Genomic DNA, 121896 nt, shown 5'->3' on the forward strand with positions numbered 1-121896 from the left:
AGGTCGAAGGTGACTCCGGAAAACCGGAACATACACACAATTTCCTCAATCCAAATATTGTTCTTATACCATCAATCCGCTATGGTTTTGGTAGTGTGGCAAAATGTGCAAGAAATAAACTCAAAGGAAATTGTGTTTCCTTTCCAAATTTTCATCTTTTTTTTTGCTCCGAAAAATGTTTTCCGCCTGATGCTGTAGCCCCTACAACACTACGGCAACCGGAGCGTGGTTGCAAAATGGAAACGAAGGAAGACAAAAAAAAAGAAGTTGCCCCAAGATACACTACCGTAACGGAAAAGAAGTACATCTGGAGCGAATTATGAATACAAACAATGCGAACGGGCGAAACAGCAGGAAACTTTTTCACGTGCAATAAATCTACATTTCTTGTTTGTGCTTTGTGTGAAGTTTGGTGCATAATACCGGTCGCTAGTGCTTTGCATCTGACAGTACAACTTTTCCTCACCAGAGTCTGCCGGAATCGCACGATGGGAATATGCATTTTGCCCAAGAACAAAAGGAAAACGGAACATCATCAAACGGTACAAAAGTATTTGTTGAAGGTGTGTAAAACGATGAGGAATAATAGCATTACCAGTATTATTTGGTCGTTAACATCGCAGTGGATTGTAGTTGTGTCTGTATGGCAAAATGGTACATTTTATATTAAAGTTAAAAATCTTGATTTACAAGCATTATCGTGAGTACATGTGGTTGAGAACTTAGAAACAGTTATAACATATTTATGAATATTTTCAAACGAAACACCTTGATACATATATTCAGTGGATATTTTTGACAACAGTAACACCGAATATGAAAATTTATTTTATTGCATTGTTTGTAAATTATTCTAAAAATTGGACAAAAAAAACAAAAACTACAGGTAAACAAAAAAAAGGCTAGTAATCCAGAAATGGCCGGCGTGACCTTAAGGGTCGTTAAGCCTAGAAGAGAGAGAGAGAGAGAGAGAGAGAGAGAGAGAGAGAGACTACTAAAAAAAATCGATTAAAATTTCGGATTTCATCGCGCTCCTCATACATGCGTTTGACTATTCAAATGTCGGCTATTCCTAGTTATTCGGATATGGTAACGAAATCCAGTAACAATAGTAGAACCCGATACCATCGAAATTTCTACAGAAGTTTGTGATTTCTATTTACATTTGTGAAACTTTAATTTATACTACTTCCACAAGACAGACAATTTAAAGAGCGAAGTTGTTCAAGGAGAATAAACGATTTTTAACAAACGTTTAATGTTGTATTCTCGACAAAAAGCCATAAAAGTAAAATATTTGTATCAAATCGTGTACATACTTAAGTAAACATTATATAAAAGAGAAAGGATCAAATCCTATGATCATTCCATCATTTCTGAGCTTTTTAATACTAGTAGTTGGACTGAATAAACTGTGTTCTAAAAACAAAAACTAGTTTCAGGATAAAAGGAACACAACCGACATAATGCCACAGTTTTTAGTTTTGCATATTTTTGAACCCTTCAACTCGAGTTGTAAGCGATAAAGAAAAATGAAAACCTTCCAATCCTATTTGTGTTAAGCAAAATGATATTTTTACAAAGTTGTCTTAGGGAAGGGAACACATCTTCCAATTATTAATTGTTTGCTTTGGAGTTCAGCAATCCACAGATTCAATTATTTATTCAAGCCAAGTTTTGTTTTTTTTTTTGTTTACGGTGGTCTGGTCACATTCAGGTACCAAATTAAATCAGACATACGATCATTTCTGCTCATGTTATTTCATCATATTAACTCGAACGCTACCTCACCACACAAAGCACTTGGTTGTTTTTTCGGGTTATAACCACTCAGTTTAAACATCCACCGGCTCAAGGCAATGCCATTTAATGCTTTTCCTGGGTACGGCAAACCTGGCAAACCTTTCCCCATTTGTTTGACTAGCAGAAGTTACACCGAAACCTTAAATTATGTATCAAAACTACACGAACAAGAACAACAATCACTGTTGTCCTCTTGGGCTGCATTGTGAAAATTAAATTGGAATGTTTGATCCTTCACGGTACGTTTTTTTCCCTTACAATGATCGAACGTCTCTCGTCTTGTTTGTGTGGAAGCTTTAAAACTAAACTAAAAAACCATTTTATTACCAATTTACAACAACAACTTCTTGCTGAACGAATGTAGTGGGCCTTACGATGAAGACATCTTCCCTCCATTAGCGGCTCAACCGGTCGCTGCAGTGCCTGTTCCAGTTGAAGTGTGCCGAAATTGTGCTGAAGCTTGCTGTCAAAATTTCGACACAACGTGTGATTGCAATTCCCTGTTTGTGGTTCAATTAAGGTAGATTGGATGCTTTTATAATGAATCCTGTTCGCGAGGAGCATGGATCCAATGTTGTTGACATCCCTGTCTAAATGATGATGTGAGCAGCTACTTTCACCGAAAGTGTCGTTAAAAGGTTGGCTCGAGGACCAAGGGAAGTTTGATAAAAATACGCACAAAAACACAAAAAAGCGAAATTGAGTACAAAATAAGCTTGAAGCTTGTTTCATCCGGATCCAATAAAAAGAGGTAAAAAAGAACAAAATCAGAAAATGTTATGATAGTACGAAAGAATTAAATGCTATCAGTACATCAGTTTCAGGGTAAAAGGAATTAGTCGGACAAAAGTAGCATTTGCAATGGAATTATTTGTAATTTTCAATTATTTTTAAAATGAAATTTTTTTATAATAATTCAAGTTTAAATTTACCGTGAAATGATGTCGAGGGATTTTGATATATTTTTTCAAATCACTGTAGAACGCTTTTCATGAGGTCTGAGCGTATCTAGGAAATTTAACGATACGGGAGAACAATTGATAAAGTAATAATAGGAAAAACAATACCCAGAACTTCAAAAGCTATTACAAATTATTAAACAAAGTTTAAATAGTGATTCTCTTAACGTAACATTTTTGTGAAAAAAAATCTTTCTAGCAAACAATCCTTAAACTTCTTCATACAAGAATTTTGAATGCATCCGAAAAAACATGTACAAATTACAGTGATGAACATCGCTCGACCTTTTTAAGGTGAGCAAACAACATTTAGATCGATATCGATCGTAGTCAAACCAATGCTGCTATGCATTAAAAAAGAACTACCGTGACCAAAAGCCAAACATGACAAAATAAACACACAAAAAAACAGTACAAACCATTCTAGTCACGTAGCGAAGCGAATTTTGGTATTCACTTCCCTGTTGTCACCACGGTAGGCATGCCGATGGTGGGGCATGCATGTCGACACGCCAACCATCACCAAGGTTTGCTTACGAAGCTCGTCGGAAATGGTAAGGAGAATGTCACGCAAAAAAAAGGAAGGAAAACAAATACACCACTTCCAAAACAATAAACGAACCGGACAAGAGAGTATGAAAGTGTCTACATCGGCCCCGGAACTGGGAGTCACTGTGAAACGATCTTGTGGACACGTGCGTTCAATTACCGACCACTCCCAGGCACGCACGCAGAGCCGCCTTGTATGTCACCGCTTGGGAAACTGATCACAATGTCGTTCGATCCCAATATGTCGCTAATTAAAAAGTTTGTCCGTTGTATCGCTCTGCGTTCGCCCATTTTCTCAGCGTGACCCCTGGGCGGCGGGCGACAAATGGATCGTAACAAATGGGTTACCCTGTAACGTAGCGCGTAATCGATTTCGCTAAGCGATGTCCTTTGTTTTGTTGTCGTTTGTTTTTCGAGATTAACAACGAAAAACTAGTGTGCGGTGAGGTTTTGCAAACCCGGACCGTTTTATACACATGATTAAGCACACACGAAGGCGAAGGATCTCAGCGGCATGAGGTGGGATCTATTCGCAGTGCAGTTTACAGCCGATAGCATGGAGAATAAAGAGCCAATTTGGGTTTCATTGATTGTGGTATGAACTGTTCACAGTTTATGTAAATTGAAAAATAGTTGAATGGTTGGAAATAATCGTTTCTATCGCAATCCATTTGTCACAAGCGAGGTTACTGGTAGATAACCTTATGCAACGTACGGTTGGTTTCGCTTCTATCGCTGATATTTATGTTCGAATATCAATTGCGCTTGAGCTCACTATCAACAGCTTGAAGTAATTGTTTCAATAAAACATTAAGTGTCATTAGTCGTTATCAAACTCGTTCATTGAGAATGGTACAGATAAGCACCGTGCTAATTGTCTCACTTATATCAATTAGCAAACAAAATATTATTTCTTGATTGCACGTCGTTTTAAACGTGTTTACTAAGTCGCTGTTATCAGCAACGATTTGTGTGCTCCTAGAATGGTATTTAATACGAGAACTACCGGACCAGTTATTTTGATTGGAACGCTTCATTTTCATCACATTAATTTTGGGGTTAAACAACCCTAAGGTAGGTGAAACATGAATTTTAAATATATTTTGTCCATAGTACGATCTTCAATAACCAATAAAATATACTCCAACTCTTCGAAATTGTTTAAACATTAACCAAGAACGAAAAATGCTTAAAACGCTTGATTGTTCTAGTGTCAAATAATGATTTCAAACAGCGATTTATGTTACGTTTTCAATCATTTTTAAAGTTTGTTATTTTAGTTGTTCTTTTTTGCTTGGTTCGGACGGCCAGGCCGTATTAAAACTTATTTTACCACGTAACAGGATAGTCTGTTCTTGCTACAGGGGGACGATTCGAATCGTATTTGAAACCCGGTCCTGTCGTGTGGATCGGCGCCGTTTATCACATGCAACACCGCGTCGCCCCTCTTTTATTTTAAAGAAAATACTAAAATAAAAGCAAATCATAAAGCAAAAAAAATATTTTTTTCTGCAAAGCGAATGAAAACTATTGTCTTTAGATGTGATTAAAAAATAATTCAAATTAAAAATTTGAGTAGTTTACAAATTAGTAACATTTACTTTCTATACAATTTCTATTCCTAAAATTTCTATACAAACTGTATAGGATACCTGCGAATGAGCTGGTTGTTGCGATGAAGGTGTAAATTTGCCCACCAACATTACGATTATCCACAAGCCGATAATTTTATTTTGCTAATACTTCAATGTTCTAAATATCATAATAACAAGCAGTTGACCAAAAATAAATCAGGTCAGGATATCAGTAAAATTGGCTTCCGATATCAAATAGTATTTTGCAGCGTGGATTGGATTTTTATGGACGAGTCATATTTTAACAGCAATGGCCTAGAGCGACACTAATCGTGCGAATTATTGACAGCTGATACGGAAATCCAATATACCCCTTCAATCCTGTACCTATCCACCCGAATGTAATGGTGGATAAATTTTTGCAAACATCAACCACCCACAAAAAAATCATTCTCCTACCTACCACAAACGCACGTTATCTTGCGCCTAGTAACCGCACACACACGCAAACATAACAATCGTTTTCCTCCATCACAGTGGTGCTGCCGACATTTTGGGTTTAGCATGGCCGCACAACACACCAAGGAAACCTTTGTGAAGGGTGTGCGAGCGAGAATGACCACAAAAGTTCGAAACAGAAAACAACAAAAATCCTTATAACAAGGCACACCACACAATGAAAAAAATAAAAAAGGAATCCTCCGTAGGCCGCTCTATCGGGCCGACCAGCGTGACATTTGTTTGTTTACGATTATTCCACCATTTATGCCATTATCCTGTCTGGAACGTGGCTCTTGCAACCGGGCACTCCGGAAGCAAACGAACTCAAACGGACGGAAAATGGGCTATCGCAATGGCGATGGACACTGACGCTATCACGGTTTGCAGCCGAAGGCAAAGCGCTAGAACTGGCAGCACTGGAGCGATGAGGTCCGTGGCCCCGTGGTGGTAGCTGGTTCACCCAAGCCGTGTTTTACAATTCAACCAACCTGTTGATGATACGCGTGATTTAACATGCACTTGATGCGGTTGAGCGTTCGCTTTCTCGCATGTACTTTGCCAGCTTTCTGATACGCGGTGTTTCCAGCGCTTGGGAACCACTGCTCCGGAACGTGTCATTTTAGCTGTGGTTTGGATAATTTTGACGACAAACAAATGCACCCACCACCCGCGTGTTCAGGCACGAGAGACTTTTTTTTGTTAGTTTTTTGCAAAATTATTGGATCAATGTGGGCAGCACGAGATGGTAGGGTAATGCTGTTGGCTAATAACATACGCAAACAGAACCGATAATAGTGAAAAGGAAAATAAACAGCCTGGTCAGGCGGTGCTGACGTGTGCTGAAACTAACCCCCAACTCCAGCAGCTCATCTGTTGACAATCTGTTTCAACAAATTAAATCAACAAAATGTCACGCTTGATCCACACGTCGTTTTGCTGTGCCTGGGATGAGATAAATAGTGCAAACAAACAAACAAAAAAATCTCGGTAACATGAAGCCACCCAGTCTTTGGCCCTTTTTTAAACCGATAAAAAAGTACAACACCCTGTATGCATTAAATTAAACATTGTCAGATTAGGGTGGATCAATGACGTTCGATGCAATCAAGTTTACTGTATCTCACACTCAGTACAGTTTGTTAACCGTTGGGATAACCTCGAACCTCCATACGGTTGAATGGTACACGTTTGAAGGAAAGCAAATGGTCACCAACATCATCCCCATATCGCAATGGGTAATTAGGCAAATCCACTATGCTTGCCCGGCTAAATGGGATCAAATCCTAGATAAGGGAATGAACTGGTTTGTCTCGAGCTTAGCCAGATATCTCGATACCTTTTTCGGTTGGTGCTGGGTGAGTCTAAACTGATAGTTAATGTGATTATAAGCTCATTGGTGCTGTGGTTTTATCAGAAGTAGTGTCAGGGTATCGACTAATTTGTGCTGCCTTAGAGCTTACACGATTCGAACGTAACAGCAACAGTTGGAAGCTTGATAATCCAAGCGATGCGGTAATGTGATAAGATACTATTTTCATACCAAATTTCGAAACCTTTAATTCACTTGCTGGCGAATATCGCTTGTTAAAATTGATTAAATAAAATGTGTGTTGTGTATAGGCAAGCAGGAATGCTAAAGAAGACTGCCTGATAGTTTAATCATAGTGACATCAGCCTTTAGACTCCATGTTTGGTTTTCAAATTTTACGGGAAGACAACGACATTCAATCTTGAAGTAGTTCTTCCAAAAAAGATATACTTTCCAATTATATACACAATATCAACAGACAGAGGGAATACTTCAGACACACTTTGAAATTGAATACGAAAAATAACAAACTCCATGGAAGTATTCTAATGCAGTGCTCCCCAACCTTTTTAGTACCGCGGACCACTTCTTGTTCGACATAAGTACATCGCGACCCACATGTGCCTTCTACGAATGGACTCGTTATGTATGTATGCCGCTCTTAAAGCGATTTTTTAAATACAACATTATCAAAAATTATAATTGTCCACAATCTGACATATCGAGAAGTGTAGAATGATTTCTTCACGTAAAAACGCTTGAAATGGTAAACAAAAAGTGTTAAAATAATCGGTCCAACGACCGAAAATTTATTCTGCGGACCACTTCTACTTAAGCCACGGACCACGAGTGGTCCGCGGACCATAGGTTGGGGACCACTGTTCTAATGGACTCAAATAATTGTATTGAAGTTGCGCGATGAAGAAATGAAACCCTCATAGAAATTACATATTTACTGTGTAAGGTGATGTACTTTTTAGATACACAACGAAACATATATGTAATTGATAGAGCATTAGGAGAAATTGTGCCACATTTAAAGGAGACGCATTTTTCAGCCCTGAATCGCCTAGCTTTTTCATCCCTTGAATATCTCTACCGGAGGGAGTTTGAGATGACATAAACTAAGTCACTCGCCGGTATATTCCACATATTGCTGAATTTTGGTTTCTTTTCCCAACACAAAGCTTAGCTTGCCAATGCTTAAGCTAGTGTTATTCCATTTTACCTTCTGAAGTAGTCTGAAATGGCCGTATACTGCAATTACCTTTTAGGGAATTTGAATCATTCGACTGCATTCGTCTTTGTACTTAGGAGTCATGTTTCATATCGTAATACGAGTGTGTTAAGACTGTATTGAAAACCACGTTTTAAATTATTCAAACTTATTTCCAACTGTCAACATTTGAACGTTGCGCCATTAATGTTGTAGAGTTACGTAGGCTATAGAGTTTCACTTTATTTGCGTGAAATGCAATTCTGTATTACTACAATGGAACGTGGGTTGATTCTGATTCCAAAGACAAGTAGTAAGACAAAGGCACATTCTCTTTTTATTTTCAATGGTACAAAGGCAATTGGTAGAAAAGGTGACTCATTATGATACTTTATTGAAATGATCTCGAGAAACTTGGAAGGTAACAGGACGTAATTTTAATGTCCTGATGAAGAACATCGTTGCTGTGATTGTCTTTTTCGTTAATAAATCAGGTCAAGATTTACTCTAGTAGATAACTCCCGTACTTTTTTCCCCAGTAATGAAACGCCATTGATACTATGCACAACCACCAACTGTTACAGAATTGGAACATTCCTAAACCACATGCCGGCGATTGGACCTTATGGCCATCCCCAAAAACTGGTAGGCGCGCAACACCCAACAGGGAACAAAAGTTACACCGTTGCACAATAATTACATCGTTTCGGTTCCCACCCGCCAGATGGCGCTCGGAAGGGCTTTATACGCGGTCGAACAAAAAAATTGAAGCGAATGTGGTGCACACCTCACGCGGCGTCGCTTTTAATAATTTCCAAGTTATTAGTCATTTAGACACGACGACGCCAGCTTTTTACGGTCGCCCTAGCCGCTAAAGCCGCCCAGTTCCGTGGGTGTGTGTATGTGTTGATGATGTTGCCGCAAATGGACATCGGGGGTGCCAAGGAGTGGCTGTGGGGGGTGTGTGCGTGTACGAATGCGGCACAAAATATTAGCAACTTGCAGGGGTGGAACGTCATCCCGAAGGTTCTCCTATGCCATCCCACCACGGGCGGGGAGGTTTGTGTTTTGTTTCTCGCGTTCTAGGTCGTAAATTTCGTTCCGGTTTTGGGGTAGTGCGTGGAGTGCCACTCGGACCACCCGCCGTGCGGTGCGGGGTTCCAGTATGCTGGTTGGTTTCATTTTATTTATCGCCTATTAGTGTGGCTGTTGATATTCGCTTTATCTTTTTTTTGTTGCCGCTTTCGCAGCTACAAATCCACGCTGTATGGTCTGATCATCCGGTGAATAAGCGTTTAGGATGCTGCGGAGCCGATTCTTACTCTAGTCGATGGTTGAAATAAAGCAAAAAATCAGTTGAATAATATTTGCGGCGTTATTGTGATGTTCCAGCAAATGGGAAATTCATCCCACGCGTAAGCAAAAATATCTTACTACATGTTCTAGCTCGTTTGGTGGTATGCAACAAATTGACAAATTTTTAACAATCTTGTCACAAAATAAAACGACCTTATTGTGATGAAGACAACCAATAACCGACCTGCAGGGAACGTTACATTCTCACGCATTCCATAGTAAACAGATGAGAACTACCTTTGTTCCGGGAATCGACCAGCTCCTTGATCCTAGAAAATAGGGAAACCACTCGTTCTCGATAATAAGCCACTCGGCAAGCATGGCAAGCGTGTTGATGTGTTGACATTTCTCACCTTCACTTGCTCTCACTTTAACGCGGACCTATCGAAAAGCGTCAAAATCATTAATCAGTACGTGCGGCCGCGTACACTCACCGATCGAAACATGGAATGGGTGAAAAATCATCCTCCACCTGTACATTCTTCAGCATTCTACTGAAAGGCTCAGCGTCATGCAACACGAATCGGATCGCTGGATCATTACGTTACGCTCCAAACGTGCCCTAAGCGTCATAATAAATGTGTTCACATATATTTCGCTTCAGCTTATGGCGTTACGGCCAAAGGCAACAATATCGAAATATTTTGGCCACAGCCTTTCGACGTGCGTAAGTCGAACCGCCCGTAACATTCAACGTTCGTTCCCGATCAAAGACACTGTTGGGTAAGGCTGTGGTGACGCTGAAGGAGATTAATATTTGAGCGTTTTGCAGGTTAGAAGCGGTGAGAATTGTTACGAGAATTTGACACCATATATACGATGGGGATGCGGGGTCGCGTACAGAACGGTGGAAGAATGATGATCTATTTAAGAAATGGTTTTCACCTTTGATGGATGGAAGTCTAACTGGATGAAATTAGTTTTCTTTTTCAGCTTCTCTAATTCCCATACGCTGCTGACGGGGAAAATTTGTGTCCTAGAAAATGATGTAAATTTGTCTAGTTAATGCGGTTAAAAGAAAAGATTTATTATAACACTTGAGAATAGGGTTAATGGTAAAATATTGGTACAAGAATAACAAATTTAAAAGAATTTTAAACTGCGATTAAATTTATAATTATAGATAATCTTCCAGATACACAGTTTCGCTAAACGCTGGCTAGCGGATGGCGAAATTTGTACAACATTGAAGTAAATGACGAAAGGATTGGTTGATAAATGCGCTCTAAATCGATCCAATAAATATATTTTAATTATTATTCATTTCCTCTTTTTCAAGTGTATAACGAACAAAGAAAGAACTCCACTCTACAGCTTGGTAATGTAAACGATGTATTGTATGTATTGTTAGTGTTTTTTGGATGCGACATCGCATGTAATAGTGTTTCTCGAAGACTAGCTGTACTTAATATTCATTTTAAATCGCAAATTGCATTTGATGATTTTAAAAACTTTATATTTCAAACGCATAAACGCAACGACATATTTTATAGCAAGCAACATTTGCATAAGTACCTCGTCACTTGCTTTATGGAGGTACTTGCAGCAATACTAATGAATTATTGAGAATTACTGCTTAGAGTGGCAAATAAAAGAGCCTTCTAAATGTGTTTGCTGTTTGCTATTTTAAACGAGCAAGGATTGTTTCCAATTTATTCCGCCTCAGCAAACTCCATTCCAAGGTTTGGTGTGTTCTTGAGGTTTGGTGTATCCATCAATTCAAAGTTACACTCGAACAACCTTATTTAACTTTAACAACTCTTGTTACTGATTCAATGCACTTAAATCACACTTGAAAACAAACTGTAACTGCAGCCAGAAGAAGCTGCGTTCGTGCATTCGTAGGCAAAAGCAAAAATTCTCCAGCGCCGTTTCTATTTCTCTAGCACTTGATAAAAAGCAACATACAGAACTCATCGACCCGTCACCATATTTACACTGCTTGCGTTCGACATCGGTGTCACCAGTCGGGCGTAACCGGCCCGATGCAACTATTGCACACGTCAACGCTAAACGAACTTTCACAACGCATTCGCTGCATCCGTGCTTGTCATGTGGATCAGGAAACATTCTTCCACAACAGCAAAAATCGACACACACACAAACGACAATCGTATGCGGCACGGGACCGTATGATAGTTCCTTGAAGTGTGCACGATACACTCGTACGAGATTTAGTCTGCAAAACGGAAAATACGCTGACGATGTTTCACACGGGGAAAGGAAAAACAGGACTCGCGGTTAGTTGACAACGATCAAACCCTAAGGGGAAGGTAAAAAAAAGAATCACCGTTCCATTCCGAGATGATCCAGTGTGCGCATCGGAAGATGAACGTACGCAACACATATGCGGATCTGTGCGTTATCATGTTGGGGATAAGCTCTGCTCGATAATGGGAAAACTCTGCAAGCTGGCAAGGATTGGATTGTAAACGGGCAGCGAACGAGTACGGAACGAAGGAAACACGGTTCATTTCCTCAACACGTGAGTGTTTTATTATTTTCTACTGACTGTTTTCACCCTGTACGATACAAAACCTCAATCGTTTTTATTTTTTACCACTGGATAGGGTGTTTTTCTTTTTCCACTCACAAAAATAATCCTTTTGAAGCTGATAAACTTTACCGACCATGTACTGGTAGACTTTTACGTTCGTTGCAAAATGAAATGATGAGAAGACCCGCTGATCGTTTGTTAGTGTTAAGCTTAGCTATTGAATTTTTATACGAACAACTGAACCTACCTTCTTCGTTAGAATTTTATCGGTCAGAAAAAGTACGATCATTAATTTTTTCCACATTTTTTTCAGTAAAAATACTAACGTTGAAATAGTTTCGAAGTATTTACCTGTAGTTAAACATCTCAGTAAAAGGCAAATATACCACTACTAGCAAGATCGGTGCCGGTGGCCACTCCATGCCGGCATTGCTATACAAAATTAATTGTATTGTACCTTTTTCCATCTAGCATATAACGTTCAAACCATTATGGTGAAAAGGGGAATTTCTGATTTTCAATTCAGTAACCCTTCCACCCCTCCATAACTGAACACGTGTGCGACCCACAAAACCACAATCATGCCCCACAAACGATGAAGTGAACGATTGTGAATGATTGTTTTCCATCCGTCAAACGTTTTTCCGCATATTGTTCGCAGTTTGAATACACGCGTGTGTGTGACTTTGTGATTGAGGTGTGTTTTACATTTTTCTCACATTTTTATATCTTTTATTCAGGCGGTTTCCGGCAGCTCATCCTGATCCATTCCCTCCAGTTCCGGGACCGAAAAAAAATCGTTGAAATCAAACCAAAAAAAAGGAACACGACAGCATCCAATCCAAGCAGATTATGCTCTCATCGAACGCTAGTGAGTATCTTGGTTCGTATCTTCATCCACTGTTTCCAGTACCATCGATAAGACCGCAAAACCCAACCGATATCGTGATATCGAAGCGTGGAATATCGACAAAAACATGTTTGTATGTACACGGCAGGTAAATAGAGCACATGGGAATGGATTCTATCCATTTCCACTCAGTGAATGTTTACGATCCGGCTTCGGAAGGATTGGCATGGCTGCGTAAGTGTGTTCGTGTGTGTGTGTGTGTGCTGGTGGAAAAACGATGAGTTTATTGATATTTCTTATCCAAAAGCGGCATGTCAACATGCTGCCATAGCACAATGGCTGCCGGTGCCGCATGATTCGTTATGGGAGCGTATGTTCTATTTCTTAACATACAAGCTACAAAACTAATATCGCAAGGATGCGTTTGCACAGTGCCGCGAAGCATTTGTTGCGTGGTGAATGAAAAATGTTCGCCGCGTTGTTGTTTTGTACACAAGTATTGTTATTACTCGCACAAAGCAATCAGGCAGAAGAACATGATCGGTTGGTTATTGGTGGTGAGCCAGTTTCATGAAATATGTTCCCGCTTGTTCGGTGAGCCACGTGAGAATTATGTTGTAAAATGATTGTTAGAAAATGTAGAGAAAATATATTGATCGATCATAAAAAATATATACGTTAGAGTTGATGAGCAACAGACAAACAAAGGATTACGGTTTCTTTTATTAGCAAAACAAAAGCAGTAATTTCATTATTTAGTAAAACAAATAAAAAGCAAGAAATATGTGCTGTAAGGGATAATGTAGAGAATGTGAGGAAAAATATGAGTTATGATTACAAAATTAATAAAGCTTTGTTTTGCAGATGATAAACTCACATAAATTAACTCAAGAAGCGAGAAGAGAGAGAGAGAGAGAGAGAGAGACAGAGAAAGAGAAAAAGAGAGCGAAGGAGAAAGAGAAAGGGTATTTTACAGCTATTGCTACGGAGGAACGGTTCGGATGGGATTTTGTACCGCTTCTGTATTGTAACATTGGCGCCATCATCCCAGGAGAAAATAGGAATAGTTAATTCAAGTAACAAAATAATAAAAGAAAATACCAAAGCTGCGAGTATTTGCGAGTAATGCGTTGAAAAATGCAATCAAGAGATGGGCATGAGGCTTTATTAATCCTTAAGCCTTTCCCGTTCTCTATGCAGGCTTAACGAGAGCTATGTCAAATTCGTAATCAACCTGTTCCAAAAAGTCTTGATGTTGATGAGTAAAAGTGTCTTGCATACTCGTTAAAACGTTGTGTCATTACACTCATCGGTGTATAGTATGTCCAGTGTCTTGGAGCATTCGCTGTTGTCGAGATGTCAAGCGAGGAACCGAAAAATTGATGTTTTTCATCGGTTTGGGCATGAATGATGCACACGAATGATAAAATTTGTTGATGTTCTTAACATTGAGCCATGTGTTCTCAGAACTAAGTTCAAAAATATCCTTGAATGTATATAATTTCTCTTTACATTTTTTAAAATACTTTTGATTGTATTTCATTTTGAAATTTACTTCATTTTTAAGGCGATTTAAAAAATCACAAAAATACATTTTTTGCCTTTATGAGTTTACATGAGTTTGTTATATGTTTGCCCTTTAGAATATCTGTCGGGTCTAGGTTATCATATTGCCCTTTTATATTTTTTTATCAGCTTGATGAATGTAACATCTCGATTGCTTTACCAATATTTTATAAATTACTTACTGGCTTATCACTTTAATCTTTTGAACCATCTTTTGCTCATCTGATCAAACAAGTTTACTCGACTACATTTCTCGATACCGTGTCATAAATTTAATTTACCAAGAAAACATATCACAACGGTACACTGTTTTGCAGCTAACTATAAATCAAAACTGTCTAAAAATGTCAATTGCATCCTGTGGCCGGCTTTTTTTCCTTCACTGGATAACAGTTCAAACAGATCCAACGATGCGCAGTATTTTTCCCCGCCAGCAAAATGTCTGAAAAACAAAACAACCAAAATCCGATCCGTCATCACGATCATCTCTGTTTGTCACGCAACAAATAAATTAAAATAAAACCCCGCGTGTCATCCGCGTGCTTTGGGCACATTCAGCCAGTCGGTGCAACGCACAGTGAACAGATCAATAAAGCATGTTGATAAACGATCTACCCAATGGTTGCCACCGTTAAGTTTATGGGCACACAGCGGACCGGCCATCTCGTGTAGTCTGGCGCTAATAACAACCTACACCGATCGCATCGCAACTTCGCATCTCGCCAGGAGGTAAATGGTAGACGATCCAACGCAGAACCAATTCGCCAAACGGTGCCTGATTTATGTGACTTAATCGTGGCTCCCGGGCGCAGGCAGCCAACTGCTGACTGCGGATCGTCGATCCGGAAGCCAATATTAGGCGAGGAAATGAGGAGCTTATCGACCGATCTCGTTCACGATCGGTTTCACATCGTTCACTATTGCTTGGCGTTTTCATTCTGGTACGATTCAACCAACATCATCATATCTTCATTTCGTGTAATATCACCTGTACGTTGAATCATCGTGGAATATTTCGATGAAATTTGAGATTCATTTTAAATTTAACAAAGTAAAATGAAACCCTCCCGAGATTCGTTCCGAGACGGGTCCTTGCAGTGAAGAAAAAAGGACGATTATCATGAGCGATTATTATTGTTATTACCCGTAGCAGGTTCACAGCGATAAAGCGCGACCATCATTTATATTTCATTTTTCTCGCTTTTTACGATCAAATCCCATGGTGTTGCGATCGCTCGCCTTGCGCTGTAAGACGATTCCATCCTTTTCTCCGGTACAACCAAGACCGAACCACCGATGCAGGCGATGCGGCAACGCCGTGAACCGTGTTTACGAGATGCGACATGCGGCGTGGGTTTTTCGGTTGGGACGTTAATCAAATTATATCGTTACGGTTTAAAGACCTGCCGTTAAAGTAAAAGCAAATGGCATACGAAGCAGCCGGGTTTCCGATTGGAGGGTAAGCCTTCCGTGTGACGATCGAATCGAAACCGGGTGCGTAATAAATACACCAATAATGTTCCCGCCGTCCGTCATCAGTTGCTGTAGCTCTTTCCCCTTATTGCTATCCAGCGTTCTGTGGGCTACTCGTTCTATATTCCCTAAACAGAGAACGACGACGATGATGATGACGATGATGGAAGGTATTTAAAAATGAGGGAAAAAAATCACAACTCTCAAGCGAGCTCGAGTTACTCCCGGGCTAGGCACGAAAATAGCTCAGCTGCATCTTTTCTTTTTCACCTTTGATTTTTTTTTTCTTCTCAAAATATGCTTAATCAAATGAGCCGTTTTACGGTGTAATACGTATCGTTTCATCATGCTGGACGGGAAGATTGAAACAGACCGATCGAGATCTGTCAAAGCTGTCAGTGTGGAGTGGCAAGATCGAGTATAACAAATAAACAAAAATATTTTATCGATCAATAAGGGGAACAATATTGTGTAGAATCTACTCGCTTTTTATGCCTTCGTAGATACACTTTTAAAGAAGCACTCTCTCAATCACTACCAATCCCCAGAGGGATTGGCGTTCAATTGAGGTTGTTTTTTTTCCTTAGGTTTAGCTCCTTTTGCCTTACAAGATCAGGATCACAAATAGCAACATTTTCATTGAACGAAGACACGCATACAGTGGCAGCTTGGAAACACGCAAACGGTTTGAGGCTTGTCAGAAATTACGACAATCAAAAATTACGTGTTGATAACTACCTTCCCATCGGTGCCTTATTTTTGACGCCAGTTTTTTTTCTCTTTTTGCTTTTTTAGACCCGTTGTTTTTTTTTTTTCAAAGTTACGTTAAATTGATGGAATTATATGCTAGCCAGTGTTCACTGTCCAGATCACCTCAATTGGACCGAAAAACGAAACAAGAAAAACACCGATTCCAGTGGGAAGCATACAGACCGTGCAGGATAACGAGCTTTGACGTATGAGATTGCGCTGCAAGGCACAAACAATAAAGAATGAGAAATCGAAGGAAGAATATTAAAAGCAGTCCAACAGGACAAAACAATGCGTCAGGAACAAGAAGTAGTGTAAGAAAGCGTGTTTCATTCTTGCATGCATATTTATCTGCAACATCAAACCATTCCCGTGTACATGAATTCATAAATTCCACACATACACGGCAGGACAGTAAACCGTAGCGCCAACACACTTTTATAGAAGAAGATCCTTCAAGTTACGAAAACGAAACACAAAACATGATTCTTCTACACGATCGAAAAGAAACGTAAAAGGAAACAGGCAGCAAAGCGTAGCGAGAAATAAAGCCACAGCAAAGGTGAGAAAGGTGTGAAAGAACATGGTCAAGCCACTTCACAACTCAAACTTTACACTACACGAGACCCCTTTTGCGTGGCAGATTAAATGTAGAAAACTTTACGGAAAAAACGACCCTAAATAGCTGGTGATTTGTTTACAAGGAATTTCATAATGAGGATCGCGATCGTCCAACCGACCGGTTGGGATATGAAATAGATTGAGAACGAAAAGGGATAAGATAAATAGGGCACACACAAAAATTATCTAAAAATCAATAATGTAGAAAACGAAGATAAGCAAAGGGAACGATCGTTACCAAGGAAGATACCTTTTTGTACCGCACCAGATCTAAGAACCGATCCGTGGAACTGTTTATCATTTACGATATTTTTTTCGTTTCTTCTGTCGAGTTGAGTAAAAACTTTCCAACACGAAACAATCTCCTCCTAAAAGGCTCTTATTAATTTAATGAACCCCGAAAAAGCGCTAACTCTGATTAAGATTAGCAAATATTTGCTTAACGATGTAGTGTGGAGTGCGTGTGCTGAGTGTTTGCTTTCGACTCAATATCCTGCCGTTGCCTGGTTTATGTTATAGGAAAAAAAGAAAACGGTGAACAGATTTTCTCAGATGACTTTAGCAAATTTTACGCTCTACAGATGCGTGTGAGCAGTGTTATTTTTAAAAAGAAATATTACAATAGATATCGATGACCATAAGAACGTAACCTTTGCTGGGAAAAGTCCGTTCTGGTGGCGTCTGGACAAACAATGAGCTCATAAATTTTATGCTCGCGATCGAAGAACTTTTTCACCAGTTTCTTCTCAAGGCGCCATAAACTGTATGTGACACATGTTCAGCGCATAATGCTGTCCGATCTTTAGGTACGGAAGTTAACAGCTCTTTCACGCCGCGTTGTATTTTCCGTTCGGTGAACGTTCGGTGTGTCATCTCAATTTCCTTTCTGTTTTGTTTAAAGTTTTCATATATCGAGAGAGTTTACTGGGTAGAAAGGTTTTTTATCTGCATCTGCAGTTGTTGGTAGCTATAATTATTTTAAAGGAAAGTTTACAATCATGCTGCTCGAAAAAATCGAATAAACTTTTGTTTTATTCAAGCTTAAAGTTTCTTTTTGTAAAAATTTAAATCAATAAACTGACAATTAACGCATCGACAATGCATAAAATATATTCATCGCTTAATTAAAATTTATAAATTCAATCGCTTTTCTTAAAAACATTATTTTGGTAATCGGTACCAACAATTTTCCAAAATATTTTGTTATTTACATTGTATTACAAAAGAACTTTTACATAACAATATGGCGAATAGCCGTCATCCTCAAATTTCATTAAAAAAAAACCTTAATTAAACAAATTTATTTTTATGAGAAATTCATTAAAGAAATTTTAAATACATTTTTTTTTTCTTAGAACGGTTCCTTTTTCATTACGATTTTTCTCTATACTTCTCAACTCCGCCATTGATGCATTTTACATAATATATTCTTGTTTACATTTTTGTGACGAGAAGTAATGTTAATTTGAAAAATCCTTTTCTTAAGTACAGTGTATTTCATAAAAGAATCACGTCCATATATGATGTTAAGAAAATTTTAGCATATGTAATGCAAAAGCATATGTTATTATTAAGAATATCATTTAAATTAGTTTTTTAATCGTGAACTGTTTAGTTAACTTTGAATTTAAGTAACTATGTATATTTATAACCTTTGTTAACACTGTTTGGTTTTATGACGTCATTTCATCTAGCACATAATTAAGTTGTACGATAGTTATCTTGGCGTTTGAAATTTGAGTAACTAGATGAATGAGATACACTTAAATTTTGATACCCAACAAGAACCGAAGTGTTGTTTTTAAAAACACTTTCCAAACCATTAAACCATCCGCGAGTGATGCTTCATCTATTCCCAACCCAGTTTTACGTTATTCATTAATTGTTGCCCAAAACTGGCGCCCAGCCTCAACCAACAGCGTGGGCCTGTGTCGGTTACTCTAAGCAGCTCACTTTAACATCCGTGGGCTCGCGACTTCTACGGTCAGGCGCTCCATTTTCAACTGATCGTATCATATTTTAACCAAACAGGAGTGAAGTTAAAGAAACAAAACGGTAAAAGCTTCAAAGTATACCCGTAGTCCGTAATGAATTCCGATGGTTTTGGGTATATCTTTCCATTCCTTCCCTATTTCAAATCGCTCCATTAGGATGCTCCAGACACCGTGAAATGGCGACAGTTTTAATGGGTTGAAATGTTAGTAGTAAAACAACCAGTTAGCCACAATCCAACAACACATCGATTCGACTCAACTGTGTGGAGGCATTCGTTATCGTAAAAAAAATATCTTCTCTGAACGAAAAAAAAGAACTAAAAAAACGGCAGCCTTCGATTGCCGATTAGTTTTGATTTAATTAATTAGAAGTCGCTTCCATTCCGGTATGCGAGAGCATCCTCATCTCGTGTGTGTCGAGTGGCGTAAAGTTTGATAAAGTCCTCCACATGCCATCGCCTTCTGTCGCATGCTGGTAACGCACCATGTTCAATAGGAAGATGTTTTGGCTGTCCTAAATGACCATATCAATAGCGGACCGGAATGACCAAAGCGACCTTCTTTTGAGGCTCCCGGACCTGGATCAACTTCACGTCCAAATTACTTGTCACCAGATAACAGATGTGTTTCTAGCGATAAGCAACGAACAGGCAAACCACCCATTAGTGAAAGCCTGTTGGTCTTCCGTGCGTTCCTTGTTTCTCGCACTCACACGTAGCTTACGGCCAAAAGCAAATGTATCGAGTAGAACATTCAACAAGAACTGGTAGTTCACACACACCCTGCCCCCGCTAGTAGCCGAGAATGTGCGACTTCTCAGAGTGTCCATCAGCATAAAAAGCGTGATTTTATTACGGATGTAAAGCAAACCACATTAGAAGGTAACACCCCTGAAGAGTAAACAAAGCGTGCCGGCATAAGCCTCCTTGAAATGAAGCCTCTGCTTACGAAAACAAAATCAAACCACACTTAAATGCAATCATCCAATCAGCATAGTTGAATATGGAGTACATAATTTTTCATGAATTATTATGACAGTAGATAAAATTCCTTTGCGCTAAATGGATTGCTAGCGAGACGATATATACACTGCTTTAATTGGGATTATAATTGAGACCGGTTACTAAGCAGCCTAAGGAGACTAAGTTTACGTAAAAAAGTTAATCCATTTTTGTATTCTACAATTGATAAAACGAAGGGATTAATAAAACAACGATTTTGGCATTGCTGAGCAGATTTGCTTTAAGCTTATAATTAATTACATAAAACCTACTTATCGTTAGTTTACATTAGGATGGACTAGTGGTTTTATGAAAATAAATTACGCTTTTCTTGGACAGTTTTTTTTAAATTTTTTTGTTTTTTACGTATTCAAAATACATTAACTAGTATCTTTCTGACATTCAAATATTTAAGCTGCGGTGAAGGTTAAACTATACGTCATTAAAATATTTTTGAAGCAGTTCCTTATGTTTGTATATTAATACGTTCAAAAACTATCTCAACACCTTATTTAAAATATAATAATTAAAATATCATGACGCACCTGCTTTTAAAGAAGTTAAGCGAGATGAAAATAAAACTAAATCAAAGTCAAAAATTACAATATCAAAAACATGTTCAAATTAATGAAATCTGAACAAACATAAAAACGATTAAACAAAAATAATAAAACAGAAAGCTATAACATTAAAAACATTAAAAATAGGAGAATTAAAATAAGGCGCAATTGATCATAATGCGATCCGCGATAAACAAAGAATCACTTAGCAACCGTATCCGAAATATGCTCGATACGCAAAAAGCCTCCTGAATTCCCATTCAATGAACCAGTGTTTCCAATGCCAAGTTCATCCATTCAGGTTGCATTGTTTTCATTCTGTATGTTACATTTGCTCCATTACTATCGAGCATAAAAATGCATTTCCGAGAGCATGCTCAATGTTTCCATTCTCCCGCGATTACTCCTTTTTTCACACTGGTATAGAAGTAGTCGCTCTTTAGTACAACACGGCAAAAACATGCGAACGATTTTGCCGCGGTACAGTTGTACTAAAAACTCGAACTCCCGAACGCAACACAAGAGATCGGTTGATCGGTTCAGGTACGACTGCATAAAGTGCGTGAGAGAAACGAATTTGCTCCCGCGAACACCCGCGAGCCCGAGCGTTAGGAGAGTTAGCGCGAGAACGCATTTTGAACCGCAGCAGACTGGGTAGCGCAACCAGCATCGGGACGGGCCGCATCCACACACAGTGCTGTTTAAATGCTCACGCGCTTCGGTTCGGGGCTTCGGTTCGGTGTGCATTTCTGCCAGCCACAGACGGGACGGCTAGTTTAAAACGCGTCTCGGTAGCACCGTACTAGCGGGCATTGTGTGCGTGTTACGTGTTGCAGTGGTTTCTTTCTCGTTAATTTTTAACACCCGTGCGGCCAGTAGTGAAGTCCTTCCTGTGGTAGGAAAAAATATTCGTATGTGTGTACAGGGCAAGGACAAAGGGTTCTAGAATCGAGCCTGAAATGTCCCGAAGTTAGCTCAAGGGTATCGTTTCCGTACCGTAATCGTAATTGGTGAGTTTTGTGGTAAGAGCATTGTTGTGAGTTTTTCATTTCGGGCTAGTGAACCGGCATGCGGGTATTCGAACGTTGTAGGAAAACCAGCAGCTGATACAAAGCGGTATGGTGAAATGCTCCGAAAGCTAGCGAGAAAGTTTTGTGGATTGCGCCAAAATATGCAAAAAAAGGTTCTTCATGTGATCTTCATGTTTATGTCTTCATGTCTTCATGTTTCATGTTTTGATTCTTCATGTTTAAAATTTGTTTACTTAAGATTCGTCTATAGCTATGGGCGAGTGAATAATAGTGAAGCTATGTCTATGTTTAAATGTTGTTAGCGTTTTAACTTGTTTAACCGAATGCGGTCGTGTTTTTGCTGAAAACGATGGATTACTTCTATGCACCTAAGATTGTTAAAAAATACCCACGCGAATACTATTTGTCGCTTCGAAAAACGTGTTTTAAATGTTAGTGAAATTTACAAAGGTGACAAATAATCTTCAAACAAACGCAACAAACACCAATTCCATCAAAAAGTAGCAAAAAGTGAATTCTTGTGCAACAGATAAGTTGTTTTGAAGGAAATTCATTAAATTGAATATGAAACTTGTTAAAAGTTTATTTAAGTGAAATAATAATAACACAAGAGTGATTTATAACAAACCTGTCAACCTCCAGTGCAAATATTCGGACTAGTGAAGAAAAAAAAAGAATAAAACATAATTAGTTCGATTATGATATTCGCATGTGCAGCGCTAATCACGCGATTACTTCATGATGCATGGGAAAATTTAAATGTGTGTTTGTATGAGCTCGAGTGAAAATGGATGAAAAAGCATAAATCATTACAGCCCTGGTTCTGAACCGGAAGTTAATTGTCGGATTGTTTATTTTGTTGTTGTTTGTGGTGTATTCGATATGTAGCAAACAGCAGTGGAGCAAGTGATGGAACCATGTATTCATGTGTACTGTTTGTTAAACGGCAATAGATCCTTTTCCCTGTCCGTGTGTGTGTGTGCGTGATAAGCGTTAAAATGTGCAATGGAGTTTGAAAAAGTGACGTATGGTGAATATATATGATGATAAATCACAAGGATTAACGCACCGTGTGGACTAACTCAAACCGATTAAACACAGGTAGTAAGTTGTGGGGAAAGAAGTGTATGCTGGTGGATTAAATGGCGGAAAACTTTTCCACCATGTAGATTGATTTGTTTTACCAACGACCGAACAACAATCTGGTTGGGTTTCAGTATTTATAATTTCATATTGAAATGAAATAGCACCCTTGAGGGTGGTGGGAGGGTTGGTCATCAATTTTGGAGTTAATTTCCATAATTATCACTGCATAAGTCACCCAACAAGACCGTATTGGAATAATCTGCAACATAATGAGGTCAGAGCCACCGTTTGCGAAATACAACTGGTTTGAATATATTAACAACAAATGAAAGCAAAACTCCATTCCATACATAACACGACGTTTTTCTACACTTTCTCGATTATTTCCTGCTTCACTAAAAACGATCGTTAAATTATCCTGCGTTCATTGCTGCGTACTGGATTTGCTTTCCTTGACACGCTGAACAATAAGCGTTTACTTCTTATGCAATCGCAAACCGAAACCATCAAATCGTTCCAGATTTAGGCACGTAGAAATAGGACCAAAAACCCCGTAAATCACCGCCCGAAACTGAACCCCGAAACCTCTTAAAACGAACAGCCAACAAATGTCTTAATCAGTTCCTTTTCCACTAGATTGGGGATATATGGTCGATTAGGGGAAAAAATAGTCTCTCCTTTTGGGTTCGAACTCATGCATGAATAAACGAAGGAAGAACAATAACATAAAAAAGTCGAATGGGTACAAACTGTGAGATTTAAGGGTTTGCTGCTACCCAGGCTTTCTGCAAGCACAGAACGCCCACAATTCCTATGTACTTATGTGCTGCGCTGGCACTTATGAGTTGCATGCAAATTTTTCAAAGGTACAAAGCAACCTAAACTCACCGTTGAAACAGAATTCTTGCCCCTGCCGAAGGGGTAAGTTTCCTGGAAAGCTCACTGCTCTAACACCATTCGCGGAATACATAAATTGTGTGTTTCCTGTGTGTTCCTGGAATTGCTAAACCGCACAACGATTGGACGCGAGCCTTTAACTCGGCCGTTGGATGTTATAGATTAAGCTACGGTACACAGCTTTCATCACCAACCATATGCGAGCATGTTCCTTTCGTGATACCATGTTGGACGATTTGTTTGCCGTGGGCACATACCACCTCAAGAACGGAGATTGTTCCTCAAGGTTCGAGACACTTTCACCTCATTGCCCGCATACGGATGGCGTGCAGTAAGGGTGAGAGTGTGTGAGTGTATGCGTAATGTAAAGTTGAAGTAGTAGAACTTAAGATCCAATCAAACATACCTTTACTAGTCGCGATAAAACCAAACATCAACAATGACTTTTTCTACTCCCTTTTTCACTGCGTTATCCCTACCAACATTTTCAACGAAAAGTATAAAGTGCAGCTTTTCAAAGTAGGCCATGACTTGCATCGCGTGGTACCGAAGAAAATGGCGTGGAAAAGCTTTTAACGCGATTATGATAAGATTCATGAACAAGCGATTTTACGCACCGTCAGACTAGGGAAGCAATAATTGTGACCTGTTCTTTCCTTCCCGGTGAAACTTCCCACTAAAAACACAGACAGATGTTCGTTTGGTGGATCGACTTTGTTTTAAAAGTTTTTTTTATTACAGTGCACTACGGAAAGGAAAAGCGGCTGCGTGTCGAGTAGGGAAATTTAAATTACAACACACAATACATAAATATTGCTTCAGAGCGTAATAAACTTAAAGTTTTGCGGAAATTATACATAAATAAAATGATTTGAGTTTTGCTTTCGAAATCAGTTATTCAAACAGCTCTTAAATTATGCTATAAATTACGTTTAGTGAACTGTTCACACAATTGATCACACTGTTGAAAATAAGTTAAACAAAAATTTCCAATTTATTCCATCCAACCCCGGCCGGGTTTGCATCATAATGGAAACATAAATAAAACCGAAATGGTGGACGATGAAAGGTAGGGAAAAAAGGAGAGAGAAAAAAAACTTTCGTACAACGCTTTTTTGTCAGTGGAAACTTTTACAACGTAAAGTTGTGTGTACGTAACCAGTCTACCCTCTCGGCCAATGCCTCCAACTTAAAGCCGATCCTTTCCACGCACGGATGGAAAGCGCTTTTCGGTAAAGTTTTTCGGAGACCTTCATAGCAAGGGAAACAGAACGATTCAAACCCATTTGACCCTTTTTTCCTATCGGTTGCAAGGTACGGAGCGCTCGAATACGCGGCCTTTAAACATTTCCAATCATTCAACCCCCGGAATGGTTGACCGAAACTTTGCCATCTTTACCGATACACTACCGCAAACCCTGCCGTTACGCATTGCAAACGAGTTTTCGCATTTGTCCAAAGGGGGGAAATTGTTAAATTTGCGGTAACAACTTCCTCCACCGCAAACCATAAACCACGAACCGAAGCGACCGAACCGGACTCATTTTACTCAAGTTTTCCCGTGCGCGTCCAGTGAACGGCACACAGCGGATTCTGAGTGTTTCTGTTCTTTTAAGAAACAGGTAACTGGTGATCCTTGTTGCCGCAAATGAAAGTTCGCACCATGGCTTGGGACCAGTGCGCAATGTGTCCTTTTCCGGGGCGGTTCAGGCGCCATTTGGACGGTAGTTCCGTCTTTAACCGAAGGTTGGAAGAAAACCTTGCACCAAGGAATGGTTATTGGGCGATCGAACTGAAAGGTGAAAACCGCATAGACAATCTTGAATCCTACAGAATCCTTGCGTGTGCTAAGAAGCCAGTATTGGTAAGTGAAATTCACAGCTCACAGAGGTACATTGTGGCTAGAGCAGACCGGCAGATAGTCGTAAAAAAGTTCCAAAGCACCGTACGAGCTGCTTTACCGGGCGCGGGCGAAGAATTTCATTAAATTTTGAAACATGGAAACGTCTTTAAACGTCCTTTCAGACCGGGGCGAAGAAGAATCCTTCCGATCCGTTTCATTTGTAGTCGGAAAAAATAAAAAAAAAAACATCCCAACATATACGCACCCGGTGGGCACCCGAGGTTTGAATTATAGACGTTTTAACTGCATCCAGCACAAGGTTCCTAAGGCCGTTTTTTCAGAGAAGAATAAAAAGTGTTTCGGTGGAAAAAAATGGTGGATCCTTTTTCTTTTTCTTTTTTCATTTGTATGCTGTGCACGTGGTCACATTTATGAGATGATTTACTTTTTTCCTTACCGGCACTTTATTCCAACCGGTGGACTCATTTTATTTGTTCCCTTTCGGGGTGAGGGTGGAAAAAAACTCCGTGGAGGATATTACAACGAAATATGACCCAGGTTGTAGCAAGTGACTGAATTGAAAATAACAACAAATAAACGAAAATAAAAATGTCTAAAGAGCTGCACGTGCCTTAAAATTAGGGGAAAAAATATCATACAACCTTGAAAACGCGAACATGCGAAAAAGGGACAAACCAGGGACAAATCTTCACGGTGGTAAGGTGTTTGTCTTTTTGTGTGACTTAGATGATCCCGAACAATACTGAAAAACCGGTACACAGACAGTCAAAATAATTCACCTTTATCTTACCTTGACGTACCTTTATGCTGGGCTTTACGAAGCCGGCAACAAACCAGCGGTACATAGCAGGAAAAAAACGGTTCAAAAGTTGCAACAAATTTAATACGCTCGTGCCTCCTTTCACAAAACGAACGAGTAACTTGGTGGGGTGTGTTTTTCTTTGCCTTTTGAACAATTCATTTTGCTAGTTCCATTGCACACAAAATTTCCCCAACCATCAATTCTGGGCAAATGTTCTCTGGTTGAGGTTTCTGTGTGTTTGTTTTTTTTGTTCAAAATGTTTGACGAACAAACACAAAAATAAAACAAAATTCCGAAAGGTGGATTATAAATTAAAAAAGTTTTCTGCCAAAAACGAAAAGCGCAAAATTATACCAAATGTGAACGATTTTCCAAATTTAAATAGTTGCTTGGTGTATGTGTGCGTGGGAGATTTTTCTCCCCCCCCCCCCTCAACCTCCCCGCCAACGCATGTAGCACCTTTGTTTGAACTTATAAAACCACTTAAGCAAATTAAAAACATATCGTTTCAATTCAGTTCCACTTGGTTCGGATTTAGCCTCGGCAGTACACCAACGCGATTAAAATATCGTACTTAGCTCTATTCCATGGTTTTACCCATTCGTATTGGCTGTGGAACGATTGCAGTTTGCACGGCACTAATCCACTCACAATCGACCAAACAAAAAAACACACAGCGCAAGTATTTATGCTTAATCCTGTTCGGCTCTTGTTGCAAACAGTATCCAACTTCCAGCAAAAGAAAGGTAAACACAGCGACAAAACCGTATCGAGTCAAGTTTGCAAAAAAAAACAGGGAAGCTTTTTGGGGGTTGGGAAAATATAAAAAATTAACCCCAAAAGCTGGCCCAAAATCGGTGCCCAAGCGTTTCAGCGGTCGGATAAAGAATGGCGAGATTCCGTAAGCTGACTTAATCCTTCGTGCGCTATCACTTCGGTAGTGCACACGGAAGCGAACGGGCGCGGAAAGCCCTTGAAATGCGATAGACGTCGCCCGAGCGACGACGTGCTTTTCTGTGGTCACTTTCGCTGGAAGGAAACGATACCACACGTAAACATAACCGAAGGCTCTTGCTTACATCGGTCGCGTTGTGTGGAGGAAAGAATTTATATTTGAAGAGAATAAAATAAACCGCTGAACATCCATGATACACCAATTCCGGGCGGGGTACAGTCAGTTGAGCGTTATTTCCTTTTTTTTCTTTAATATTTCTCTTTTTAAGAACTGTAGTGTAGCAGCAGAATGGTTAATCCAAGATGAGCTTACCGAATGTTTTATCCACTCCTGGTGAGACACACAGGGCCTTCAACAACACACGGGCGCATGGTTTTAAAAAGTGGGGCAGCTTTTATTCAGTGGAAAATTTCCATATTTTTGTGGTTGCTCGTAAGCGGATTGTATCTCCGCGGTGTGCTGTAGGAACAAAATAAATTATAAATATTTTTTATATTTTTTAAAATTATATAAAGTTTTTAGTTAAATTGTTAGTCTTTCAAGAATGTCGGCAATTTATTTTAAAATAAAGATAAAAAATGATTGTTCAGACAGCATAACCAATCTTCAATCTATTTCCATAATCAGTATCATTTGTTTCTCTAATTCTTCGAAACAAACATAGCTTTTGCAACAAGAATTCCATTACATCTTGAATTTAACCCCCCAACACTCAGCACGATTGTTTCATTTCATATCATAATGAGATTCATTAATTACGCGCTAAAAACAAAGTTTCGTTTCGCAAAGCCGATCTCCGAAAAAGAACTTTTCCTTTAGCTGTATCCTGAATACAAATCAAGGAAAACAGCATGCGTGAAATGGCTATGTAGAAAAATTTTTCCGAAGATCGATAGCTTATTACACGGCCAGCGGTACTAACGTGCGGAGGTCATTATTTCGATCCCATCCGGTGAACCAAACAAGCTTCAGTTCCACATTCACTTACGTCACACCCGATCAATTATAATTAACTAATCAATTATTGGCCTGGTCTTGGCCATAAATGGTGTTCATTTGCAGCTACGAAACATTTCCCCAGGGGGTGTTGATGGCAGGGAAAAGTTTTTCCCAATATAGCGATATTGATTCGTCAAAATCGGGATTTGTTCATTGGGGACGTTCTAGTACCATGGTAGCTCCATTAGTTTTCCCAAAGTTTCTACCCTTGGTGGAGCACAATTTTTGTTAGAAACGTCACTAAAAATTATCCTTTTAATTTTTGTTTATAACCTACAGAATGGATTATCTTTTGGGTGGTACGAACGATGATTTTGCTAATCTACCGAAGTGAATTATTAAATTTCCTTTTTCCCTTTCTTACTTCATCTTTTCCTGTGACACTTTTACCACCTTCGAAATCTGTTTGTTGTTCTTAGTGTTGTAGTAAAGGAAACAAAATGAACGGAAAGTTCAAAAAGTTTTACTCAAACAATGTGATTTTTTTCTTCCTTCCTTCCTGGTGACTCTATTTCGGCACGACTTTGAACAAAGTTGGGAAAATATTTTGATCCTTCTGGTTCCGGAGTTTATTCCAAGAGTATGAATATGAATTCTTTCGCCTTGCTTGCCAACAGTCAAAGGGCAACAAATAGAAGCAGCAAAAACAAAACAAGCAAAAATACTGAAAATACCACAGCGATTGGTGGAAAAAAACTTTTTTCATGTCTTTTGTACATAAATAAAGCGGGAAAACTTAAATAAAAGCACCAGATTTAATAATTTAATGCGATTCGCTGTCCACTGTGTTTATCAAAATACAGTGAAGCACCGATTATCCTTTTATCCGGCTGACCTATTATCCGTGCAGTTCGGAAATTACAGTTCCAATGTTAATTGTAAAAGCGTTGATGGCAAAAAATAAAAACGTCAATAGTGACTGATTGGCCAAATATAATGATCGAAAGTGTAACTAAGAAAATTAACATCTTACTATAGTAAAAAAACAGTATTACCATCACACACTAAATACTAATATTTATCAATAAAAAGAGTTGTCCCTATTATCCGTGATATTCGCTTATCCGGCAAGGGCTGTTTCCCGGTGAGCACGGATAATCGGCGTCCCACGGTAGTTAATCAAACAGGAACTAAGCTGTGTGAGCAAGTGAAATAGAATGGTAAAGCAATTAACCTTTAAAATGAGAGCACGAGCTTTAGGATGATATCGAAACCAAACTATTCTCGCGTTTATTGAAGTTGTTGCGGTTTGCTTCTCCAAGCATCACCTAGCCAGACGTATCATGTATAGTGTGCAAGTATTACCAACACACCATAGGAGCTGCCGTAGCAAAAAACACCGAACAGCCCAAGACGGGTTGGGCTGGCCACCATTGTGCTCAGGTGTTTCCGTATCCGGTTCCGGTTTCGCTTGCACCGAATGCACCGTTTGGTGGTTTCCGTGAGTGCGGTCATTCGATCATACTCTTAGCAGTGCTCTACTATAACCGTTTCTTTCGTTTCTTTCAAGTATAGCTTCAATGATAAGTGCAAAAAAAGTTATGTGAATAATAGGAAATGTGTGTTCAGTGTTATGAACGATGGTTGAGTGTTGGTTAAATTGAATAAAGAATAAATATTGAAACCGTTTATTAAAAGAAAACAAGTCCGATCAATATCCAGTGTAGTGTTTGTGCAGTAGTGGTGAGATGCAAAACCAAAAGTCCTTAAACCTCAGTTCCAAAGAAATTGTGCAAAGCTAGTGTGTTTTTACTTTTTGAGTTTCTTTTGTTTGCATTTTATTCCGTGAAAGGGTGGAAGGAAAAAGAAAATCATTTTTCCCACGCAGCTTTATGGCACGTGCGCTGAAGAGATGCAGTGAAAGTGGTTGGTGGAAGTGATAGATTTAAAGAAAGCATATAAAGTGGCAAATATGGTGGCCAAATACGTGACAAAAGTGCACCACCGTCCGTCAGCAGCGGTACTTTGGAGGTGTTTTGCAACGAAAACGTTACTGCTGCTAGTGATTGTGGTCACCGGAAGGATAAACCTAACCACGGCCAGTTCCATCATTGGCGATGAAAATGGTAAGTGATTTCAAGTCTTGACACTGGAGGCACCAAGATTGAGTACATTGTTGCGATAACATTTTATTGCCCTAACCCGTCCGCCCCGTGCTCTATAATCATCCTTCTTTGCATATGATTGTTGTGCTAGTTTTATTACTTTTACATTTTAATTACAATCTTACACGCAACCCGGGGGCTGCTACTCGTTCGGTTTGCCGAAAGAACCGAAAAAATCCCATTCTCAATATCAAACACTAATCCATCATCCCGAATATGTGTGTGTGTACTGGGTAGATTGTTAAGCTTTCTTACCTTCACAATCGGATCGAGTCCGATTATTAGTGTCAGGCATGCCAATATGCAATTACAGAAAATCATACGTCAACCGCGACTGCTGTAAAGCAGGACGATAATTCGCGACCGAAGCGTGCTGGAAGGAAATCAATAACGGTGCAGGTCATGGTATAACAGTGACAGAATGTGTTGCAAACCCTGCTTAAGATGGCGAAACTTTCTTTTAGTTACACAAATATAAACGAACTAGTGAAATTCAGTTTTAGAAAAAAAGTTATAAATTGAAATCCTTGTTTAGAGTGAAATAAAAAAAAAGTAAAAAAGTCTCCTAAAATTGCTTCATCAAAACGATTCAACGATATCATTCTAACGACAGAAAAAGGGTATAGATTTTTATCATTGCAACTAATGCCACTATCGGTCCAAAGCAATCAAAAACTGGGGTCTGGACTAAAACAGCGAAACAAAAACACCAAAACCACGAACCACTCTCCTTGACCTGCCAGAAGGATAAATGGTTTGAAGCTAAAGCATCCTTGTACGGTGAACCATTGCGACGGGAAGGAAATATAGAAACTAATCAACCCACAGTGAACGATAAAGAAGGAAAGAGAAAAAAGCAACACACGGTTCGCCTTGAATTCGTCTTGGTACCTAAGAAATGGTCTTTTAAAGAAGCTTTCAGCAAAGAAACGAAACAACGATTCTTTCATACAATGTTTTCCAAAGCTGAATGTCCTGACCGGGATTGTGCATTTGTACCTTTGTGTGTACCTATCGTGCCCTTAGCAAAATCTGCGATGGCACGCGAACCAAAGCTTCAACGCTTCAACCGTGGGGAAACAAAAATGAGGAAAATGAAGTTCGATTTTTCCGATCGAATGAGTTCCTTCCTCATCACATACTGCACTCATACTCTGTACTCTTAAGACGGCAAAGGCGGGCAGCCTTCGTTCCGTGGTCGGAAACCGGCATCGAAACATTAAGATAGATGGCAACGTAATCGAAAGATAATTCCCTTTACTGGATTTATCCTCTGCGGGGTTCTTGCTTGTTTGTTCGCTTGTGAATGTGAGCATATGACCACTGCCATCACTACCCAACTAACTACAGGCAGAAAATTAATCCCTTAGTGCTTGATATTGATACGCGAGGAGGATGAAGGACCAACGAATGAAAAAATAAACAGACACATTCGCTTCCCAACACAGTGCGGTGTGGTGGACAAAATTGCTCACTTTCTTCATTGAAAGTGAAGAAAAAATCGATCCGTTTTGCGATGAGTGCTAAGGCCGATTCCGAAAGCTTATCGTGTTGGATGAAAATAGAACGTCTTTCTTTCGATACATCCACCATTTGATGCCGGCCTTGAATAAATCGACCATCGAATGCATTAGACGGGGGAATGGATTTGCGAAGAAAGCTCCCGGAATCATTGTGTTACGCGCGATGTGTGGCTGCATGAAAGAATAAAGCTAGCCTGTCATCTTTTCGAACACTGTTTGCCCGTCGCATCTGGAACCGTTTTTTACAGTTGTTCAATCGCTTGGTTTGATTGCGTTGATGGTGGGTTTTATATGCGTTTATTTTGTTGTACATAAGTGTATTACTTCTCACGGTGGGTTTTGCGTTGGATACGAACGCCTAAAGGTATGCAATTGAGGGATTATAGATTTCGTCTACTAGCGTTTCTTGGAATAGACTAAAAGAAATTAAACAATAAGATCTATTAATGACTCATGTTGAAGTATCGTTTTTCAATCAATTTTATAGCATAAAAAGCTTGCTTTATTACATGTTTTCGTTTAGTGATTATTTTCGTTTTGTCGTTCTACATACAACCTCAACAGGTCTTGACCAGCAATTTCTGACTTTCCTTGGTTTTTTTGTTACTTCAGCAGGATAGTCAGTCTTGCGTACGGGGATATGTTCCGGATGTGATTCAATATACGGTCCTGCCGTGTCTTGGATCAAGTGATTTTGTCCTTCTGCATGATTTCATGACTTACGATTAAGGGGAATGTTTCGTGGGAAAAATATATCTAATTAATATTTCACATAAATATTTATTCATTTATTGAACATAACATCAATAGTAATTATGCAATAATAATCAATTTGTATTAATTATGCCGACGTAAGGAGAACCAATCAATCTTCAAATGCTGCACCAAAATACCTTAAAAAACAAATGGACAATAAGCAGACAGCCAATTAAAATATTGTAACCCAATAATAAAGCCACGATAAGCCATCGCTCACGAAGTCGGATTAATTGATTAGAACAAAGCGCTATCGCAACCCATCCTGCTCAGCCGATGTTACAATCATTTATTTATTTCTTCGAAACGTTTTCGTCGACAGAAAAAAACGCTTCTTTGCTTGTGGTACCACCTGTGCCGGTCATTCTCTTAAAGCAGGGTGGCATTAAAGTAGTCTGCATCCCATCATTTCAACGCCGGCATCGGCAAGATCAGAATCAAACGATGCCGCTCGTAAACACTCGTCCAACCCAGGGCTGGAAAGCCATGGCGAAGACATTTCACGGTGAAAGGGTTCATCTTCCCGCTTCGGTTACGGATGCACTGAAGAAAGAAAGTAGCCAGTCGTTAAGGGCAAACCCGTTCCGTGTGTTTTTTTTAATTTTTTCAACTCCAACAGTATGGTGAGCTTGTGAGAACGTTTTTGGTGAACCTGCCAATGTCACTGCAGACAGCAAGATCAAACGGTCCCCAAATCGATGTGTCTCACCAGAAAAGACAGAAAAATGGGCAAGAAATATCGAACCGTTTATAACCGTTTGATACGAATGGAAAAAGCAAGCAATCTTTCTTTTGAGCCAAATGAAAAAAAAGCAATGAACCATGGACCAGATCGGTACAAGTAATCGATGAATTGGCTATGAAAGCGTGGAAAAAAAACCCGAAGAATATCAAATGGGAAAAGGATACGAAAAAACCTTCCGTCGCCGACTAAAACGTGTCAACAAATCATCATCGTTTCAACATTTCCATCAGCTTCTTCATTCATCGTTTATTGCTTGCCTCGTGTCTTGGCTTCAACCGACTCTACCTTAGGTCGGGTTCGAATTCAAAATTGGTCAGATTTCGGGTTTTTTCGCTTCTTTACTTTTATTATCATTTGAAATCGGGTGTCCACCTTTCTTGCACTGTCTTTCAATAAAGAGCACAAGAACGGGACGAGAAAAAAAATTAATCAACAAACTATCTTGTGATATTTTATTGATTTTTGTAAAATAGTTCTTTTTTAAAGGCAAGCATATAGAGCATGTTGTACCCTAACCAGGTTTGAAACGAACTAGATTTTGAGTGCTCCACACCGTAGAAGGCATTTCTGTAAGGGCTATTTGTTTCGGAAAGCTTGATCAAAAACAACAAGAAAAGAAAGAGCGATCTTGTTCCAGTTTCTAGTTCCCGGAAGGATTTGAAATTTTTAACACTCGTAAAATTTCCACTACCAAGAAAAAGGCCGGCCAGTAGAGTCCCAAAGAAGTCGGTGGGAAAGTGATGAAAAGCAGTTCATTTAGTTCGGAAACCGGAATTTGATCCACCCGACTGCTTATTGGTTTCGATCACGAATATGAGTCACTTCCAACACGATGGGGATTTTTTCCCGTCATTCTAAACACATTCCGAATAAACAATATTTTCGATCGAGTTGTATGATGATCTACACTCAACAAAACGAAATCAAACAAGAAAGGATCAAGCTAAAACTTCGTTCATCGTCGAATGATATTACATCCTCAATAAACGAAAAAAAGCCTAGTATCGATTTTGGGCAAAAGCCGTCCGTCGCGTACGACAAAATTATTCACTCAAAGATGTGGGAAACCGATACGGAGCAACCGTCCGTCAGTAAAGGAAAGTCAACAAAAAAACAAGGCCGGACATGCCGATATCTGCGAACGTTAGACCGCCCATAAGTTTGAGCTGTTTTGTTGTGTGTGGTACTGCTGTATGCCATAAATTATGGGCCCAGTAATTTATATTCTATTTCACCGGGGTTAGATCCTTTTTTGAAGGATTTTGTTTTGCTACATTTATGGTGAGTAACTTTTTTGCTAAAACCTTCGACGGTGGTCCCTAACCGCGAACCGTCTTGATCGATGGCATATAGAAGAATAGTGCTTTAATGCTATAAAATAGATCTCTTCAACGCACAATCCAACGTGGTGAGTTGACGAAACGTTTGATTTTTACCGCGAAAAGGAGTGGAGATCAAATTTGCAATTATCTTGCCAGTAGACATGTCCAAAACGCATAACTCATCGCTTTTAGTTGGAAATTCACGATATTAAATAGTTGCCGCAATAAAAGTCTAAAGCTTGCCGGTTGCATTTAAATGTCTACTTGGGAGATATTTCAATGGTCACACCTTGAACCACGCTCCTAAAGGTGTTAGTGATAGGGTGCGTATCTTTTTCATAAGCCGCAAAATATAAAAATATAAACATCAATCATAAAGAAAAGATATTTATGATGTAATAAAACAAAATTTTAATAAAAGTTTTTGGTCCGACCGATCAACAACATATGACTTTTTGTTTAGTTGGAATTTGTTAGAAATTGCTATTTTAAAGCTACTTAGCCTTCAGTTTTAAAATTTTTGTTTTAACATTTAAAATATATATATATTTCAGTGAAGCTTCTTTAATCTAACCTTAATATCTAACCATTCACCCGATCACTTTAATAGCTCCCGTGTGCCTTGTGCGTGTGGAATACGTCGATAAGCTGCCGACGGTTTTTGGAAATTGGAAATCCCTCGCGAGTTCCGTCTTCTCCAACATGTACGCATGTTAATTATGCGAGAAATCCCAAAATCCAACCCAACCAAAAAAAGACCTCACTCAAACCCACAGAACATATCGGCCTGAAAGCAGGTAGCAGCATACGTTCCATCGTTCGGCAAACATGCATAATGGATGGCACAATTTCCGAACTGTTTCAGCAAACTGATTACCGATCTTGGGACCAGAGCGTGACGTACCACCGGTCACCATGCTTTGAGCGTTCTCATCACGCTCGTAATATCCGCCAGAACCTAATGAGAAAGCCATAGCCGACCTACATGCGATATATCGTATGGTTCGGGCACGTAAAACGTAATGCGCAATGAAAAGCTCTCAGCGCGATTGGTAGACAAAAAAAAGTCGTACCAATGTTGAATTTTAGTGGGTGGAAAACCCCCCCCACGGTGTACAGATTTCCACCAATCTGCCGAAGTGAGATTTAAGAGACCTCGCGGAAAAACAATTTCGAAAAGTTTACCGAGCGAGAAAAAGAAACAAATTGCATTCATCAATCATGCATGCGTGAAACCCCTTCGTGATTACTACGGAAAGGACGAATTTCTACGTTAAGCTTTCTACGTTCGCATCGGTATAGGATGTCCCTTTACGGAATGGGACAAAGAAGCAAACTCGCATGCAAATGGAATTCAGATCGATTGGAAAACTTTCCGTACACAAAACGTCTAAGCTTTTGTCACTCGCTTATTAGCTATCGGTTGAATCGGTTCTGGCATGACGAAATTTCATCTCCATCCATGATCGGTGTTGCCATGTTAATTGAAAACTTTGGCACTTTGGCGCAAAGGAAATTTTGTGCAAATGCTTTCAATGGCAACCAACGAACTATAGCACGGAGTTTGCAATGTTTAGGGATTTTTTTTTCGAAAACATTATCCAGTTCCTGGATGCAAAATAGAGCAAACAGAGCAGAGAAAAAAAACAGTTTAAAAAAATAAAATAAAAAATTCCCAAAATCTTCAGCTTTGTTCGCTAATCATCCACAAAAAAGCTTCGGTCGGTTGTGCGGGATAATTGAAACGATCTGGCTGCGATTCACCGTTAGTAACATTTCAGCGCACAGTAATTTAATGCTCCACCATAAATCTCCACTCCCAGGGAGTTATGTTTTCGTGCTTTCCAGGAGTTTCTTCTTGTTTGGATGCGATGGTGGTACCATGTTAAGAACTTCCCTGCAACGAAGACCAAGAAGTCCTTCCAACCCCTTTCGCTGAAGCTTCCTATTTGACTGCGCGCCAACTAATTTGAATTGCAATGCCTTACTGCCTGCCAACTATGCAGCTTGGCAAAGTGTGTACCTTCAGTCTCTTTCCTCCTGACAGCATTCGTCCCAAAACCCTGATCCATGCCGAACTGAAAGTGGTGTGGTAATGATTTTTCGCTTACTAAATCTCTAGTTGTCTTTCCTTTACTCCTTGGAGGTGTGTGTTTTTTTTTTGGTTTTAATTCCATGTGCAATGGTTCTTGAGAAAGCGTCGTTTGCATGCATATTAGCCTCGAATGTTTCCCCTCACCAAAGAAGCTTACTTCAGGTCCACAAAAACCATCGTACGACTTTGAAGAACTCAAAGAAGAAAAAAAAACACGCACACAAGAACTCACCCCACTATGAGGGTATAAAAGAGAAGAAACAACATGAATTCCACGATAAAAAAAGGATGTTTACGCGGTACATGGAAGTTGGAAGTCCTTCCCGTATCATTACACTCGAATACGCCTTCCTCGTGTACGTGCATGTTTTCGAAGTTTATACCAAGTGGGTCCTTAACTTACCCTATTTTCACACACACACACACGCAAACACCGTTTCGCTAGCTTCTTTTGGGTGGATTTCAACGATCGACGACGAACGAAACCGCCCCGCCCGATGATTCATGGATCGCGCGTGAAGGATGGAACCTCCATTTCCGGGCGTATTTCAATGGGGCTGTAGTATTTACACACCCGTGTAGAAGGCTTGAGAGTGTTCTCACCGTAGCATAGCTGTGTGTATTCAATTTCGCACTAACTTTGTGCGATAAGATTACGTTAGCTTTAATTACACATTTTCCTGGTGTTTTCAAAGTTGAATAAAATTCGAAAATTCACGTTCTAGTGGGTTTCGTTTTAGCGCATGGTAAGGCGAAATGTAGTATAAATATTTTCATTAGCTAAACAAATAAAATCTTATTAATGATAGATGTGGGGGAAATTATATTCCTTACACATGGTGGAAATCGTTGGAAATATCGTTGAGGATGATTCCCGGAGAGGTTTTGTGGTCAAGTGTTTCTAGCGAACTTAGGATTTATAACAACCTTGGTTGCATGCACATACAAAAAAACACACATAAACGGAGATCTTTTAGTGACCTTTGCCCGTTATAGAGTAAGGCGAAGTAAACTCAACTCTCGGTCACGTAAAAGCGAAGTTTACAACTAGTTCCGGCAGGTTCGGTCGGTGGGTTTTCCGGTTTTTATTCGTCCGTGCTGGTTTGTTTCATCTCTTGTGCTACTCTTGTGCTCCCTCGCCTCTTCACACACCCAATTGGTTGCTCTTTATTTATTAGAACCACAATGGTGGGTGGGTTTTTCGGTGCGGGGTTGTGGCAGTTTGAAATTACAATCTTCTGGTCGGCATCGGGCACACTCCGTGTACGGCAAGCGCAACAAGAAAAGTTACATCACGTCCATATTCTTCATCGGTGGTTTTTTTAAAAACGCAGAAACTTGCGGCAATGAGAGCAGACGGTTGAGACGGTAGAAGGAATACTTGTAGCCCGTTGTTAGTTGTTTGCCTAGACCACGCGAAGGATCCAGTTTCACAAACTTCCGCCCCCCTCGACACGATGCGAGCATATCAGATGAATGCGTCTGGTAACAAAAAGGACGTGTACCAAACTCGGCGCTCGGAGTATTCCATTGTTTTGCAGCAGCACAACGAAAGCTGCGAACTGATATGATAAGAGGTTCTCGCCTGTTACCAACCCGGGGAAAAGCTGGAAACATTCCAAGGTGCCGGGATGTACTTGAAACTATGCATCCCTTCGTATGCAACTGCAAACGCGTGTAGCGCGGTTGATCCCACGGGGAAAGGTTTAATGACGGTAGCAAACTGTACTGCTGCCTCGTACCTTTGTACGCCCGGTTGCACTACGACCTGCATTACAGCGAAGACGAGATTTCACTGCCATAGGCTACCGAACGCGTTCGATGTAGCGGATATGTTCAGCTGTGAGGCCGCAATTACCGGGTACACTTTTGCTGGAGTGAAAACCATGAGCATCCTCTAGCGTGGGGTTAGCAAGATAAGACCATAGGTAAAGCCAAGCACACAAGTGTGTGCAAGAAGTGTTTTCTTCTCGGAAAATGCACCCAAAGCGTATGTAGGGGAATTATTATAATTGCAAGACTCCATTGTTTTAGAACTATCTCAAGACAAGTATGGTGATTTATTGCTGTACGGTATGGGCGTATGAATAATATGCAAAAAAAAAATACTCAAAATATACAAACCATCTTTAAATCCTGCAGTCAATTGCTTTTCCGTCTATTCCGACGCGCACCCCAAATGCGGCCGTTCGTCATTTTCCCCTCGCTTGGGCAATATTTTAATTAACGTTCTTAGACTGATGTTGATTCATTCACCCATTAGTGTTTGTTAATTGATGGTAGTGCATACCCCAACAAGTGCTCTTCATGTGTACGAAAACCACCATTGACCATCCATTAGCCAGATTGCAATGGTCAACCAACCGTACACATGTGGTGAATTCTTTATGCAGTAAAACCCATCATGCAATTGATTAATGTACTCATTCCAACAATTATGATCGATGATTAAAGTGATATAATTTAGCGCAAAGTAAATGGTCTGAGGCGAACTGGCAAAGATCTATATCCACACATGAGAAAACAATTATTTTATTGATAAACCCTGAACAGAGACACGCAAACAAAAACTTAACAAATGAAATAAATTTTTTAAACGTAGTTTCATCAACAATCGTGGAGTATTTAATGACGTGAAACATTACAACATTACCATGTTTTCCTGGCCAAACATAGCTGAATACAGCTGAGAAACGCATCCCATTTTCCAGTGTGCCCTCGCATGCCGTCGACAGCTTGGAGTAAGTTCATAAAGACAAAGCATACATTATGCAAAGGAGGAGCACACACACAAAAGTACATGGACGCGCGGCTGTACACCTCCATCGCATTGTTAATTGAAGCCATATATACCATCCGCCATGACGCTTAGAGGATCGTCGCGTCTAAGCACGCGCTTTCAATATTTTAGCTGTGCATTCAACATTTTGCAGCTGCAACTTTTAGTACTTTGCTCGCGCGCTTCATTCACCCCACCTTTGGGGGATGAATGTGACATATCTTCTCTCCTTTCCTACCCTACAAAACCCCTTCCCCATCTTGTTATACACTCCATTCATCGGTGGCAAATGAAAAAAAAAACACACAAACATATCCCTTTTCCCATTTAGCTAGCGAACAGGGTCGTTGATGTCCCCAGCAAGGTGCATAGGTTGTACAGGAAGCAGTACTATTATGCTTGTGTTTCTTCAGCAAAACCGCGCCCATCAGGCGCAACCTTGCAAACGTACTAGTAAGTGTTTCGGTGCGAATCTTAATAAAACATCAACTCTCACTTTTTTGTACGAGCGTTTCCACCTGCTTTTGCGTGTGTTTGAGATTTTTCTAACACGATAAAACGCAATCAGGATGCATCATTATTTTGTATCTTCAAGTGTGTTGTAGTAGGAACAAGATACAGAAAAAAGGGGATTCATGACAGCGCACAAACACCCCCAAAACCCTTCCAGCGCATCTATCGAAAAGTCAATGGGTGGGTTGTGTATAATGTCTACTGGTAAGTGTGCGCTAGCTAGATTTAAAAGAACAGACCACTGGTTCTGCACCCTTCAGTACGACCGGTAACAGACCTTTGACATTGCTCTCAACGAACGACCTCCTTCACGTCCTCAAGTCGATGGTGGTGTTTCTTGTTGCTTTCATTGGAGGAAAAAAACGGATACGAAGCGATGAAATGTTCGGCACAGGTGCAGCACAGCACACACACAGCAGCAGCTGCAAAGAACACAAAAGGGAAAATGGGCAAGCGGACGAGTTTTCGCACTTGAAAACCAATGGCTGATGGAAAGTAGTGGGTGCCAGACGCACGGCAATTGCCATTGTTTTCTCATCGTCCGGGTGTGTGTGTGCCGGTCGACCACTTGTCGACGGGACTGTGATCTTCTGCTGCTGATGGAAGGACAATCTCACTCTCCTCGGAAGTATCCCGTTCGGTATACCTCCATTTTTGTGTGCGGATGTGTTGAAGTCATTGAAATTCATATCCATATAGGACTATAGTTTCAAAAAGGGAGGGCCGTAATGGCCCGTGAGCGTAATGGTGTATTGGAGTTTAAAGCGTTTGCCATAGGCACAACGGCTCAAGTGGTTGGTGTGACACTGCATTGGTTATGAAGTTCCGGAAAGAACCATGATAATGGTAACCGTAGATTGAGTGTGAATATTGCACCAGTACACTAAACATTGGATGTAAGGTAATCCTTAAAATACTACCATATTTCCTCTTGACGTGTAATACGTGTCAAGAAGCGTACTGGACCGATAAAAGTAACTTAATGAAGCTTCACAGTCAATTTATTCACCAAATAACGATCTCCGTAGAGAGGGCAAAGCAAACAACTGCATGAACTCCACTTTTTCTCTGTGATATATACAGCGGTCAGCCTATACGGTGTTAATTAATACGGTTCTTAAACCTGTGCCACGGGACCCCGGTTTCATCATCAATCATTTGCACGCGAAACTCTCATCGTCCTAACCGTCCGTGTTAATGCTAAACATAAATTGTGATAAACGCAGTCCACCTCCAACGAAAAGCAACGCTTGAACTTCACTCGCACCAAGAACTTCCGTAGTAATGGCAGCCGGTTTGCGAGTTACTGACAAGTAGCAAGGATCGATCGGTACTAGTTGGTTATTTCACTTTTTTTGCACCTTACCTTTCCACCAATCCTTGCATACCCCACCGGGTTGAAGGATGCGTTGTTGTTGTGTTTTGCTCTGCAAATATTTCCCTTTGCTGGAATTTATTCTTTCGCTTCTCCGCTTTCGACCAACATCGGTTCCGGATGCCGGTTAATTATGGCAGAAATAATCGATATCCCCTTTTTTTTGCTAGTCACTACCATCGAAGCTATGAGGATATCGGAAGGACAAAGTTAATCCTTTGCCACGAAGAAGCACATTGTTCTACTTTACTAACAACGTTGGTTTGCGATACGAAACCTCAAGGATTAAAGTTTCTATTTTGAACGAAAGAGAGGGAAAGAGAGGGAGAGTTTGAAAAAAAAAAACACACAAGCGCATTAAAACTATCCTATGTCCTTGCGAGGACCACCAAGGATCGCGTGCTTGCGTCTGGTTAGTATTCATATTTTATGTCTCATCAACCTCGTTTCCTGTCGTTTCCACGCTTTTTAAAGAATGGATTGTCTGCACCACGTATACTGCCTTTTACCACCAGCTACTAGCCTGTGTCGGATTTGCCGTGGAAAATTTCTAACCTTCGCCAGAACGGGGCCAATCAACGTTAGCGACGGGTTAATAACAAAACTGTGCTCTCCGAATTCTCATATTTCCGTCATCCTTCTGTTTGGTAATTTTAAACACCCAACAGTTTTTGTTTACAGGATCGAAAGGTTTTCCCACGGCGTTAGAATGTGTGTTTTCACATTCAAAAAGGATAGGGTGAGTTGAGGTTTTGGAACAATCTTGGTGATCTTGATGATGGGGTCAATTTTAAACTGGTTCACTCTATGTCGATGGTACAATATCAACGCATTGGTTGTGTGTTTCTCAAGTGGTCTAGCGTCTCAAGGAGGGCAGGAAATGCACGCATTACACCCACAGCAAAAGGAAGAACTTTAACGACCTTCACTTCAAACTTCTCCCACAGCTGTGGCAACGTTACGCGGTTCCACGTTGCAACAAACAGCAGCAGCACAAATGCACCCGATACGAGCTGAGATTATCGAGTCGCGGGATAATATAAAATTGGCTTTAGCGAACGAATCAATTAAACCGGTGGGGTGTACATAAGTTTTAACCAGACATCTCAATTAACTCACCAAGAAAGCGTCAGCGCCCTTTTTGCCGCATTATTGCATTTTATCGATCCATTTGCCCTCCCTCGTACGCTCGCAAGCTACTACAATTAAACCTGCTCGGCTGCATCAACATTTAAAGCCAATGATCGTTGTCGAGAATTTCGGCAGTCTGTGGTTGTGTACCCTCCGTTTCGGATAAAAGCATCCCCGTCAGTGCATTTTGAAACCAGATACGACAGAAACGAAATTCCAGCATGAAAGAGAGAACAAAAAAATAGGCACCGAATATGAAGCAAAAAAGGCATAAAAATGCGTCACTATGTGCACATTCAATGGAGATGGTGAATGGATTTAGTTCAATTTTTTTTTACTTTTTGTTCGTTTGTTCGGGGTTTACGTTGAACGAATGCTTTACAATTGGAAAATAACTATCCTTTTACTCTCACTTTTCCTCCTCCCACCCGCCGTATGTTGGAATACATAAACCTTCATCAAGTGTCACCGACACTTGAGTGATAAAATTATTCCGTATTGAAATTAATTATTTTCGACCCATTCTTTTCACGTTTGCAAGAGGGAGAACTTGTGCGTGTGTGCCAACCATTTTCCATGGTTGCCTGTCAGTTGCTGGTTTTTGCTCTTTTATCAGGAAAACAGATTGCGGGTATTTTATATAGCTTCAGTTTGCACCATTTTTTTTTCGCCATTATTTCATTTTTCTTTGCTGTGGAAGCTTTTGTTGAAAATGTTCTTTTTAAAATATTTTTAAGCATTTTCATGAATGGAAATCGTGGAAAAATATTGTCCTCGTACACATTGTCGCACAGTAAAAATGAGAATGAGAAATGAAAAAAAAAATTAATTAAAGGTACGTTGATGTTGAGCATAATAACAGTTTTGTTCGCTGTTTAGGTTACGTTACAACGGGAAGGAAGACATTTCATTCATGACTACAAAGATGCTAAAGCATAATTAATGAATCATTAATGCAAAGTGGAATTTTAACTATCTTACAAAGTTTATACTGAATTGAAATTCGTTGTTTGTGATTGACAGCCATTATTACAGTAATTCATTTAAAGGAAAATCATTACCTCAACAAAGGTTTTATATATACTTTATGGTTTTTCAGTACTTTTTTAATGCTTTTTTCAATACTTTTTATGTAAAATTGTGTTTTGCGAATCAAAAATGTATTGCAAACAATTTTAGGAATTGTCATAAATTCATGAAAATTTTTGCAGATAAACAAATGTTTCAGATGTAAACCTGTTCAAACGTAAATTAAAAATTAAGATATATAAACTAGCTTCCAATTTCCTCAAACTTGTGGTTTAGAATTACTAAACCGTGTTGGAAGAATTTAAAATAATTAATCACAAAACTGTCAGTAAGCTCAACAGTAGATTTATTTTGAAGCGAAAGATTTTAATCAAATATTATTTCATAACGCCATTTCTGATACACCCATTCAAAACGTACGATTCTGCCTGAAATAATACCTTTCTTTTCAACCGTTTTACCTTACCATTTAGCCGCTAATCACTCTTAAAACCACCGTCGGGAAATATTTTCAATTTACACTTCGCAATGACACTCACCCGAAAAACGACGCAAATTAAAATTGATTCAATGTCAGACTTTCACCGCTTCCCGTCCGAGACACCCAGACCCAGCACAGGGAAGCACAAACCAGCATTAAACATCTCATTTGTACGTTGGCTCATAATTAGCCAAACCACCAGCGCAGCCATTTGCCTTCTCCGTTCTTGTTCATTTTTGCTCGAAGTTGCCCCCGCAGGATGCTTGATCCTGTTTTGCCAGTTCAATTTAATTAAAAGCCTTCGGCAGTATTATTTCTTCTTTCCCCAGCCCAGGACGCGTAACAAAACGGTGACGGAAAACTAAAAATAATAAACACATTCTACCACTTGCGCTTGTTTCTTGCCGAGAGAAGCAGAAGAATTGCACCGGGGGATTTGCTTTCCGGTTTCGTTCGCCTTCAAAAAACCGGTGCCAATTAAATTTTGCCTTTCGTAAAAGGCGAGAATCGAACCCGAAGCGTCTTCTCTTGCTCCGTTGGGAGCTATTACCACTGCGGCATCCGCATGTACTGACGGTCCATTAAATCATATCACAGAATATCAAGCGCTCCAGGAAGAGCTCGGCGTGGTCAAGGTGAAAATTTATTGATCACTGTGAGAAGAAATTCCGTACCTTTCCGTTGTCTTGAAAGGAACGCGTTCAAACCGTATTCGACCTCGCGATGGTGATTAATTTCGCGAGTGACATTTTAATGAATTATTTTGTAACGCCAGCAAAAAATGGGAACAAGAAATGAAGAAATGTAAAAAGTGCATTTCGTAACTAACAACAAAAATCGATAGGCTTTCAATGATTATAATTGGGACATGGTAACAGTAGGTCATTGGAATACATTTTCAATTTGGATTTGCATTATGTATTTCATTCGTCGGTTGGAATGTGTTACAGTGAGATGTATACGTTTGTGTGAGAATTGTCAATTAACATTTATTAAAGATTGTTCCAACAGTAAATGTCCAACTTCAAACATAAACAATTATGAACGAAATATTATGTATAACTTTCACTTGAGTACTGATCACCCTACACAACAGCTCCTGAGATAATTTAAGAAAAAATATATCCGCATTGGCAAGGCTTCCTTCCCGTTGATTATCAACGCTGCAGTCCTTTCCTTCAAACACAACCAGACAGTTTAATTGCCCACTTCGAAGCACCACGCCCCCGACAGTGGCAATGGAAATGAAATTTATCGGCCCAGCATGCAGTAGCGATTAATCATTTGTTTTTCAATTATCGCAAAAATCGTTCACCCCACCGATGCCCAATATTCGACATTTTCTCACGATCTGCTTCGTTTCGGTCTAGCGCCCTCACTCGGACCCGAAAATGGGGTTTGAAATGTTCTTCCGCACGCGCTACGTGCTCCGTAGCATGGAGTTGGATTATCTTCTCCAGCTAGCATCGAAAAGAAGTACGGCGGGACAATACGTGGCGCATGGAATGCAACATTACATCTCAGTCTGCAGCTTGCAGTATGGGCACGAGTGCAACATACAAACAAGTTCACCCTTCGCCATATGCACTTTCCCAAGCCATGGATTAACCATGGCGTCGGAAGTGAACCGGAACGGAGTGGAAAAACAGAAAATCGCGTACAAGAAACGAAACAAATCGTTTACGGGAAGGCACTGTACACTGTATTTGTATCGAATGCTTTCATTCGTCGAAAAATGCACCGAAAGAGGGCGAGCGAAGCAATGCAGCCAAACGTCCAACACCACTTCCACGTCACGTTTTACCCCGTCCACGATCACGATGGAAGCGCGTTCTTGCACAATTTATGTCGCCCATAATTACAATTTATATCGATACGTACGTAGTGCCACGCAGGCATCGCGAGAAGACGCGCGCGACTGCCGAATTGCAACGAGAGCGCCAACGGATGGGATTTTACGCTTACGACACAAAACACGCCATCATTTGTTCGCCCGTTCGTTAACGTTCGACCTTCAACCAGCCCATTGCATTGCCCTGTTGTTGCCGGAAGGGCAACGGGGGTTTGGTATTTTGTCCATTGATTTCCATGCAGCAAGGAACATGGTTCACCCTTGTGGGTGGGTGGGTTTGGTGGGACCTGATGGAAAGTGGAAAATTAGTCGTTTGTTAGCGCTATTGCGCTTTTCCAGCTTAACGAAGAACGGAACGGGCAATTTACTCACTGCGGCACTTCAGTGGTACCATTGAGCGGTGAACTATAGTCGTTAGGGTGATTGAAATGGAAATGAAGCTGCATTTTTATAAAAAAAAAAAAAAAACAAAACAATGAAAATGGGAAAATTGTTTTGAAAATGTTTAAACTGTTTCGGAGGAATTATATTTATATTTCATTTTGTGGTTTTATATAAATCATGAAAAAAAATATTACAATGAAATCACCATTCTCTAAACTACATAAATATTATAAATGACTTATGTCATTTATCGGTCGTCAACAAACGGTCGTTTTGTTATCAACAGTAGGGAGAAAAATTTCATTATAATTGAAAGCAACATCGGTGCGTTAAATTATTTCGTTAAAGCAAAACGATAAAAGTTGCATTTTATTTGTGCAACAATAAAACATTACGCCTTCGCCGATCGCCACTAAAACGACCCCAAAATGGTCACGTGGTGCCCGTACATAACCGTGCAATTTATGAGTGTATTCGAGCTATTTATAATCATTTTTAATGATAACCGTTAATTTTAGAGCAAAACCGTCACCGGGAGATTTGTGTTCCCAAAGCGTTTTCTTTTTTTCTTCTTCCGGAATGCTGTGCAGATGCACAAACACAGCAGACCTACACACACAGAAAGAAATGTAATGCACCGAACGGGACTGTTAGCGTTCTACCACTAGTAAGGGAAAGAATTCGGACACTCAAATAAAGCTACACAGCCAGGGTATACGCACACCGTCCGAATGAAGGAAAGAATTATTGATATTGGCTGCATCGTAACTTTTCTTTAGGGTTCGTTTTTACACATTATCTCTCTTTTTTTCTCTCTCTGGCACATTTTTCTCTACCGATACTAACAAGAGTGTAAATCAGCAAGCTATCTCGGGTAAGCTTTCTACGTAGTCAACGAGTCATCTAATCCTCACGTAGGGTGGTACGGTGGAGTATTCATACGACTTTAAGTGTTGTTGGTTTTGGTTTTTTTTTCTCTCGATTGCCCTCCATCTTGATCCAATGCCATCACCATTTATGTCAATCAGCAAACACAACATTGACAATCGGCGGTATATTGGGGAAAAAAAGGAAGAATAATGCCTGGTAGCAGATAGCACTTACTTCAAACATTTTCCGACATACAGAGTAGGTTAGTGAAGGTTTTAAGTAGGAACTACGAAAAACATAGTCTTTTGCACGTTTGTTAAGGCTTTGTGGTTTTATTTCTAATCCACAACATTGTTCCATTAAAGTGGAAAACTTTGCTCTCTATCCGTCCCTTCATTTCCATCCAATTCAAACAATTCAACCTGCAACCGGCATCTATTCCGTATTCGTACTGTTTGTCATTCTTGCCGGTTATGACCTCTCGCCGGAACGGTACGGGAAAATGAGTAGCATTAAAATTGATAATAAAAACAAATTGCTCCAACGAAATGAAATACTCATGGGGCACACGAACCAACCGAATCTTCCTCCACTGCCATGTATACTGTTTCGTAGTATGGTGTACGTAATACAGGACGAGTATAATGGCACGAGCTGTGCTATGGGCGGGAAGGCGATGTGGGGAGTCCCAAATTTCGTGTTCAAACAAAATAGAATAATTTTTTTCCACCTTCCCATCCTTTTCGCCTACCTTCCGAAAACCTCTACAAAAGATATACTCTAATCCATGGTTGGTTCGTCATCATCATTACCGTTGGCAGACATTTTGGATCACCAGGTTTCTCCAGCGGACATAACGCGGTAAAACAACACGCACGTTGGACGAGTCATAACGAGTCAATAAATCAACCGTAGCAATAGAACTTTCCCGGGAAACTCCACGCGTTGAGGTAGGAAAAGTGTTCCAAAGGAGTGTCGGAATGAAAGGGCCCCAAAAGCCCCCCGGTATTAATGGACACCAGACCAACAGGGGACTTCCTACTACAGTGGCGCCACCTTTGGGAAACAACAAAAACTTTCACCCCATCCACACCCGAATGGTATTCCCGAAAGTTCGGGGACGAAACAATAGCCGTGTCGCGTTTTGGACGAGTGCCTAAACAAGCGTACGTCTGCATCAGGTCACCGGTACAAACTCACACATGACAAATATATGTACGTACCCCACGCACACACGTGTCCATTTTTCCAGTGGGAAGGTGGAAGCAAAAGAAAATAATGCTTAATTCGTTTCCGGTAAATAAACATTCCAAACGTATGCTCGCGGGAAAACGTCCTACGCCATGTTTTTTTTTTGTTCTGAGCACTACCGAACACATATCTAACGCAAAAGGTGATGATACGCGTAACACATTTGGGGAGAGGGATTAGATATATACAAATATAAAGCAACGAGAAAAACATTAGAAAACATAAAACATTTTCCCAACGGGATGACACACACATTTTCGGGGGTCGGTTTTTGGTGGTGTGAAAGGTAGCAGCATGATGAAGGTGAGGTTATATCTGTCCGGTGACAATTGACATCGTATCGTTCGGAGTCAGCGATCAGTCGATTCATTCCGGCTACAGGCATTTCCGGCATTCATTCATTTGGAAAAGTGAACAGCTACAGGATGTCTGTCGAATGCCGTGTTTGATTTGGAAATGTTCCCTCAAAACTCATGTATCTATCACACAAATTGAATGCAATCCAAATATTTCGACTGATTTACCGGGAGTGCTATTTTTAAAGCATCTTTCAACAAACATCAATTTATAACGCTCATTGGGTTTGTTGCTCAGATGAGGCGAATCCCTTGTCTGTTCCGTTTTTGGAAGATCTCATTAAAATAGTTGCTTATAAGCATTCGAAGGAATTTGAACCCGGTTTTTCGATGAAGTAATTTTCTTCATCAGTTCAGTACAAAAATAAACACACGACCCCTTGTTGAACACTGGGAAGAGAACGTTCCCAGCCCTGGAAGGTCTGGTAATATTGTCCTCTTACCGATCCAAACAAATCGTTGATAAAGAAACGAAACAAAGAGCTCATAATGAGTTATCCAGCGCAGTTTGGAATTACCCGAGTGTCTTCTCCGTACCTTAAATGTCTGAATTAAAGCGTTAGTGTACTGAAGAATAGGAGTTCCCCGAGGCCACCGGCGAAGAATATGATGTTGAAATTACACTCAACGTGTCCTTCATAAATCACAAAGCCAAGCGATGGCAAGCGTTTCATACCTTCTGTACCGGAAAGAAGCACTTGAACCCAACCGAAACAAGGGTCTGTTTTTGGGACTTCAGAATGGGAAGGATAAAACAGGAAGGAAGGCTTACGCTATACTCGCACTTTACACGGATGTGTGTCCAAAGAAATGAGTTTAGAAGAGAAGAAACAAGAACTCTGGTAAAACCTTCTCAACACACAAGATACCCGAACCGACTCGTAAGCAAATGTATCCTTCACGATTGGTGTTGACGGTTCATCGTGCAGTGTCGAATTACACGATCCGCAGCACCGATATGACATTTTGCTTTGGGTGCTGTAATCTGAGCATCTTCAGATCCGAAGTCACTGCACATTTTAAAACGACACGTGTCACTCACTCACACACATATACACACTGTGTGAGCATACCATTCTGATCCGATAGTAGATGGAAACATTAAAGCAAAAAAAAAACAATCTAATCCAATCCGTGATCGAAGAATTCAATCTATTAGAGCCGAAAGAAACGCTTGCAGCATGAATGCCCACCGACCTGGAATGATCGGTACACGTCACGAAAATTTTGTTGGTTGAGATTCAATTTCGGTAAGCTTACTGGCAAGTGGGTGCCCATGTTAAAGGTCGACGGTAAAAGAGCATCATTTTAGCTGCGACATGTCGTACCGTGTGACCCAATCAACTTTTTTTTCTTACTGTTAAAGTTTAAGTTATTCAACATAACACGTCCTTCCCAAAAACCATCACCTGCAAACTGAACCGTTCTTTTTTTTCCTTGGTGTCCAACTTCTTCACCATTCTCAAACATCCCGTGGCGAGACAAAATTGAAATACTTTGCCTCCGTTGCCTGTGTTTGCATGCCCCCAACAAAATTGCAATGAATTTGAATCGATACTTGAATTTGATAATGGTTAACTCAAAAAAAAAAAAATAAACGCAATACACACAATCACGACCCACCCTGTCAGGGCCGACACTAAATACAAACCGGTGCTCATTAAACCAAACGTCAGCGACAGAAGACCGCCGCTCCCACACAAAACAAATGTCTCGCTATCCGCCCCTTAAGGACTATCGTAATAGAAAAATCATTTTCTTCGTGTTACTTCTAAATGAAGCCAGCGGCAAATCACGATACGTATCCCACCAACCCACCAGTGAACCATAAAAATCTTTTCGTTCACCATCATCAGCGTTCGGTTATGGGGATCGAGTTTTCTTTTTTTGGCGTGCGAATATTATTGCTCCCAGCAGAACTTTTCTTTGTGTTTTAGTCCCTTTCATTTTCACACACTTCTTGCCTATCTTGATGGTCGGACAGAGGAATGGAGGAGTGGAGGGGAAGCGAGTGTTCTAAATTTACTGAACCATTGCATATTTAGGTCCGGCTTTATGATTGTCCTCCGGAGAGATATCCGACGCAACGTGGTGTGGGCGAAGAAAATGAGGTTCGATTGATTCCGCTTCGATAATAATGGCGCTTTAGTGGCCCAGCGGTGCAAGAATCAAACAATAATAGGCTTTAGTGATTTTCCTTTCTACTTCATGGCGCAAATTGGATGGTAAAGGGAAGAAAAGCATGGAAGAAAAATTGTGTTCATATTGCAACACAATCGCTCAATGGGAAATTTTGACACTATTATGAATTTTTTAAATGGTTTTGCTGTTCAATGTGTCGTTGAAAGTTGAATGTAATAAATACATGCCAAATACCAACTAGTACGAACATAATAGTCCAACCAACCCATAAACTTCGGTTTCGTGAAACGAATCATCCAGAAGAAAAGCTAATCCCTAGCATGGAGTCCAGCACAGTACATTTCAAAGAACAAAACATAACCACAAATTAGAAGAGTATTTCTGAACGTTAGTCCTTCAGAAAATTTTAACCCCTGGTTAGATGTCATCAGCATATTATTTTCAATCCTTCTTGTGAAAAACAGTAAACTTTGAATTATATTACAACCATGCAAGATACTAATTCTGAAATTTTAATTCAAGGATATTTTTTGCAATTCTCCTCTTTATCAGAAAATAAATTTTTGGAACGAGTTTTGACTGGTCAAGATTTTAATTAGGAATTAAAGTGCTTTCCTTTAAAAATTCATTTAAAAAACACCATTTTTAAAAGTTCCTTTAAACTACTTCGTGTATCAACACTTCATCTCATAGTTGCTGCACTTGTAGCAAAAATGTTGCTTTTCTCTATAAGACAAAAGTCAACGCAACCTTACGGAAAATAAGTAAGTCACTATTTTTTTCTGTTTGATGTTACCCAATTCAATCTGTACTACCTACCCTGCCAAGTCGAGATTCGAGAATTGAGTACGAACATATCTATTTATCGATCTCGTAAATACTGCCGGGCAAATTCAATTTTCCGGTAGTTGTTTTTTGTTTGCGCATAAAGATAATGGCTTTCATTCCCGCGCTTCAATCGTTCGGTACCTGCTGGAATTTCCGGTCCCCCCTACACGTTCTACCATCGTCGGGGTGGAGGACAAAAAACCTTTAAAAGACCCCAAAAAGAGAAAAGCATCCATACCTGCTAGTAACTCATCAGTAACCCTTAATGGCGAAAGGATCTCCCGATCTCAGAGGGCCGGAAACTGCCAAAAACGATATGTGCTGGTTACTTTTTTGTTATCTTACCTCTCGAAAAACATGACTCTATCTTCCCTCGCAGGAGGGTTGTGTGGGTAAGGATGGTTGGTCGATTTCTTCATTTGCTCCAAATGAACCCGACGCTTTTTTGGGGGGGAAACGGGAAAAACGAGCTTAATAAAATAAACCACTCCGTTTTCGAAGGCACACCCAAGAGGAGCGTTTGGTTACTCGCTGTTACTTCGTATGGTCGATTTCGGTGGTGTAACTTCGTTTCCCGATCTTTTTTCCCGTCCTTCCATTTGCGCTTGTTACGCGATACTATCCGACTGTGAGCGAAAATCAGTTACAAAAGCACCGCACCCGAGACGCACCCAAGCGTGGACCATTTTCTTCTCCATTTTCATTCCATCATCGGGCAGGAATCCTTTTTCCGCGCTGCTTTTACCCATATCTATTCCATCCCACCGCGACGGGAAGAAGATCGCATTTTACGCCAACCCAGCAACATGCGACCCCACAGTTCGTATCGCAGAAAACGCTCGTTTTACGCACTTATCGCAAGGAGGCTTCCACCCTACCGGATCTTTCATCCGGTGCAGGTGGAAAAATCCTGAGCAAAAGTACTTGCAAAACGTCTATCCATTTTCTTTGCCAGCCTTTTTTTCCTCCTTCCATTCGCCAAAGCTACGGGATTCTCTTTTATAAAGATACCGAAGATCGGAACTGTTAGAAGATGAATGAAACATTAGCCAACTCGGAACCTGGCTGCAATGTAGATCGAGTTAATAAATGCTCCGTTCCCGGATAGAAAGAGATGTCGCATTCGAAGCGTCTAACATTACAATTACCTTCCTAGCATGCACCATACCGAAATATACCAGGGATGAAACACGTTAAAGAAATTAATTTTTTATGAATACAATTGGTGTTTTTTATCTTTTCTTTTCTGGTTTTTTTCTGCTCAGCAGCAAAAAACTAATGGAATATTTTAATTCCTGCCGTTTGGTGACTTTCTGACTTTTGCCATTCGTCAGTCAAAACGGTATGAGGATATTTTCCATTCGTTTTTTTTTTTTGTAAAACAAAAGGGATCTCTGATTGTATAAAATGGACGCTCCAGGCACCAAAGCGGGCACCAAGCGAAAGCGATTAAAAAAGGGTTAAATTAATTTTAGATTTTATTGCTTTAGAATATCTTTTCAGGTTGGACGCAAATCCGGAAATAACGCTGCACAGAGGATATTTCCCTCTAGCCTTTGTCGAAAGCAAAACTGGGAAAACAGAAATGGAAGTACAGGAAAAACAGAGCAGTGACTTTTCTATTGTTGCCGTGCCTGCAAGAAAATGGGTGCGGTTTTATCTCTTTTCCGTTTCTGTGGTAGGAAAATTGGGGTTCCGCGCTTCCACAAACACCGAAGAGTACAATGGAATGTAAGCTTGCTGGTTTGCTTTCACACAAAATGGAAAATTCAAACAAAATATGCAATACTGGATCTTGAAGTGTGCTTCCATTTTTTCGCCCCATCATTTATCATCGAACTGCGCATCTGGGGAAAGTATTTCAAATGAAAGGGTTGTGAGTTCTGTACACCATTCCGATTCAATGTCCTGTCTTGTGTGCGTATGATTTTAATTGCACAATCCAATCCCATATCCGTTTTCTGGGAAAAAGGAGACACAATTTTCGCATAAAGCATGTAAATAAACGAGTTCACCGGAATTTGTTTCATTATCTGTTCAGTGTTTCGAATCAACCTTTTCGCCGGATGGCATTCCCTGGGCTTAAAAAGCGTATGTGTGCGTATTACTGCTAGCCGAAAATATGTTTTACTGCGTACATCCAGAGTCGCCGCAGAAAAAACGAATATTTAATATGCATCACAAGAAATTGTATTGCAGCAGAATCTGATTCTTTAGACATGAAACGCTCAAAACAAACAAAAACACCCAATGTGGAAAGTAATTTCACGAAACATTCCTCATTACATCAGTGTCTGTTTTTTCCTCCCTCTCGTGTTCATGTATTTGGGTTCATCATAGTCGGTTTTCGTCCCCAAAGGAAAAGTGCCTGAGAGCGATGGTTGTTTTCGGAATGCGGATTCCTTGCGCCACCCCTAGCACCATATGATTTGTTTCATGCCGTCATTTTATTTTGTCTTGCCTGGTAACAAACGCACGTAACCAACAATTTCAAATCAATTGTGTGGAGGAGGACAGAACCGTGCCTTCATGTAATGTACCGAAAAGTATAGAAACAGCCCACAAGCTGTGCTACAAAGCCCATGTTTGTATTACATTTGCTTTTTTCTAGGTAAAGTACAATTATTAATTTTATATTCTTGCTACATTGTTTAAAAAAAGAGATCAATGAATTACTGAAATATTTTTCACATTTGCATGAAATAAAAATTGTTTTGTTTCGGTATTTAACCAACCATACAATTATAAAATGCGAGATATGTGGCCCATTTTATTTTCATTTTACGCCTTATTCAAAACACCTGCACAATAGCTGCATGTGTCCACAATCAGTAAAATAATTCCATCCCGTATTTGATCAGTATCCCATCGGTGTAGAATTTTCATACCCGGTTTAATTAGTTTGTTCGTAATACATACAATACCCTTCAACCCAACCCACTGAACTAATGGCACATGATTTTTAATCATGTCGACAAATACAACGTACCCAACCACCGACCGTTCGCTATCAATGTAAAGTGGTCGCTTACATGTACCCAGCGTAACCACCACCATCCAAATATGCCCAGCGACCATTTGCATCCATTGTTGCCGCTTGGAGATGATCCACAACCACACGCTCAACCCGTTTTTCCATAGCGCACCCCAAAGTTCACACATTTCAATGCGCTCGTTTGATTAGGACCCGTGGGGCAGAAGCAGAAAATGTTGTGCGCCTTTTATTTCATCAAAATGTTACATTCCGTTGTTCGCTTTCCATTCCGCGCCGAACCACTTCCCGCCAATATGGACAGACTTTGGAAGCGTATTCTCATATGTGGGTTCGTGTGTTTGTGTGTGAGTTTTTGTGCTAAAACATTGTGTATAAAAGCGACGCATTAGTGAAAACAGAACAACACCCGAAATAATTATACTTCAGCGCAATATGATGGTGGTGTTAATGCGTTATGAATCATGTTTTAAGCACATACAAAAACTCACGCACGGCCCTTTCCTTTGGCGGTGGTACGTTTTACAGCATGTTTTGTATTTGCAGAAACGTGCCGAGATGTATTGTGTGGATGTATTATATGTATTTTTAATACTTACAACAGCTTTGCACGAAAGCAGTCAAAAACAGTATCCGATTAACGATGGTGTTGGCGATGCTGCAATGCGGTTTCCGCTCTATAGATGATTGCCTGGAGGAGACGTGGTAGCTGTAGCGTTTGCCCGCCAGCAACCGCAAACAAAAGGTCAATTAATTCAAAATCCACCACTAGGCAGCACAAGTTGTTTCGATGAAATTGTGATATGAATACCGGAAAAAGCATGTTTATATTTCATAGTGCATTTAGTGAAGATGAAATGGGAAGGAATTGTGCCGAAGGGGCTTTTGTTTAAATGGAACCTGTAGGAGATATTTATTAGAATTAAATTAAGTCATCTTAAGCCAATGATGATAATGAAGTGTTAATTAATACGCAGCAAATGGAGTTAAACAATCCTAATGCTCAAGATGTGTTGCATTTTGTTTAACCTGAAGATCATATGAATATCTGTTGAGAAATTCTCATCACTATAATGAGAAATTAATAACAAATACTAAATTTTAAATGTTCATTAAAAGATCTTCAAACCAGTTTGCAGTATATAGTCTATCTGATATGATGTTAATCGAAATTTCTTCTACCTTTGGTCAAAGCTAAGAACGGATAATACCGGATACCGCACAACGAACTGGACTTGTCAGGCACCGGTGGGCTGGTCATGTCATTAAAATGACACCGGACGACTCAACTCTGAAAGTCATCTTAAGTCTTCCATAAGCATAAGGTTGTTACAATCTGAGATTTGTCCGCCAGAATGGCCAAAATAATGGATTGGCCGATGATGGTGTCCGACCGTTTAGATGACTCCCACAAGGACTTCCATTACTGTTGTCCAATTTTTTAGTCAAAAGACAGTAGAAACAGCTAATATTTCTCACATTGCTACGATGGAAGGTTTATATACATCGAATCTTTGCACTTTTTATTATGTTTTCACGTTGAATGGTTTAAATTATGTTTTTACGTTGTTCTCTTGAATGGTTTATACCTCTCATAAATTACTGTACGTCGAAACTCCATATAGTCATATTTCTGATTAAAACGCAAAATAACATTTTTTTTTTTTGCAAACCTACTTTCATGATTTATAGTTCTAGAATGTGTTATTAGTTTTTATTGCCAAAATAGAAATATTCAAAGCACACTCCGTAAACCATGTTTTGTGGAGCTTTAATAGTACGAGGTACGATTTTTCCTACCGCACAATCACGTTTTCACTTTCAAACTTAAGCCTGAAACAACTTTTTATTCCCATGGTGACATCGGTTTGCTTTATTAGGATGTGCGTAGCCACATTAGATCGGGTGCAAGTTCCCCATTCTCTCTCACTCATCTCACATCCGATAATACCCCCAAAAAACACCTTTCTTCATCAATTTCTACCAAAAAAAAATCCCCAACTAACCCAACACCGACAAACAACACACAAGCGGCTGTGGTTACGAGGGAAAATTTATTGCCTTTTGCACACCCTTTTTGCACCGGTTCGTTTTTCCATGGCACAGAGAGCAACTGCCGGCAAACTCTGCCAGGCCGTACACGATCCCAATTTCTTCGTGTCTATTTACCTTCATTTGGGTGCTGATTTGCGGAAGGTTGCGCCATGGGAGTTTGCCTTTCTCTACCGGCTTTCCGATGGCTTTGTCCTTGTTTTCTTGCTCACGTTTTCCCGTGTGTTTGTTTCATTGTTTGCACCAACCTACTTTTTGATTAGTGTAAAGTTCGTTATACTATGTATTGTACCATTTTGAGACAGTCTAAAGAAAGGGAACACCCAAAACCCGTTCACGCACAGTTTCATGCATATCCTTTTTCTACCAACGATGGGAACAATAGAAATAAATCTTTCATGGTCGGGTGTAAAAAATTTACAAGTCTGCGTTACAGGTGAAACCTATCGCGTACCACACGTACGTTCGTTGAGATCTTCCAAAATTTGATGAATAGAGAAAAGACGGATCTTTTCCTGTTTCTCTAGAACCCTCCCAACTCGGGAAGCATCGACCATAAAGCGCCCGAAATTCGCATACTCCCGAAATATGCCTCACTTCCCGGTTACGCCGTGCCCAAAACAACTCATGTATGACGTATCCGGGAGTGCGTCACACGCCAATAACGAAATTCGCGTTTCCGCTTCCTACCACACTTTGCCATTTCGTCCCATTTTTGTGGCTAACCTGGGGGTAAGGAAGCTTACTGTCCCGGGAAGCGGAAACCGGTTTGCCTAGCTTCCTTTTCGCTACTTCCAATACCTTTCCGGTGAAGATTCCCGGCCACTGTACCGCACTTGAGTGATTTTCTTCAGTTGATTTCCCTACAATTTTCCCCTTTGCAAACAACCGTGGAAAAACGCTTCAAAGTGGTTGAAGCAAGTGGTACATTATCCATCACCAATAATAAGAAAGCGAAACCGAGATGCTTTTGCTTCCCCTGGCCGACGTGTGGAACTACAAAATGAGAAGCAATATTTTACGACAACCGTTACTGTACGCAGGCACACAGTTGAGATACTCTTCACACACCGTCTACGGAGTTCAGTGGTAGCAATTTGTCATATTAGTCAGATGAAGCATATTCTTCATCAGGGCGGTAATGTCAATATTTGACAATCGTTCTGGAAAATCATATATTTGTATGCTGAAGCGTGTGTAAGCCGTACGTATTCTACTGACAAAGGTGAAACCCGAACAAGAAGCTCAAAATGGTGCGTTATTAATCTTTTCCCGACCATCGCATTTGGAAGGAATTTCCATAGCTGTTATTAGTGAATGTTTTCAAATCGCTGACAGAAACTGTTTGATATAAAAATAACATTTAAATGTTTCTTTTCTTATTTTGTTCTCAAAAAAACACTTTTTTACAACATAAAATAATAATTTTCCTTTCTATAATAGTGGAGTTCTCCCTTTTCTAGAAATCTCCTAGAACCTACTTGGTTCTCTACTAGAACCAAAGTAAACTTACTTTAAACCTTTCACGATGTGCTTTATTTAATGGAATGACCGAAAATCGTCTCACAACTCGTTTGATCACAACTACCGTAAGGTAAAAGAAAGGAAAAACCACACACAAAAAATAATAAAACCTTATCCCGTTTCACAAACTTGTCACTGTGCAAAGCTGTCGTCGTCGTACGGGCATACACGGAGGTATTGTGATAACTTTCCACATGTTTTCCCAGCATTAGCATAGAAAAACATTAATACCTCGTTTCCAATTCAAATACCTGTGGCCCATCGCGCTGGTGTGTGTCTTGCCAAAGGATCGGCAGACAGTCGCTGACAGTGTCCTTAAGCAAAACCAACGAAACGAGCACATACATGTGCCAATGCCTCCGGACGCACATAAACAGTTCACCTACACACATCCAGTCAGCAGCGACAAAGAGTCGTTTCCCGACCGGAGCACTCTAACACGCATCGAAGGTGAACGAACGGTACGAGACAAAAAAATCTCCCATTCTAACCACGAAAAACCACTACTTCAGTGCGTCACCGCATCGATATAGTCTCGGGACGTTCTTTCATCCTTTACGTATTTTAAGCTTTACCGATTCCCTAAAGCCGAAATGATACGATCCAAAAGTGATAGGCATAAGGCACATCTCCAATCAGACCACCCCCAATCGTACCAAAATGGCGGGATTCCTATACACCCTCACATTTACCACATACCACAATAGCTATGAACAATCATTGTACCATGAACATTTGTTTTCCCTTACTCCTTCAAGCAACGGGTTTCTTGGGAGTAGAAAAGAAAGCAGTGGGTTCTGAACAATGTTCCTCCACGATCCGTAGTGTGTCAGTAATATGCTAATAATAGCCTTGTGTGTTGTTTGGCAGTTGAATAAATTTGCCAAAAATATTCATCGATTATTCGATTCCCAATGCGCCACAAACTGTCGAATGTAGCGAAGCAAGACAAATGAAGCCCAAATGATGGATAGCTAAGGGTTGTATAAACATCGAACGAATACTATGCAAATTTCTTAATATACCGGTGTATCTACTGGGAGTTACTAGAGGTTTTGGTCTCACGAAAAATAAGGATTTACATAGTACAGGTCGGAATGTATGTTAAAATAATTAAAACACGAGCAGAAGGCGGTACCGGGCTATCTACCGGAAAAGAATTAATGCTAGCATGTCGTACCTTTGTCCGTAGTAGCGCCAGGAAGGAAGATCGTATCGTGTTCTTATCTGCATCTAAATCCCGGATCTATTTTCCATCACAAGCCAGATTTCGGAACGCTTTTGCAGTTCGAACAGATTTTACTTCCATTCTACGCTTTTCCTGTACATCGGGAAGATAAACACAAGTTCTGTGTAAAAATGAAACATGGGAAAGAGGAGGATTTTTTTCTTAGAAAACAGATCTGTTCACATTTTACAAACAGTTATCTGATAAGTGGAAGCTTTCCCTATTGCATGTACGTTATTCAACGACAATGGAAAGTAAAACAAAAATACATAAATCATAACTACACCGAAACTCGAAGTTACTACTAAGAGTCAAGGTAAATAGAAACTTTTTAACAATATTCATGTTTTATCTCTATCAAAACAGCACAAGATGAAAGCAATGTAACGTGCAGGGTATATTCAATCGTTGTGTATTATTTTCGCAACACTGCCTTATTAAAAATAAACAATAAATCCTTTTTTTCTATTTTATAATTAAGAGTTTTCCACGTAAGCTATTATAAACCCCAAATGTTTTCATATTACACTAAAAATTAATATTTCATATTTTTTACATTTACAGAAATAAATTTTAAATTCGGAACACGAAGAGCAAGCAGTTTTTTTGACACATCTTTCGCGAAAGTTTCATGCAAATACGACGAGCAGATTAAAAGATATACGCTTTAGAATTCGAAAAAACTAAAACTCCCATACAATCCCAGATTAGGGGTACCAATCGAAAAAAAAAATTAAAAAATGTACAAAAAGGTACAAATGTACTAGATATTGAGTAATAAAATTGCAAAACTTACTCTGGCAGGTCATTGACAATAGCGTTAATCTTGACCATTCATATAAATCATCTCATATAACAACATGGTAATACAAAACATAGAAACTTAATTAGTTGTAGTTACATGAAAAATAATTTCGAATCGATATTTTAATAGTTTTTTAAGCTAGTTCTACATACGTAAAAGCATAAGCATGCAACTATGGTTGAATTTAACCTTTCAAAATGTATGTTATAGGAAAAAACTGATTCAGTTAAGCAAATCTTGATATGTAGTTTTTTGCAAATTAAATAACCATAAACATGACATTATTAAACATCCATTCGTTTAACTTCACATACATTACGAAGCATTATGTCAATAAAAATAAAATTTTCAATCTATGGAATGGAATTTGGCAAAGAAGTGGTATAAAGCTGAATTTCGTAGCCAAATCAATACATGTTCCATTGCTGGCACATCGGCGAACGATAAATAGCGTAGCCAAATTGTATCACGCTTTGTTTATACACCCACACCCAACTGAAAAACCCGGTCAGACAGACGGACAGACGGTTAGACAGACAGGTAGAATAATGCACATCTATGTCCGACCGATGCACATGTTTGCTGTCCGTATCGAGAACCGATCGCTGCACGTAATGTACGTATGTAGGTCAGCACCGGAACGAGAATAATAAATCAATAAAATAAATAGCAGGTCGCTCGGTGGCTGAGAGCCGCCCTGTGCGCCCATGTGGCACAAACTGTTGCACACACACATGATGCATGCGGGATGCACTTTTTGACGGATTTGGGGGTAAAACGTTCGTTGAGCAACAGCAGGTGTGTCTCGTATATTCTGAACTCAATTTTTCTTTTCATTTAACGATTCTATAAAATGAAAGCGTGATCCCAACCATACCTGTATCAAGTACCATATTCACCACCATTGCCTAAAATTGAAGAAAAAAAAACGAAAAAAAAACAATGAATGCATCAACGAAAACATGTTCCTGAAAATAAATAAACGTGGATTATGTCTATAAAAAAATATTATTTGTGTGGACGATCTGTCTTTATACCAAATCGAATGTATCTGAATGATAAAAATGAAGCCACTACACCTTTTGCATATTGCATTTTTCAATGAAGTAATTGAATGGACGTTAGCAAATTGCACAATTTGAAAGGATAAACGCGTAAAGCAACAAAAACCGTACAGAACGGAAAAACAAATCTTCACGCTTTTCGCCTTGTCCGGACAACACAGTTTCAAGTGGTCACTTGATGTTTGCCTTGTGATGATGTGCTCTACTTCAAGTGCAACGCATCACATAAAAGCCACTTCACACAGGTGTGTACTCAGCGAGCACCAATCATTCGGAATCAATAATTGTGCCAGGCGCGCGTGTTTTGGCGGTGGAACTTTAATTTCCTATCGTTTTATGTCAAGCGGGGTTCGCGCGCCGGCACTATTAATGTTCGCGGATGGCTGTCGGGTGAAATGTAAAACACTCGTACATGCGTGTCGATCCACTCACGCATAATTGGAGAGAGGTTCACAATCATATTTTCCTTAATTAAGTGACCCATCACCACTGGCCACTAGAACGGTTGAGCAGTCGGATAAAACGTTCAATCGGCCTTTTCGAAAAAAAGCAACCATCCCCCAACGACAGGTGCATGCTTTATTAGTGCGATGGTGTCATTAATAATGCAGCAAGTGGTTCTTAGTGTTTTTTCCCTACGCTTTACAATGGGAACACGCCAATGGAATCGAAATTAGAGTAATTAATCGAGATAACTACCGAGCGGTATAGAACACTACTCGCTGCATGTGCTTCAGTTGTCTAACGAGGTTAGACGAATGAAATATTTGCTTTCGCGGAACTTTTCACGCTATGCAGCGTTTCGAGTTCATCCAATTAGGTACAAATACACTTATTTGGTTCGATCGTGCCTGACTAGGAAATGGAAATAAAAACCCATATTTTATGACTCTAAATTAATTTATCAACGAATGGACAAATCACCTTCCCATGAGACATAACCACATACCGCACAACATAATCATCAATGTTTTTGGAGGAAAATATATTGCTATTGTAGAAAATATTGTGTTTGAATTGTTGCCACATAGTATAGAAAGCTGTCACATAGTATGGATGGCAATTTATTTATTTATTTATTTATTTATTTATTTGAACAAATATCTTGTCCGTGGGGCGGCCAGGTGGTGCTTGTGAAGAACGGCGCCCGTCCACACGGCAGGACCGGGTTCAAATCCCATCCGGACCGTTCCCCCGTAGCATGGACTGACTATCCTGCTACGTGGTAAAATAAGTCTTGATACGGCCAGGCCGTTTTAACCGAGCAAAAAAAAAATCTTGTCCGCCATTCTGGTCCTCAATACTATTTTGGTTTACTCATACACTAAGATTAAAAACAATTCAGAAAAAATCTTTAATTCAGGACTAACTATTTAGTTAAACGATGATGTAAAGAATGCCAGAAACTACAGAACTTCTTGAGTTTAGAATAGAAGAACTCTCTATATCATTTGAGAACATCTCAAAGGCTATTAAAATTTAAACCATCTCTATATCTGCTACAGTAGCTCCAATAGCCGCGTGGCTAGTTCTTAATTCAGAAGTAAGCATTATGGAATGGAATTTGATCGTTTTCGAGCTTACTAAGTTACTACGAAACGTCTAAATTGCGTCTTAAATTAACACTCTTTCTTTGTCTGCGTGAAAGGTATGTCTGTAGTATGTAGAGTCCAACATATTAGAATCAATAATGCTCTCTATAAGGCTTAAAATGTTTTGCTTTCATATGACAAGTTGCTCAAGTTACATTTAATGCTAAAGGTTGCGTATGTCATACAGTGAAGATAGAACACAAGAACAACGCCCAATACTCAGCATAACCACAATACAGGCATAACCAAATGGAAGCACATGATATGATAATACAAGCACATTTTATTATAACATCAGCCAATATCACATAATCTAATAAATAAATAATAAAAAGGCTTCGTCAGGCAGGGTCGTCAGGTGCCATTCGAATGACATGATCAGCCAACGGAAGATTAAAATTTGTTACAGGAAGGAACGATAAAGCAAACCTTCCAAAATTCACAATACATAAAGAATTGGTTCTGCCACGTGGTTATTTATAGGTTCGCGAAAACTCGTAAAATTTCAAATATTTTAGACGTTTTAATTTAAAAAAAAAAATGTATTTTCTTATACTCAAACCATTATTTTTATACAAGAGAAGATCTGCCATTAATATACAGATTATAAGTAATTTTACAAATTTTCCAGAAACATCAAAAGCATGAAAAAATAACGTGAATCGTTTATCAAACTGTCCAACATGACAAATAGAACGCAACGCTTCTTCCGCCCGCTGAACGGGCGGATACAACTTTCTATTTACGTTATTAACGACCTGCGGTTAGCAATCGTTCCAACTTTCGGAAGCCAGAATGTCACCCGGCGGAAGTGATTCCTATCGGTTGTGACGGCTAATCACGAAGCAGCAGCATTTGGTTGCCATCCGGTCGGGTCGGAACCGGAGTGATTAATCGATGAATTTTGATTGAATTTATCATTCATTGAAATTAGGCTCTCAGGGTGCCATGTCGTTCTTAACCCGCAGCGTGTCCAATCAACCGACTTTATAAGTTCGCAAATAGATGACATCAGTGCACAGTTTTAAACGCACAGCTTCTTTTTACTTCCTTTCTTTAAACGCATACACACACAAAAAAGGTGACAGCAGGAAGTGATCGGTTTGGTTGTTCTATTAAACTGCCTTAAATCAATAAATCGTCACCATCGTCAAAGCAAACGAGAAAAACGCGTGGTACGGAAAGGCGAAAACCACACCGTCCGTTTCTCCCACGTGCACAGTACGTGTCGATTGCTTCCTCTACACGTTTCAGATACGTGTGATTAACAAAAAAAAGACCAACATAGAGCGGTTTCCCGCCGGACGGTTAGGTGGAAAGGAAATATTTCAATTAACCGTGAAAACCTTCACGTCCGAACGTCGACACTTGGTGGAAAAGTTTTCCCTCACTACTCGATAAAACTGCGTCCGCTTCAAGCGTGCGCCTCCTTTTTACCATTCGCCATCTCCCATCGTTCCAAATGTATCCATCGTTTACCGTGCACTTCCGGCAATGGAAGCATGTCTCTGCCTCCCACCCGACCCGAGCATGCCGCACGTGGAGCACGTCTGGTGATGGTCCATTTCCGCCATGGGGAGTATGCTTTCGGGTGGGGAAAAAATTTCTTCATCGAACACCTTGCCACGCTACCATTCGCACGATCTATGGCCGGCAGTTCATTTGTTTGCCACTTACATTTTCGTCTCGCGTACCACTCAAAACAAAAGTAACAACAACAACAAAAAAACCAACACTCGCGCCAACTCATGCCTGGGCGGTGAAAAACCTTTCCCGAAATTCACCCTCATTTTCCCGAGGGAAATCTTCAATATTTTTGTGCTTTGACTTCAGTGTTTCTTCCCTCACGCTAACGGAGCGGTATCCCTGGTGCGCCCCAGTAATGTTCGGATGGTGGTCGCACCAAGGCGATGAAATATGACGTAATTTATCTCCCCCGGTGCGAAGCACTCTCCAACTTCGTTTGGTGGTAGTGGGCCCGCGACACAGGGAACGAACCGTTAAGCGTGCCCATCGAAGTGGAAGTGAAATTCTTCCCGGGGTGTCTTTGCCTGTTCGCCCTGTGCTTGTCTGGAGGACGTGGAGTGTGGAGTCGCGCTAGTGTTGCACGTTCACAGGGGCAACACCGTTCCACAGAGCCTTTTTTGTGGCTGTCCGTTTCCGTATGTGCAAGCATTATGGTACGCTTCATTTCAACTGTGCGTTTCTCTTTTCATTCACCTGCAGTGTATCGATTTTTACCCAGCACTTACTCAAGACATCGGCAAAAAGACGCAACTTTGTGTGTTTGTGTTGAGTGTCCTTCACCCCCGGCCCGCCGTGTGCCAAAGTACTAACGGCATCGATGTCCTTCAGTGCAAACAAACAGCGTGCCAACCGGTAGAAAAACTTGTACCATCCATCGGACAGCAAGCGCAACGATTAAATGAAGAAAAAACAAGTGAAAGAACGGCTCCTGGAGACGTAAAACATTTGGATGAAGTAGAAATAGCGCCATTGTCGGGTGTACAGCACGATGCTAAAATACCAGACCAACCCAGCTGGAACCACTCGTAGCTGTCCAAACTCCTAACCCGCCAAGTTTATTTGCTGTCAGTAAAGAGCAAACTATTGAGCAGCTTCGATATTTCAAACCTTCACCGGCGCTAAGGTATCGTTTTCTTGACAACTCGTTTACCAAACGTAACGAAAGGTGTAAGAAATGGTGGCCGATCCGTAGCGATAATCGCAAGAATGCCAACGAAATTGACTGCCTTACTTTAAACGAAGCTCTTCATGATCTTCTGTTTTGGTTTGTTTTTCCTCTGCACGAAATGATGTCCTTCTTGTACCGTCGCTGTGGTACTTTCTTTAGTATAATACGCAATTCTCCTGACTCCGATACGTTCCTGTAAGCATCGTCTCATCTCCACACTGCCAAGTGACGACGTGCGCAAACAAAGTTTCTCGTTACGACAAATCACGATGACAGCATCTTAGTCAGGCGGGGTGGGGGCAGTAAGTGAAATACCAACAAACCGGAAATTGACGCTGGGAAATGCATCCTGCCAAATGGTCTGAGAGACTGTGCGTTTTGTAGTTTAAAGTTACATCGTTTCGACAAATTGCTGACATGATAAAGAAATGTTTTCGAAGCAAGGGAAGATCTGATCGTTGATATAGTTGCCATCAAGAAAAAAAAACTGACAAGTATTACGAAATTTTACCTGTTTGGGAACAGTAAAAGTGGTGAAAGATTAATAAAGTAATTAAATTCCTTAAGAAACTAACTTTACCATTTTTAATAATTTACTTCAGCTTTGAGGTAAACATTTTTTAGCCTTACACAACATACACGACATTTTGAAACAATCCCATCACTTGCAATTGCAAATCTTACTTCTGTGTTTTTTCTGATTGAATGTGGTTTACTTACCCGAGTAAACGATAGCTTGTACGAAGGACACTTTATTTGCATAAACCACAAGAAAGCATTTACTTCGGAAGACAAAACTGATTCGCGGTCCCTTTGCTTTTAAACTCTGCGATTTTTTTAACTTACACACTTACACACTTTACAATACGGCTAAATGCCGTCATAATTAAAGATAAATAAATTCACTTTACTAAATACACGGTTCAATCTGCTTTGGCACATTAAAACACAACACTCACTCACATTTTTCAATACACGAATTCACGCAATAAGCAATAAGCTCATTGAGAAATGAATATTACTTTTGTCACCAAAAAAACAACCAACACTTTTTTTACAGCATATTTTTCTGTGCACAAAAGAAGGAAGCTGTTTTCTACAACATGTACTGTTGTACCGTACCAACCTGTACATCCAAATTTAATGAACTAGCCACGTTTATGTCACGGTTTTATAACAAAATTCGTTGTCAAAATGCACTTCTAGTAAAAACACAACGTTCATTTCGTTCCGCAAATAAGTGCGAGGTGGAAAAAATCTTGTTATAACTTAACCACGATCAACACGGTACCGTTAGATCCGAAACTGCAAGCCGAACTTCAAGCTTTACTTTACTCGTTCCGCAAATAAGTGCGAGGTGGAAAAAATCTTGTTATAACTTAACCACGATCAACACGATACCGTTAGATCCGAAACAGAAAACCGAATTTCAAGCTTTACTTAGCTTTCACTTACACACTGTAAGCTTTCGTGTATTGAAACCACCACACTCGATCGATAAACATCACGAGATCATATGACGAGAGAATACGCTGACACAAACCAAGCCGACGTTGGCAATAATTTATACACGTGCAAAACAAATCTTCACTGTTTAACATCGCATCAACACACGAATTGATATACTAACTATTCATAGTGTTAAGTATTGAACTAGGTATGCAAAGACGGACTAAAAACTAGAATTATAGCAAACTAATACCAACACACACATTGTAAGAATTAAGAATAAAGATCAGTTGCAATTCAGACCCCGAACGGTTAGCAAGTTATATTTTCGCTAACGCAATTCGCTAACATAAAAATTGGTCCTTCGAACCGGATCATTGCGTAAAACTGGTAACTTTTAACCGTTGTAAGTTCAAATAAGTGCATAATGTCGAATCCGGAAATTTCCACATTTACCGGAATGCAAGCTACATCCAGTCCAAAGGAATCGATGACGAGTGTAGTAAAACGTTGTCAAACGCATTTAATGCGTAGAATGGATTCCCTTATGAACGCTATCCAAGCCGCAAAGGATGCCGATTATTCGTATGTGCAAGAGTGGACCGAACAGCTCAACACAATAGTGTCCGCGTATGAGTCGAAGCACGCATCGCTATTGGAGACAGTGGATGCTGCGCAGTGGGAGGAAGAAGAGCAGCGGTATGAAGTGTTTGATCGGCGTCGCTTCGAAGTGTCGGTACTATTAAAAAGGCGCGAATCCGAGCTGTGTGCGTGTAGCCCAGAAACGCAGGAACCAAGTGTGTCGAACCCAAGATCAAAAGTGCGGTTACCGGAGATTCCACTTCCCAACTTCAACGGCGCTTGGGAAACCTGGCCTACGTTTCGTGACGCGTTTACTAGCATGATCGACGGACACCCGAAATTATCAGATGTGGATAAATTAATTTATCTAAAACGCGTGGTGTCAAAAGAGGCAGCGCAGTTGATCGACGCAGTGGAAACGACAGCGGCGAATTATAGTGTGGCTTGGGAGCTGTTGAAAAATCGCTACGAGAATAAGAAGGTGTTAGTGCGACGCTATTTAGATGAGTTGTTCGCCATGTCACCGGCAAAGCGGGAAGGCTACGAGACGCTCACCATTTTGATCGATGGATTCGAGCGGACCATCAAAATGGTGGAAAAGCTTGGAATTTGCACAAAAGGCTGGAGCGTTCTGTTAGCGCACATGTTATGCGACAAATTAGATCCCACCACGCGAAAAGAATGGGAAACTCATCATAGAAGCATAGAGGTAGCGAACTATGACGAAATGGTGCAATTTCTTAGAGAACACGCTTTGGTGTTACAGGCTTTGCCTCGTGGTCTCGCAAGGGATCTCCCGTCTCACGCACACACTAACCACAGTCGACAAAAATGGAAGCCTACGTGTGCGTCAGTGAATGTAATGGAAAGGAAATGCTTAATTTGCAAAGTAGATAGCCACTCAGCCTTCAAGTGTCAGACTTTCCGAAACTTACCCGTACATCAACGATACGATTTGGTGAAGGAGAAAGGTCTTTGTATAAACTGCTTGGCGTCAGACCACCGCGTGAGGGATTGTGCTTCCAGTGCGTGTCGTGTTTGCAAGCTGAAGCATCACACTATGCTGCACAGGTCCCCGAGTGAGCAGCAGCCATCTTCGGACATCAGTGTTCCCGAAACGCCCAGTGATTCAACGAGATCGTCTGTGACACCCTATTCTATCGAACCGGCCAACAACGTCATGCTTACACCGACTGAACCAGAGCCGTTAACAACTGTATTGCTCCCAACTGTTCTGGTGACCATCATCACCTCGAACGGCAACAAGATGATAGCACGAGCATTACTGGATGGTGGGGCGCAAGTTAACCTCATCACCGAGCGAGTAGTACAAGGATTACGAGCACAACGGCAACGGGATCATCTGTCGATTGGAGCAGTGGGCAAATCCAACCAGACCTCATCACATTCGGTAAATGTAGTGATTCAGTCCCAGTGTACTAATGTTCAATTTCCTTTAAGGTTGCACGTACTGCCGGAGATAATGTGGAACCTTCCGGCGGCTAATGTCGATAAGCAACAATGGAAAATACCACCGAATATTAGGCTGGCCGACCCGACATGTGGAGAGGTTGGAGCGATCGATATGCTCCTCGGTAGGGAAGTGTATAACGAAATATTGTTAGACGGTTTGGTCAGACTTCGTTCGGAAGATAATAGCTTGATGCTACAAGAAACGCTATTGGGTTGGGTAATGTCTGGAAAGGCTTCATTAGAAAGAAGATGCGTACCAAGAAGTCTTGTCAATATTACGTGCAGAACAGAATCATTAGACGAACAACTTTACAAATTTTGGGAACTTGAAGCGTGTCAGTCATCGAACATATTTTCCCCCGAAGAATCTCAATGCGAATCGATTTTCGAAAGTACAACTACCCGCGGATCGGATGGAAAGTTTGTAGTAGCATTGCCAAAAGATGAAGTAAAGATAAAGAAGTTAGGTTGCTCGTACGAAATCGCAAAGCGACGACTCCATTCGCTGAATCGTCGTCTAAAAGCCAATCCTGAATTGAAAACACAATATAAGGAATTTCTAGATGAATACGTAGGGTTAGATCATATGGAAGAAGTCGGTTTCGAACCGATACGCGAATCGCCTACGTATTGTATGCCACATCACTGCATTGTTAAGCCGGATAGCCTTACAACCAAGCTAAGGGTTGTTTTTGATGCCTCTTGTGCAACAGATTCAGGAGTTTCGTTGAACGATACTTTATTAGTTGGCCCTGTCATTCAAGATGACCTGATCAGTATCATAATGCGCTTTCGTTTCCCAAGATACGCATTGACGGCTGATATCGAGAAAATGTACAGACAAATATGGATAAGAGATGCCGACCGTCCTCTCCAACGCATTCTTTGGGGAGATGAAGCAAGTGGAATTCGAGAATTTCAACTAAAGACAGTGACGTATGGTACCTCGTCTGCTCCATATTTAGCGACAAAATGTCTTCAAGCACTTGCCAACAAGTCCAGTCTATCGCATCCGGTAGCTTCAAAGATTTTGTCGTCGGATTTTTATATGGATGATCTGATTAGCGGAGTAGACACGGTGAACCAAGGAAAACTCCTCTGCAAAGAATTATCTGACTTACTGCATTCGGCAGGGTTTCATCTGAGAAAGTGGGCTTCTAATTCGGCGCAGATACTGAATACACTTCCGTCCGACCTTCGAGAAATGGGCTCGGAACTTTTGATCGATCCTCACAAGTCTATTAAAACACTTGGTCTTAAATGGAGTCCAGCGCAAGACATACTTACCTTCAGTATCCCAAAATGGAATAAGGATGATCAAATCACTAAACGAACTGTGGTATCAGATGCAGCTCGTCGTATGATCCTTTGGGACTGATTGGTCCAATCATAATTATAGCAAAATGTTTCTTGCAAGTTCTTTGGGAAAGAGGTGTAAATTGGGATGAACCGCTAGAAGAGGAGTTAAGAGAGAAATGGATGCACTTTAAGCAAAGCATTGCAGACATAAAGGATATCGCTGTACCACGTCGAGTAGTTACGGAAGAAACGAATATCGTAGAAGTACATGGCTTTAGTGACGCCTCTGAGAAGGCATACGGTGCCTGCATTTACCTACGCACGATTACCGCAGATGGACGAATCTCAGTAGAGCTACTGTGTGCAAAATCAAGGGTTGCACCTATAGAAAACGGCAAAAGGCAAAAGAGGGTGACGTTACCAAGGCTAGAACTGTCAGGAGCTTTACTACTATGTCATCTGTGGCAGAAGGTGAAATCGAGCACTAAACGCGAAATGAAGAGTGTATTCTGGGTAGATTCGACAATTGTACTGCACTGGATCGCTGGTAATCCTTCCCGATGGAAACCCTTCGTTGCAAACAGGGTTTCGGAAATCCAACACCTTACGGATAAAACACAGTGGCATCATGTGTCAGGGGAAGAAAACCCAGCAGATATCATATCTAGAGGTATGTTACCCAGCGAACTCAAGAGCAATGAGGTTTGGTGGCATGGTCCAAAATGGCTGAGTCAGCAGCTCCAATGGGCATCACGAACATCCATCTCAAATGCAAATTTCACAGCAGAGCAATTGGAAGAGCGAGTCATAGTTCGGTTGCTAAATCGAAAGGCCCAAGCCCGGTGTTCATGCTTCGATCGTCGTATACAGCCTTAGTGCGGTTAGTAGCGTATATGCTCCGCTTCCGTTACAATAGTCAAAGAACGAACCGATACCAACGACGAATAGGATTGCTGACGCTTTCTGAACTACATCAGGCCACAAATGTACTAGTTCGGTTAGCACAATCGGAAACATTTGGAGAAGAAATATTAAGTCTTAAAGATGGTCAAGTTAAAGCAACATCTAAGATGAAATCGCTTGCACCCATATTAGTGGATGGTATTATATGTATCGGAGGTAGACTTCGGAATGCTCCAGTTTCGTACACTCGCAAACATCCAATCATATTGGACCCCAATCATCCTCTTACCCTACTCATCATCAACGCATATCATCGTCAATTTCTGCATGCAGGTCCCCAATTGCTTCTAACTCTAGTTCGTGAAAAATTCTGGCCACTTCGGGCGCGCAACCTAGCACGAAAAGTAGTACATAATTGTGTAAAGTGCTACCGTACCAAACCTACGTGCCTGGAACAGATGATGGGCGACCTACCACCAGAAAGGGTCACACCAACCTTTCCGTTCCTCAATACTGGAGTCGATCTATGTGGGCCGTTCTGGTATCGTCTCGCACCTCGCAAGTCTACACCTATTAAGGGTTACGTCGTAGTTTTTATATGTTTGGTAACCAAGGCAGTACACGTGGAATTAGTAGCTGATTTATCAACACAGGCGTTTCTTGCAGCCCTTAAGCGCTTCGTGGCTCGACGAGGAAAGCCAGCATTGATAGAATGCGACAACGCAAAAAACTTTCGAGGAGCAGCTCGCGAGCTAAAGGAACTGTACGAGTTTTTTAAAACACAACAATCTCAAGATGCCATTATAAGTCATTGTACTAACGAAGGAATTGAATTCAAATTCATTCCCCCACGTGCCCCAAATTTTGGAGGATTATGGGAAGCGGCCATAAAAAGTCTAAAAAAACACCTGAAGTGCACAATTGGAGCAGCGATCCTTCTAAGGGAGGACCTCGAGACCTTGTTAATTCAAATCGAGGCCTGTTTGAATTCCCGGCCACTTACGCAGTTATCGACAGATCCTGAAGATTTGGAAGCGCTTACACCAGGACACTTCCTAATCCATCGCAGTCTGGTGTCCATACCTGAACCGTCGTATGAAAACATCAATCTAAATCGGTTGGATCGCTATCAGAAAATCCAAGAGTTTGTCCAAAGAATCTGGAAACAGTGGAAAACAGACTATCTATCTGGACTTCATCCTCGAACTAAATGGACGAGACAGAGAGCGAATCTTGATGTCGGAACGTTGGTACTGATCAAGGAAGATAATCTTCCACCGTTGAAATGGGCAGTCGGAACTAGGTATGCAAAGACGGACTAAAAACTAGAATTATAGCAAACTAATACCAACACACACATTGTAAGAATTAAGAATAAAGATCAGTTGCAATTCAGACCCCGAACGGTTAGCAAGTTATATTTTCGCTAACGCAATTCGCTAACACATAGTATAGAATAAGATCCTCATGGATCACTGTTTGGGCAACAAAAAAACAACTCTTGCTAAATTTGTTACATACCGAAAACATTCATAACTCGAATGTATTGCTGTCCGATCGCTACTGATCACAATTTCCTTTTCTCATGATCATTATCTCTTCTGCTTCGTTATCACGACACACCTATACAACTATAATTAGCGAAGCGACCACCCAATCTCATCTCTCGCATCCTATTCTTTCACACACACTTCGCTCCTCCTGGAAAGACGAATGAAAAAAGCCTCGTAAAATACCAATTCAACACAACAACTCTTCGCTCCTTTCGATCAAATCTGTTTTTACATTTATGGCATGGAAAATGTAAGCCAATAAACCCTTTTTAATAACATAAAACACAACATTCTTTGCATACACACATACACATTTCATTTGCAATCATATTACACGCACTGATGGCAAATTTGCTTACTGCTATTCTCGTCTACTCGTTTACGTCGTACAGCAAACTGAACTGACCACAATGATGAGTTTAATGCTGATGATTTAACGTAAGCGTGAGATTTAAAACTGTTCTTACCACGGCAACTAGTGCTAACGGGGGGAAGACGGTGAGGTAGAGGTGGGGTGGGTAAGGTAGTTTGCGAAAAGTAAGAAAACCCTTTAAAGGGTCATTGTTCGATCATGTGGCAATTAATTACTTAGGAATGGGTCCCCTTTCCCATACCACCGCGTTAGCGAGTGTGCCGTGACTAAAAGGTAAGTAAACTGGGCCACCGTGCATTTGATATTGTAATATTATCAAACTGATTGCATGAATATAATTCTGAAATATATGTAAAATACTAAATATTTTCTGGAATTTTAAAAGAAAAATTATTAAATGTTTTTGTTTTCGTTTTCTGAATATATTTAAGGCAACACCGGCATCATATCTAGAATCTTTTACTGCACAAAATATAAGAAATATAGTCATATAAATGGAACTACTAGCTTGAAGGCACGATCAGATGTGATTCCATCCTCAATTTTCATTGTTTTAGATTGAGGGATGTGAACAAAATGGGTATTTTCTATTTAACGAAAAACCCCAAAGAAAATATCCGGTAAATACGATATTTTTAAAGTGAAGTTGATGTTTTCGTTGTTAAGAAGAAGCAATGCCAACAGTCTATTCTGGAGATTTTTGTAACAAATTCAAAGACAAGAAATGGAATAGAATTGAACTCAATTCTTAGATACTGTTTACACAATCCATGTGTGTTTTTATAGTCACATTGAAGAAAATCCTGTAAAAGTTTTAAAACTTAATACTTTACTGTATGAAACACAGACCATTGACCGCTACATAGTACCAAACAACAAAAAAACAAAATGTATGCACCTGAAGCAAACGCAATGAAAACTGCAACGCCCATATTTTAATGTATAAAATGAGTCTATCTTCTAAAATGTTTGAAGAATCATTGCACAAATGGTTTCTTTATGCGTTGATGCGAGAAAATAATGACACCATTCTAGATGCTTTTTCAAATTGATTTTCTGTGCATAAGTACGTACGATGGGGACATTTTTCAAACAATAGAAAATTAGAATATACAGAATACCACAGCAATGGCGTGACATCTTAAGAAGATTAAAAGTGCACTACCCAACATATCAGCTGGTGCGAGGAGAGTGCTTAACGCCTGAAGCAAACGTAAGTTTTCCTTTGAAAGCAGGCCAAGCGAAGCAATTCTGAAGATGGTTTCTTGCCCATACAAGCCATCGTTACCCGTCGAGTTATCTTTCCAACCGAACAAATTGCATGCCGTGTTGAGAACTTGTTCACGTTCAAAGGCGTTTGAATTTTTCTAACGCAACATTCCCAACTGTGGTACATTTTTCTGCCAACAACAGCCATATTGTCAGCTTGCAAAAAGGGATCCATTGGCAGACGCCTTTCGAAGGAACCGTACGGTATCCCTGGCATCAGCAGGCAAACGAGCATCTTTGCAATGCTATAGAAAACTTCCAAGGCGCTTAGTGCTTTCGGTACCTTCCGGTGTTGGCAAATGTCACTTATGAAGGAAACCTCGGACCTGCCCGGAATGAGAAGAAAAGACACAGTTTCGTCTGCAATCTCCAAACACGAAAGTGTGTCAGCATCGCACCAGGCGGAGAAGAATTATGGCACAGCGAGCGACAGATTGATGCTCGGAAGTGAAAAGTGATACAGCACACCCGTACACAGGTTTTCTCAGGTCAGACAAATCGACAAGCTATTCCGCAGTGCACAGCTGGGGTCATCGGTCCCGGTACAGGCGAACGTCTCGTGTGGATTAGCAGGGGATTATGGGAAGCTACGACAGGCTGACTTATGAACGGTTGCCACGAATGAAGATGCTACCGACCGCAAGAATTAACGAATGGCTGTTTTTTTTTGGTGCTCCCTGGTATCGGTCGTTAGGGTTCCTTTTGCCAGCTGGTAAACCTCAAACAAATCTCACCACTTCGCCCTAAAACGAGCTATTGAGAACGGTTGACATTTTGTTCGTTTGTGTAAAGTTCACTGACTTTGAGGAACTTTTTTTTTCATTAATGTATCTAAAAAAACCGCTTAAAATCATGTAGTGAATTTTCAATAGAAAATAAAAACCTCGTTCAATTCCACAAAACCCCCTGAGTAAGCATTATTGATTCTTGCAGGAGATTTCCAAAAACCCTTGTAATGGTTCCACCTGCTAGTGCCGTGAGGCACCAGCTAACATTATTTTGCATATGAAAAACATCATTTTCCACTCGAACAGAAACAACACTGCTGGTTATCCTTCGTGCTACGAAACGTGCAGTAGATGTTTCATTACACATCCATAAGCCCATCCAAAACAATGACTCAAACGGTGCATTAAAAGGGCTATTATCCTGACTGGTCTTTATGCTGCTCGATGCTTTTAGCATGCTAAATTTAACACAAATTGTAACTTTTTCCATTGTTCTTACCGTTTCGCTTTCTCTCCTTCAACGCTCGTCTTGCAGGTCCACTAATAGAGGTCCAAACGGCGGTCGGATTGGACGTCTCCTTGCCGTGCGATTTGCTGCCAACGACCATGACCATGATGACGGACAAGGTCTACCTGGTCATCTGGTACAAGGAGGGCAACACGAAGCCAATTTACTCGTAAGTATCTTTCACTCCACCAGCACCACTAGCCGGTAATATGACAGTTTACGGTCAGCGCATGCATTGTGTCGCATGCATCTTGACATGCGGGGCAATCATCATCTTTTCAAAACTGTCAAATGGTTTGGAAATTGGCGTTTCATTACGTTCGAACAATAACGAAAATGTAGCTGGAACATGTTACCATGCAATAAGCATGATACCCAAGCCAACCCCCAGAGCCATTGGCTCTTAAGATAAGCTGCTTTTACTTTCATTTCGTAAACAAACTCATCCACTAAAGCGTGCTACTGTGAACGAGGATGAATGCTGTCAAACGTTGCTTTCCTTTTCGCATTTGTCGACATTTGTCGTGCACTTTTTGTTTGTCCATTCACTTGATTCTGATGTGTTGTAAATAGGTTTGCTCCCGGATGTCTTTCCTTTAGCATGTTTTTTTTTTTCTTTTGCGTTACCACCTTTTGTGGTAGTTGTTACTCTGCTACTTATCCCTCTCGCAAGCTAGCACACCCAAAACAGAGACGTTACGCAAACAACTGTTTATGTACTGCTTTTTCTTTCTCAGGCAAACACTTGTAGCACAGGGGAATACGGAATTGCACACAGAAAGGCTAACACTTGAGGATAGATTTTTTAAACAGATTTTTACTTTGAACACACACCGCGCTTCAAAACACCAAACAGTACGCTGTTTGAAAAGCATTCGGCAAACAACGCTTACTAAGAACTAAGATCCAAAGAGCAAACGTCAAAGCAAACGGTAGCTCCTGGCACTATACCGCTTGACAGGACAGTCTGCTGCACCGGTGACAGTTGTCGAGAGCAATGTAAATAAATTAAACCGGTATACCGGTTTGTGCGCGAAAGGAGCGAAATTAGAAGAAAAGCGCAAGATAGTATCGGTCCAAGTGGTTTTGCACCTCTCTCTCTCTCTCTCTGTGGTGGTGGTACTTTGGACGGTCGGTTTTGTTTGCATTCCAGCAGCTACTCGGACGTGCGTTTTGATTCGCTAAAGCACTTTCAGCTGCCGCTGGGTTTTGCCGTTTGGAAACGGCGTGGTATGTCCTGCCGGCTCCTGACAAGATTCAACCTCCAACCCGCTGGTAATCTGCCCTCTTCCTGTAAGACGCTAAAGAGCAATCACTAAAACGATAAACATCGGAATGCTAATGCAGTCAGACTGAGCGGACTGCAGGACAGACTACGTGCAAGCAAACCGAATATGTACACAAACACGGATTGGTTCCGCTCCTTGGCAGGGTGCCGCAAAATCTAAATTCCACCAACGAGAAGAGGAGAACTCCCGAGATGGAGAATCATCACCGTTCGGTAGACACACGGCACACGAACAACGCCACGATCGGTCAACGGTGGGTCGTTATCGTAATCAAATAAAATCCATCCGTACTTACCAGCATGTCAACGGAACGCACCCTACACAGTGCGTATTATCCGCTATTGACATTTTGTCAGTATGTAGATTACTGTTGATTTTAAATAATTCACTTACGTACAAGTCTCTCCCACTGCACATGAGATACTTCCAACTGGCTCCCAACTGGAGTGTCTTTCTAGCCACCAGAATAAATAAAGCAGCAGCCATTTGATCCACTTTTGGCGCAACGGCCAATCGATACGCTTCCAGTTCTGCCGGTACTTGATTGGCATGGCATCTTGATATGTCACACTGATCGTCTTCTCGATTTGGACATTTTGATAGGCTGCTGAAAAAAGGCTCATTATTTCCTGCATGCATGGATATGCCTGGTAAAGCAGCATACCGGCACCAAAAACAGCCATGACCTACCGGTAGCGCCTTAGCGTCGTTAAGCTTCTTAACTGACCATAAATCAGCGACATTTTGCCGCGCTCGCCGTATCGTGCCGGGTGGATCGAATTCGGCTATAAAACTGTCGCGGACATTAAATGCTAATGATGGGCGCGTTTGCTTACCAAACATCAAAATCAATCTTCTCTCGGTCGTACCTGATGGTGGGCCACGTTACGAACGTTACAATTTTATGGTATAGGGATTTTATTAAATCTTTCTCAACGACTTTTCTCCGCTCTGGTTCTGTTTGCTGTAGCGAAGTAGCGTTTTTTTTTCTTCTACCTTCTATCTGTCCATCCTGTCACCTGAGCAAAGAAGCAGAAAAACGAACTGTTATCTGGTATTCTTCAGTCCACAGAAAAATACACCCGCACGAACGCACATGCATAAAGTCAATCGAAAAGATGAAAAGTCATATTCTAATCTATCTTACCGGCTTGGAAGTCTATTTAGCCTGTGTGTTCTTTACGCCCTGTAACCGTTGCCTCTACACGTAAACACGTCAGTCAGGCTCTGGAAGTGATAAAAAGTCCCAAATCAAACAAACTCACATCGAATCGATGGCAGAGGCCATCGGAAGGTCCCGTTGTTTGCAGAGCAAATACCGTGCAAGGGGAATGTTCGGTTTTCACTCCTACTCGTCATTCGATCATCGGAACTCTGATCTACAGCCGTACGTAGGTTGTCAACTCCCTTTAGACCAAAGTGTTTCCTATAAGCAAGTGGTGATATATTTAGAAATACAAGTTTACCCGTGGGGTTCTTATCGTACAACCCACTTTCATTAGCTTTCACGTCTTGCAAACCGGTACAGATATCGTGACGTTAGCACCGATGAATCTAAAATTGCACTACTTGCGCAAATGCTTAATACACCTTATAGCATGATCTATTTCCCACCGGCTATGGTTTCTAATTATCTTCAACTTATTTATACATCACCCTAACCGGTATGGATAGGAAAATATTTGAATGCGAAACTTAATTAAACCAATTCTCAAAAAATTTCTCAAGGTACTCAAAACCGAGCTAACGTTAAAAGCACCATTTCACTGCGTAAAATGGATGATTTCCCATAGCGCCATCAGCTGCGATACTGTCGTATTTTCCATCCACTCAATAAATGTTTGCATTTCAAAACAAATGCACCAAAAATAACTAAGTTTCGTAGCACATGGTTCTGATGACGTTAGTTGTAAAAAGCAACCTTAAATAAAAAGGGCCAATTAAATCATCCCACCAACACTCCTTGTGATACGTGCGTTTTTTGATGATTTTTTGTTTTATTCCCTTTTTTGTATGTCTTCTTCACGTTAACCATTGTTCCAACAGCTATATAATTCCATTCCTGCAATACCGAAGAGGATTAACCCACTGATCTAAAATCAGTTCCCATCGCATCGAATCCAAACGCCACACCCGTAACCAAACACCAAATCTCTCGCGATCGAATTTGATTGAAAGGAATGTACTGTGAAGTGGAAGACAAAAAAATAACCGGAAAATAAAAGAAATCCCAACGTTTTAAGCTAACTCTCACCCTGAATACCGTTGCTGGCATATGGTTGAAAATAAACATCGGACATTATTGAAACGGAAGCCAAACCCCCTGATCTGGATTGTTTTGCCTTCGTTTGCCTCAGCTCGTGCTTGATGGCATTGTATGACATCTGTTTTAATCGGATTACCGGCTTTTGACATTTTTCTAATATTCTTTTTTTTTCATCAATTTCGTCTCACTCCTACTCATCCCACACATCAAATCACAAACCTTCAGGTGTGATGTCATCCTTGCATGATTCGTCACTGTGCGGCCGATTAACAAAATCACTTCGGTAACTGAGCTGAAAAACGTTTCTACTTTACGTTTTGATATTTTTTGTAATGCTTAAAATTAAAGCAGACACGTTTTTTAAACCTCATCTCTCAATTTTGATGGATGTTTGGTTTTATTTTTTTTCCCCCTGAAAAGCCCCTGCATTAGTGAAATCCAGGGGCTTTTTTATAGTAGAGCAGGATTTAATGTTTCGATTCTTTAACCTAATTCGCACCCGGATATTTAATCCTTCCGATCGATGAGATAGTTCAACAGTAAAACATTCTCCATCAGCTGGGAATGCATAAAAGCTGCATCCGTTTGTTGTAGACAATACACCAACCAACATTCGATGATTCTCACTCACGCACTAAAATTTCCTTAGCTGTTAATGCATACCTAACCATAGAATTAACCATTCATCACAATAAATACATTCTGTGATTTCATTCGAACATAATCAACTACACCAGTCCAGTTCGGAACGGAACGATTTATCGATTGATTTCCATTAGTTAAATTACCCTTTACCCCGTGGCTGGAAGTGTCCATTAAGAGCTTAAATTAAAATCATCTCATTACGGAAATTATATAATAGCCCCCTTCTAGCGTCAGTTGCTCTGCTGACGAGCTCTAGACGGCATATTGATTCTACTTCTACCGGGATATCTCGTCGTGCGTGTGCGGAACCCGTCCACTTAGCATGCCCCCCCCCCCCCCTTTGTTCCCGCTGTTCGGCATTATCTTGCATACAAACCCATTCCGATGTTTATGCTGCCAGGTGAACGATATTTGTAAACTTCCTTCATCAATCGATCACACACCACCACCAGCACCACCCGAACGCACGGCTTGATCCACCGATTCACCAAGAAAACCCTTTCGGCTGTGTACACAAACCAAACGAAAGACAAACAGTGCGCAGGGAATTGATGAAGAGCGGCATACATACGTGCATAAACAGAGGCAGTGGAATGAGAATGTCTAGTAGCAACAACTGGCCTTGATACATACATCCCCGGTGTAAACAATAGTTCGACTGCAAAGCTACAAGAACAAAGCTGAATTGCCGGAAATTATTGTTTTCTATCGTCAGTTTACTACCCTGCTTTAAGAAGGGGCAGGAGAATAGACTTAAATGGTAGATTCCAGAGAGAAAGAGCAAATTAAAAGTAAGCTTTTCTTAAGCGAAGATACTATGAAATCATCACAAAATGATCAAATTATTGATTACAAATCAAACTACCGGTGCGTTAAGTACAAGAATATCTATCCATTAGAACATTGACATAGGACATCGCATCAGTAAATAGAATCGTTCTTCAAAACCTTTCTTATCATTTTATATTGCACCATTTACCCACCTTTATCTAAGCAAAGAAAATATAGCACAAAAGGGTTCCTGGTGGACATCACACACCCAGCAAAACCCTTTTAAGTCACCGATTATCCATTTTCAGTTATCTTTCGTGATTTCGTTGGAGATTTTGCGTCGCACTAGTTGGGATGATAAGTTAAGTGATAACTTTTATTACTAGATTCCCTGCATAGGAAAAAAAGTCATTTATATCAAGGAGGACATAGAACGTACTGTACAGCAGTCACACCAACATAGTAAATCTGCCGTGCAAATAACTTGACTTATTCGGTGCGTTTCACGACTAAAGTGAACGACCGCATGAACAAATCTCACCAATGAAGTAGTTGATCTCCTCTACATTCAACTCCACGTACATGCGTTCCTGGCAATGTTGCCTCCTGCGGTCATCTTTCAGCATACCTTCAACAACTTGGCCCAAGTTCGTTACCCTCCATCCAGGGCTCTTATCTTATCGTGTACGGAGGTAGGCTCGAAATAAGGAAGTCAAAGCAGAAAGAGAGAAAAACAAACTTATTTTATGACACTCCACACCAGGACCTCGGGCCTAACCCATCACCATACCTAATGGACCACATCCCCGAACGACATTCGTACCATGCATTCGTGTCTTCCGCACGGCCAAAGCTTTGCCAAGTGTGTCACTTTCATTAGCCAGCAGCGTCTCGGAAAATTACCCTTCGCTATCAATTCCTGATGTTTACGTAAGTGATCAACACTTGGATTTTATTGGACCGAAGTCCACCGCCCCGGCCAGGATGACAGCGTTGCACCTTAACCACAGACCCAATAGAATATTCCTGGTGCGCTGTCAAACACAGTACGTGGTTCTGTTCACTCGTTCGCAGTTCAACACGTTTCGACAGCTTATTTCCTTCACCGGGTTATTTGCCATCGAAACACGTGAACGAAACTGTACGCTGCAAATCGAAGTCAGCTCGCGTCCGCACCACGTACACGTGCACGGTAGTCGTACGATTGCGGCCTACTCCTCTACTCTCTCTCTCTCTTCTGCGGAGAGAATTGCAAAAGATCTTCATCGCAGCTGGGAATTCATTTCGTTTCACTCAAAGTGTCCTTTTTTCTTTCTGCCTTTCTTTCAGCTTCGATGCACGGGGTAAGAGCCTTCAGCAAGCCATCCACTGGTCGGATGAGGCGGTGCTCAAATCCAAGGCATACTTCTACTACGATACCAGCCCACCGGCCCTGCGGATCAAGGGCGTCAAGCAGGAGGATGCTGGCCTGTACAGGTATGTATGGTAGTTTCTTCTCCTTTCTCCGTTTCCCCCTTCCTTCCAGCTACTCTCGAAGGTCCCTTCAGTGCAATGGGATGGAAAAAAAGAGAGGAAGAAAAAAAAAATCATACATACGAAACTGCTCAGCTGCTGGGCGAAACACTTTACCACCTCCAACACACCTGGTAGCAGGTCGTGGCCAGAATCCGCAACGTCCATAATCCTGACAAAGTGCACACTCGGCACGTGAGAGCGTTGCGGAATTGAGTACTTTCTTTCTTCCTACGCAAGGAAGCGAAGGGATCGTCTTCACAGCGCTATCTTCGTCAATTCCACAGCCCAGTCAAGATCAGCTTCTTCAGCATAAAAATGAATATGGAGCTGCAGCATTATCATTCGCCCAACGAGCAATCGTTTTGCACCAAAGTATGTAGCCATTTTGGTGCAATCGAAACGAAATTTATCAAAACCATTAAATAAGCCATAATATCAATCAGGTACAAATCGATGATGGCAACGCAAAAAAGAGAAACTGAAAGAAGAAACTGTGAAAGAAATCGATCTGCAAATGGTAGCATATTTTGATCAGAAGAAAATCTTGAAGCTCCTCCTCAAACATAACGTTTCAACTTTACAAACATATAGTTTTGTTTTCCAAAAAAAAATCTTCATAAAATATTTCAATCTCTAGCAGTTAAAAATGTTTAGTACAAAAACACCCAACATAAAAACAGATATAATAGTGCTTTCGTACAATAGAGCATTCAATTATTAAACAGCAAAGACAAAGCAGAGAAATCTAATGTGTAAAGGAAAAATCGGCATAACTATAATTTCATACGGCATAATGTTGATGCTGTAAACCTTTCTGCCCAGCGCACTCAAAACAAAAGTAGCAATTATTTAAAGCAAAACATTGCCATTTGCCTCCAGAGCGGAAAATCTGAAACCGAATCCTTCAGCGCGGTAAAATTGCCCCAAAAGGTAAACTGTTTATTTTACGCCAAATGACTACTGCGGCCATATCTGATGCCGTTTGCTCTCTCTTTGGGGAGGGTTTCATGAGCGAGGATGTTCCAACGTAGATATGCCATCGGCGAATAGGATTAACTTGTACTAATATTAAGTTCAAATTGCTCCAAACGATCCTTTCCGGCCGGGTAGCTAAACTGCTTGGCTATGGTGAGTTTGTACAGCGTCGTAAGGCTCGTTACCTGATGCTGGTGTTTTATTTAACGTGGTAACGCATCGTAACCGTTAACCGGTTTTGGCAAAAGTGGCAATCGCAAGACGTCATTGCTTATGTCCCGGGACTGGGTTTCGCAATCCACTTACCAATAGCTGGTGGTTTGAAATATTCAGGCATCTTTCGCAAATGTTTTTGCCACCAAATCAAGAATGCAAAAAAGGGGTATTTGAGGAGCTAGCTGAAGGAAATGCCAAATAGCGAGAAGAACGCAACCCCCCGCATAACGATGCGCAATGATAGCGTTTCACATTATGTGCAACATTCTTTTCCTCTGAATGCGATCTAAAATTCTTACCAAAAAATATAGACCCTTTTGTTTTGCCGGAAGCCACTCTCGGTGAAACTTTTCCAGATTCCGCAAACTCGGCACTGAAAAATCGACTACCGAAGCGAAAATACAAAGATTTGGTACGATTCGCTGGAAAGGTAAACGAAGCGATTGAATCGGTTTGTTTGGTTTGACCGTTCGGTGCGTACCGACCACCTGACCCAGTTGGGTAAAAGTTACTCCCCTACAATCAAACGACCAACGCCTGGAACGCCTCGAAACATCGACATGCAATCGAACCGTAACCGTCTTGACCTCTTGATCTGCTTCCTTTTCGAACGAAAGATTTCACCCGAAGTGGTGGTTGAAACAAAAGCACAAAAATAATATGAAAAACGAAACGGACTTGCCCCTTGCCTCCATTTTCAATGCGATTTCGAATGCTTTTTTTTGGTGCTTCATTCAAGAGTGAACTGCTTTTCCATTGAAACGCTTCTCCCGGGCACATCCTTGATGTGCCATAACACTAAACTAAGCCGGCACATTGCTTTGCTGCATTGGTACCGGGAAGGGCTGCAAACATAATGTAGCAGGATATTTTCCTGCCCCAGCATTTGCTACCTTCGCTTTCAAAAAGAGTGCACCGATACCGGTGGAGTCTTGATGATTTGAGAAAAAGGTGATTTCCATTCCCACACCTGAGAGAAACGGCACGAAAGCAAGAAGACTACAAATATGCTAGCGTTTCATAAGATTTTACGAGTTTACGCATTCACGCCCGAACGTTATGCTATCCGCAATACACACGGCCATGATGATTTTGCGAAGAGAAATATTGCAATTTACATCCCAAAAAACTCCCCTCTTCGTTTGCACACGATGTGGCGATGTGGGTTTAAAAATCCCATCAAAGTGTATCGTTGCTAGGAGTGTGCGATAAGGTTTTCGATATTTATTTTTCATTCCTCTTCTCCCCGTCTGTTGTTTCATCTCACGCACACACGATTAGGTTTAGCAAAATTATGTACGCTGTTGTTACACATCTTGCCTGTCAGTGGATGGTTGGCAACTTTGTCGGAGAATGTTGTACGCGCGCTGGTTCTGACACGAGCACTTCTTCAACAGCACTAGTTAATGTTGAAATGTTGGCTGAACAGCATGATTGGCATGTTAACTGAGGTGTAAGCGAAACAGGTACGAATCATGCATGATGAATACTCTGAAAACAGACTGATAAGGATTCTACCGAAATAATCCATACATGAAACAAATTGTTGATTGCGGAGAATTGCTTATAAGATCCTTGTGGTAAAAATACGAGCTTATCTAGATCGCAATCATGCAATTTCTCAAAAATTCCAGAAACTACCAAATCACCTCTTTTAGTAAAAAATAATAAACAAAAAATCTGCCCCACATAAAATATTGATCTAATACGGTGGCCTTCCGCCAATTTATACATCATTTCATCACATTAACCATGATCGTAATACTTTTTTCCTTTGTGTTATCGCAAATTCTCCATCTCTTGCTTGCTCGCATCCGGTTTATATTTGTGAAGCTACCCCAGAAAACCTTCTGGAACGAATCCTTTCAATAACCACTTTGACCACTTATCGGGTCAGTTTGCCCGACGGTGGCGTGCGTTGCCATGTTTCATTGTCTGGTCGATGCTCGAAACATCGGGAATCCTCCCCAATGCTATCAGCAAATCTTCCAGCAAACATACTTGTTGTTGTCAAGTGGTTGTTTTGCGAGTTGAATTTCATTTTTTGCTTTCCGTTTTTGTTTGCTGTTCGCTTTAGCTTCAACTTTGCAATGCTAAAACCCTATTGCCGGGATTCGTTTGCCGAGCATTGGATTGACATTCGTTTTTTTTTTTTGCAACCCGGCACCACTGCTACGACAAGTGGTGTCCTTGTGCGACATTTCCTCTAACTCGTTTTCGACAACCGAAAAACCCACTCCATGTCGGGATGCAAATAGTCAAATCCAATTTCCTTTCTGAAAAAGGCTAGAAATCGAATCGAAAGTTTTGTGACACAACAGGGGAAAGGAAGTGCATGATTCTAGCAAAAAAAAAATTGAAGCTAAAAAAGCGAAACAGGTCGACATTAGACAACGCTACTCTACGCCACATCGATATCCTTGAATGATCGGCCAATGATTGTACCAGGGGCAAACGAAAGAGCGAAGAAGAGAGAAAAGTTTAGAAAGAAATCGAAGAAATTCGACAATATAGTAAAGTAAAAAAGTGACTAAAGTTTCACAATAAAATGTAAAAAAAATTAAACTGGAAAGGAAAAGAGGCGATTTTGCATTCGAATGCTTATTTTCTCGTTGTTTTCTAGTAGCTTCTGTTTAAAAGTCTTCACACAAAACACACGATCAAACCCCTTCGTATCGAAATCGAAAGGATGCGCTCAAATTGGTTCTAACGGGCCCCTCTGTTGCCTGTCGGGCAAAATTTGGGAGTACATTTTGGTTGAGCTTTGAAAAACGCAGTCCCAAGGACCAGTGCCTTTCGGTCAAGTGAAGGGTTCTTCTCATTTTACAAGAGCCTACACTAAAAGGATATATCCCTTCGAGCACGAAGGATGCTCCAAAGCGAATGGATGTTTTATATATTTTTTTATTTGCCCTACGGAAACGAACAAACACGAAAGATGTGCTTTTGTAATGTTTTTCCTTTCTTTGGAACATGTTTTTGTTTCATCTCGTTACATCACAGCGTAGAAGGTTTGGCAAAGAATTTGCGAAGAAACTAGAAGCAAAATCGTCCACCGATAATGGATACGTTGAAGAATAGGAACAAAAAATCATACTACTTTCAAAAAAAAAACAGAAAGAGTTATAAATTTTGAATCAATTACATATACCCTTGCGTGGAGACAAAGGGCAACAAAAACAACGGGCAATTCGCAACAAAATTAGAGAGAGAGAAAAAAAGGCAACAAAAGATCATCCCATCCAGATTACGGTTGAAAAAGGGAACATATTGAATGTATTGCAAAGCTATGAGGGTTAGTGGGGCAGAAGCTTTTTTTTCTTTTTAAATATATATACGTAATCCTACACGGTAGCATATTGAGGGACTAATCCCTGTTGAATTATAGGAATGAAATGGGATACACCTACAAAAACGGGTGTTTTCGAAATGAACCGTAACAAACCTTTGATGGATTTTTGTTTCTTGTTTTTATGTTTGTAATTGTATTTACTTCCAGCTTTATAAGTAAATGTTCTTTGAAACATCTTGTAATGTTTTAAGAACACTAATGGAAAAATATACATTAATTGATACATTTGGATAAATAAAGATATAAACAAAAATACAAAATAATTTATATTAATAAAACAGTATTTCAACAAATGAGCATAATTTTTTTAAATTATTTTTTCACTATATTATGTCGTTAAACTTAAACAATTTAAAAAAAAAATATTCATGCAGAACGGCCTGGCCGTATTGATGAAACAAAATTATTGTCTTCTTCTTCTTCTTGGCTTAACGACCTTACAGGTCACGCCGGCCATTTCTAGCTTACTAGACTTATTTTTACCACGTAACCGGATTGTCAGTCCTTGCTATTTGGGGGGATTTGAACCCGGTCCTGCCGTGTAGACCGGCGCCGTTTATCACATGCACCACCGGACCGCCCCGCGAAAATTATTATCTATAAAAAACATTATCACAGTATATGAAGCTTTTGTTTGACAAACTAAAACGTTTTCTTTTCATCTATCTTTTTTCATGCTGCTTGTGCTCCATACTTTGTGACCTTTCCTGGTGACCATGGTTGAAACAAAAACACAAACTAACGGTACAGATGCCGGGTGGATTTCCACAAATCGCCCACGAAAAACTGCCGGATCGATCTGGATGTGCTCGGTAAGTATCTTCGAACGCCACGAAGTCATCGCCAACCTTCGTGTTTTTGGGCCGGAAATTGTATTTTCTCCTACTTTCGATTTTCCTTGCGAGAACAAAAAAAACCCCATCTTGTGTGTTGGAGAATACCTTCCTTGCCACTGCAGTGCTGCGCGCGATATCATCATTGTTTTGACTCTAACCTGTAACTCTAACCATCCCTTACCGGGGGGTAGGTGTGTTTTAGTGGGCTATCGGCAAGGTTATCTTCTTTTGCCCGATTCTGGCTCCAAGTCTGGTGTGAGCTGGTGACAATTTTCCTTCATGTAGCTAACGTTCCACCACGTTCTTTTGCGATTCCTCGACTTACAGTACCACCGACGAAGCTAACCATCCTGGATGAGCTGGGGGCGGCCGTACTGAACAACGTCGTCGGACCGTACCGGGAGAATGCGGACATTAATCTGACCTGCATCTCGAGCGGTGGCCAACCGGCACCGAAGGTAACCTGGTGGCGGGAGCATGCTCTGCTGGACGATTCCTACCTCGTGCTGCCGGACGGTACGGTTAAGAATGTCCTCTATCTGGAGAAGCTGTCACGCCACGATCTACACTCGGTAAGTTTGCCGTCAACTTTGGGGCTGGCTATCATCCCCACACATACACACACACCCACACAAGCCGTTCTTGTTTTTCCTGTGCTCCATTCTAGCTTGGTGTTTCCATAAGCATAAACCACCCGACGGGTGGGTTTTATTCCCGCATTATGCTAATACGATCTCCGCTGCTCCATATCGGTAGTGCCAACGTTTGGGCTCTATTTGTCTGTTACTTTTTGCACTTCTTTCGACACAATCTTGTTAGGTCGGTGACTTTAAGATATCACACTCACACGCACAAGCATTGGTGGGACGCAATGTTCGTCCTTCGACGTGTCCAAGGATGATTGATCATATTTTTCGCTGCAACCGAGAGCCTGTTAGGTGAAGATGTCACTAAGTGAATTGTATCAATTTGCAGAATATTTCTTGTGTACTTTTTCTTGTCGGGTGGGTGTGAAACCCCGGTAGAAGAGGATGACAAAACATGTCTATGTGTTGCCTCCTAGTAACCAGTAACAAGGTCCCAAAATAGTCTGCAGAATCACACATTTCACCCGAAAAGGAGACATTATTGCAGGCAAAAAAAAAGAATTTTGATCATTTTGTGTCATAAAAATAAGACCACTAAGCCAATCAAAAAGAAGCCTGTATTATGGCAAAAATGAGCACATTTTGTAGTTAAATGTTTTTTTTTTCTATAAAAAAATATTCATCCACAATTGTAATAAATAAAACATGCATCGTATTATGATGTACGATGTATTAAAAATAGAAAAAAGAAAACTCCTTTTACAGAACCTTCGTAAGACACCATAATGGCACCATAGTGGTCGCGATGATTCACTAGGCAACTTTATTTCATAAGACCGTCTCGACAACGGCCTTTGACTTTTGCCGCTCCAACTCTATTTCAAACTTCGATAGAACAAATAGTAACATGTATCGATGACCCGACTATGCTCAATGACCTTTACAATTGGATTACTAGCAACTTCCTCAAAAGGTAGTGGTTCAACATCGTTATGTTGGACAGTTTAAGTAACACAAAACACCCAACAACTTTGTCCACAACAGTAACAAACTGTGTGAGGTGCAATGGTCACACTGAATGTAACGTTGCGACCAAGTTCAGGTGTCGTGTCTCGTGTGGTTACGATAATTACCCACGAAGTGGTTCCTTCTTTCTCACTTCAGCCGAGCTCTAGGGCTTCGAAACTATCAAATTTCCGCTGGTGCTGTTGGTGCTGTGTTTGTTCCGGTGTACCAATCGGTCTACCTTTTGGACTTCAATTAAAGCCGATCCGAAACCGTTAAGCCGTTTGTGGCTTTTCAATCCAAAGCTGTGGTTCGCTTTGCTGAGGTCTTTTCCATGTAGAGACGCTCACCGATGTGGTACCAAAACCTTTTCACACTTGGGCAGGAAATGTTGGATGAAGGATCATACTGTCGGTGGAGTTGTTTCCTTAGGGTTTTTTTTTTGAGCAATCGTTTGGACGAGTTGGATTGGTCTGGATCGTAAGCTCTATTTTAAGCATCCGGGAAGCTCTACGGAAACAGTGCGAGCAACAGTAAACTTAACCTCTGTGACGTAAACTATGCCCCTTCGTATTTTCGGGTTAAGTATGGTTGATTGATTAACTTCCGTCAGAATGAGGAAACAAAATACTCCCACGCACACAGATACACCCACTTACGTAACCATCGGGCAAAGTCAAGCGGAAGCGCATTTTTGTCGGACGAAATGGACGAGTATCCTTTAACGAGGTGGGATTTCTCCAGAGTGTTCGCTCGTTGAAACGATTGTGTGGATTTTTCCCACTCGAACGTGTTTCCAAGAAACCGTGTACAGGAAGATCAGACTCTCTCTCTTGACCTTACCTTCGTCTCTTTTCAGCCAGGAGCACCGGAAATGCTCTAGACGAAAGAGGAGAAGGTTGTACAGTGTTTATTTTACGCTTACTGACAAACGTCCCTGTGTGTGTGTTATACTTTTACTGTGGACATTATGCATGAAATTTTTCCCTCCATAGTCCGGATATCCTGTTGTATAATGGATCAGTTCGAGGTGGTAGTTTGAGGGCAGGAAACCGATTTATGAATCTCGTAACACTAATAATAACAATCGCGATGATGATGATGATAAGCATAATGATGTTTCGGTAGTAAAGCTTTTCTTTGTGTTGTTCATGAACAGCGTCGATCAATAAATGTAGTTCAGCAAGTGAAGACCTTCAAACCATTATCAAAACTCAATCAGGTCTAATAGTGCAAATAGACCAAAAACAAAAAACAAACTCCACATCCGTTCTGGACATGCTGACACTAAAACCTTTCCGATACTATTGTTGTCATTATCATGCATCGAAAAAACAATGGAAGAGTAGAAGGCGCTCACAAAAAATAGAAAAACAAACACAAAGAATGGCAAATAAAACACAACAAGCACAAAATTCCAACTCGCTGACTCCAAATACACATAAAGCTTCACCTGATCGATCGGGGATTGGTGGATTGCAAACGAGGGAAAACCGGAACCACACCACCGGAAGGAACGATAAATCATCGCCACCGTGCGCGCCATTGTTTCGCGGAAGGCGATCCGATGGTATTGAAAGATTTCGCTTAATCCTTGCGATTGAATCGTTGAATAAAATGCAGCTGGTGTATATCGATGCATCGCATGCCACATCTGACCGGAAGGTTAAAGAAATGGTGGGGAAAGAGTGGGGAAAAAAACATTGCAGCCGTTAGGGAAGAAACAAACAATCGAACATTAATCACCATTTTGTTCATAAATTTACGAAAGATTATTCCGATGCAGCAATTGAGCAGGGCCACGCAGAACCTTCATTTCATGGAAAGCTTTCATTAATACGGACGCTTTGGAAATGGAAGCAAACAAAAAACGATGTTTAATTACTGTATTATGTAATCTATTATTTTAAATAGACAAAATCATCCTCCTTCATGCGAGAACTAATTAGTTTGTTAAAATATCATTTTAAAATAATACACTTTAAACTAAATGTGTGTTATTTTTTTTTAATATAATGAGATTTAATGAACGTATATCTTCAAAACACTCCCTAAATGCGGCAACACAACAAGATCAAGGTGGCTTGTTATATTAACAAATATTTTCCACTACTTTCACATCCAATCCAATCAGATCGGTCAAGCAAATTATGTTGCTGGTTCACGGCGTTCGCCATTTTCCTTACAAGTTTGTTTAAACAAGTTTAAACTTCTAGTACCACTTTCTCGCTTGTTTTCATTTTTCAAACGTTGCGCCAGTAAAATAATTGGCTAGAGTAAGGCTGGAGCAAAACTTTTCCCACGAAACGCTTCACGATCAATAATTATCCCAAGCGAACCATGTGATTTGAACTTTCACCGGACACTAATCAATCAAGTTTGGGTTCCAGTTAATGTTGATTTGGAATAGCTCCGTTTCACACCGTTTCGTAATTCTTGCTGTGTTCGTACACCCGAAACACAGATTTTTAGCACAGATTTTAAGTTTCTTATTTATCGCACGCGGCACCAGGCGTCTCCATCGTTCCGCTGAACGGACTATCGCTGTTAAATTACACACCAAACCATCGCTAATCATCATTCGGACTTTCGGAGTTCGGAGTGTTTGCAATAAATATGACCGTCATGGTAAACTAACCTAAAAAACGCACGCACACTCACACAAATTCCACTCACATCTGAACCATCCCAATCTCGTCCGCCGGGAAGATACTCTGACTATCAATGAGTGTTCGGCAAAGGCAAAGTTTTAATTATGAACAAATGTTTATCGTACCCTCGTTCTCTCATTCCATTCGCAGGTTTATACGTGCCAAGCAAGCAACGGTCACGTCGTGCCACCACTTTCCAGTGCCGTCAAGTTGGACATGAAGCGTAAGTATATGGAAAATGCGAAATAAAGGCGCGCGCGCGCCTCACCCGGTAATCCTTTCCGCTCCTCCCATCTTTCATAAGCCAACCGTGACGTCCTCTTCTCACTCTCCTCACCACACAATTCCTAGCCCGCCTAGTGTCCTGTTGGTAAACTTTTCCAATCATTAGCACTCGCATTAGATCGTTTACAAGCAAGAAAGCCATTTTCCAGTTCGTAGCATCATCGAAGGCACCTCAAAATTATTAAACTACATTTTCCACCCAAAATAACGGAACCCCGTCGTGTCCAACTGTTTGCAATTGTTTTGTGTTTCTATGCAAAAGCCGGACCGGTTCGGAAAAGTTTCCCATTTCTCTATAACCGAAAACTGCAATAGCAAAAAAGTACAGAAAAAAGCAAATTTTGCAAACTCTATTCTTCCACGCAGAGCAAGTTTTAATAGAAGCGCGATACTATCCTCGGGCAATATCACTGCCCTGCTGAAACTGTTGAATTTGAACCGGTGCTTAGAATGTGTTAATTAAAAATTGAAACATTTTCCAATCACCATCACGGTACACGGATGCTGAAATGGTAAATGAAATGTTAGGAAAGTGGCGCGTGATGTGGTTAGATTTGGCATTTGTTTCGTAGTAAAATATTTCGTTCATTAATAATTGAGGTTTTCCACGGATTGAATTGGTTTGATTGCATGCATGATAAAATGCTTATGGTCTTGGTTGGTTTTCCAGTATGTTCTAGTATGTTTTTTTTAAATTTTATTTTCATGTCAGAACGAATTGAAAAATAATTCAATTAAATTTTTAGTTTGCTATTGTGCCTCAATTTCCACATATATTTTTTATAACTCAATCAATTGATAATGAATGATTTTTTTCTACCAATGTGGTTTGAACTGTTTGGTTCGATAATACTGGTCGATAACTGATCAACAATTCATAGGCGTACTAAACAATTTAACTCAAAATAAATCAGTAAAAAAGACAATTTAGATCATTGCAGTTTTTTATAAACCAAAACGGAGAAGATTCAATATTGATTGTGTCAATGTTTGTGGTATTTATCGCGGTGGTAAAACATAATAGAATTATTCATGTTTGCTCACATACGAGGGGTACTACACATATTTCTGGCCTAGGCCACAAGAAGGGTGGCCTGATCGAATCTGACATTTTTATTCGAAAGTTTGACATTTTGGAGCATAATCACACTCACAACGTTTTGACGTACGACCATCATTTGTGATGTTTACATTGACTTGAAAAAAAATCCGTTTGGCAAAAGAATGGAGTTGACCCGTGAACATTTTCGTGCGATCATTTTTCACAACTTTCGACGTGCACTATCTAGGCAAGACTGTTTTGATGAACTCAAATTTTTGCATGGCGATAAAGCACCATCCTATACGACTGTTAAGAGCTGGTATAATGAATTTAGTCGTGGCCGAAGCTCGCTCAGTGACGAATTTCGTGAAGGTCGTCCAAAAACGGCCGTTGTGCCTGAGAACATTGATGCCGTAAGAAAACTAATTGCACAAGAACGTCATGTGACATACCGTGAGGTAGAGGTATCTTTGGGCAATTCTTCCACCAGCATAAACACTATTTTGCACAAACAACTGGGCGTAAAAAAGGTTTGCTGTCGTTGGATCCCGCACAATTTGACAATCCTTCAAAAAAAGGCTCGCGTCGATTGGTGCAAGGAGTTGAGTTGATCGTCGAGTTGATGGGTCATCCGCCCTACAGCCCTGACTTGGCACCCAATGACTTCTTTTTATTGGACACATTAAGAAAAAAATGCGTGGTCAACGATTTTTGTCGCCAGAAGATGCTGTTAAAGCGTTCAAAACCCATGTTTTGGAGGTGTCTCAATTGGAGTGGAAAAAGTGCTTCATCAATTGGTTTGAGCGCATGCAAAAGTGTATTGATCATAGTGGAGAATACTTCGAAAAACAATAAAACCATTTTTGATGATAAATATTTGCATTTTCATAATCAGGCCAGAAATATAAATAGCAGCCTACGTACAACCAGTTCACGAAATAAGAGAGCTATCAAAATATTATTCATAAATTTTAGTTTCCACATTGTTTGTAGATGGTGCCAGTTGTCAAATTCGAGCTGTGTAGGTTCAAACATTTTAGCACTTGTTGGACAGTTTGTACAATAATTAATTCCTCATAATAAACCGAGTACATGATTTTAAGGTAATATAAACACAAAATATAAAAATAAAACTCTATCTTAGCTGCGATTTAACTATGGAACGCAATAGGATAACATTTTTAAAAAAATCTTCCATCAACTAAATTAATGTTGTTAAAAATATACTCAAAAAATAATCTGATAAAAATGAAGCGATCCAACCAAAATGAGAGATCCGGTATTTCTAGTGTAAATCACTTCAATGAGTTGTTCATTGGGGCAGTTCGGCGGTCCGGTGGTGCATATGATAAACGGCGCCGGTCCACACGGCTGGACCGGGTTCAAATCCCATTCGGCCCGTAGCTAGGGCTGACTATCCTGCTACGTGGTAAAATAAGTCTAGTAAGCCAGAAATGGCCGGCATGACCTGTAAGGTCGTTAAAAGCTAAGAAGAGAGAAAGAGTTGTTCATTGCATACCTTCCAGGCGTCAGTATTGAAATCAATTTTACTTATGAGAAATAATACTTTAATTACTAATCTTACTTAAGTTCCTTTGCATATTAATTGGTTACTTCTTTTTATCAAGTGCACATTTGCACCATCTAAGATTAGATGTGGCAATTATAAACCCTTCGGCAAATAGCTTCATTCATCATCAAGCCAGATCGTTATTCTTCCCTTAATACCTCTAACGATTCAGTTATGCGAGCACCGATTCGCATACCAATTAGTCACGAATAGGACCAGGTCACGTATCATCATTCCAGCAGAAAGCACCGAAAATTACCATCGTTTCGAAGGACGTTTGGGGCATACAACTTCCTTGTACCGTGCACAAATATCGTACCCGATCCTCTCAAGTGTAATTGCACATACTCGAACTTGACGCAGGAGCGCAGCGCGTCGTTAAATAGATTTCCTGAATTTTTTTGCTTAACCTTTGTTTTTTTGCCTAACGAATTTCACGCCAAATCAACGGTATCTTGCAAACCTCTGCACTATACTGAAAGCCTGATTCCCCGTCTAGGTGCCACAAATGCAAACGGAACGAATCAATCTCGTACGAAGAGAAAAGAAAGCACCAAAAAAATGCTCGACATTCCAAAGCGACCGATCCGGGTGACGTGAAATCAATACGATAGATGTTAAGGAGAGGAAGTTTCATTCCTTGCCCTAGTTGTTGTTTTGACGGGATCGAAAAGCGATAGCCGCTGACCTTACCTAGCCGTGTACCGTGTCAGTTGTGCTTTGCTTTTCGGTGAAAATTGAGATACATGCATGCCTTTTGCAACGATGCATCCGAAATGGTGAAGCGATGCTCACCCAGTTGGGAAGGAACCAAAAAAAGACACCACTCAAAACCGCCCGTTTTCTGCGTTCTAGTGATTCGGCTCAGATAGCAAACATATCACGGCACACAGACCGGCACCATCCCGGTACCCGGATGGATTAGAACGTGTTGTTAGATATTGCGATACTATAAACGGTTGCCCAAAAAAAAAGGAAACCGATATTTGGAACGAAAAAAAAAGTATATCCCACAAAGCGCCACATCAAGTTGGATAAGAAAAGTGTGCAATGCATACACCGGAGGCGTTCAGCTTGCATCCACAACCTCTTATCAAAGGTCGTGTTGTGAAGCTTTTTCAGCTCGTCAAATGCGTTAGCGCAGGGCGAGTACGCATGGACGTGGACCAGAAAGCAGATTGCGAAAGCTGAGAACGATATTGAAGCATTTTTTTTGTATTGTTGTTTAGCTTTCTTTGATTGCAGTATCAGTACCAGTTGTGAAGTGAGAATGAAGCGAAAATGTGATTTTCCTATTCCGTTTCAAGTGCATCTGGGATTTCCTTTGGTCTTTGGCTGCCACTTCAAAACGGCAAACGCAGCCCCGTTTGCTGTTCACAATGTTTTATGAGCTGTTAACCATCGTCAAGTGGCTTGTAGTGAGGGAAATTGAAATAGAGTTTTGTACAACCGTCGACATTTGATACATCTGGAGGGTTTCGTGAAGTTTGAGAATTTTATTAGAAACTCGACAACAACAAAACCATTCTCGGATATTGTCGGCTAACTGTTTCAGGAATATTGCAATTTAAGTTTACAAATATTAAATATATTAAATAAATTCTCTACGACTCCAGATTCAACTCTGACTCTAGAGTCAACTCTGGTATTTACTCCGAAATCATCTCCGTATTATTCCAAAGTCGAAGCCGGAATTGTATGCGACAACGACTCCGAAGTCGTCACCCGAACAAAATCATGATTTTTTCAACAGTGAACCATGAGTTTTCAAACTGTTTTCAACAGAATTTTTACTAAATTTTACTAAGATTTTCTTGTGACTTTCCTCGTATTTTGTTTATGCATTTTACCAATTGTTTTCTCATAGTTTTACAAATTTTCACATATTTTTGAATTGTTTTTTAAGTTTTTTTTTAATTGGAGTTTTTTACAATTTTCCTCAATATTTGAAATAAGTTTCTTCTAATTTTTCGTAATTTTTATTGTTACTTTTCATAGTTTTCAAATTGGTATTGGCATTGAACAGTTTTCATTCAGACTTTTCCGCATTTTTCACGAGTTTACAAAAGTTAGATTTTCTTAATTTAGTTAGGATGGTTTCTGCTGTTCTGTTTCTTCTTGAATATAACAGTATCATCTTGTTAAAATGCTTGATATTAAGTCATTTTTCCACCTTCTTTCTCCTCCTCCCCCGATTCTCCAGTTCATGTTTCGGAGTTGATCTGAATCCGACTCCTGAATGTCCCGGAGTTGGATTACTCCGACTCTAGGAAAAGTAGGAATTTAGCCATCACTAATGTCAAACCGCCTGCTAGCTTTCGACCGATCAAAGCAATGCCACAAAAGTGTCGTAGTGCTATCCGATACGAATTTCGCTGTGTCAACATGGTACGCGTGCGATGTCCTACAAATAAAATCCAACCCTTTTCATCAGCGGCCAGATTTCGGATCGCGTGCATCACATCACAAAACAAACACTCAAAATTGCCGAAATATTTTCTAAAACTAGATATGCAACCAATACCAACCAGGCAGTATTTCAATGCAACGAAAATACGGAACTAGCATTCTTCCCCATTTTTTTTTGTCGCTTCCTTCCCTGTCTTCTAGCATCACGAACATGCATTCTGTACGGGTAAGAAAAGTGAAACACAGTTCACGCGGAGTGACGTTTCGTGCCATCGTTCGCCGGATAATGATGTCATTTTACGATCCCGTACACGTTTGGTTGCCGTTAGCCAATGGTGGTATCGTGTGAGATCCGGGATTTTAAACCCCTAGTGACACTGGGATTTCGATAAAATGCACCCGCGGTTTGGTACGAGTGAATGCGGTCTTTATGATACACCGCCACGACACCATCCCATCCACATCTCTGTCCCCAATGGTACCGAAGTCGAGAAAAGTGCTGCGGGTGAAGTGATAAAACCCGTTCCCTTAGGGCTTGAGCATGCAACACGGAGTGGCGCATCATAATTGAATCGTGCATTCTCGGCAAGCTCGGCAAGCCTAGATGCGGTTTTTATGGGAATAGCGATAGAAGAATTTATGATTGCCGTCTTTACACCCGACGGCAAATCCGAAACCCAGAAACGTGCCCTTTATAGAGTTTTCGATCATGGTAACATGATCTCTCTCTCTCTCGCGCGCTTCTTGCTCGTACGGGGCCGGAAGAACACAAAGAGCTGGCTAGGAACTGGTGTTTCGGAGTGTCATAACTCACCCGTGCTCTAATCTAAAGTTGAACCTTCGAGGAATGAAACCAGCTCGGTCATTTGTTTCGCTTCTCGGGTGGACATCCGAGTGCTCGTTTTGCAGAATAACATAAACATTCGTAAATATACACAACCAGAGTGACACAACCGTTCACCAATCATCACCCCATCATCTTGAGATCCGTAAGCGTAACCGCATGTATGGAGGTCGGTTCCGATCTATTTAGATTGCCCCTTTTTCGGAAACCTCTGCTTTTATTCACACACCACATACCGACAGCGGGTTTGCTTACGTTTCAGCTTTCCTGCAAACGGTAGCGTTTCCGGCGGGTCGGTGCTCAAATTTGCCTTCCTATATTGCACAATTTTATTTCCTTCCCATCCCGAGCCGAGTGATACGATGTGTTGACGCTAATCGTACCGTCGCACGGGCCAGCAAACAGCAGAAGTTAAGCTAATGAAATATTTATTAGCCCCTTTCCAAAAAAGATGTTTCACGCCTATGGGCCCATTCTTGGTTCACGCACTCGCGCATCGACCACCGTGTTTCGTACAATCGCATTCATTTATCTATTAAAATGCTAAACCTTTTAGAAGCAATATCAGCACTTAACGTGCTCCGCGGCTCGGAGGCAGATTCCTTTTTATCTTTATCTATTCGACCGACGCGTTAAAATGTAAGTGAAATCGAATGAAACTTAATTAATTGCGAAGAATTTTATGTGCTTCAAAATGTCAGGCTGGTTGATTTTTCGTCACGTCTTTTACGATCCATCTTTAATTATGGTATTTTTTAATTTTAATTACTACACAAATTACCGATTTATTTGATCATTTATTTAATCACTGGTAACTTACTCAAGAATTACAGAATAATACCCGTATAAATTACCGATTTATTTTATTCGTTTTAAAGCACCTTTAATTGCTAGATTTGGGATGGTTTCATGGACTAGTGTCTTGTCGTTCTGAGTCTGAGTCTCCGTAGGGATTGGATAGAATTACAATTGAATGACAAAGATTGATTATTCGGTTACATAGTTACAATCTTCCAGGTTCTTTTTTTACTAACAAATATAACATAAGAAAAAAATGCTTCCAAATACAAACTTCAAGAAAGATCTCTAAATATATTTCTCAATAAATTTAAATTAGGTAAACCAAAGATAAAAAAATATACCATATTAGTCTAGTCAGAAGTTGTTTAAATTATTAAACTATTTCATGATTGATAAGGAGCTTCACAATCATCACACTTTCAAGATCAAAATCGCCTGTCATGATAGGAACGCAGAAGTGACTACTACTTCATAATTCATCCTCATCTAAAGAGAAAATTCGTAACCAAATCGATCCCCAAACATCGTGACCCACACCGTAGGGTTTGATAAATTTGATTTTTAGTCTTTCATTTTCCTTGCCATCCTCTGTTTACCAGCCTGATTGCTATCTGAAAATTATCGATCGCAGCTCAGTCGTGAACTGCGTTCATGATACAATCGATCGCAACTCATTGAATGGGGTTTTGTTCCTCACCCCCACCCAGAAGGCATACACGTTTCCATCTTGTTCATCAAAATTGAACATCCCATGAAAAAACCACCAGCTCAGATGCACGCATTACCGTTTTGTGTATCACGTCGTACCAAAGCAGAAAAACAACGAAACGTACCAAAAACATCGCCTTCAATCACTGTCAGTTTCGATCCAATTAGTTACAAAACAACCGTTCATTTTCCTACGCAACTCCTCCGCTCAAATTTGGGGTTTGGGGGGAGAAGGCCAAGAAAAAGAGTTTGGCATTCACCTTTCATTCTAATTCCGTACACTTTCTTCCCTGTTTTTGCACTCCGTTTCTTTGCAGTGCCACCCCTGTACGTGCGTATGCAGGGCCTACGCGAAACGTTAACGGCGGGCGTCAAGACGCAAGTATCCTGCATCACGGCCGGCAGCCGACCGGCACCGAGCGTTGTCTGGACGAAAGGATCATCCGTCATCCGTGGCTCATCACAAACGGTACGTTCTCGGAATCAACCTTACCGGCATGGTTTCTTTTGTGTTTCCTAAGGGTGTATCCTACGCCTTGCATAAGAAAACGTGGCCCAATTGTTAGTCTATTTCTTACGGGTTTTTGAATCAATCCAAGGTTTGGTAGCTTAGTGACGCTCTTTTAACATTGGAAAAGTCGTACAAAAAGTCTTTCAAGGACAAAATGCGAACCAGCGACTTTTTCACCAGCCTTTCTGGCAACAGTAAATATACATTCGGTTTTGCTCACATTTCCGGGAAATCTGAAATTAATTATTCTAGCAAGATTTCCCTCCTAATTTCACACCCCATTCCATGCACCGAGCGTGGCACGAACTTAAGAAATCGATTAAACACATACATATCCCCATACACACACGCACACGCATAAACCGAAAGTTTTGCACCTTTTTGGTGGAAAAACTTTTTTCCCCTTAGCTTGTCGCGTGTACCGAGATCATGTTGGTAGGTTGGGATCGTTGGTTTGAAGCGGGTCGACTTTCAGATTATCGTGATACCGTGCCGTAAAGTCCGCACCATTAACCATCCTACTTCTTCTCTCTCTCTGTCTCTCTTGCTTCATCGTTCTTTCTCATCCATCCCGTGCAGACTTCCAACGACGGAAATGTCACCGTCTCGGAGTTGGTGTTCGTGCCCGGTCCGGAGGATAATGAAAAATCAATTACATGCTCAATTAGCTACAGTGAAGGCGACGGGCCAACGGTACTGCTGAAGGATACCCACGTGCTGAACGTCAAGCGTAAGTATCACATCCCGTGTGCCGTTACCTTTCCCTAACTGCTCGATTGCGAAGCGTAAATTAGTCAAATTCATCTGCATCAATTTACGTTCCACCCTACCGGACATGGTGTTTTGCAAGAAGCTCGATAGCATCCATCCAAATGATCATCTTTCCATGGCACGGACACTTCATAAAGAACCGCCCTTTCGCTCTTGCTCTTTGCAGACGTTCCGGTGATATCACTTGCGCTTGGTGCGCCGCTAAACTCTCAAAACCTGATGGAGGGTTCGGACGTGTATCTCGAGTGCGACATCAAGGCAAACCCACCGGTGAAGAAAATCGAATGGTTTCACAATGTAAGTAGTGCTCCACAATTGAATGTGATTATGGTGACAGTGTTAAAGGAAAAAAACTGGAAATTTAATTTATTTAGATTATACAATGTTTGAAATAGATAATGCAAAAATTTAATTTTTCTCCTATTCTTTCTTTTTTTTTTTAATTCAAAGTTCAGTTTCTGAAACGGGATTTTATTTGTTAAAATTGTGTATAAAATATGTACGAAGCAGAAAGTCAATAAAAAAACGGTTAATTGGAAAATTGATTTTTGAAAATTTCCAAACATTCATTTGAACAGTTAAATTTAAAATCCCGCGTATTGCCGTAATATCGAGAAAAGAACTGTAATTAACACAATGCACACTAAAGCAAACGCATAAGGGCACGATCACGAACTGATTCACCAAAAAAGTGAAGAATAAATAGTAATTACAAACAGAAAGTAATAACCGAATTTGCCGGTAATTAATATCATTATTTGATATTTTATTTACTTCCAGAACAAGCTTCTTCAGTCAGCTCGCGGAATCATCGTTTCCAATCAGACGCTCGTCCTGCAAAGTATCACAAAGTCCACCCATGGCGAATACATGTGCCGTGCCTCGAACAGTGAAGGCACCGTCAACAGTAATCAGCTCTATTTGGATATCAAATGTAATTAATTATTTCCCCGTACATACGTATCGTCCTGTCGCAACGGTTTTTTTTATTTTTCCGGATGTTATTTTCTTTTCGATTTCCACCTACATGCCACAAATAATGCTTGATTTGTTTCAAAGGATTGGATCCATTTTTTATTAAGGGCCTCTGGGTGGACAATAAGTTTTTATGCGGATTGAGTGGATCCAGTACGACACCAAACTCATCAGACTCGTATTTCATGTCCGGGCTTTATTTGCAACATCTTTATGCGCACGAATGCATTTGCATACAATGAATCGGGGCGTCCGTGTGTGTATGACTTTTTTTCTCAGAAACATAGCACGGCCATCATTGATTCATTGTCAGCAAAGAACACATTTTATCGGAGATGTGTTTTTTGGTTTTTGGTCCGCGCCGTTGAAAGTATTAATGAACAACGGAAATTAATGCTCGATCGCATTTTGCTGCCGTCTATTATTGGATAGTGGATGGGTTTCTTGTTTGTTCGTAAATAATTTGCCAAACAACTACACATAAATCTGCGTTCGTGCAATTCATGGACAAATTTACTGCACTTCACATGTACGTGAAAGATGTTCTGTAGCTTCATGAAGAATGGGAAAATGAAAGCAATATTTTATTGACATGGGTAGATCGTGGATGAATTGGTACATACAAAATAATTACATTAGTATCGCAACTCTGAAAATTTTGTTTTGAATGTGATCCACTCGAGTAAGAGTAACTTAATAGCCTAAAACCTCAACAAATACCCGTTATCTATTTTATTTCAACCACAGACATGTTCTAAACCACACATTCCGGCCAAACTAATTTATCCCTTTCCCGCTAAAACAATTTTCTGGTTGTGTTAAAAACCCAGAAATAGGTATTTCAATACTCTCAGATTGACTAAATACCTCCACCAATGGAAATTCTTGTCGTAGTTATGCTGATTCGTCGTAAAACGTTTATAGTGTTTTTTTACATTGACCCAATTTTCTACCTTGCTGCCAGTGTTGAATAGAATCAAATATTTGCCCATTAGTTTCACGAGTACGACTCATTTTCAGCTGAACTATGGAAATGTTCACACGAACACACTATAGATCGAACGCGCGGAAATACTTTGCCGCTTGTGTAAAACCATGAAAATCTCCACCACAAAGGCAATTTTCATCATTTCATTTGTTCGCGGAATTTCGGTATCGATTTTCGAATAGCTTCGTTATTATCGGCGAGATCTCATTATGATTGTGTCAGCAATGTTTGTCACACTGTAGTGCGTTGTATCGCTTCTGCCGATAGTAATTTCCTGTTTCGTTGTGGACACTCGTGCACTTAGCTGACAGTAATGTTTCTAGTATTGTGGGAAGCTCGCTCAGATGATGTAAAATAAAACTGTATGTAGCATGAGCTGTTATGCGTTCTAAAACGTAAGCATTTTACCTTTTCTTTTTCTAAACAACGACTTGGTCAAACAATAAAATACAGGATGAATAATTTAAATATATTCCTGTCACCTAACTGAATCTCTATATTAATTATTCTACTAAAGGTCATCGGATTCATCGAATACTCCAAACTGTGGAGTCAAACTAGAGGAATAATTCAAAACATTTTTTTAAATGTCCAATTGTTGCTCAAGATTTTAGTGTATTTGGAATAATAATTTATTTTTTATTTATATCTCGGTTCAATCAATTGCGGACAATACGGTCGATGCCGTAATCATTAATTATAAATAAATATTTACCAATTGCAATTTCGTGGACCGGATTGTATGTAGAATTCTTCTTGAGGGCCGGGTTTTTTGATTGCGGGCTGGGGATTATTGGCTCCGGTGCTAAAACTGGGAACTGCGAGGGAGAAGAACGTGGTGGCATTAAAAACTTCTTGTATTTTGTAAACTCATTCAATCCGTTCCTTAGTCCAACTTAATGCAAGCGCTTTTCTGAGCGAAGAATCCGCGTACCTCATGTTTAAAGTATCGAATCTATGGTATCTTTCGATTGTATACTCTTGATTTTAAATTTAAAAAACATCCTTACTTCTCCTCATCAAAACCCAATATTTGACCAACCCTTTGTACACTAATCAGCTAATAAATAAGCTGATGAAAAGCTAAGTTCAAAATGTTATCCCAACATCGTTTACATCGTTCCATGGCACACTATCTCAACACTTTGACCTTTTTTTTTCCAGATCCACCGGTATGCAAATCGGAAGCGCAAATAATCCGTGCCGCGGTAAAACAAACGGTGAACATAACCTGCGATATAGACGCCAACCCGATGGTAATGTATCTTCCACCGACCCGACACCGAACCTACTGGTGTCGATGTGTGATTTTAGCAATGCAATTATTTCATACCCTATCGTCCGTTTTCCGCAAAATTCGAAACAGCCAAATCTGTTGTTCCGATGGCAGTTTAACAACTCGCTCGAAAGCATGCTCGAACTGCCCCCGTACACGAACGTCGAGTCGGAAGCAGCTAACCTGGCACTGGCCGAGATTGACCTCGAGACGAATCACATGGGCCCGAGCATAGAGGAGATGGTGCGTAAGAAGCTGGAGCGGCTGGAACACTCCGTACGACAGCAGCAGCAGCAGCAGCAACAACACCATCATCAACTGCTGCATTTGGGTTCGCATAAAGAGGAGGTACCGTTGGTCGATGGCCAGCTGTATATGTATCGGGTGGATACGTTCAACAGCTTCGGTACGATCACCTGCACGGCAACAAATTCCTACGGTCAGAGTGGTCACTGTGCTTATCACATACTCGTCGCCGGTGAGTAATAGAACAGTGGCGTTATCCCCTTTCTTTTGTGCCGCGGGAACATCAATCTATACCGAATTAACTCTTGTCACGCCTAGTTCTATCACGTATGTAACGTGTACTGTTGTATGTTTACGGCTCGTTCGCAGATGTTCCCGATCCCATCAAGAGCTGCACCGTATCGAATGTGACCGCGTACACGGTACACATATCCTGTGTGGCCGGCAAGGACGGTGGAATACCTCAACAGTTTCACATCGACGTAAGTACTGGAATGAGCTTTGGCAAATGAATGGCAGTAAACATCCCGATTCATTTGAAATTATTTGAACTTTATGAACTTTATCAACAGTCACTTAGAGGAAGTTTTTTTACAACTATCCTTTCCACAATTAAACCAAAGTTCCTTTTTTTCTGGCTCATCGAACCCACTTTAGTTCGTGCTTGTATGTGTGGTATAATTTGTTAAGTTTCTCCACCAGTCCATTACTTCCACCAGCTGCCATTATTTGCTCTGGGAAGTGTGAAAACTCGTTGTCAGTTCTTCACGGTTCGCGTCATGAATGATGGATGTGCTTTATCTGAAATCATAAAACGCTTTCATTTTCTAAAACATCAACCTGACGGGAAGTCAAAACGTGACAGATCATTCGACCCAGATCTGTCCTTTATGTTGGGCAAATTTTTTGATCGGCCAGTTTAAAAAGGAAGGTAAAACAAGGCGTTGAGGGGAAAGTGAAGCAGTTCTTTTTCTCTTTACGGTGGCAGTTTGAAAAAGCTTTTACATGTTTAGTACACAAAGTTGGGGTTGTTGCTGGTGTTGATTACTGCGAGAGTGAATTTATAATTAATGGATGCAAATGTATGATTGATCGATTATAAACATACCACAATTCAAAATAATATATGTACAGATGGTCCCCAAGATACATTATTCTAGCGGAACACCAAAATCTCCCAAAAATACGCGTTTATCTAATTTCCACGTAAGTCGAATTCTGTAAAAAAATCGTTATTCAACTCCCCTCGGCACTCCGAATGTGTTCCGTTTTTTGGCGATTTGTTCATTAACAGAAATTATGCAAAAATAAATGATTTTTCAGCAATTATTTGATTAAATTTTGTGCTATAAAATTACTGAGCTGTCATTTTTTTTAATCCGCGTGTTAAAGCTACGGTGTATTTCGGAGAATACCTGTATGAATGAGGATATTAAAAACAAAAACAGTATTATAAAATAACATTGCCTGATTTTTTTTTCTTACAACACGATTAACACAAAGCAAATCAAACCTAGTTACGGAATTTCTTTTCCTATTCCTATCTATTAACCAAATCAATTGTACCAAATTTGACTAAACCGAAAAGCTAAAAATCGGTTATCCGATTAGTTATCCGTATAGCGTTCTCTAGCGTCAAACCAGCTGTCATATCGGAATCGACCGTTGAATAATATTCAACACGAATGTACCCAACATACAATATAGAGCATACTAAACGTTTAACGATTCTTGGTTCCGCTTGTGTTCCGCTCTGGCACGTTAGCTCTATTAAAAAAAACACTCAAAAAATACGACTAGTAAAGTCAACGAGCAAAAGCGCTAGATGGACTTTGAAATCCTTCTCGCAACAGTGCACCATAAACGATGCATCATCCCTTTTATCCACCCCAGCAGCAGCGCAGTGGATGTTGCTTGCACGAACAAAATAAATAGCCTTGTCCAATTACAAACGCCCTACGAACGTAATCCACACAGCAAAACAAGCAAGCAAAAAAAAAATAAGTCAAACTTGCCAACCTTGCTAAATGGCAAAGGTATGACTTGTGTGTTACTTCAACGCAGTAACATCATCCCTCATCCCTTTTGCTGACAGTGGTTTCTCTTACAGGCGTACGCTAAAAACAACAACGTGCTAAAAAATGCACAAAAGCGAACAAACATCGTACCGAAACGAGGGAAACCTTTCCGCGCAAAAGATGCATAATCATCACGCCAAACCATTATCCGACTGTTCATTCGCCGTCGAGAAGAGTTTTCCGGGTTTTTCCGTTGGATTCGTAATCCTTGCATTGCAACGTTCTGCCATGTTATCTACTCGCAGGGCAATACGGTGTGATGGTGTGGAAAGTGCTCGGCCGGATGGAACGTTCTGTATTCGCGCTTATTAAAAAGTTGCATCGTTACCCCTTAGTACTCCGCATATCACGCGGACTGTCAAGACGCGCAACCACGGGTAGAGGCCAGGAAAGGTTGAACGGGTTTTCTACTCGCCCCCTTGGTTCATTTTATCATGGTTCAAGAACAAGGAAAATTAAATTTTTGGATACAGCGGTTAGTTGAAGACCGTCCGTCAGATGTGTCTATCCTGAGCGAGGAGTCACACACAACAACAAAAAACACTCGAAACAAACGTCCAAAGGTAGAAGAAAATGGCACGGATGTCCACTAAGAAGCACTGTGGGGGGGAACAAACAAAAAAAAACGAGCTAAAAAGCAACGAACATAAAACGGAAATAACAATCCCACGGGAAGCTTCACCTCCTAAGGGAGAAAGGGACGCTGTCCTTTTTTTGTGTTGCTTCCAAAGGATTTTTCCTCGCAATGGTACAATGTTTTTAGCATATCCTAAGGTGCAGCAAATCGAACAGCAGCAAAAACACAGCATCTGCATTCCATTCCTTTCATCACGAATCCTTGGGCTAAATGGTGCTACCGGTGGATGGCATCACGCAGAGCGTTCCAGATTCAGCAGAACATTGTTGCACAACATTCCACTACATTGGTTCGCTGGGTTTTAGCCTCCAATCCCGGGACGGCTGTATCGTTATGGGTGCGCACACGGGTAGAAATAATAGTAAAGATAATTTCACTGTCCCTGCAACTGGTAGATGGCTTCTCCATGGCGATGGTTAACGTGTTGTTTCTGTGTTTTTTTTGGTTTCCTCCTCGTTGGACACACCGGTCGGACAACGCGCCCAACGTGCAGGTGTTTGAGGAATCGAAACGCAAGCTGCTACAAAGCATCAGCTACCAGAGCCCCGAGATGCTGCTGAAGAAGCTGCCAAGTGACACGAAGTTCATCATCAAGGTAAGGGTAGCATCAGTTCAACTTTTCACCCGGCTCGGCTGTAATTTGCCATCAGTGATGTCACCGACCGACACGACATTCGTTCCGTTTCATGCTGTCAATTATTTTTCCCTCTTTATTGTGTTTGTTGTTGGTGCATTTTCATTACTAATGTTTGCTGCCTTTTATTTCCATTTTTACTTCCCATTTTGTTGCGGCCTTTTAGATTACGCCCTATAACCTGCAAGGTACGGCACCGACAAGCTACCGGGTGAAGGCACAGACACTACCGGCGCCACTGTTGCGAACAGGTAAGGCAAAAGACATACAATGCACACAATGTTTATGGCGAATATAAGTATTTGGTATTTTATGGCTTGTAAAAAGTTAGTAGAAGCAACAGTGAAAAGACGCTGTGCGGATGATGCGATGTTAAATCATATTTTCTTTTGCTTTCTACAAATATTGTAAGGTGCATATTAAAGCATTAACAAAAATGTTGCTTTTATCTGTAGGATCCTTATTATATTCTTTTGCTTGCCATACAAAGGTCTTTAAGACATTTTTTACTTGAAACTTTGTTGCGGTCGTTCCAGTTGAGATTCATTTTTAACAATATTATACCCAAATAGCTACTAAACATGAGGTCATCCATGGTGCTGTATGTGATAACGGTACCGATCTTACACAACGCGACCTGGCTTCAAATCTCATTGTAAAAGGGTTTCTTCGTCATTATCGTCTTTAAGGTTTTTAAAGATTACAGTGTTTCTTAAGTTAATTCATTATACATATTACTCTTGACTCTCTTAACTTTAGAAACTGGGCTTTGAAATTTCGACTGCGATTTGGACTTCGAATTGGACTGTGGGAATTAAATTATAAACGTAGACTGTGGAATTAGACTCTGAGTAAAGACTTGGAATTAGACTCTGAGTATAGACTTAGTATAGATGTACATTGCACTAATGGGCGTATTTAGCATTTATAATTAAATATGTGCATTTGAATGTACTGTTCTATTCTAACTGCTGTGTTTGGCCTGTGTGATTTTTCACACATTATATTACAATTGTCCTTCTAGCTTTGCTATCCTTTTGCGCAATTGAATGAACTCTCATTAATTTATCGTATAAAAGCATTTGATGTCGTTTTTAAGACATACATAACATTATTATATGTAAAATTAATGTACCTGTATCTCTAATACTTTAAAATAGATAATTACTTAGGATTAAAGATTATATTAAGTAAAAATTAACTTCGTTCGATCTATCTTCATTCATCTTCTGAAGTGTAAAAGAGTACACACACACAACATGTACTAGTTATTCCTCAATTTTCTAAGCTAAAGCTCACCCATGCTACATAATAATCGATGTTCGCGTTCTTTCTTCGCGGGCCGGATTCAAAGACCTCCGGGTCCGGCCCGCGGGCCGTATGTTTGACATGTCTGGTCTAAAATAATTTCAACTCTACTGTGGCTTTATATCATAAGGCGTTATACAATTGACTGTGTCGTAGCTGCACTAAAATCTCAAGATTAGATGTGCTAAACTATATAGCATATCATCCGAACAGGAGGAGTCCGCGTAAATAAGATAAGGGAAAGCCAAAAATGGCTAGACCAAGACTTACTGATATTACATAGTCCCAAAAAAGGTAGTACCTAAACATACGTAAATAATATCCAGACTTTATATAATAACTTGTTATAAAAATCAAAAATTTTATCTCTCTTTCTTGTTGGGTTTTAACGACCTCCAAGGTCATGCCGGCCAGTTCTGGCTTACTAGACTTATTTTTACCGCGTAGCTGGATAGTCAGTCCTTGCTACGGTGGGACTTGATCCCCCGTCCTGCCGAGTGGACCGGCGCCGCTTATCACATACACCACCGGGTCGGTCCATGTTATAAACTGTGTTATTTGCGGCTTTTCTCACTCGGTTTATAAATATTATTATTCAAAAGTAACTTCTCACGTCATTGTCATATGCCTTAAATTGATAAATATTATAGCTAGCAGTAAGTAAACATTTTCCATACGAAGACAACTAAAAAAAAACAGCCAAAAAAAAGCCAATTGCAATTGTTTAGCGAAATAGCTATTCTCTCTTATTTTCCCAACCTTTCCCTGTTCAGCATTTTCCCTTGTGAGACTCGTACCCAACACAGCACCATTGAAGCAAGACTATCAGCTAAGAGGCAAACAAATTTTGCAACCATTTTCTACAACCACCATTACCACAGGCTATCCAAATGCTCCCTTTCCGTTGGGTTTTTTTCGATGCACAGAACGGAAGAAGATCAAAACGAACATAAGTGAGCGCCATAAGTTGCCGGTGGCCCATTTTCAATAACGACCATCTGTGTGTGTGTGTGTGTTTATTTGTTTGTGTGCACACAAGCCAACATAGCAACAGACACAGCACAGTACTTTGTAAGAAAATGGCTAGTCTTGGGGGCAACCAACGTCCCAATCTGGTGATGCTGGCGCCCATTACGAGTGCCTTCAATCGGGAGCTAAGGGACTTGGTACTTTTTTCGCGCTTTTTGTTTCATAAATTATGCTCTGTTTTCTATTTCTTTCCTTCGTTCCTAGCTCCATCGAAGGCCGTGCTCGTGCAGCTAACGCCTCTGCTGGGGGCTCTCGTCGGGGCAGCCGTGACACTCTGCCTGGTCGCACTGTGCATCATCGTTTTCGTAAAGTTCAAAACGAAGGTAAGTAAGACCACTTTCCCCGTTTGTTTGGTCGTTTAGAATTTTCAGTCCCAACCACACATATACACACACACAACCACACACGGTAGTGCATGGCTACGGAATACAAGCACCATTTCAATGTCCCACAAGGGACTAAGAATAACCAAGCAAAAAGGATATGCTGCACACTTACGACCGGGGATTTTTTTTCTGCAGCGGCATTAACCTCCTTGGCTGTATTCAAGAATTCTTTAGCTTTCGCTCTAGGAATCTCTTGAACTACGACCATTCGGCATTCATCCGATGGGACATTCACATTTGCTCACATGAGGACATGTTTTAGAAAAACTAGATTTATGTGCAGACGGTGTAATACTCTCGTACTTGAATATTTTTTTTCCTCTTCTTACTTTCTCTTCATGTAGAAAAAACATCACCAAACGGCAAATACGGAACAGGACAAGGGTAGTGCGGAACCGCTCAGCCGCAACATCGGTAGTCACTCGAGCATCGACGACAAGAACCCGGACGTGATACCGCACGAAAACAGTGAGGACGACGATGAGAAGCAGTTCGAGCGGTTAGCACTGAACGCGGATGGGCTCAAGTTTGCTGGTCACACGACCACAGGTACCACGACCGGTGCATACTCACCCACCCATCATCACTTGATGTCACCCAGTGGGAACGGCTTCAAGAAGGTAAGAGATTAAAGTTTAAAGTGTATAACACATAGTTCTGCCTGTATCGACAGAGAACTCTAATGTAGTAAAATATATTAAAATTTGTATGAAGAGAGTAATGAATCAAGCGGAACACTGTTTCCAAACTCATCTGCTTTCGCTTCAGTTTGGCGAACTTTCGCTCACCACCAATCCGGGTTACGCGATATATAGCTCACCGATGCGTAGCTACGGTAAGCCGAGTCCTGGCCAGCAGCTTGGTTCGCTGTTGCTTTCCACCACGACCGGTCCACTGGGCACTACCACCACAACCACGAGTGCCCCGACGGGGACGAACCTGCTGCTAGCGTCCGGTGCACCGGGAGCCGTCGTCACTACGCTGCCGACGCGCACCTCACCCAATATCTACACAAGACTGCCACTGCGAGACTTTACGCCGAACAGCTACGACAGCATGCTCAGCACATCGCAGACCACCTCCTGTTCGTCGTCGTCGAACGGTGGGTACGCAACGTCACAGATCTACACCGCCAAGATGCCACTGCTGACGACCAACTATACCGCACTGGATGGTACGGGGCCCGGTCTAGGGCTCGGGACGGACAAGTGTTGATAGTGTTTACCGGTGCAAAGGTAAGCCAGGTAGCGATGTAGTTAGCGATGATGTTAAGCGAATCTTCTACCGAAGCATCCCGCTGAAAATCTTGTTCGACGTAACCGTGGTACGTTTACGCCATTCGTCGTTCGAGTGTGTCGGTGCTAAACTAAACTGAACATTGCTTTCGATTATGCTACCATTCCTGTGTTGGTGGTTAAGTTTTTTTTATTGCTAAAAGCGCTTCCTTTATACGCGGATCTTAAATCGAAGGTGTAGGAATTGCATCGATCAAGATGCAAATTATCACAACAAAGATGTGCCATTTGCGGAATGCAAGCGAGTAAGAGAGAGAGAGAGAGAGAGAGAGAGAGAGAGAGAGAGAGAGGGAGAAGCAAGAAAACAAATCAAATCTGTTGGCAAACAGGGTATTCAAGCAAAAGATAAATATTCAAACACTGGCCCAACGACGCTCTATAGTTTGACGCTTTTCCACTATTCCAGCAGCTCTAATGTTCAAGCTCCAAGTTATAAGTTTAAGCTCCATGTTACAAGTTTGAAGGAGATTTTAATTTACCAAACTAACAACAAAACCTACACGTGTTTCTGACACGGTTTCAAGCACAATTAGGACCGATCGTAATCTGAATATTAGTTTAGTTTTGCCCCGAAGAGGAATATTATGAAACTTACACTACATTGTTTGCTATTGAAGCAACATCATAATTTTAATTTTACACTCTTTTATGTATGCGAACAGAATGCTACTTTTGTTTACTTATCCGAGCAACAATACGTGTCAGTGAGCGTACTATGGAATGATGAACTGAGAGTGAACAAGAATCACTATTAAAGGTACTCTCTACAAACAAGTACACACGCATGATCGGGTTTATCATCACTCGATTGTTCAAATTCCCTGACAACACTACAATGTGCGGAAAGTTACACCAGCACGGTGTTACACCAATCCAGAAATGAATTCATTTCACATAATGGTCCTGTACGGAACGCGCAGTATTTCTGCTCGTGCAGGGTAATAGTGGTTGCATTATTTATACCGCTTCGATTACCGTCGAATCGTCGCTACCCCGCCGATTCTCTCCCTCTCTTTCACTTCCCTTCCCGCTTGGGTGCTACCACCAATCAGGTCCATTAGTGGAAAGCGTACAACCTTAATTGGGAAACTGTTGAATCACGTTTGCTGTTTGTCTGTTATGAGGTGAAGAGGTTCTTGTGTCATTGCGAAATAAAAAAAAATCAGAAGTATTATTTAGTTAAATTTTTAACTCCTCCCGTTCAGAGTTTATTTACCAGTGGATAGTAGTGTAAAGTAGACAAGTTGCAGAGCAAACAGGTGCAAAACGGTATGTGAATTAAGTGTAGGTTAAAATAGCAAACAAAAACAACAGAAAAATGCGATTGACAAAAGCGGGAAGATATGCGTATGGGGACAATAAAAACATAGCGCCCGCTGTGAGTTATAACGATAGTGTGTAAGTATGAAAAGCGAATGTTGTAAATAACACACTGTACATATCTGGCAATAGTCTAAAGAACAAATTCGAAGATAGAAGAAAAAAGGGAATGTTTAAGCGGAAGATAAAAAGAACAAAAAGCAAAACAGCAAACAAGGAGACAAGTAAAAGCCAACACAAAGCAAGCGAAACAGTGGATGCGAACAGGACAAGGGAAACAAATAAATAGCTAATGGTAAGAAAAGAGGTAGGTTATGCAAATTATTTTCAATTACTAAACAACGTGATATAGCAGCCGGAACACTACAAAACAAGAGTGAGTGCGTGAACATAACAGCAAAAGAAAGGAAACCGAAACATAACGAGTTAGCAAGAAAAACGGTCTAACAATATGAGTAAACACAATATCTTACATTCAAGCAGGAATGAAATAAGTAAAAGCGCCACTACATTGTAAAATTACAAAAAAATAGGCAAGGAAAATGAAGAAAACATCACAAGAGAGAAAAAAACAAGAACAACAGTGAATTTGTCGTTCTTTTCGGGAGCAGATGACTTTCGAAAGGCAACTATTTTTTCATTCAATGTATTGATGTTTATTGAATGTTGACACAAAGTGAAACGACGAAATAAAGCAAACAGAAAACACATAAAATGAGAAATGCCAACAAAATACAGACAAAATTTTGTCCAAACGAAATCGAAGTGAAAATGTTCATTAGTGCAGCAAACAGCATGGAAACAAAAAATAAACTACATTAATGCGATTAAGCGCTGGAATGTAGACAGAAATGACAACAACCAAACAAAAACCATTGTGCAGGGATGAAAGGATTCGTTATGGAAAGTTCGTTTCCTTTTCTTTTTTGTAAAATTGAACGAATAAAACGATGTACAAACAAACAGAACCGATGTCTTGATTTTTCATTTTGTTCAAAAATTTTAAAGTTTATTTAATTTACGGTAATGATAACGAAGATTTTTTTTACTTTAAATATTCCTTTAACCTTCACAACCCAATGTACGTGTTTATGTTTATTTCACTCTTCACCTTTTAATTTTAATTTAATTTAATTTAATTTAATTTAATTTAATTTAATTTTATTTTATTTTATTTTATTTAATTTATTTTAATTTATTTCAATTAATTTTAATTTATTTTAATTTATTTTAATTTATTTTAAATTATTTTAATTTATTTTAATTTATTTTAATTTATTTTAATTTATTTTAATTTATTTTAATTTATTTTAATTTATTTTAATTTATTTTAATTTATTTTAATTTATTTTAATTTATTTTAATTTATTTTAATTTATTTTAATTTACTTTAATTTATTTTAATTTATTTTAATTTATTTTAATTTATTTTAATTTATTTTAATTTATTTTAATTTATTTTAATTTATTTTAATTTATTTTAATTTATTTTAATTTATTTTATTTATTTATTTATTGATTTATTTTTTTAAATTTATTTTATTTTACTTTATTTATTTTTATTTAATTTTAATTCCAAAGTTTATTTAATGTACGGTAATGATAACGAAGATTTTTTTTACTTTAAATATTCCTTTAACCTTCACAACCCAATGTACGTGTTTATGTTTATTTCACTCTTCACCTTTTTGCTTTTTATTTAATGATTTTTTGTTTTTACCCTTAAAAGCTAATCATTTTGTTTCACGCTTGTGATAATTAATGTATGATTGATTGCACTGTGTGTCTCAATCCATGCCGCCATTGCAATCACGCTTAAAAGCTCCAAATCTACCGAACCTTGAAACTAAATCTTTCACTTTTTTTTGCTAACCATCACAAATGACCTTGCGTTTAAGCATCACATCGCACCGATTCCGGTGATGATTATTATTAATCCCTTTTTAGGGACTACTTGCCACAAATAGGCAAACGATGACGGAACGGAAAATGGCACAACTCAAGGCTCAACTCCATTACACTCCATGGGCGCTATTTTTTTCTCCTCTAGCTGTTTTTCTACAATAGCTGAGTCACTGAACTGATCGAATGATCCATCTACTTACCTTTGCTGTGAAGTACCTCAAACGAAGTTTCAAGTCACCCACCGGTCAAAGCATTCGGTGTCGTACAATATTTCCAAGGTGGTCGTTAATTTTCCGGCTATCATAAGTTTCGATGCTGGAACATTTATTTATATTTTACTTTTTTTTATTTCACACGATCGCCGATGCCTAAGTGTGAGCTGTTGGGAAATGCTTTTTCCCGAATGACGGTGCTGCTTTTACGCTGCGTTTGTTGGAGGAAAAATGAAATTTTACTCTTATTTCAGCACACCAGCTTTCTCTTGACGTTTCTCTTCTTACGGAAGGGTGCGTTTCCGAGCGTTTTTGCACTTGATATACCCATTGTCGACCAACCACCGTCGGTAAACATATCGTCAACTTGCTACCTTCATCGTTGTGTTTTTGCTCCCGTCCTTTCATAATGGAAAGCTCCCTAAGGGGTAACTCACACTCAGCAAAACTTCCCCCAAGCAGAACTAACGACCGGACGGAAATCGGAAACACCGGACCGGATTTTCAACAAGTTTGTGTCCCCCCTCCCCCCATTTCTTTGCTCGCTGCTTTTTCATAAACGAATCACTGTATCTTGGGAAATGTGAGCCCTTTATCGACTGCGTCTTACTGCAAGATCTTTGCATTGCTCCATCAACGAAGATACGGTTCCGATTTTTGTTCATACATTTCTTTTTGTTTTGTTTGCATTTTTGTTAACGATCTACGAACAATATCCTAGACCAGTCTTGCTTCCTCGAGAATTCTGGTCCACCGTGGTTCCTTTGGTGTCATTATATTTTCATTTCTTTCCCTGTATCCACTCCTCCTTTTCGATCCCGAATGAAACTGAATGCTGGAAATGCTAGTGGAAAACAAATCCAACCTAAGAGCAACATTTTGCACAAATGTTCATTAGAATCCTTTTTATTGTACGATAACCACGGTTTGCTTTTCAGCCACCGACCGCTTCCGGTGATGTCATTCTCGAACGCGTCCTTTAAGTTCCGTATTGTGCTAGGAAAATTGAAGTAGAATAAAATGTTGTACGACGACATACCAAAAAAAGAAACCTGGTAAGACATGAGCCAGATAGTGGCAAACCCAAACTCCCTGTTCCTTGGATGTATCCTTCTCTTTTCCTTTCTTGCCCCCTCCTTTTTTGTCACCTTACAACCATTTACTCCTTCGTGTGAAGAAACTTCGCAGCGTAAATGAGAGTGAACGACAGCAACATTATCATGGTGAAACTTCTTCCATACGACCAGGTACATCGGTATGACGGTTGGACGATACCGATGCGAAGCCGCAAAGTTGGCGGACTAATTGCAATTTAATTAGCACTTGGGGGCGGTTGATCGAGCCATCGCACATTAGCTGGTGTTTTATATCGATACGTACGTCGTACGAGGAGCGAAAACTGTCACAGCAGTAAGTGCTCTTACCCGTTGTGACGGTTATTGCATTTTCTTAACACAATTTAAACAATATATTGGGTCTTACTTCTGTTGAAAACATTTATTTTTAGATTCTTCACTTAAATACTGGAAATGAGAATAACACCTCAACGAGAATCAAGTGAGAATTCAGCACAAATTATTATGTTTTAGAAAAAAATTAGTAAACGAAAAGAGTGTATAATCAGATAACAAAACCGAAACATAATATTTGATTAGCAAAGGCTTAACAGCTGATAGCGTATAATGTGATTAAGGACCCTAATCTGAAGGATAGAGTTCACTTCAAACGACTTCTGCCATCGAAACGGTCCATTAATTAATATTGAAATAATTCAATTAAATTTTTACTGGGTATACAAGTTCACCACACTCCATTGAACTGTTCGCAAAAGCGATTCAGTCAAACAGATTTGCTCCATCAACCATAAGATTCTGAAGTTTCTAAGTGGAACGGCTTTTCATGATCTTTAATTTGTTTTTTCTAATCAATTTTCGCCCTGTTGTTATATCTTATATAAAGGCTTATTATTGTTCTTCCTTTACAAACAAGCTAATGATAATTGACTTTATTCTGACAGAATACTTACCAGACCGGAACAAAATGGCAGTACCGGGCTTCGTAGCGTGCACGGTACAAGGGTAAGTTTACACGCTTGATTGACTTTTCTCTTACTAATTCCTGTCATTTTTCTTCACACCTGTAAGGTATGATGGTCACATAGTTGAAAGCAAAAGTTACACTACGGTAAGGTTGCACATTTTGCAACTCGTTGCACTTTATTGCAGCGTTTCATTTCAAGGGGAGAGAACTTTCACCAACTAAACTTCATACTAAATTGCAACACTTTTAAAAGTAGCAATTAATTATTTTCATTACCCACCTTTTGCATCGTACGTGGTTGAGTTCAGGTACGGCATTCAGGAAATGTTTCATAGAATTCGTTTATAAAAAAAATACACACACACACAATATTCTGGCCTCATGAAGATCTCATCCTTTCATTTTGAGTAATATTCCGTTGTGAGTATATTTCCAGAATGAGTAGAATTTCCAGAAAAGAATAAAATGGTATCACACACAGAACACATTTCACACAAACTAGCCTAAACTTGGATATGTTCTCTTATATTTTACTTCTTAACTATCCCTTACTTCTATTTCTCAACCCCAAAACCTTACATTCAATAAGTCAAAACATACGACCATACTGAAACGATTACCGAAAATCACTTCCAAAATATTACAACCACTTTTGCTACTCCACTTGCACTGCAAAAGAGGCTAGGTTGAAGTTACGGATCCCATCCCCAGGCCGGGCAGCTGCTATTGCTATCGGGCGTGTGACTCATAATTTTTCGCCATTTGCAGAAAACTAGTTGGCAAACGTTGTTGAAACGTTGGAAAGTTTTCTCATTTTCTCGAAAGGCAGCTGACTGCCGCGAAAAGCACTACGCTAGAGAAGGACAGATTGAAAAGAAAGCCGCATCATGAGTGAATGAGAAGAAGTTTGATCCATTGAGCCGCTGGTAACGGAAGCATTGTCCGAGTGGAATGTCCATGTCCGGTTAAAAAACTTTCCTATTTTGGTTTGCCGTTCTTTTTTTTGCTTTGTTCATTATTTGCTTGTGTTAAATCTTCCTTTTCTTTCCGTCCTTCCTCATTTTGCTGAGCTTCGTTGAAAGAAGGTAAACGTTTCGATGAAGGGCACACTATTTACTGGCCGCAAAACTTATTCGCCGGCCCCGAAGCGTGTGATCGCCTTCCTGGAAATGGTCACCCTCTTGTAGCATTTCGTACCAAACAGCCAGCAGAAAAACGGCGTCAAGAAAAAAACAACTCCTACGTTTTTTTTTTGGTACCTTTCCTGTTCCTTAGCACCGTTTTCTTTTATTTTCTTTTCATTTTCAAAGTTTGTTAAAGCTCTCCCCTTTCTTTACACCATTTAGCTGGTTCACCACTTTTTTTCTCACCAAGCGTTTCTTAAGCGAAAGTTCTGAATTAAACAGAACATTCTCCCCTTTATTTTCCCGTATGATTTTCCAAACCGTACTGCATATCATTTTATTCTCTTCGATTATTTATCTTTAGTTATTTTATTTTTGTTCTCACTTTTCCCCACCAGCACTGGAAGAACTTTTGAGTCTGTTTGAAACTTTCGTCCAAAAGCTTGCAGAGAGAATGATCCTTGCCATTTTTCTTTGTGCCCCCTAAGGGAGGGCTAAAATAAACAAACCTGCAGATGAATTGAAATTTAGAATATCATTCTCGAATTCTTTCCCCATTCTTGGGCATGCATTAAAACTGCTTTCTGTAAAAAATCGAAAAGGGAGCAAATCGTTATTGCACGTGTTATGTATGATAAAGAAAGAAAATAAAGGGGCACAACTAGCAGAAACAGTAGCATTGTACCTAGCTCTTAAACAAAATCATTTCCTTTCTATACAATGTACAAAGCTGCTACTGCTCGAAAGCTTCAAGTTAGCAATTGAAAATTGTTTTCAGTCATTTCATTCCTTGCTGCAAAATTGCTTTTGTTAGGCAAAAGAGGACTATTCTTTGTACGTTGTGCACTAAAAATTAAGAACTAATGTTCACAGAAAGTTCACAAATCATTTGGATGTAGTTAATGGTAAAGTAACTTCTAATATTCAAATCACACAATGGTTGTGTTTTTCTTTGTGTTGTAATAGATATCTCCTTTTGCTGTATAATAACTTTTGTTTACACAAGTAATGAAGTTATTAATGAAAATTTTTTTTGTCATCTGGTGAAACTATCGTATGCTTAGAACTTCGGATAACAGAAAAGAAGATATAATTCAAAAAGAATTATTTTTGTAGAAATAATGATGGGATTGTTCATTAAAGGTTTTAAAAGGCAGTTCACAATTTAGCCTTCGACCACTTCATCTCGCTACCGGACCGTCCTCGCGCACCTTCTTAGCGGTTTTTGTTTCGTGTTATCCAATTATAGAACGCGACCGTGTGACACCTATACCCGCTCAGCACTTTTTTCCTCCATTTTTTCCAGCACCAAACCGTGAATTTATACCAGGCGTAAAAAAAGGATTAAAAACGGAAAGATGATGGGTCTACCCTTACCTGATAACACTGTGGGTGGAATGACGACAATATGATGAACAAGTGAAGCTCAGTAGCTAGCAAACGATAATAAATACAGGTCAGTAATTCCATTATACTCTTGCCACAAAATACATCAATTTTGAAAAAAAAAAACAAGTTGCATCCCACCAAACCTTACCCAGTACAAATTTTTTGTTGTAAAATTCATTTGTAAAATTTCGTTAATGAAATAAACATAGATAGTAGTTTCATACTGACAATAAAGAATCAATTTTTGGTGATCAACGCTAATTTTTTGTTACTTTTAGCAGCTTGTTCCATGCAGAATTGGGTAATCTAAATTAATCTATGTATTTGTAATCAATAGATTTTTTACTATTTAAAGTTTCGATAAGCTGCTCAACAAATGTCAAAACAAAGGTTTTTTTAGGCATGTCTGACCATGGCCATGATTCGTATAGATTGGAGATGTTGACAAATTTTATATAAGTAATTGTTTCAAAAGTAATTAATTTTATTTAAATAAAAATGCAATACTATTTTGTTTCTAATTTTCAAGAAATATAATTAAAAAATTACTCCGATACGATCATTTCACCTAACAACAGTTCAAAAGCTTCGATCAGATCTTTAAAATTGAAGCTTTCTAACAGAAAGTGTTCCCATTGCCTGTGAAGCACAATAATGGAGACGCATGGTAGTTTATACAAGTGAACGTTTATCATGGAGGCCCCTGGTTCTTCATATTCATTGAGACGGTACATATAAAGCCGCGGAGTCACGACAGTTGAGACTTTCCCTCAAACTTCCTCAGTCACTCAAATCCCTCAAAAAGCGTCTCAAAATCAAAGTTGAAGTGGCCGTTTGAGATTTTCCTCCAATTTTAGTACTTTAGTTTTAGTTATTTTAGTTGAATTTTAGTTCTTCAGTAGGTATTTGTATTAACAACGGCACATGAAAAGTGTACTTTCGTTGAAAAATCCGGCAAACAAAAATTTGTTTTTTTACATTCTGAACAGCTGAGGCATCGGAACGCCATGTCAAAACGATTCCTCAAAAAAAGTCTCAAAATGTTTTTGGGGTTTTTTGTTGATCGGCCAGGTTTTCCTCAAAACACAAATCCCTCTAAATCACTCATGAGTTCCTGAGGGTTTGAGTTCTGAGGGAATCCTCAACTGTCGTTGCCCCTGGCCTTAATATTGTTTTCGGTTTCATACAGTTATCTGTATGAAAACTATATGAGCGAATCTTGATAAGTTATTTTTAAGACTTAAATTAATTTATATCATCTACAAAATTCCATAAAATTGTTGCTCTCAAAGTTTGAATATCAATTTTTCATATAACATCGTGCAAGCGTACAACCTATTTTTAACAAAACCAAGGGTCGATCGAACAAATCAAACGTATAGAACGACCACCGATATGGCCAAAAGTTACAGCATTGGTGTTTGGTGTTTTAACTTTCACAGCAATGGATGCCACAAAAAATATGCAGAACCATCGAGGCAAAATGTTACATCCGTGGAATCCGATCGCACGCTCCACCGAACTGGCAGGAAATTAAATTTTTCATACGAACCAAAAAACCAATCCTCCATCGTTAAAACATCCCTACGTTGCGCAAACATTGCCCCAACGGGTCGACTACGCACCACGCAGTAACAGTGTTACTCATGTGCATCGACGATAGAAGCAACATTTTAATCGATTTTCAACACACTTCGCAAGGCATGAGTTTTATTCACTTTTCAAAGCGATTCAAACGTTACCAGCCGATGTATATAATGCTTTAAAAAAGTGCACATCCCATGCTCGAATTTGGTACGATCTGCTGGAAACGATACGTCGAATACGCAGCAACAATAAGCTTCGACTGTGTTTTAAAAAAAATGTTTGTGCTGAAGACCGATACAGTCCAGCTTATGGGATGCCCGATAATTTTTTTGACTTTGACTGAAAAAAAACCGAATCCACCCTCGGGAAGTGAAATGGAACAGAGCCTTACTGGTGTATCAAACTTTCAAGCACTGTTTGCTCGTTTCGTCATTGCGATTACATTGCGCCCTCTGGCTGGACTGGTTTCTTCATGATCACAATACAGCTTGCGTATAGGACGTATGGCGAAAGTCGAACCATTCCCATTGAACACTGTGATACGATTGTTTGCCGTAGCAAACGAAATTAAGCCTCCTT

The 121896-nt window shown here is 40.2% G+C and overlaps 1 protein-coding gene across 5 annotated transcripts; it reads left to right on the forward strand.

Moving 5' to 3' along the window:
- Positions 1-20602: 20602 nt before the first annotated feature.
- On the forward strand, positions 20603-114028 carry LOC125760884 (nephrin). 5 transcript variants are annotated; one of them, XM_049421454.1, is made up of 19 exons: positions 20603-21695; positions 29729-30279; positions 75867-76008; positions 82140-82286; positions 87619-87680; positions 88032-88276; positions 92098-92170; positions 99924-100075; positions 100697-100847; positions 101055-101185; positions 101669-101822; positions 104016-104107; positions 104218-104605; positions 104743-104855; positions 107582-107683; positions 107889-107973; positions 110264-110382; positions 110790-111065; positions 111214-114028. In XM_049421454.1, the coding sequence occupies exons 2-19, from the start codon at positions 30126-30128 to the stop codon at positions 111658-111660; spliced, it is 3033 nt and encodes a 1010-aa protein (XP_049277411.1). In that variant the 5' UTR covers positions 20603-21695; positions 29729-30125; the 3' UTR covers positions 111661-114028. The 5 variants fall into 5 exon arrangements, with proteins under 5 accessions (XP_049277411.1, XP_049277413.1, XP_049277414.1 ...); XM_049421456.1 differs by having other exon boundaries at positions 20603-21601; XM_049421457.1 differs by having other exon boundaries at positions 20603-21589; positions 29724-30279.
- The last annotated feature ends 7868 nt before the right edge of the window (positions 114029-121896 follow it).

Source organism: Anopheles funestus, chromosome 2RL (genome assembly GCF_943734845.2).
Source record: "Anopheles funestus chromosome 2RL, idAnoFuneDA-416_04, whole genome shotgun sequence".
Taxonomy (NCBI): Eukaryota; Metazoa; Arthropoda; class Insecta; order Diptera; family Culicidae; genus Anopheles; species Anopheles funestus.

Coding starts and splice junctions, on each gene's coding strand:
- LOC125760884 (XM_049421454.1), top strand. CDS start 30,126: ATGGTGGCCAAATACGTGACAAAAGTGCACCACCGTCCGTCAGCAGCG. Junction 100,076..100,696: donor TCCGTGGCTCATCACAAACG/GTACGTTCTCGG, acceptor CATCCCGTGCAG/ACTTCCAACGACGGAAATGT. Junction 104,108..104,217: donor ATATAGACGCCAACCCGATG/GTAATGTATCTT, acceptor AATTCGAAACAG/CCAAATCTGTTGTTCCGATG.